At 36.9% G+C, this 141,421-nt stretch overlaps 13 protein-coding genes and 13 non-coding genes across 41 annotated transcripts in view; 19 read left to right on the forward strand and 7 right to left on the reverse strand.

Annotated features, from left to right (window-relative positions):
• The window catches only part of LOC111789264 (eukaryotic translation initiation factor 5B-like), a 17,554-nt gene extending 10,945 nt beyond the window's left edge, over positions 1 to 6,609 (forward strand). Inside the window, exons 11-13 of the mRNA XM_023669981.1 lie at positions 5,519 to 5,638; positions 5,769 to 5,888; positions 6,124 to 6,609. Of these exons, the coding sequence (XP_023525749.1) occupies positions 5,519 to 5,638; positions 5,769 to 5,888; positions 6,124 to 6,189 (306 nt within the window). The 3' untranslated portion in view covers positions 6,190 to 6,609. The remainder of the gene's footprint in view (positions 1 to 5,518; positions 5,639 to 5,768; positions 5,889 to 6,123) is intronic.
• Positions 6,610 to 8,187: 1,578 nt separating this feature from the next.
• On the reverse strand, positions 8,188 to 11,087 carry LOC111789059 (scarecrow-like protein 1). Of its 3 annotated transcripts, XM_023669699.1 has the most exons (3): positions 10,764 to 10,859; positions 10,562 to 10,629; positions 8,188 to 10,110 (listed from the first exon to the last, which is right to left on the reverse strand). In XM_023669699.1, exon 3 carries the CDS (start codon positions 10,029 to 10,031, stop codon positions 8,301 to 8,303), a length of 1,731 nt encoding a protein of 576 aa, XP_023525467.1. In that variant the 5' UTR covers positions 10,032 to 10,110; positions 10,562 to 10,629; positions 10,764 to 10,859; the 3' UTR covers positions 8,188 to 8,300. The 3 variants fall into 3 exon arrangements, with proteins under 3 accessions (XP_023525467.1, XP_023525465.1, XP_023525466.1); XM_023669697.1 differs by lacking the exons at positions 10,562 to 10,629; positions 10,764 to 10,859 and adding an exon at positions 10,866 to 11,087; XM_023669698.1 differs by lacking the exon at positions 10,562 to 10,629.
• Positions 11,088 to 21,097: 10,010 nt separating this feature from the next.
• Positions 21,098 to 24,410, reverse strand: LOC111789180. Its single transcript, XM_023669844.1, has 6 exons — positions 24,218 to 24,410; positions 23,811 to 24,110; positions 23,400 to 23,534; positions 22,802 to 22,858; positions 21,836 to 21,970; positions 21,098 to 21,390 (listed from the first exon to the last, which is right to left on the reverse strand). The coding sequence occupies exons 1-6, from the start codon at positions 24,374 to 24,376 to the stop codon at positions 21,325 to 21,327; spliced, it is 852 nt and encodes a 283-aa protein (XP_023525612.1). The 5' UTR covers positions 24,377 to 24,410; the 3' UTR covers positions 21,098 to 21,324.
• Positions 24,411 to 27,666: 3,256 nt separating this feature from the next.
• Positions 27,667 to 34,705, forward strand: LOC111789179 (uracil-DNA glycosylase, mitochondrial). Its single transcript, XM_023669843.1, has 5 exons — positions 27,667 to 28,438; positions 29,064 to 29,094; positions 29,890 to 30,025; positions 33,906 to 33,989; positions 34,343 to 34,705. The coding sequence occupies exons 1-5, from the start codon at positions 27,800 to 27,802 to the stop codon at positions 34,407 to 34,409; spliced, it is 957 nt and encodes a 318-aa protein (XP_023525611.1). The 5' UTR covers positions 27,667 to 27,799; the 3' UTR covers positions 34,410 to 34,705.
• Positions 34,706 to 35,222: 517 nt separating this feature from the next.
• Positions 35,223 to 35,303, forward strand: TRNAL-AAG. The gene has a single exon. It is a non-coding gene; the product is annotated as a tRNA-Leu (tRNA).
• Positions 35,304 to 35,434: 131 nt separating this feature from the next.
• On the forward strand, positions 35,435 to 35,515 carry TRNAL-AAG. Its single transcript has one exon. It is a non-coding gene; the product is annotated as a tRNA-Leu (tRNA).
• Positions 35,516 to 35,742: 227 nt separating this feature from the next.
• TRNAL-AAG lies at positions 35,743 to 35,823 on the forward strand. Its single transcript has one exon. It is a non-coding gene; the product is annotated as a tRNA-Leu (tRNA).
• Positions 35,824 to 35,954: 131 nt separating this feature from the next.
• TRNAL-AAG lies at positions 35,955 to 36,035 on the forward strand. Its single transcript has one exon. It is a non-coding gene; the product is annotated as a tRNA-Leu (tRNA).
• A 955-nt stretch (positions 36,036 to 36,990) lies between these two features.
• TRNAL-AAG lies at positions 36,991 to 37,071 on the forward strand. Its single transcript has one exon. It is a non-coding gene; the product is annotated as a tRNA-Leu (tRNA).
• Positions 37,072 to 37,202: 131 nt separating this feature from the next.
• On the forward strand, positions 37,203 to 37,283 carry TRNAL-AAG. Its single transcript has one exon. It is a non-coding gene; the product is annotated as a tRNA-Leu (tRNA).
• A 1,006-nt stretch (positions 37,284 to 38,289) lies between these two features.
• On the reverse strand, positions 38,290 to 44,158 carry LOC111789178 (SKP1-interacting partner 15-like). Of its 14 annotated transcripts, none has more exons than XR_002814287.1 (5): positions 42,885 to 44,158; positions 41,559 to 41,668; positions 40,683 to 40,764; positions 39,200 to 40,396; positions 38,290 to 38,724 (listed from the first exon to the last, which is right to left on the reverse strand). XR_002814287.1 is itself a non-coding variant. In XM_023669841.1 (2 exons), the coding sequence occupies exon 1, from the start codon at positions 44,053 to 44,055 to the stop codon at positions 42,931 to 42,933; it is 1,125 nt and encodes a 374-aa protein (XP_023525609.1). In that variant the 5' UTR covers positions 44,056 to 44,158; the 3' UTR covers positions 38,290 to 38,724; positions 42,885 to 42,930. The 14 variants fall into 14 exon arrangements, 2 of the variants coding, with proteins under 2 accessions (XP_023525609.1, XP_023525610.1); XR_002814285.1 differs by lacking the exon at positions 41,559 to 41,668 and having other exon boundaries at positions 39,200 to 39,285; positions 39,438 to 40,396; positions 42,885 to 44,157; XR_002814284.1 differs by lacking the exon at positions 41,559 to 41,668 and adding an exon at positions 40,487 to 40,580 and having other exon boundaries at positions 42,885 to 44,157.
• A 1,756-nt stretch (positions 44,159 to 45,914) lies between these two features.
• On the reverse strand, positions 45,915 to 50,072 carry LOC111789177 (factor of DNA methylation 1-like). Its single transcript, XM_023669839.1, has 7 exons — positions 49,899 to 50,072; positions 48,416 to 49,307; positions 47,908 to 48,089; positions 47,637 to 47,726; positions 47,279 to 47,566; positions 46,931 to 47,146; positions 45,915 to 46,427 (listed from the first exon to the last, which is right to left on the reverse strand). The coding sequence occupies exons 2-7, from the start codon at positions 49,305 to 49,307 to the stop codon at positions 46,197 to 46,199; spliced, it is 1,899 nt and encodes a 632-aa protein (XP_023525607.1). The 5' UTR covers positions 49,899 to 50,072; the 3' UTR covers positions 45,915 to 46,196.
• A 13,001-nt stretch (positions 50,073 to 63,073) lies between these two features.
• Positions 63,074 to 65,749, reverse strand: LOC111788967 (abscisic acid 8'-hydroxylase 3-like). The gene is made up of 8 exons (XM_023669569.1): positions 65,363 to 65,749; positions 64,804 to 65,122; positions 64,564 to 64,716; positions 64,153 to 64,416; positions 63,988 to 64,071; positions 63,837 to 63,915; positions 63,533 to 63,758; positions 63,074 to 63,361 (listed from the first exon to the last, which is right to left on the reverse strand). The coding sequence occupies exons 1-8, from the start codon at positions 65,569 to 65,571 to the stop codon at positions 63,268 to 63,270; spliced, it is 1,428 nt and encodes a 475-aa protein (XP_023525337.1). The 5' UTR covers positions 65,572 to 65,749; the 3' UTR covers positions 63,074 to 63,267.
• An 801-nt stretch (positions 65,750 to 66,550) lies between these two features.
• On the reverse strand, positions 66,551 to 68,501 carry LOC111786667 (transcription factor VIP1-like). Its single transcript, XM_023666900.1, has 4 exons — positions 67,717 to 68,501; positions 67,451 to 67,583; positions 67,192 to 67,276; positions 66,551 to 67,074 (listed from the first exon to the last, which is right to left on the reverse strand). Exons 1-4 carry the CDS (start codon positions 68,292 to 68,294, stop codon positions 66,809 to 66,811), a joined length of 1,062 nt encoding a protein of 353 aa, XP_023522668.1. The 5' UTR covers positions 68,295 to 68,501; the 3' UTR covers positions 66,551 to 66,808.
• A 6,154-nt stretch (positions 68,502 to 74,655) lies between these two features.
• On the forward strand, positions 74,656 to 78,328 carry LOC111789006 (auxin efflux carrier component 6). Its single transcript, XM_023669619.1, has 7 exons — positions 74,656 to 75,095; positions 75,359 to 75,912; positions 76,490 to 76,682; positions 76,764 to 76,849; positions 76,933 to 77,090; positions 77,952 to 78,028; positions 78,118 to 78,328. Exons 1-7 carry the CDS (start codon positions 74,656 to 74,658, stop codon positions 78,182 to 78,184), a joined length of 1,575 nt encoding a protein of 524 aa, XP_023525387.1. The 3' UTR covers positions 78,185 to 78,328.
• A 29,635-nt stretch (positions 78,329 to 107,963) lies between these two features.
• On the forward strand, positions 107,964 to 108,044 carry TRNAL-AAG. Its single transcript has one exon. It is a non-coding gene; the product is annotated as a tRNA-Leu (tRNA).
• A 134-nt stretch (positions 108,045 to 108,178) lies between these two features.
• Positions 108,179 to 108,259, forward strand: TRNAL-AAG. The gene has a single exon. It is a non-coding gene; the product is annotated as a tRNA-Leu (tRNA).
• Positions 108,260 to 108,390: 131 nt separating this feature from the next.
• On the forward strand, positions 108,391 to 108,471 carry TRNAL-AAG. Its single transcript has one exon. It is a non-coding gene; the product is annotated as a tRNA-Leu (tRNA).
• A 131-nt stretch (positions 108,472 to 108,602) lies between these two features.
• On the forward strand, positions 108,603 to 108,683 carry TRNAL-AAG. The gene has a single exon. It is a non-coding gene; the product is annotated as a tRNA-Leu (tRNA).
• Positions 108,684 to 108,808: 125 nt separating this feature from the next.
• Positions 108,809 to 108,889, forward strand: TRNAL-AAG. The gene has a single exon. It is a non-coding gene; the product is annotated as a tRNA-Leu (tRNA).
• Positions 108,890 to 109,020: 131 nt separating this feature from the next.
• TRNAL-AAG lies at positions 109,021 to 109,101 on the forward strand. The gene has a single exon. It is a non-coding gene; the product is annotated as a tRNA-Leu (tRNA).
• A 9,011-nt stretch (positions 109,102 to 118,112) lies between these two features.
• TRNAL-AAG lies at positions 118,113 to 118,193 on the forward strand. Its single transcript has one exon. It is a non-coding gene; the product is annotated as a tRNA-Leu (tRNA).
• Positions 118,194 to 122,064: 3,871 nt separating this feature from the next.
• LOC111785515 (alcohol dehydrogenase 1-like) lies at positions 122,065 to 124,037 on the forward strand. Its single transcript, XM_023665911.1, has 8 exons — positions 122,065 to 122,194; positions 122,300 to 122,436; positions 122,516 to 122,562; positions 122,658 to 123,066; positions 123,132 to 123,207; positions 123,281 to 123,438; positions 123,522 to 123,683; positions 123,756 to 124,037. The coding sequence occupies exons 1-8, from the start codon at positions 122,158 to 122,160 to the stop codon at positions 123,870 to 123,872; spliced, it is 1,143 nt and encodes a 380-aa protein (XP_023521679.1). The 5' UTR covers positions 122,065 to 122,157; the 3' UTR covers positions 123,873 to 124,037.
• A 10,505-nt stretch (positions 124,038 to 134,542) lies between these two features.
• On the reverse strand, positions 134,543 to 134,875 carry LOC111787730. The gene has a single exon (XM_023667766.1). The coding sequence runs from the start codon at positions 134,873 to 134,875 to the stop codon at positions 134,543 to 134,545; it is 333 nt and encodes a 110-aa protein (XP_023523534.1).
• Positions 134,876 to 136,686: 1,811 nt separating this feature from the next.
• On the forward strand, positions 136,687 to 138,700 carry LOC111785500 (alcohol dehydrogenase 1-like). Its single transcript, XM_023665897.1, has 9 exons — positions 136,687 to 136,757; positions 136,848 to 136,984; positions 137,058 to 137,104; positions 137,191 to 137,599; positions 137,682 to 137,757; positions 137,831 to 137,892; positions 137,967 to 138,062; positions 138,149 to 138,310; positions 138,396 to 138,700. Exons 1-9 carry the CDS (start codon positions 136,721 to 136,723, stop codon positions 138,510 to 138,512), a joined length of 1,143 nt encoding a protein of 380 aa, XP_023521665.1. The 5' UTR covers positions 136,687 to 136,720; the 3' UTR covers positions 138,513 to 138,700.
• Positions 138,701 to 141,344: 2,644 nt separating this feature from the next.
• The window catches only part of LOC111785526, a 538-nt gene continuing 461 nt past the window's right edge, over positions 141,345 to 141,421 (forward strand). Inside the window, exon 1 of the mRNA XM_023665920.1 lies at positions 141,345 to 141,421. This exon is cut by the window's right edge and continues 461 nt beyond it. Within this exon, the coding sequence (XP_023521688.1) occupies positions 141,361 to 141,421 (61 nt within the window). The 5' untranslated portion in view covers positions 141,345 to 141,360.

Below are 141,421 nucleotides of genomic sequence, written 5' to 3' on the forward strand. Positions count from 1 at the left end.
ATGCGTAAGCAACCACTCTTCGTGTTACAATTATGGGGGGGTTAATTGTGTTATGTTAGACGATACTGTCGTCTATGACATCAATCATTCTACAGGTGTAAGTATAATCTCTTCCTAAGCAACTAGTAGCTACTCCTAGGTGTGTTCTGTTTCTTAACAAAACTTACCCTGTAGCTCGCATTGTTGCTCCCCTCAGAGCACTTGTGTTTCCTGTCGAAGATTGAACATTTCCCTCTCTTGTGGCACTTCACTATATCTTTGGTATCATCATAGGTCCTGTACTCCTGCATAGTGCTAACACTTGGGATATTCTATTCTCGTATACACCCCACTCAGGTGTTACTTCTACCTGTACCCCCTTTTAGGTACTATTTGAGGTAGTGTACTCCCATACGTACTTCTCTCAAGTATTGCTCGTGATCATTTGTTCTAGTGTAATGCCATTTTTAGGTGTTACTCAAGTTGGTAATCCATTTTCGTATATCCTTCACTCAAGTGCTACTCGAGTTCATCTACTCCCATATTACACCCCTCTTGGTGGCACTTGAGTTTGTCTCCTAGTACCTCTATCAGACACCATTTGAGGTAATCTACTCTCGTATAGTACTCCTCTCAAGTACTACCCGGGATCATCTATTCTTGTATAACACCCCTCTCAAGTGTCACTCAACGTTTGTCACAATTCCCTCTCTTAACACCTTATGGTTCGGTAAGGGTGTTTTTGCACGGTCAGTGTCCCTACACTCCACCCGCGGCAAGCTAATATGCTTGTCATCTTACACCATAGTGTGCTCATTGTTACAGTCCTTTCCTTAGAACCGACTAAGGTGTCACTAGCACCCATAATTGTCACAGCATCGGGAAGTCATATTTCATGTCTTTTGACTGTCCTGTAAGGAGTCAGAAATTCTTGAGCATTGGCCTCCTACTAGTCATTACAGGCATTTAACCTTACTTATAAGACCTCACTACATGTTTGACGTGCTCGCTCCTGTTTCTCGACAATCCTTAGGGTAAGCGTTTGATACTCTTTCGATGTCCTCCTGATTCTTTGTTCACACTGCTTGTCTAGTGGGTAGACTCCATGCACTTGACTTCCTCGAGTTCAATGCAAGTGGGTCGATACTGAAATCCTCCCAATCTTGTGAGAATTGTTTATTACTGATTGGGGAGTTCTGCCCCAGACTCCTCACTCTTAGGTGTTGCCACTATACCACAATCGATGGTGAAGTACTTATGCCGTAATTACACATGACCTTTAGGAATGGGATCTTGATAGTTCTCTCTACCCATTTTGTGCTCGTGGTCTACAATCCCTGTTGAGGTTTCTCATTAGGGTGTGCTAGAAGAGACATGCTCCATTAGTTCTCTCTACCCATTTTGTGCTCGTGGTCTACAATCCCTGTCGAGGTTTCTCATTAGGGTGTGCTAGAAGAGACATGCTCCATTTCCCTTCGTACCATGCTGTGAATCACCCATGTCTTAGCATTTCTTGGATCACCTCGGCAAGTCCTTTGTACTCTTGCGCCTTTATATTCCCTTCAACCATTATAACATGTCAAGCCTGTGTTGACAGTATTTTCATGATTTACAGTTTTGGATTTTTGTAGCTCTAAGTGAGCTTTTGTAGGGCACTGTACCCTCTCAAGTATCCGTTCCTTGTGTCCTGACCTATCAAGATCCATACTGAACTACTATCCCTCATAGTATCTCATGTACTGGCCCTGTTTGAGCCCTCATTGTCTCATGATAGCTCGTACTCTTTCCCTAAGACTTTATCTATACCCCTCTAGGGTATTTACTGAACTATCAGGGTCCATACTGAACTACTATCCCTCATAGTATCTCATGTACTGACCTGTTTGAGCCCTCATTGTCTCATGATAGCTCGTACTCTTTCCCTAAGACTTTATTTTTTATTCTTATTATTTTTATTATTTTTATTTTTATTTTTATTTTTATTTTTATTTTTTTATAAGAGACAATTTCATTGATGAGTGAAATTTACAAGAGGGATGTATAATCCATGATGTTTACAAAAGACCTTCCCAATTTGCAAGGAGGGAGGTATAACTATAGGAAGTAAAAATATTAGATAGTTTACACCAAGATATAGCTTGGTAAACAACATTGTCGAAAAATTTTGTATAGGTCTGTGTCGTTTCCCTAAGACTTTATCTATACCCCTCTAGGGTATTTATGGGATTTTTTAGGATAAATTGATTAGCCACGTTGAAATGTTATTGCTTGTGTCATACCCAAGTGTCATGCATTGGTGAGGCGTGACCTCTCACTGCCCCAACTATTGAGTTGCCAGGACATTATGGAAAGTATCACTCAGTACTGGTCAACTAAAAGGGATTAGCTGATGACTCCCTAATAGGCCATATAATATCATCATATCTGAGATGGAGTGACCCACGTGTCTGCCAAGGTAAGACACTCATGCGCTCATGCAGGCCCATAGTCCTATGGACAAGTTTATGACTAACAAATAGTTGGACATCCTTGAGTTTTGTTTGTGGCACATAACTATGCTTGGAGCACAACTCTGGCTAATCCAACTCCTGATAACTACTATGATTGACTGTAGACCCCATCACTGTGATAGGTTCCCAAATAGGAGCTATTGGCTTGACTACTGATCCTCACAGAACTTGTAGCTGCATGACCCCATAATTGATACCACCGTGCAGACCCTTGCAGTCTTGGCCCGAGTGCACAAGTCATGAGGCAAGACATAACATATGACATAACTTAAATCTTTTACTAGCTCAAGGTTCGTCAATTTAACATGGTAATTAGCCCTTAAGCCTGTGTGGGTATTGAAGGATCCCTCGGATCTGTACTATAATAGTTTCAAACAGCCCCTATTGGCTGAACTCCACTTTGGAATTGATGAAAAATAGACCCTTGGACTGACTCTTCTGAGTAAGGGATCTTGGTTCTAGGGGTGGACTAAATCTCACAGCCTAGTGTGGATCTATGGACCTATCACAGTTTACTCAGTTTTGAACTCTTGAAAGAGTGTCTTAATCTCTCGGATACATGTTGTACCTCATCAGCCTTAAATCGTCCCTACTAGGTTGGTTCCACTTTGGAATTATGAGGTGTTCTTGGACTGGCCTTCATAAGTAGTAGGTTATGAACCTAGAAGCAAAATTGATCCTCACACCCTAGCATTCCTTTTATGGACTTCTCGTGGCTTACTCCTAACTGATTCTTGGACTAGTGGCTTGTTCTACCCTTTAAAGATTAGGAGGCCAGGGAACACCCTAACTCACACATTCTTAGCCTAAGCAAGCTAGCTATCCTAGAAGAGGTTTGTTAGACATATCGAAATTGCTAGTCACACTCTCTCTACTTGCAACGTATCTGTTGTAACTTGTGGTTCTTAGGCTAAATCATGTGTATAACTAGTTACCAACTCATTTTTATCTAAATCATGCTCAACCAAGTCGATCCTACAAATATACTTGTATAAGGAATTCAAAATGGCTACTTATTTACCTGGTCGTGGGTAGGCGTTTCTTACTCCGAGCTGCAAGGCACTCAATGACTCTCTATCTAGGGAGTAGTGTATTGGACGAATTAACTTAGGGCTATGATACCAATCTGTAATGACCATTTTTCGGGACTTTGAATCAATGGATCGTTACATACAGACACAATTTAAAAGACTTGATAAAATTTTTCGTTTTCAACTAAAGGGTTGGAACTCAAAAGTTTGAAACCGAATTACATAAAATTCATAAAAGATTTGAAATACAAAATACATCCACGTGAGTCAGTTATAAAATGATTATAATATTCAAATACAAATACAAAACCAAAATACACATGCGACTACAAGACATGGATCTAGGGGCCTCTTGTAGTCACATCTCCTGAGCGCCTTTGCCATCAACTGCTACTTCACGGATTGTTTGAAACAAAGAATAACAATGATGAATATATAAATACTCCATAAGCAACCTACACCATGTATCTATATTATAGACTACTTAAGGGCAGCATCTAGGTGTATCACCTCCATCAACCTTGTCCAGGTTCTAAAGCTCACCAATCTCTATGGGTGTGTTTCACCGATCTGGGTTACTCAGGGTTCTAGGTGCACTTAGTTAGTTAGTTACGATTCTCAATGCTTTGTTTCGTTCCTTATGCAATCTTCCTAGAAGAGATGGATGTGCCTTAGCAATTTCAGAATCTCAAGCTCTAGGGTCCTCTTTATTTGGATCATGTTTCTCTCGATAAAATTCCCTATTTGCAACCACTATGTGATCTCCTTAATAGAGTCCATAGTGTTAACTACTGAACGCTGATTGGTGCTCCCTCAAGGTGCCTAACAAGCTTGCTACTAAATGCCTATCTATACTCCTCCAATAGTGCCTGGTAGACTCAGCCACTAAGCACATCTTGAGCTCCCTCAATAGTACCACCTGTATACTAGGTAGACCCTTGCCGGTCAAGACAAGTTCACGATTAGGGCTTATGTCCTAACTGCCTCCATGTAGTAGTACTAGACAATCCATGCTACCTCAATGACACCAGTTGTGGCTCGTAGACCAAGGTATAGTAAATTTATAACCAAGACTCTGATCATGCTCATAAATCATCTAGATCACATGGTAATTAATCATCATCCATATATGAGCATTTGTGTAAGTTTAACCACCTGACATGTGTTCTAGCAATCAACATCAGACATTTCTTCCTATTATCACGCATGGTAAAGTATAGTCATGCTAACCAGAGGCTCAATCATTCATCGAGTCAAATCAAAGTCCCATCAAAACTGCAGAAGTTCATAAATCGTCCATAGGTACTAAACTGTTCGAAATTCCATTTTATCAAGTCGAGTACTCAAGTTTAGGTAATTTCTACCCTATAATCCATACTCAGTCTATTTAGCTCAAATCCTAGTTGATTCCTACCAGCATCTTTCAAGAAAAAGTTCAAATGGTTACTTATTGTGTTCAGGTTGTTCGGAGGCTTGGTTTTCTTGTTTCTCGAAGTTGGTATTCTCCCAAACTCTTAGTTAGGTCCTAAATTGAATCCAAAGGAAAAAAATGTTGAAAACGGATAAAAAATCACTCGTGGGGTAAAATTCTTAAGTAGAGGAAGGTCAAAAAGTAAGGTTGACCATTGATCAGGTCAATCTCCTTCGGTTGTTATTTTTGTACTAACATGCATTGGATGTGGACGTCTAATCATTCGGTGACACTTTTTGGGCATCTAGTGTTTGATCTTTCTGTAATTGATCCAACACATACTTCACAGGCATTTCTGGTCATATGGACACGATAGAAAAGAAGGGTATTATAATGCATATTTGACTCAGGAGTGTTGGGCTTGCTTGTTGCGCTTGTTCTTAAAGCATATATTTTGCATTTTTTTAAAAAATTCTTTGAAATATAATGTCGTAAGTTATTTACCAACATTTTACTGTAGGTTGAAGAATGCATTTTTGATAAATCACCTGTAGTTCAATCTTTTTGATGTTTTACCGTTACTGCAGGTTGGCACACCAATCTGTATTCCTCAACGAGAATTTATTGAGATTGGTCGCATCGCATCTATTGAAAATAATCACAAACCTGTTGATTATGCAAAGAAGGGGCAGAAGATTGCCATTAAGGTAACCCCTTTTGTTATTTTACTGGTTTCTATGTGACTGATGCAATTTTATTAGAAACTTTTCTTAAATTCTTATGATCATCCTTGTGGTAGAAATTTTGTGCTGATGTTTCCTTGGGTTCTTCCATCAGATTGTTGGGCACTCTTCGGAGGAGCAGCAAAAGATGTATGGTAGGCATTTTGATTTGGAGGATGAACTTGTCAGTCATATATCAAGGAAGTCCATTGACCTACTCAAAGCCAATTATCGGGTTAGTTTACTTCTCTTCCCTCTCTTTTCCCCTGTTTAATAGAAAAAATTTGAGAAATTGTTATAGTCCAACACAATGTAGTCTATAGTTTTAGATCATTGGATATACTAGAGAGGAATTACAAAATGTCTAATCTGTTGAATTTGTATTGGATGGTTACAGGAGACTTGTGATTATTATTTATTTAATTATTTTGGTTTTGGCCAACAAATAAAATGAATATGTCAATGTACAGGATGATTTGTCCACGGAGGAGTGGAGACTGGTGGTGAAATTGAAGAACCTTTTCAAGATACAATGAGATGAACGAAGCACCAACTTGATCGGTTTGTGATTCTTCAAAACAGCTGGTTCGGATGCGATCATTGGATTGTCATGTTGAAGATGCAGAGGCCATGTGGTAGGGAAGGAAGGCCGTTCCTTGAAAAAGCCACCTGTGCCGAGTTTATGGGAAGGATGAATGTTGAATTCTTCATGAAGGTGGGGAAGGTATGTGCGGCGTAACAGGGTTCTTTCGTTTGCATGAGAAAGCTACTAACCAATCAATTGAAATGCTCTCTTTTTGTGGAGTCATTGAATACCTAAGTTTTGTTGTGGTTTATCTATTGATTTCTGTATGAAATAAGTGAATTGGGAGATTGTGAACTTAAAAGGGAGATGATCAAGATCTGTAATTATATATGTTTTTAACATTCTTCGCCAATTTAGTATCTTTCTCTAATTTCATTTCGCATTTGTTGGCTAGCTTAATTAAAACAATTTCCGGGAAATTATTTCCGTTTCTTGTATATTGCGTAGGTGGAGGGTTTGAAACTCCAAAAGGATATTATGTGTTTCTTGTTAGCCATGCTCATGCTGGCTAGGTTCCGTTGGTTGATATCTGGTGTGACCTAATATTGAGAATGTTGACTAAATGAAATATTGACATTAATTTCTAATAAGTCTCTTGGAGCGTAAGGAGGATTTTTGTAGAAGACCTCAAAGCTATTGGGTTTTGACTCAGGATAAGGAGGAATTGAATTAATTTCAAAACGAGCAAGTCTTTTGCCACAATAGTGACTAACAGACCCGAGGTTTTGACCATCTAAGGGGAGAGCATGGCAAAAAATTGTCTCTCTAATTGCCTCTCTAATGCCACCGATCTTCGAAGCTTACATACTTTTATGTTTTCATACTTAGTAAGCTTACATACATACTTTTATGTTTTCATACTTAGTAAGCTTACATAGCTGTAATAAAGAACGATTGGTATCATAGATGAGGATTTACTATCTTGTTCGAAGCTCATGTTTACTCTTATTTTGCAAAAAAAAAAAAAAAAAAAAAAAAAAAAAAAAAAAAAAAAAAAAAAAAAAAAAAAAANAGATTGAAGCAACTTTATTTAATTTTCTCTTTCTGTATAATAATTACTTCCTCTTAAAATCTCAAAGTTTAGAAGTTTTCAAAAGTCTTAAAATGAACTCTAGAGAAGTCTAAAATGTGATTTGGGTGAGATCCCATTACTTTGTTCAACTTTGTATTTACTTAATTATTATATCCATTGTTTGGAATTTTCTTAATTAGACTTCTTTTGCCTTACCTAATCCTTAAATCTTATTTGTGTTTATATTTTAATACTTTGAACCATCATTGCTTTCTTTGGTGATTACAACTTTGAAAACAAAATAATAATTAAAAAATAACCCTTCTCATCTTCAAATAAGTCTTGGTAAAAGAATTAATTCAACCCTTCTCGAGATTCATTAAATTTAATTTAATATCCATTATAATGTTTCAAATAAAATCCTTAAATTGCTCAACTTTTAGTCCGAAATGACTAACTTGAACGATCGTGAGGTTGATTTCTTATAAGGGTGTGGAAATAAAATCGTGAGGTTGATAGTAATAGATAACAATTCAAAATAGACAATATTTGCTAGCGGTGGGTTTGAGTCGTTACAGCTACGTTTAAGTCATTCTTATATCGTTTAATATTGAAGATACAAATTCCTCCGTCACATTCTTCATCCTAAAGGAAGTTACAAAAACACCCCATCTGCAGCCTTTGGATGACAAGGTGACCTAATTACCTCACATTTTCAAAGTCAGATAAGAACTGAATGGTATCAGTATTGCCACCAGTTTTGAACAACACAGCTACAAAAATAGTAGTTTGATGATTCAAGGGTAATTTAGTATTTTCAAATGAAGACAGATCATCATATATGTGTGTGTGTGTGTGTATATATATATATATATATAGTACATAGATGAAAAAAAAAAAATGGAAAAATGGAAAAATGGAAAAATGGAAAACCAGTAGAGCAGGTAACCTGTAAGCTTTATCTAATGTTAGATAACTAGGAACCAAACACATACACACACAAGCATTGAAGCAAAACAGATACAACAACTAATGTCATACACTCTAAGTTACCTCCATGCTGAAGTAACTATCAAGCTTTTCTCTTCCCATCCAAAATGGAGTGTACCCATTTCCTCATACATCTTGAATCTCTCGCAATACTCTTCCATAATAAGCTTACGTATCGGGTCGGTCACCTTTTCGCTCATCGAACACGAAGTGAAGCCAGCCATTGTCATTCTTGCCCGCCATTTCCCAGCGACTTCGTATCGCTCTACTCTTTCTTCACCTTCACAAGCTACAATGTTGACTATGTCCTTCGCCAAGCATTGTCTTTCTACATTTATTCTGTCTTGACTATCTCTTGGAAGTGTTACATCGAGAGAGTCGTACACAGCTGCGTAGTAGTTATACGTTTCGATGAATCTTGAAACGAATGGGGTCGTATTTGCATTCATGTCCTGTTCGACGACTGTTACTAGTTTGGGATTCAGGCTCTTAACCATTCGGAGAAGCCTGTCTCGTAGATTTACGGTTGAAACGCTTTCATCTGGCATGTGGTGAAGTAGAAAAGCAAAGTTTACTATGAGTGCTTCTCCAGGCCGGGAGGCGAGCATTGAGGGAGTGACATCTAAAGCATTTGAGGCGATTGCGTGAAATTCAAATGGAACACGCAGCGCTTTCGCCAGCTGCTCGAGCCTTTGTCCAATGTGTCTAAGACCTCCAACAGGGCGCTGTACCGATTCAGGGTCATCAACACCAGTTAGCCTCAAATGTGGTGGCTTACCTGGCTGAGCTGCTAGCATCTGAATCAATTTTATGTACTGAGTTCCTTGGCTTACATCGAAATCGATTATGTGAATTCTCTTCTCATCTTTCGCTGCCTCGATAATGGCACAGTTTGCAGCCATGAAGCCAAATTTGAAACAGGGGCAGACCTCAAAAAGGATCTGCATAGCTGCGAGACGGTCCGAGGAAGGGGGTTCTTTGCATCTCAAGGCTTTATAAAGACATTTCCCCGACTCCAACAACCGAGCAGCAAGACCTTCCACTAAATACGCTGCGATCCTCTGTGAGGGATCTCCCTGAACCGAGACCATACCCCGGAGCTGTTCTATCATAGCTGATGCTTCTTCAAAGTTGTCTTCTGAGATAGCAGAAGCACATTCTATAAGTATCTGTCTGGGATTCTGTGATGATATTTGAGATGCATCCTTGTTGCTACTGATGGTACTGAAATTAGAATCCATCGATGTCGATTCCTTCGGCGAGTCATGAAGCAATGCATCTTGAATTGAATTCGCCCATTCGCTATCAATATCCATGCTTTGGCCATTTGCAAACATCTCATCCTCGTAATCAGCAGAATCGGGTTCGCCGAGCAGATCTCTCTCCAATTCTTGCAACTTCTGTCTCACTTGATCATCCTCAAAATCCAGCTGTTCTGGACTTGTACTCTCAAGGCAAACCGAGTATAAGTTCGATTGATAAGCATCAAAACGTGTAAACGAATCACACAAAGGGGATAGAGAATCAGCCCTTAGCCCATACAAAGCAGCGTTGGGATGAAACGAGTCAGTAGAAATGCCAGAAACCGATAGCTCTTCGATCGGGAAGTCAAGGAAATACTTGTCGTAGCTCTCACTGCAATACGAATCATTCATATACATCGTCCTATTCTTTTCGGAACCAAATATCTGCGTGGACAAGTCGGAAGCATTCTTGGTTCCTTTCAACGAGTAGAGTTTGCGAGTTCCATACGACAACGGAGATGGATCGGATGGCCCGACTAATGACATCGTTTTCTTTGTCCTAGCTCTGCTTTTTCAGGAAGACCAGTTTTACACCATATAGATTTTACACCCTCTGTTGGAAGCTCTGGAAACACAAAACATATACCCAATTAATTCCTTATGAATTTGTAGCACAAAGAAGAGGATCATATAATTCAAGTAATTATACAGAATCAGAGCCAAAATTTAATAGAACAGATCAAAATAAACCAAGACATGAAGAAATTTCTTCTAAGCTCAATTTTAGAAACTTTAAAATTTTCATCAAGTGAAGCTTATTAAGAAGTTTCATGGAGAAAAGGCTTGAAGTAGCAAAGGAATCAGAGGAAGAACATCAGAGAGCCAATTGGTAGCAATTAATTTAGATAACAAACCAGGTTACTTCTCAAATTAAGGCCATCAGTTTATGCAGTAATTAGAATCTTAAATGAAACATGATGTAAATGAAGAACAACAATCCCAATCCCAGAAGAAAATCAAGCTTATAAACCAACAATTTCAAGAACAAGAAAACCCTGTGAATCTAAGACAAATACCTGAAACAGGGTCGTTCTTAAAGAACTTGAAACCACTCAAAATCAACAAAATTAACCTAAAAAATGACCTGAAACGTATTAAAAAGCCTCAATCCAGAGAACCCACAAACCAAAACCAAATTCCCCCTTCTGGGTTTCAGTATGACAAGGAAGATTTAATAAGAACAAGTGAGAGAAATAGAAGAAGAAATCCTCAACTTACAGAATCAGGAAAAAAGAACCCGAAAACAGAATTTAGAAATTTCTTGGTAAAGAGGATCGATCTTCGGGAATTCCAAAGTGGGAGAAAGGAAGAAAAACAAACCTTAATATACGAGATTGAAAGAGAAAATTCGCAACACCTTCTGTTTGGGGGGTAATAATTTCCAGGGTTCAATTGGAATTTCTAGTTGGTGTTAATGGATGGATCGGTTTGGCGCATTACCAATTTGTCTGACTAAAAAATTGGTTGAAAATATCATGTCATGCCTACAAAATGCTGACGGCGGCGCCATGGATGAATTGTGCCTTGTTCTTTAATCTCAATCCTGACCCTTCAATGGGTTTGAATCAACGATGCAGCGTTGAAGACTTTTCTGGGTTTTCAGACACATTTTGGGGGAAGTTTTGGCGTTGGATAAGAGGGAAATAGCGTACGGAAATGGATTTGAGAGAAAGGTGTTGAGTTATATAACAAGTTTGAAATTTGATGATTTCATTATAATTGAACCCTACTTCAAACCCATTAGGTGGGACAAACTCAATTGACTTTATGGATCCAGTCATAACTTTCCGTTTAGATTGACACATTTTCGAGTCTTAGCTTAAATACATGAGGAATGGATCTAGCAACACTAAAGTCAATTTTTTTACCTATTCTTGACAGGAGACAACACCAATCGATTCTCTATTTGTCTTTAAGTACGATGCAATATCGTTAGCAAATTAACTTGAATGCATAGCATTCTATAAAAGATCGAAATCTTTCTCCCAGAGGAGATACCGAAGGGACACTCACAAGAGTACTTACTTGTTAGATGAAATTAAGGTTGACCAAGTCAAAGATCAAATACTGTTGGGTTAAAAAAAAGTGTTTTTAAGCCTCCCATACGACTCTCACTTGTTCCTCACATCAATCAGCTCTATTCTTGAGAGCGACAAGCAAAATGACACGATGAGACGACGAAACATCATCGAGAAACAACAAACTATCACTCAAGTAAAGACTATCCTCACAAACCACCAACATGAGTCTTTTTAACATGTTTTATCCTCACTCACGAGCTTACTAGAAAAATTTCCAATGGGTCACAAAACATAGAATTGCTCAAAGCAAAACATGTTTAAATTTGAAGTTCCTATGATTGAGCCAGCTAATCATCCTATCCTTATGGTCGCTCTCATTCGAATATGGTCCTAGATCATTCATGTACTTCTCATTTACTCGAATGTCACATGTCCACCAATTTTCACCTTGGTTCATCCCCAAACCACATCTTACTATGAGAGGAATTGCTCTAATATCATCTGCAATGATTCATTCTCAGAATTGAGAATCTGGATTCGACCGTTGATGACCTAGATATCTCATTATTTCGCCTACGGTATGATCACGTTTCTTACTCCTCACTTTTAAGAGTGAAGACTATCCCCACGTATCAATCCAAGTTATTTCAAAAGCATTTTGAAGTTCCTATGATTGGACCACAAGAGAGTGCATTTTGTTGGTATATGTATATGTAATGTAACGACTCTAAATTTTCTACTTCAACTAAGGTCGCTAATGTATACATATCATGAACCTTTAATGCGAAAATAATTCAGTTGAAACTTTATAAAACAAAAACTTTATTTTAAAGCACAACCATGGACTTACGTGTTCGAAAACATTTTTAAAACGACACAACAATAAACTAAATGAAATAAATAAACATTTAAATTAAAAACATCATATTCTAACCTAGGTCTAAAAAAATAAATACGACTACCCTATGCACGTGTCATGGTCTCAATTTGTGATGTCGTCGTCAATCGTACAAGGATATCTTGCCTTTACCTGACAAAACACGGAAGCACATAACTTGAGTATTTTAAGAAATACTCAAAAAGCGACCCCCTATCGGGATTAAATGCAAACGCCTATAGTTACATGCATGAGACCTATCGTAACTGTTGCTTAAATTCAAACACCTATAACATTTTATCTGTAAATTTAAATACTTTTTAATTTTTTTTTGTTTAATATTCATCTATATACACATAAAATTGAAACGTATATATCAAAATCAATTGTCTCAAAACAAATATTTTTAAAATTTAAAAATTAATTAAAAAGAAATATATTTTAAAGACCAAAACTATATCTTAGTCAGTTAATTGAGTTTACCTTTCTTGTCCCCTAACAAAAAAAGACTTTTTAACAATGAAGAATAAAAATCTCCAATTTTTCCCAGGTATGATTCACAGAATTATCATAACCATTCGTTAATACAGTTGGCGTCGTAGACTTCTTTATTAGTTTTCATTTTCTTACGTGATGTTCATTTCTTTTAATCCTATTCAAACTATAATATTATTGACATTCTCCACAATTCATGATGTTCATATAATATGTCATAGACTTATAGATGGGTATATGACCGACTTATTAAAAGATGGCATGGTATCAACTGTCTTATTCTTATCAATTATTGATTAAAGCTAAGATTGTCGATATAACAGAGATGACCTTCCCATCCCAAGTTTTGTATGAAAAATGAGAATCCCTTATTGGTTCAACATTAGTAGTGCAAGGATGTTGTCAGCTCTTATTTTCGTACTTTTTCGTATCATACCATATCATAGGCCTTTGTCGAGCTTTCATCCCTTCGTCTATAGATAAAGACTTGAGTTCGCTATAGCTCATGACTTGGTATAGAGTCCGTGCAGTCAGTGGCCTTCCCACCATAAGGCCTATAATATAGTGGTCGGCCTTTTGAAAACCTCTACATAACGCGTTTGAAAGCACTTTCGAGTATAAACTTTTAGAGATAATGAATTGGAATTGTGGTTGATTGCAAATTTGGTAAGAAAAACATGAGTAGGAAGTAGAAGTGTTGGGCATGAGGCGGACATAAAACATTATTGAATTGTGGTTAATTGAGAGTGTTGTTCTTGGTGGAATCCGAAGTCAACGATTTGGGACGCACGCGCCACGCACGCACGCTCCTCTTTGACTTTACCGAACCCTCAAAACCACCGCTGCCTTTTCGTTTCCCGTGTTCTCATACCACTTTTTTCAAAGACGTGTGGGTGTGTTGTGGAAAAGACCGAAAACTCCTTCCAACCTTTCCAATACTATGTATTATAAAAATAAAAGTGATGTGGATGTTGGTTTGAATTAAATAAAATTCACATGTCTTAGTGGGCTAATTTAATTCTTCATTTTTCCATTTCATTTAGTAATATAAATGCTTCATATGTTGCTTTCACGTTTATATTTGCTTATTTAGTAAGATTTTAGCGTTTCGAGTTAACCGGGTGGCAACTCGTGCAAAATAATTTAATAGGTGAGGTTCTCCTTCGATAATCGAATACAACTCATGCAGAATCTATGCTTATTCGGTCATACATGTTCAATCGTTTGTGACCTTAACCAGCTTGTCTTTACACTAGGCCTAACTATCCAACTTGACATTACTCCTACTCTAGGCCAAGGTCATTAATATGCATTTTCGCATCTCATCTTGCCATCTTGGTTTCCAACGATGTGGCCTTCGTATCGTGATGTCATCCCAAGTCCCAGGATGTCATCGACTGTAACGACCCAAAATTTTCTACTTAATTTTAGATCGCTACTGTATACGTACCATAACATTGAATGCGGAAGACTTCATTTAAATTCCATAAAACATAACTTTTATCTTAAAACACAGCCATGGACTTACATGTTTCGGAAACATACACAATAAAATACTAAACAAAATGAATAAGAGTTTAAGTTAAAAACATCTTATTCTAGCCTAACTCTAATAAAATAAATACCACTATCCTACGCATGTGCCATGGTCTCGAATTGCGATGCTGTCGTCAGTCGTACAGGAATACCTTGCCTTAACCCGAAAAATGTAGTAGCACATGACTTGAGTATTTAAAGAAATACTCAGTAAGAGACCCCACTATTGGGGTTAAATGTAACAATCACATGCAATAAGATGATGAGACCTATCTTTCATTCCGTTTTCCCTACGGTGCTATCCTAACGGGTAATTTTGGACATGTACATATACTCTACACACAGCCCATACGTGCGAGTATGGACTCACCAGCTAGTTCGCACACCGCTGGGCCACTTTCCTTATCTGGTGGGCATACTCTAGGAGCCCCTTAGGCCGGGTACCCGCTAGAACTAGTAACCGTCACGGCAGCGCTATGCAAAGCATAACGATCGTTGTCCTGCCATTGGATATACGCATCCGTACCCTCGTGATGGGATAGGGGTATCCCCCCAAATGCATGAGCACACATAATGCATGAGTTCCCGAAACTTTTCCATTTTTATTATCATTTAATACAACCCCGCTAGCATTATGTACATATCATATCATGTTTCATATCGTTTCAGATATCGTTCATCNCTGTCGTCAGTCGTACAGGAATACCTTGCCTTAACCCGAAAAATGTAGTAGCACATGACTTGAGTATTTAAAGAAATACTCAGTAAGAGACCCCACTATTGGGGTTAAATGTAACAATCACATGCAATAAGATGATGAGACCTATCTTTCATTCCGTTTTCCCTACGGTGCTATCCTAACGGGTAATTTTGGACATGTACATATACTCTACACACAGCCCATACGTGCGAGTATGGACTCACCAGCTAGTTCGCACACCGCTGGGCCACTTTCCTTATCTGGTGGGCATACTCTAGGAGCCCCTTAGGCCGGGTACCCGCTAGAACTAGTAACCGTCACGGCAGCGCTATGCAAAGCATAACGATCGTTGTCCTGCCATTGGATATACGCATCCGTACCCTCGTGATGGGATAGGGGTATCCCCCCAAATGCATGAGCACACATAATGCATGAGTTCCCGAAACTTTTCCATTTTTATTATCATTTAATACAACCCCGCTAGCATTATGTACATATCATATCATGTTTCATATCGTTTCAGATATCGTTCATCATTCATATCACATCGTTTCTCACTCTTCAGTTCTCAAATCATCTCAAATCATACATACTTCTAACGGGGTTATATTTCATGTCATTTATCGTGATCTCATGTCATTCATATCGTATTGTATACACACCATTTATGAGNCATGTACATATACTCTACACACAGCCCATACGTGCGAGTATGGACTCACCAGCTAGTTCGCACACCGCTGGGCCACTTTCCTTATCTGGTGGGCATACTCTAGGAGCCCCTTAGGCCGGGTACCCGCTAGAACTAGTAACCGTCACGGCAGCGCTATGCAAAGCATAACGATCGTTGTCCTGCCATTGGATATACGCATCCGTACCCTCGTGATGGGATAGGGGTATCCCCCCAAATGCATGAGCACACATAATGCATGAGTTCCCGAAACTTTTCCATTTTTATTATCATTTAATACAACCCCGCTAGCATTATGTACATATCATATCATGTTTCATATCGTTTCAGATATCGTTCATCATTCATATCACATCGTTTCTCACTCTTCAGTTCTCAAATCATCTCAAATCATACATACTTCTAACGGGGTTATATTTCATGTCATTTATCGTGATCTCATGTCATTCATATCGTATTGTATACACACCATTTATGAGACCTAACATAACGTACTATGCTTTTAACATAACATTTCATCATATACACATCATATCATGACATATTGCATCACAATGTATCATATCATAAACAAGTCATAACGTAAACACTTCGTAGTCATATCGTTCTCTAACTTATCATAGCCTTAACGTTCTTTTACCTATCACAGACATATCATTACGTGAACGTACCTTAGTCATATCGTCACAAGAACGTATCCTAACGCTATCGTTCTATCAATCCTAACGCTATCGTTCTATTAATCTATCACAAACTATCCCTTTCTACCCGTAACCTAACCGTATTCTTCCATCAATCTCTCTTATCCATATCACTCCGGTATGTAACCTAACCTTAACGTTTCATGAACGTATTTTACTCCTATCGCTACATTTCGTCTTGTGTCTCCTTCTCGTATCCTATCTCAAACATATCCTTGAACACATCGTATCGTAATTATTATCATACAATTCACCTATTGTAACGTATATATAACATATAAGAAGCATATCGATCCACTGACAATTCACACATATCAATATATATGACATGTGCAGAACCATGGGACACGTGTCAACATCAAACATAACCATGCCGATAGTATGGTCACTTACCTAGTTAGCTTAAGTCGTTGTCACGAATATATCCTTAATGAAAGTTCGATTCCGTCCTTTGAAATCCAAGTCAACCTATGTGAGTCCATGACATCAATTTAAGTTTGAACTCTATAAAAATTATTTCTCCAATTTACATTGACCATAGTAAAATTCTGATATTTACTGTTAGACAAAATTTAGTGGGTCCTTGCCCTCTCATATTTGATGTTTTATTGTTAAATACTGTTCAACAAATCTTTCCTCAATCTCCCTCCTTAAATTTTAAACCGTGTAAACAGATATTGCTGGCCAATTTTAAGTCAATTGTTTGGCTATTATCTTTAGGCCAACTAAATTTTATTGAATCTAACCTTATTTCTAACTTAAAATGCTAACAAAAATCTAATAAATTGATATGGGATAGGATTATTGTTAAAATATATAAGAAGATTTGATCCTAAATTAATTCTTTAGGATAGGAAATCTGAGATAGGATTTTACCATAATAACCTACCAAAATCTCTAAATCTTCCATCTGTATATGTTGAAAGTCATTTTACTTCTCAAATCTGATCATTGTTGTTTTTCTATTGTTTCTTTTTCTTTTTGCAGTAACTGTTACTCTGGCGTAAGTAAGAATGGGTTGAGGAGAGATAATTGTGGAAAGGGACGAGAGATTAGTGGGTGGGGAGAAGTGGGAAAAAGTTTTTTTTTTTTGTTTATTTATTTATTTATTATTATTAGTGTTATTTAACTATATTTTTTTTATATAAAAAATGGACCCATGTATCGTTCCTATCATTAAGGTATCTCGAACATTCATCTATCTAGAACCGATCGAGGCATGAACCCTCCCATGTCTATGCTAAGTCATTTATGGACTCCATATAAGATAGCGAGTGTATATACCAACCTCCAACACATGGGCGAGGGCGTAATGTCAACACATCCGTGTTGTCTGATAGTACCCTTGCAAAACTCATTTCAAAGGAAATCACCCAAAGACACTCTTCTCACAATACTCACCCACACTATGACACACGTATATGTCACAAGGCCTAGAGGTGGTGAGAGTTGACAACATGATTCCCTATAGTACATTTATACGCATTTATGATCTTTCTAAAGTAGATGTGATTTTAGCAAGCGGCCATCGACCCAAAGGAGCATCCATCAGGTGTCTTATTGAGACCATATTTGGCGAGCTTTCATCTTTCATCTTTCATCTTTCATATGGAGGAACTTAACTCCAGAGTCGCATGCCAAAACCTATATCGAATTCACCCTCACAGTATCCGCACCTGCAGACAAGTTTTTGTTGGCCACCTACAGAGTTAAGGCATAAGTGTGACAGTTTTCGGACGACCCCTAGTTGCTTCACTAATTATTATGAGTATGCAAATTTTGATGTCATCATAGCAATGGATTGGCTAGGTGAAAACCGTGCGCTAATAGATTGTAAAGCCCGCGTAGTGGCCTTCAAACTCCCATTATAAGGGAGCTTTGTGTACAAGGGGCCAATGGTTAACATAGCATTGAAGGCTAAGAAATTGATCCACCATGACACATGGACATTTTTAGCGAGTGTGATAGTTGACTATAGTGATAAGCAAACAACGTTCTCATTGGAGAGTTTGAAAATATTTTTTCAAAGGAATTGCCCGGGTTGTCTCTAGTTAAAAAAGTTAACTTTCAAATTGGTCTGGAACAAGGAACCACGTCGATCTCCAAAGCACCTTATAGAATGGCATCCGCAGAACTCAAGGAACTGAAGAAGCAATTGCAGGAGCTTTTGGATGAGAGCTTCATTTGACATAGTGTTTCGTCGTGGGGAGCTCGTGTTGCTTGTAAAGAAAAAAGATGAGATCTTGTGGTTGTGCATAGATTATAAGGAGTTGAACAAGGTTATTATCATAAATAAGTATCCCCTCTCGAGGATAAATGACCTATTTGACAAGTTGCAAGGCACTATAGTGTTCTCCAATATTGATTTGAGGACAAGTTACTATCAAATGATGATCTGAGAGGAGCACATATCAAATATAGCTTTCAAGGGACACTATAAATTTATTTATAGTTATGTCCTTTGACCTTATGGTCTCTGCAATTTTCATGGAACTAATGAACAAAGTGTTCAAATAGTTTTTGGACGTCTTTGTTATTGTGTTTATCAATGACTCTGGTATACTCTAAATCAAAGGAAGAGCATGAGGATCACCCAAGGAGGGTTTGCATGTGTTGAGAGCCAGACATGGGGCCAATTAAAAATGTGTGACTGGACAATTCAAATGGATTACCATGCACACTAGATCCGTCGTATGGGAGTACGTGGATCATGTGGGTACTCATTGGAGTTGGCTCCCATAAGGGGTTGCCCCCAACTTTGAGTGACTACATGGTTCTATAGGAAGAGCTTAACAACTAATCTCCTATGAATGACAAGCAGACTAGTATACATCATAATATCCCGGCCAGAGAGAGAAATCTATGAGATAGCACCTCAACCGAGGACATTGGATGAGTTGTTGCATAAGCTAAATTAGCTACCTAAGTCTTGAGTAGCAAAAGTTGCATAGGCTAAAATAGCAAGTGTCATACCACGTATTTCTTGTATCCCGAACCCATTTCCTAATTTGTAAGTAGGTTGATACATATGTACTTGTAAACAATTTATATTGGATTTAATGTAGGGTGAAATGATTTTAATTCGTGTGAAATTAATATCATCACTAGCCCAATAGGATCAAACTCAATAATGGCATGAGTTCATTATCTATATATTTTTTAGGAAAATGATTTAAGTATTCTACGAACAAACATACCTAAATATTTTAGGAAAAGAATTTAAGTATTTTAGAAATAAATTGTCTAATCTATGCTATAAATATTCATCCACCCAACTAAGATTTTGATCGAAGAAATCTCAATCAATCTTAAGTAAACCACAGTGGAGCAGTATTCTACGGAATGTCTTGTAATCTATTCTCGATTAGTCTTAACAAAAGGAGTGGGAGTGTTTTCCATAAAGAATTGTTTTCAACCTACTGTAATTTTCATTCATTTCATTCTTTCATGTTTTCATAGCATAATCTCGATTTTTTAAACTTAAAAATTCACATTTAGAGACCTATTAATCATAAAATTAAAAGTATACCTAATCATTAATATTGGAATATATTTCGATTAGAATTTTTTTCTTTCTTTCGAGGATTTGGTTAATAATATATTTTATATATTTTATCCTATTTTCTAGATTTGGGTATTAATATACTTTCTGTTATGATTTTGTTGATAGTTTGTATCTTATTTAAACCCTGTGAATATTAATGAATATTGGACTTTCGATCCCACCTATGTTTCTTGGATTGAGCCTTACAACTAAACTACGAAGAGTGAGAAATTGATAGCTTATTTGTAGAATAGTAAATGTGATCCGTGGTGAAATATTTTGGTTTTAAAGAGAGATGGAGAAAGTAAAGAACAATGCTATAATAATATTATGTAAGCCTATATGGTAATATTAAATCATTAATTAATAATAGTATTAAACGTCAAATGAATCAATTGAGACAACATTCAAATAAGAATAATCATGAGAATAGGATGGTAGAAAAAAACTTAAAAGAATTAAAATTATAACTTATACTAATAAGGTGGACTTTTCTTTTCGATGACTTAATCATAAGAACTTCAAAATTAAATGTGTTTAGTTTGGAGTAATCCTATAGTGGATAACCTGTGTTGGTCTATAGGAATATATTTCATCCTTAGAAGCAACAAGTAATACTTATAAAGCGGGTGCGGGTTGTTACAAGAATGATAATATATTGAGATTAAAAACATAAGTAACTTAGGAACACGTCACCAAAGTAAATTTTACGTACACACGATATAAGAAGTTGTAACAAAAATCGCTTATTCATCTATCATACAAAGTTCTTTTATAGGCAAGAGTGTTATCAGATCAACCTCCATGAGTACTCAAGCATCATTCTCTCTAAACGGTATCTGCCTGAGACCCTTTCTTCTCTGAAATCTTTCTTGATGCCGCAATGTTTTTATGTTTCTAATGGCTAGGCCACATCTTTTGTAGCCCTTTTTGTTATGAAGTTCTTTTTGTTTTCTATGAAAGAAAGAAAAATGTCTTGAACTTGAGTGATTAAGATGAGCAGTTCAAAACCCATATATCGACCTCGAAGGGATCAAAAAGACCGCCTCATTGTCACATGTTTATACAAACCACCATTACTATTTAGTAACAAATGTATCCTAGAGGAACTAAAGTTGTCTAAATAAATAAAAAGTGTATTTGTTGGATTTTTACCTATACAAAAAAATAATATAATAAATATACATTTGACTTTTTATTCGTATATAAGTAATCTACTTGTATATCCACTCATTAGCACGACCACCAGACTCGTCCATGTCGATAAAAATACTGACTGCCTGCAAAGTTTCAATAACAACCAACGATAATGTTTAGTAAGAAAATACAAATCTATCAAAACACTGCCAAAAGAGACAATTGGGCACAGAACGAGCTAATGAAATCAAACTCAAGACAAGTGAATTTCATTATTTCTAAAGATCAAGTTTGTTAGGTAGGCTTGACTCAATTGGTGATCATAATTCTGTTTTGTTTCTTGTGTTCAACAATTGTGAGTATAAGAATCAAATCATCGACCTTTTAGGTAACAATAGGTATTTTATCCATTATAAAGAACTATGGAAATCTATTCTACACTCTAGTACCCCATTTTTTCCGTTTCCTATCTAAGGCTTTCCCCTTCAACCCTGTCCCCGCCCATCAGCCTTTGTTCATAATTCTAGTGGGGATTGCTTAATAATGAAAGACATACAACAAAAAGAGCCGACTTCCCAGTAATCTTACCTTTCCTATCCGGGGCCTGTCTTTAGTTTTGTCTAAGCTGTTTCGAATATGGGCAACGGCTCCCCAGCATTTTAACGTATTAGCCACACCATCAAGCCGCAATAGGTACTCTTCCTCGGACAATGGAAATGATTTCTACCAAATTGACAAATATTCAACATTTTAAAGTAGAAATAATCTCTCCAAATTTGAAGGCAATAATGCTCTGTGAACTGCTCATTTGCCTTCATGCACAGTCCATAACTAATTGTTAAAAGATCATCAAAATATGTTGAGCAGGAAGAAAAAATTTAAAAAAAAAAAAAATAGCCTATACATATATTCATCACCTAGCTTTATATCTCCATTTCATAGCAATACGTTTGATTTTATAATTATTTTTTAAATAGCCTTTATATTCTGTAGATTATTTATTTGCAACTCATGTTTGGTTTCATTATCAGTAATTAATTGACTTCTTAACTTTTAACTTTTAGTGATCTTATCAGAGCTTGCGTTTGGTGTTTATTGCTTTGAAAATGTCCATATTAATTTTGTGCAGCAGCTACCAGTTCTTAAAATCCAGAGGTTCCCTTTTCTCCCTTCCAGTAGATAGGCCAATTTTGAGAAAAATTGGTTACTACGAGAGTATAATACTCCTACCATGTATTGCGTATCATATCAGCATCCTTCTAAAAACGATGTGGGAGCCACCAATATTAAAAAAAATTATTTATAAAGACAAAACCATAGTGTGAACAAAGGGAGTATGTTATTCCCATAGTACTCGAAATTTTCCTACCAATTTCCTAATAATTCATATTATTTCAATTGTGAGGTTAGAATTAATAGTCCATTTAGGAAAATGCTCTTCATCAGCTTTCAGATGTTATAATTCATAGACAGGTTCCCCTAATTTCGAAAAGGATCTCAGTTGATCAAAGATTTTAGTCTTGAAGTAGCAGAGGAGACTGGATTCGTGCGTACCTGCTCTCTGTATTTCCACATGACATTTAAAGCAAGAAGATTTCGTCCCATGAACTCCTGAATTATGACAGAAACAAGAAAAGAAATCCATAATTTAGTTTGAATTATGAACAGACCATAGTGACTATATGACCAGGGTATTAAATTTCTATTGACATGTAGATATTTCTACAAATTCACGAGTTCGATATCCACACAAAGGGTAAAGCGACATTTCCATTACATCGTGAAAAAATCGATGAACATACATTTAAAAAAAAATGTCGCTAAAAGTAATATAAAATAAATAATAAGCATTGTAAAATACTTGTTTATTAATTTAAATAATTTTAGATGTTTATGTTTTTACTATGTTTCAAGAAAAATCTATCGACATTGATATCGTCATTTTATAGATATTTCCATTGACATTTCCATAAAAGTTTAAGAACTTATCATATGTTTTTTTTACAGTTTAATGACCTATAAGACATAATTTTAGAAGTTTAAAGACTCATTGAACTGTCTAAAATTCAAAAACTTATTTAACACGAACCTACATTTGAATTTGTAATTTAATCAAAGAATAGTAAGAAGTTTAGAAATGGAAGATGAATACCTTCTTTATCAGTTGAACATCGTAAGACTTGCCATACTTATTTCTGATAATAGTAGCTAAGTCAATCCCACTAAACCTGGAATCATCCGTCCCAACCGACCTTTCCAAGTTTTCCCTAAGCATTTCGAAGTTCATCTGAAAGAACATAAATTACTAAAATGAGTCTCCACAAGAAGAAATGATGCCATGATGGTGCAAAATTACATTTTAAGTCAATTTATTTTCTCTTGCAAGTCATCAGACATATCACTTATCAACGTACTACACATTCGTGATTACTATAAAATTTATTAGAATCCAAATCTAAAGGTCTATAGTTTCTGATTTCAACTTCATGCAAGTCTCAAGTAGTAGTCTATAATTGAGTTTTTCTTTCTTTTGAATCCAAACTATGTGGGATTGAGTACTAACCCCTCCATTTTCAGGTTTGGGACTCTCACTGTCGTTAATCTCACGATCGGACTCATCAGGATCCATGGCACCGTCGACGGAACCTGCAAGAACAGGTCTAATTTGCCGTCCAGTTCGTCGGCGACAGTAAGCAACATGATTCCCATGGTGAGTGCTTGTTTCTCTGGAAGGAAGAAATGGACAACAATACTCCGAATATGAATGCGTTACTCTAGAAATCTTTGCTCTACCTAGATGCTCCTGAATCCCAATCCCGGGCGACCAATTACTCTGGTGACCGAACGTTACGCTCGTCATAATCTGCAAGAACAGTCAATCGGTTTTAATCGACAAACTAGGGCAACTGAAATCGGGAAGTAGAGAACTAGAATGAATAGAATGAACTGAAAAATTGTACATAAACATACCTTGAGGATAATCGGAGGATTGAGAGCGGAATCGGAAGCAGAGAATGAAGAATCTGAGTGAGGATTGTTAAAGGATGTGGTTTCGAATTTGTTTAATCGATTCAGTTGGAGATAAATTTGAACCACTTGTTTGGTTTGCAATTGTAGACCCACACGCATGGTTTTTTCTATTTTGTTGTGAAGAAATGAGTGGCCCAAATGTGTGGGAAGAGAATTCAAATGAGGAAAGGAACGAAATCTTGTACTCCTACGTTACTCTATTCTCCTTTTCTCCATGTGAAATACGGATTTGTCCTCAGTTTCCAATACATGTTAATTTTGGATCTCCAAGATTCTGTGCTGCTTCTTGCCCAACTCTTACAGATAGTCAGTCATCCATATTGTTTCTTTCCAGCTTCAACTATTGCCACGCACTCAACTTTAGTACAACGCATTTTTGAAGCCTAGACGTTCCATCATCCATGACTTGCTCCCACTTGGTTGTATCCTCCAACTGTAGGGCCTCATCAAAGGGCATTGGTTCCCTTTCATCAGCAACAGATAGTGTAATGAAGGTACATACATATCTAGTACTCTGATAGTATTGGATGATCTTCTCAACACCGGTTCAGGTGTCACTTACTCTACTGCTGGTTCCTCTGCAACAATCTCAGGAGTTTGTTGAGTATTTGCTACAAGATCACTAGTTGTATTTTCTCCGCAACTTAACCTCAACTCCCACTTGCTTCGTTGTCTTGGAACCTTGCTCCGCATCTAGTTCCTGAGCAGTAGTCTCAGGAGTTTCATGAGTATTTGCTACAATATCACTAGGTGAGTTTTCCTGCAACTCAAGCTCAACTCTCACTTGCTTCGTGGTCTTGGAACCTTGCTCCACATTTGGTTCCTCAACAGTAGTCTCAGGAGTTTCATGAGTATCTGCTACAATATCAATAGATGAGTTTTCCCTGCAATTCAAGCTCAACTCCTACTTGCTTCGTGGTTTTGGAACCTCGCTCTACCTATGGTTCCTCAATAATAGTCTCAGAAGTTTTATGAGTATATGCTACGGCATCACTAGGTGAGTTTTCCTGCAACTCAAGCTCAACTCCCACTTGCTTCGTTGTCTTCAAACCTTGCTCCACATTTGGTTCCATTTCCAACCGCACTTTCTTCAATTCTCTAGCAGTCCTTGTGAAGCTAACTCGTTTCTGCTTGCTCATAACGTAGTTCTCACAACGACCCACATCAACAGATTTCAGACCTTCTAAAACTTCTTTCGTAGCCAGTGCATTCATTCTTTTCACGCTCATATGTCCAAGTCCATTTGTGTCATAGACTTGAATTTGAAGCATTCTCAGCAACAGCAGCCGTGTTCATACATTCTGTAGTGGTGTATAAAGTTTCAGATTTGATGTCACATGCTACCACTATAGCACCCTTCATAATCTTCCACGAACTCTTCCCTAACTCTGTTGCATAACCTGTACTGTCCAATTGACCAATAGAAATTAGGTTCTTTTTGAGACCATGAATATATTTGACATTCTTTAATGTCCACTGATTTCCTGCTGGAGTTTTTATGCAGACATCTTCTTTTCCTTTAATCTCCAAATCTTTGTTGTCGGCAAGATACACCTACTCAAAATTTTCAGACTTGAAATTCCGGAACAACTCTTTATTTGGAGACGAATGAAAAGATGCACTTGAATCCAAAATCTAGGATTCAATTGCATTGTCCACGTTGAGGATTAGAGCATCCCCAATGTCTTCTGTTGAATTTATAGAATCATCATCATCTTTAGATTTGTGATTCTGCTTCCTCTTTGGTCTTGTACAATCTGTTCGAAAATGACTTTTTTCTCCACAATTCCAACACATTACGTTTGGTCTATTTGGAGATTTTTTTTGGTTCTTTGATTTTGATTGCCCTTTGTTTGGGCCCTTCGGTTTACTTCTTCCCCGTTGGTCAATGTTGAGGGCATTACCAGATGAATTTCCAATTTATCGTTTGCGAATACTTTCGCTGAGAACTACATCTCGAATTTCATCAAACTTCAGTTTATCAGATCCTCGAAACTGCAACAACAGTATCCCACGACTCGGGTAAAGATGACATCAAAATCAATGCTTTAATTTCATCCTCGATATTAATTTCCACCAAACTCAGTTGACTTACGATCATATTGAATTCATTTATATGATCAACAACAAATCCACCTTCAGACATCTATAGATTAAACAATTTCCGCATCAAATACACCTTGTTCATAGCCGACGGATTTTCGTACATATTCGACAGCGCCTTCAACAGATTTGACGTTGTCTTCTCTTTGATGATGTTAGATGCCACGTTTCTGGATAGCATCAACTGGATCAACCCTAAGGCCTGTCGATCCTTGAGCTTCCACTGTTCCGTGGTCATGGTATCCGGCTTCACCCCCAACAAGGGTTCGTGAAGATATTTCTGATACATATAATCTTCAATCTGCATCTTCCAGAAACCGAAATCAGATTCATCGAACTTCTCAATTCCAATCTTTAAGCTTTCCATCTTCACAGATCGTGGTGAATTTCGCCTTGCTCTGATACCAATTGTTAGGATCGCACAACAACACACACTCGATCTAGATGAACACAAAGAATAGAATAGAGAAAATGCAAGGAGAATATTGGCTAAAAGATTTGTATAAATGACTTCACGTATGTACGAATACAGAAAATATTTTCAAAACACTGGTATATATATATATATATATATGGTTTAGCTTACTGTATATAGCTTTACCAGATATAACCACGTACCATATAAACTATCTACTATATATAACTTTACCAATATAGCTCCTTGCTATACACACAGCTATTTTCAACTTTTCAACCCTTTACTCTATATGTCATTTACCAAATATAACTTTAATATGTATAACACTAAACTATAAATAATCGGAATCCATACTTAACAAATATCATAATTTGTTAGCATCACTAGCATGGGTATAGAAGTCAAATATTTTACTCTTGGGCTAATCTTAAAGGTATAGTAAGGTTTTGTTGTACCTAGCTCTATTTTTGGCTAGTCTGTTTGATTAAAAGTTGATTGAATTCTCGGGTCATGTAAACCTGTTTAATAGAAATAAAAGATTGAGAACTAAATAGTTGTGGGAGTAGAATAAATGATGTGTATTATAAAATTTCATATTTATTTTTGGGTTTATGCAATTATGTGATACATATCAACATTTTTAATTAAACGTAATATAAGTCCAACATTTATATTTGTAATCTATCATTTATTTTAAAGGAAAGCGTACCAAAGGTGACAAGAAATTGTTTTGTGGATTTTTAATTCTAATTTTTCTTAGTTTAAGTTTATTTTTAAAATTTAAAAGTATTATTAAAATAGTTGGAAGTTTTTTATTTTTATATTATTCTTTATTCTTTTAATATTACATAATTTCTTTTAATTGGAGTGACGCATATCCCATAGGCTACGATCAAATTTCAAACAAGCGGGGAGAGTGGAAAGCTTTTAGCGGATTCTCTGTTGGTTCCCGCCATTAAAGCCTGCTCCACCTCCACTCTACCGGAGCAACCAGACCCAAAATGGCTTCCTTCTCGCCTTCACTTAAATCCAAAACCAGAACCCTAATCGACATCTTCCAGCCAGCGCTTTCCAAACGCTTAAAAACCTCACAGACGCTGAAAACCCTTGCAACCACGGACGACAAATGCGATTCAGAGCTCACATTGGCTTCCTCTTCGATGGACATCTCTTCCTCTCAGAAATCCCGCATGGAAACCAACAAATGGTTGGCCAGATCGAAGCGCAATCTCAAAATTTCCTCAGATAGGGTTTCCAAATGGGAGAATGGATGTGTGAAGTTGGAGGAGCTTTTGGTGGACGAGACATGGTTCGAAGCCCTTCCCGGAGAGTTTGAGAAGCCCTATGCTCTTAACCTCTGCAAGTTCGTAGAGACGGAGATTTGCAGCAGCGGTGTCCCTGTTTATCCTCCTCCCTCTTTGATCTTTAATGCTCTGAATTCTACCCCTTTCGATAGGGTGAAAGTTGTTATTCTCGGTCAAGATCCTTATCATGGGCCTGGTCAAGCTATGGGTCTTTCTTTTTCTGTTCCTGAAGGAGTTAAAATCCCATCAAGTCTTCTCAACATATTCAAGGAACTGAGGGAAGATCTTGGTTGTTCCATTCCATCCCACGGAAATCTCGAGAAATGGGCTGTTCAGGTGCTGTTGTCTCTCATCTCTTTATTCTAAATACTTAGAAATGCATACTTAGATGTAGCTACTTCTAATGTGTTGGGGCTACAGAAATGCTACCCATAAAGATCTTGCTTATTTTTCATTAGATGAAAGATATGTAAATATAGGTTTGGGGTAGATGGATTATATAATAGATATGGTTCATCACAAGGTTCGGATTTTGGTGACTGCTAAGGGAATGAAAAAATATTTTCTGAAATCGGGTGCCTTTTCTTGAATTAAGAACACAAAGATAACTAATAAGCTATGCTGGTTTCAAAATATATATTTTTTAAAGTCATTAATTCAAGTTGGAAATTTGGGTTGTAATTAGGTGACTTCTCTAAGTTGAGAGATTGGATCATACAATTAGTAATTCATATTGGCAAAGGATTCTAAATGAAGTTTTTCATGACATTACTCGTATGAATCTGGGCTTGTTTGGCTTCAAAGGATAAGTTGATCAATTCGGGAGAACTTTTCTGCGTGGAAAAATGCATGAGTAGTTATTGTGATCTGAAAAAATTATTGTGTAAGAATGTAGTCAGAGTTCTATCTAGTGTCTTTTTCACTATTATGTTGTCTAAAATGATTTTTATATACATTGTAGGGAGTCTTGTTGCTTAATGCTGTTCTCACAGGTAATAATCTTCTTTTCACCTTAAGTTCCATACCTTCTTTATCAATGTACTTCCATTTCTAAAATCAGTAAAGTGAAGTTGAGGTAATATGTATAACGCCTTGTTATGTTCTTTGTGATTGTTTTTAAACAAATATTTCATTGATGAGTTTTGCTTTTGACCATCTAAAAAATTTTTCAATAGCTACCAGCTTAAAAGATACTAGCTAACTTTAATGCCATCGGCAACATCTATGACATCAAACCAAAAACTCATCAAACATCACCAAACCGTCACAAAGAGCAACTGCGCTAATATATAGCCATTTCCAGCAGCTAACTGTTCAAGCCGAGATTAGCTACAACTAAAGAAAAATTATAATCTTTCCAAGTTTGCTCATAAACTGCCACCTTATCCTGGGAGAAAAAACAGCAAAAGGCCTCCAAATGGGTGATCTTCGACAACAGGCTTTATAAAGTAACAACCTAACATTGCTGCAATGGAAGCCCTTGGGGAACAAGTTAACAAACACTCCAGCCCCTCAAAACATCCATTATAAAAAGCCAATAACATCAGACTCAAAGACGAGGCCAAAGCGCCCTTTTGAAGATTGATAATCAAACCAAAAAGAACCGAAAACACAAGACGTCGATAGACACTCAGAAGGAATCCACTGCTAGAATCAACACTTTAAAGGATGTAGTTTCTTGTTTGTTCCCATACATTAATAAGAGTTTTACATTATTTTGCTTTTAGTAACTATACATGCTTTCCTGCATTTACTTATTGATAAATACTTTGGGTTTTCCTGTTTAGTTCGAAAGCATCAAGCCAACTCTCATGCTAAAAAAGGATGGGAACAATTCACCGATGCTGTCATCCAAACAATATCACAAAAGAAGGAAGGAGTTGTCTTTCTCCTTTGGGGGAACTCTGCTCAAGCGAAATTGAGGTACTTCTATTGTATGATATTAGTTCTAGCAGGGAGTGCATGACTCTGGAAAGGACCAAAGTAATAATCGAATCATGGTTAAAATATAAACAACGACCTTTTAATTTTTCTTGTTGAAAAAAGAAAATCAGTGACCTTGAGGTTAAAGTTTTTTCTTCTATGTAAATTTCATCTATTGATCAGAATCTGGCATTACAAATTTAATTGGGAACAGGAAATAAAAACCAAGAACTTTCAGTTGAAGACTTGATGTATTTTAATAGATGAAGTGATGTAGGATGAAATATTAGATAATTACTATAATTTAGTTAATATTAGTCTAGTTGACATGGTACTCTATGAACTTGCCTTGGAGTTCGCCGGACACAAGTTTTAACACCTATGCATCAAGTTGGATCAGCGGCGAAGGTTTGAATGGATTTACCTTGGTTAAAGGCCAAGAGTTAAGCGCACTAGTTCCTATCTCAAGGCTAAAACACTCCAGAAGTTTGGTGACCAACCAAGCTTGAATGCCTCAAAACATGCGATCCTAAACACAAGTCTTCAACTTCAATCTGTTGAAACAAGAGGACCACTTGGGTTTATATAGCCAAGGAGTCCAAAAACCAACCTAGATTCTCTAAGTAATATAATTTTATTTAGAATAACCAACCTATTCTAGAAACCTTAAAAGGAATACAAGTTCAAAAATCTTCTAAAAATTCTCCTAAAATATCCTTCTAGAAACATTGTAGGAGTGAGACTAAGTAATGAAGGTTGAACATGTGTTTTTGGCCTGCTTGGTCGATAGCGTGTGTATAGTGAACTCCAAGAGAAGTTCATAAAGCACTATAGCACTAGCTGTTAACTTTTAGATTAACTAGTATTTGATTAATATTTTAGATTTGATTCGTTGCTTGTTAATTTTATTGTAAGGATATAAATATCCACTGTTTAGGATTATAAAAAAACTTTTGAATATTATTTGAAACATGACTTTTTTAAGAAGAAAATAGAACTTTGTTTTTAGAGAGTGTTCTCTCAACTTTTAGGATGAATTTTCCTTGCTTGGCCATAATTTAGCTGTTAGGTACCTATAGAACTTTGTTCTTAAAGAGTGTTCTCTCAACTTTTGAGTGAATTTTCTTTGTTTGGCCATGTTTAGCTGTTAGGTACCCAAACACTGAAAATACACAGAAACTCAAAGATAACACAAGATAGTAATATATTGCAATATTCAAATAAGTCGCAATGTAACAATAGCTTTTAGGGCTATCTCTCTTCCAATGTCCTACAATGGATAATCCCACTCAAATTGATCCCCTTTTAAAACCTCAACTCCCTTTGCTCTTAACCAAGATCCCCTGGATAATTACCACTATACCCCTTACTAATACGCTACTAATATTCTCAATATATACCCTTCCTAGTACTCTCACATCAGCCTAATCTCAAATCCATTACATCAATTGATACGAGAGCCCTTGGAGGTTCTTGGAAAGGTACAAAACTATATACAGTGGTCGAAGATGGCAACATCAACAGTTGACTCCTAGAATTTGTTTCGTCGTCTGGGTATTTACCACCACCATATTTATCTTCATCACTTCCATATTCATCAATCCACTATCATCATACCACATCCAAACATTCCGAACCATCCAAACCAATGTTTCAGCAAACAAAAAACAAGAAACGCCACACTTTCTCAACTAATTTCATAGTCAACTTCGACAACTTTGCAAAGATTAGATGCTCTTGTGTACCATTAAAGAATTCCCTCCAAATCAGCCTAACTAACTACAAGGGCAGAGACAAAGCAAATGATAGTGATGTAGAAGTCGATTACATTATTAAAGAAGTTGAAGAAGACGATGCTGTTATAATAATCAAAGCTAAAGATAAAGACATCGAAAAACACAAGGAAGATGATGAGGAAGTCAGAAAGGACAAGGATTAAAAGAGGAAGTCAAAAAAGAAGAGGAAAATGAAGGTGACTTGATGTCGGACAAGAACATACGATGCTACATGTTGCAACATTGTTAGAGGAAATAACCTTTGTTGTTGGGCTTTGTAAGAGAGATTTGTTTTGATCGCCATGGAATTGTTGAGTGCTACAATTTAGTTAGTGGCTGTTGGTTCATCAGAGGTGACCAATTTGTCAGAGCTTGATGTTGTCAGACAAGGACATAAGATGCTAGATGTTGTGGCATTGTTGGAGGGGGAAGATTTTGCTGCTACAGCTTTTTCAATGGGTTTATTTTGAACATTGCATCTTCATAGGAGGATGCTGGTTTGTCGGAAAGGAACGTTTACGGCGCCACAATGTCATCTGAGGGGCACATTGCAACGCAGAAAAAAAAGGAAAGAAAGAAAGTGGAGACATTGTGGCGCTGATGCAAAGAAATGTGAAAACAGAACGTGCTTCGTATTTTTGTTAATCCTAAACTTACGTGAGACCATATTGACTATAGCATTGAGCCCATTAGTTGGTCACTGGAAGCCTAATTTCCACTTCATTTTCGTGAGATTTTCATGGAGTATTATTTAATTCCAATCTCAATCCAGAAAAAATTTGCACCAAGATTTTTCAATTGGAGTTTACCACACTCAAAAGAGCAGAGGAGAGTTTTCATTTTTGTTACCTCAAACTTGAGGATAGGTCCTTTTTCTACGTTGGGTGATGTTAGTTACTCAATATAACTTGGTTAATATTACTTTAGTTGTTAAGTTAACTTTAGACTAATTAGTTTTAAATTAGTATTTTGCATTTAACTCGTTTGTGTTAATTGTATTGCAAGCCTATAAGTAGCCACCTTTTAGGATTGTGAGGAAACTCTTGAATATTATTTTGAAATAGAACTTTAACTTTAGTGTTCTCTCAACTAAAGGAATGGATTTCTCTTGTTTGGCCTTGGATGGGACCTAATCACAAATTCTGTGCATCATAAGAACAGTAGGGTCAGGAGTAATAAAACTTTGTAATTCCTGCATGCTATTAGGAGTGTTTGTTTTTAGCTGATTTGTGGTTTCGTTGGTTCATTAGCGGGAGTAAGACTCTTGGGTTCATTGGCCAGAGTAAGACTCGTGTGCATCTTTTTCTTTGTTCAGCAGCACATAGGTTCTTGCTTTCCTCCGTGAACTCTAAGACCTTCAGGCATGCGTGTCTCTGTGTGTGTTTTACCTCTCTAATATGACTTTCACCCTCTTGAATTTGGATTATTTCCCACAACCATCGCCCCTATTCCACAGCCTGGAGTGCTGTTCTCATCTGATAATTTTTCTTCTATCTAAGTGCTGCAAGTTTACTCATCATTTCTTCTAAAATGTTCTGCAATGTCAGCATATTCTCCTAGACTCTGAATCCTCAAGTTTGAATTGCTTTAATACCAATTTGATTGGATTGTTATGGTAGAAATTAATGAAAGCTACTACCAAATTAGAAAGGAAAATTAATTTGAGAGGCTAACCACTCAACTTTGACGAACTTATTAAGTTACTATGTATATGCCACTGGTAATATTCCTTATATTGCTCAATTGCATTTCATATTAATAACTCACATATCCCATGCAAATATAAACGCCACACCCACATTTTAGGGGATGTGTGGTAAATACTTTACTTTAGTCGTCATTTGGTACATGTCTTGCTATGCTGGCTCTAAGCTTACAAGTATAGGAACTTTTCCTGTGATGAACAGGAAACTATTTGAGAAAACATGGTTTTGCTGAGCTTTAAAATCAGCATAGTGCAATTTTCATTTACTTTATCTAGCCTAGAACAGCTTAGGTTCTATTGTCTTGATAATTAACTTACAAGAGCATCATCAGAGGGGTTTAATTCCTCTTCTTTCTTGGCAATAGCGTCCTACTTCACATAGAATCTGATGTATGAACAGGTTAATTGATGAGAAAAAACATCACATTCTCAAAGCCGCGCATCCTTCTGGTTTGTCGGCCAACAGAGGCTTCTTTGGTTGCAGGTTAGTTCCATTGTTTAATTCCATTATAAATTTTTTAAACTTTCCAGTTCAAATATTAATTGGAATTTGCTCACACCTTTGTACTTCATCATTTCCCTTCAATATGGTTCTTACAATAACAACATTTGCTATATGCCACTTGGTATTTTGTGTATATACAGAACACTTGGTTCTCTGCCTTTTTTCTCTCTCAAAGACTTGAAAACACTTAAGGAACATAGATGTTTATGGATAAGAGAGAAAATGCTTCAAGTGATTCACTAATATGAGGCAAAGTTGATGGATGCCTTTTCATTTCCCTTGGAATGTTTTCTCATCAAGATTGTTTACTGCCCATTGTTGATTTTCTACAGGCATTTTTCTCGAACAAACATGCTTCTCAAGGAACTGGGTATTGGCGCCATAGATTGGCAACTCTGATCAAAATACTTGCTTGAACCATTGCAGTTAATTTTGTGGCTCCACAGTCTGCTGGATTGACGATTTTTGTGGAATTTTCACTTGTTGATTCATCATTGTTTAAATGATGAGATGCCCATCCTTTCCCATTTTTGTATTATAGTGTTTATACTTGTAGTTAGATTTGATCCCAAAGCAGCAAAACCCTTCTTTATGAATTAGGGTAAAATTAGAAGAAAGTTGGGCTAAATGTGTCTTGGTAGCAAATGTTTGGGTGTTCTTTCAACTCTATTGTTTAAAAGATTTTCTTTTAGCCCCCTTGTGCCTTTAGACTTGTTATCGATGAATGTTCAAATGAATTGTATAATACTTAGTAAGTTAATATAAGTTTAAAGGAGAAATTAGGTCCTTCAATAATTAAAATAGATGATATTTCTACGATTATGTCGTAGCATTACTTTTTAGAGAGTTTTCTCTAGAAAAAAAATATATAACTAACTAAATATTGTAAATAAATAAAATGTACGGTTAATCAAATCTATACTAACAACTCCCTAAAAATCTCACATATATTCTAACTAATTATTAAAATATATCTCCAANTAAAAGATGAACGTAGTTATTATTATTTTTAATTTCAAATTTGTCCATCATCTTTAAGTTAATGTTAGTCAATTTTAACCTTCAACAAAAAAATATATAATTGAAATATGTTAAAATGTTAGGTTTGAAATTTTCTTAAAAACAAATATTTTGAGAATAAAATTATTATAATCCAAAAGGATTTGACTATTTTGTTTTTTATTTTATTTTTATGGTTCAAAGTATAAAAACGTTGAGATGGCCGAGTTGGTCTAAGGCGCCAGATTAAGGTTCTGGTCCGAAAGGGCGTGGGTTCAAATCCCACTCTCAACATTATTGTTTTCTTTTGACTCTCTAAACCAATAAGATATTGCATGAGATGATATAGTTGATATCTTGGAGGTACCATATTGACCTTAGAAAGCTTTACGTAGATGCCCTAGAGAGGGAGTTGCCTTGACGAAGTTGAGATGGCCGAGTTGGTCTAAGGCGCCAGATTAAGGTTCTGGTCCGAAAGGGCGTGGGTTCAAATCCCACTCTCAACAAGTTTGTTTTTTTATTTTTTCGTATTCGTTGCCTACCCCTATTCCGTGGCCCGGTCAAAATCCTCCAAGCTTTCCCATCAATGGCGGCTTCCGCTGTTGATCTCACCATAACCGTATGTGTCGGGTCTTACACAATCCTTCTTTGTTTCAACCTGAAGTTCTTCTTCAATCTCCGGTAATGTTCTCCCAATCCCCTTCCAATTTCCACCAACTTCAACTTCACAATTGTTGAGATGGCCGAGTTGGTCTAAGGCGCCAGATTAAGGTTCTGGTCCGAAAGGGCGTGGGTTCAAATCCCACTCTCAACATTATTGTTTTCTTTTGACTCTCTAAACCAATAAGATATTGCATGAGATGATATAGTTGATATCTTGGAGGTACCATATTGACCTTAGAAAGCTTTACGTAGATGCCCTAGAGAGGGAGTTGCCTTGACGAAGTTGAGATGGCCGAGTTGGTCTAAGGCGCCAGATTAAGGTTCTGGTCCGAAAGGGCGTGGGTTCAAATCCCACTCTCAACAAGTTTGTTTTTTTATTTTTTCGTATTCGTTGCCTACCCCTATTCCGTGGCCCGGTCAAAATCCTCCAAGCTTTCCCATCAATGGCGGCTTCCGCTGTTGATCTCACCATAACCGTATGTGTCGGGTCTTACACAATCCTTCTTTGTTTCAACCTGAAGTTCTTCTTCAATCTCCGGTAATGTTCTCCCAATCCCCTTCCAATTTCCACCAACTTCAACTTCAAAATATTTTTCGCATCCATCAGCTTCTTCTAACTCTTGAAACAGTGTAAATTTTCACATTAGGTTATGTTCTGTCACCCCAACTTCACACCAAAATTATGTGTTGTCTACTTTTTAATGCTTCAAATCACATGCTATAACATTTTGACACCCAATTTGGAAGACTCATAAAGTTTTTTATTTTTAAAATAAGGGATAATAGGAAGAAAATTCAGATACTTTAAATAGAAAACACATCAAATTTGATAAAACATTCCCAATTCAACAATACATTTTTCGGATCCCATTTCTTAAGTACAAAAGGGTTTAAATTCATTCAAATAAAAATATAAAATAAAAAACACACTCTTAATTTAGAGTTAATTCGTAGGTTTTGGCCATTGGAGACTAAATTAAGGTTAAANAGAGCAATTCTCAGAATTGGGGAACAAACTAGGAATTAAAAATACAGAAAAAAAAAAAAAAAACTGAAAGGAATTAGTGAAAATTAGCCTAAAGTGTTTTAAAAGATGAACGTAGTTATTATTATTTTTAATTTCAAATTTGTCCATCATCTTTAAGTTAATGTTAGTCAATTTTAACCTTCAACAAAAAAATATATAATTGAAATATGTTAAAATGTTAGGTTTGAAATTTTCTTAAAAACAAATATTTTGAGAATAAAATTATTATAATCCAAAAGGATTTGACTATTTTGTTTTTTATTTTATTTTTATGGTTCAAAGTATAAAAACGTTGAGATGGCCGAGTTGGTCTAAGGCGCCAGATTAAGGTTCTGGTCCGAAAGGGCGTGGGTTCAAATCCCACTCTCAACATTATTGTTTTCTTTTGACTCTCTAAACCAATAAGATATTGCATGAGATGATATAGTTGATATCTTGGAGGTACCATATTGACCTTAGAAAGCTTTACGTAGATGCCCTAGAGAGGGAGTTGCCTTGACGAAGTTGAGATGGCCGAGTTGGTCTAAGGCGCCAGATTAAGGTTCTGGTCCGAAAGGGCGTGGGTTCAAATCCCACTCTCAACAAGTTTGTTTTTTTATTTTTTCGTATTCGTTGCCTACCCCTATTCCGTGGCCCGGTCAAAATCCTCCAAGCTTTCCCATCAATGGCGGCTTCCGCTGTTGATCTCACCATAACCGTATGTGTCGGGTCTTACACAATCCTTCTTTGTTTCAACCTGAAGTTCTTCTTCAATCTCCGGTAATGTTCTCCCAATCCCCTTCCAATTTCCACCAACTTCAACTTCACAATCCTTCTTTGTTTCAACCTGAAGTTCTTCTTCAATCTCCGGTAATGTTCTCCCAATCCCCTTCCAATTTCCACCAACTTCAACTTCAAAATATTTTTCGCATCCATCAGCTTCTTCTAACTCTTGAAACAGTGTAAATTTTCACATTAGGTTATGTTCTGTCACCCCAACTTCACACCAAAATTATGTGTTGTCTACTTTTTAATGCTTCAAATCACATGCTATAACATTTTGACACCCAATTTGGAAGACTCATAAAGTTTTTTATTTTTAAAATAAGGGATAATAGGAAGAAAATTCAGATACTTTAAATAGAAAACACATCAAATTTGATAAAACATTCCCAATTCAACAATACATTTTTCGGATCCCATTTCTTAAGTACAAAAGGGTTTAAATTCATTCAAATAAAAATATAAAATAAAAAACACACTCTTAATTTAGAGTTAATTCGTAGGTTTTGGCCATTGGAGACTAAATTAAGGAAAAAAAAAAAAAAAAAATTATAAAAATAAGGCAGTCAAGATGCTAGACGTGTCTTGACATTGTACCCTAATGCATAAAGTACATAAACAGAATTGAGTAACACCGAGACACAACAAACGAAAACACAAAGGCACATGTGTTTTAGGCATGAGAACTCCCAAGTCGAGTCTCAACGCCACTATCATGGCTCGTTTGTCATGTTAAGCTTAATGAAAAAGAACATTCATATTCTCTCAATTAAAGCTCCGACTCTAACCAAGAATAAAAAATGTATAAGATTACAGAAGATTGTGATCTAACATCAAGCGCCATCAAATTCAATTCCTTGCATATCATTTGGTAATAGATGTATATGAAAGTTCAGTAACTTCCGTGGCATATCTACATGTATACAACAACTAAAGCCAATGCCAATAAATGCCAATAAATACCAATAAATACCAATAAATACCAATTAATCTATGGGGTTAAACCTCTCACCAAAGCTTTCATTTTATATTTGTCTGAAAGAAGCAGATACAGGAGGCACACTCAAATAGCTTAGAAATTCTCCCTCGTCGACTCTCAGAAGCCTCTGGGCTGGCTAAAAACTTCCATTGCAAACCATATAATTCGAGTCGAGTCAAGTCAAGCCGAGCCATGCTAGAATCTATTCCCCAAGCAGGAATCTGTTCTCCGATCCTGCAATATATTTGAAGGGCAGCTCACCACAATCCAGCTTCACGCAGTCACTGTCACCGGCAAAATAACTTCAAAACAAATCCTTCAATCCTATCTATTTTAACTAATGAATATAATGATGTAGGCAATGCATAGGTAATTCAGAAGCCAGCTTCAACTTTTATATTTTGTATTCTAGCACTGACATCCAAGAACAGCAAAAGAAGACACAAATCATTCAACAATTTGAAAAGTAAAATTCTTCTGATGAATTCAAAATCTTTCGTTTTTACAGTAAGAAATGTTAGGGATGAGGAATAGGTTAGTTGTGGCAAATTGGCAAGCAGTCCTTATCTGTCAAAGAGCTTTGTGAAAAGCTAAGAGGTCCCAGAAAAGTTGATATCATGATCCAGTTAGCCTTAATGGAAATCTTAAACTTGGCTGGAAGACTCCAAACAAGGTGCCCTTTGCCCAATCATCATAAGCTCAAGTAGAAGAAAGCCTCAATCATCTATTTTTTCATTGAGAAATTGTGGAATTCATTACCTCAAGTTGGGAGTGCTCGAGTCCTTAACTTGCCAACAAACAAACAATCTTTGCGTTGCCTTCTAGCAGTGGGTTCGATAAGAAAGCTACAATGAATAGAACGGAATTAGTGAATGCTTAATAGAAAGCAAGATGTCATTCACAATGAATAGAACGGAATTAGGATCTATCTCTATGCCATTGATAGTTGTCTTCTCCCAATTGATTTTAGCTCTGAATCACTTCCGAACTTCTCTACCTCTTCTTAGCTGAAAATCAAGATGTCATTCACAAGCTTGAGATGATTGAGAGTGATTTGTCACTTCCCATCAAGAAACCCTTCACCAAATTTAGGGAGCTTAAAATCAAAGGAAAAATCAACCTCAACATCCTTTACAGCAAGAACATCCCCCCTTCTTTACTATCTACATCTACTTGTGAGTTTGAAATCAGTTGAAACCAAGACAACTCCCCAGCAGACGCTTGAACCATATTAAGCTTTTAGTTTTATGATCTTTCGTGTAATCCTTGCTCAGTGTCTAATCTTTGGGGACCAATAGATACCTTGTTCGTGATATCCAAAAGTTCCAACCAAAGGGCCTTGCATGCATCACAATGGTCATTTGTGATTCCCAGCTCTCTTCCATGACATCAATACCCTTCCTTGATTTTTAAGTCACCGCGGCTTTTCAATGGACATGGTCAAACACTTCCTTGGTCCAAACCCCAAGATGATCCTTCAAATCTTTACACTCAAGTACGAAAGCATTATAAGGCAATCCTAATGGAGACCCTCCCACCACCCGTTCAAAAAGAGGAATGCATCAACCACATGCCAACATAAACCCAAATTTATACATATAAAGAAAATGTGTCCTCATGCTTTCCTAACACCATTCAACTATTCTCCATCAACAAGGTTGTAAGCTTTCTCGAGGTCAATTTTTATAATAACTCCTTAGCTTTTTCCTTCTTTTCCAATCCTCAACAGCTTTATCGGCCATTTCAGTGGAGTATATCATTTGTTGATCTCTTACAAAAGCATTACAAGTTCGATAGTCACTTGGGGCAAAATTGCCTTCATCCTCTCAACAATCACCTTATAGTCACGGTTTTACAGGGACCACTAGTTAGTAGTGTAATCTTTACATTTTTGGTATCCACTTTTGGGGGAAAAAGAGAGAACCCCTCGTTGATAATGGCATTAGAGATGTCTTTCTGCAAAAATAAAAGTAAAAATACAGAACATCGTCATGCTCTCAAACATGTAGGTGTTGTGCAAACTTTTCAAGAATTTAGAAGAGGAACCATGAGGGTCGGGAGCTGTGGTATTTGAAGACTAGTGATTCCATCGAAGACATCCTACTCCATAAATTCTTTTTTCTTCCTTTTTGATGAATAACTAAACTTCCATTGAGAAAAAAAAAATAAAAAAAAATGAAAGAATACAAAAGCATGTTGTCACCATTGCACTTCTTCAAGACTTACAAAGCACAACACTTACTTTCGCTCTTGAGAAGTCAGCCAACTCGAATTTTGGATTGTCGATGGTACAAAGGGCCTATCTCACAACCTCCACCCCTTTTCTAGGAAAATGAGTTAAGAAAACGATGTTAGAGAAAAGGTGTTGGAAAATGTTTGTTGTAAGCTAGCAAGCCAAACAATTAAGGATAATAACAACATTCACTGCATATAACTCTTGGTAGGAAGGATTGACAAATAATCGTACCCCACATAGTGCATTATGAGGCGAGGCGTCATACACCAACAAAAAATACAAGGGAAGTAAACAACTATGCTAAAATGAAAAACAAACCATGAAAGCATGGTAAAAAGGGGTTGGAACAAGCACACGACCATGAGAAACACGTCCTAAACAAGCATGACCGTGACACATGGCATGAAAAAAAAGAGCCACAAAAAAGGAGAAGGTGACAAACTAAAAAAGGGGTCTCCAATCAAGTACAACAAGACCTAATGGATAGTTACCAAATGGTTGTCACCAAAGTCTACAAAATGACGTTGAACTTAATATAGGCCCAGACCTCTCAAGCTCTCTCCATACCCAATTATTCCTATTCCACTAGCCCCACAAAACAACACACACCCCAACATGTCTCAAAAACTCTTTCCCTCTCATAAAAGGGAGGATGGAGAAGGAACTCCTTAGTCATCTCATAAATTCTCTCTCTAAAATACTTCTATGAATGGTGAACAAGGAGATCAAAATGGCCCTTGCGTTTGAATCTAAATCGTTCATCTTTGTCTTATAACATACAAAAAAATAGATGGAGAGGAAAATTATAGCGCAGTTTATCCATCTCTAACTAGACAAGTACAAATGCTTAAAATGATCTTAGTAACGAGGGATCTTACATACTTGTTCTTTCGCCTTTTCTTTTTGTAAGGACCTTATGCACATCTTTGATTGGTCGACACCTCACCCACAACAAGCCCATCACCTCTTTGGATCCACTCTATTAGGTCACCCTTTCAAGATGAAGAAGAAGCACCTTTAGGTCAACTTTATGAAAGCTTTCTTTTGGGTCACTTGGATTGAATGAACCAAAGAACCTATTGAAGAGAGGAGAGGCATTTCGACCATCTTTAGGATGGCATAACATGCTTTGATATTTCTTGGAATAAAATGATCTTTCTTTTGTAAGTCTTATACTTTTGCATCTATTTTGTCCCAATGAAGAAGTCTTTGGTATCTCCTTCGAATCAGGATTTTTCTCCCATCAATGATATTGTTTCTCATCCCAAAAATAACCAAAAACAAAAAAGAGCATTCATCTCTGACCTTGACCCACAAGTATCTAATCTTTAGGACCAAAAGATATCCTCCTTAGTCATGATATCCAAAAGTTCCAACAAGAGGGCCTTGCATATTTTTCACAATGATCATTTATAATTCCCAGCTCTCTTACGTAACATTGATATCCTTGTCTTTTTCAATCAGCATGGCTAATTACTGATGACATGGTCGAACACTTCCTTATTTGCAAAACTTAAGAAGATCCTTTAAAGCTTTATGCTTGAGCATGAAAACATACTAAAGCCATCCTACTCCCCCCAGCCCTCCAAATGAATGCTAAAAGACGGTTGCTTCAACCACATGTCAACATATACACATTTGTATACATAAAAAATAAACAAATAAATAATAGTGCCCAAGTGTGTGTGCGCTTACCCCTATTTTAGAAATTCATATCAGTGTATCTGTCGGGTGTTGTGTCTGTATTTGTGTCCCTCCTTACCCCTACTGTTCTCATTAAGAGGATGGAAGTGATTAACTTTTGCTCCTTCACTAATCAACGAAGGACAACATTGTGTAGTTACCAACAATATAAATCACACGGACATACATCTATCGGGATGTATTAGGATAGGAAAATAGAACCAGCATGAAGCTTTCTGTCTCAAGTTTAACGAAATTTCTTTTCGGCGCACAAGCAAATAAGGGATAAGTTTACCATTCATACTTTCTAAGGCTAAGCACCATGCCATAACTGTCCTAATAACTGTTATCTACAAGGGAAGGATTCATAAATCTTAGTTTACAAGGTTCCATAAAATTTTACGGCAGTTGCCATTTGCACGTTGCAAGATGCTGACCAAAACCCAACAAACGCAGCAATTTACAGCTAGGGTCATCAAATTCATCGTAAAGATTGGCAGATAAATAATTTGTTTGCAAACTTACCGACACTACTTTTACTTAGCAAGCAAACCACGTCTAGGCAGGCAACTTAAGACAGCAGGGCCGTGAACCTTGCCTCGAACACGAATCCTCTGTAAAGCCCATCGCTATATCCAGGCACCCCACATATCCACCGCCACTCTGCTTTTCCAGAACAACGATCCCACAATGCCATCATCCCCATTCTCTTCGCCGAAAAGCAAATCCGATCACCACCACCAAAAACCTTAAACTTACTTGACCCTTGAAAGCACTGAAACATCTGAACAGGCATACGACCCGCCTCATCCCACTCCAATGTATCCAAATCCAACCTTAAAATCAGAATCGTCGAGCACGAAGCAGTCAACGAAAACGACGATTTGAGCCCACCCACCATCAAGATTTGGTTCCCCGTCCCTCGGACCAAACGAGGCCGTTTCAAAATGTCAAAAACATCCCCCCATTCGTGCCTTTCAAGCCGACCCCAATTCTGGGAGCTCTTGAGATCAGTAATAGTACAAGCAAACAACTTCCATTGGCTTCTCCACGGAGAACCCACATCACAAAGAGCATAAACCGAGTTAGAAACCAACACAGGGCTTCGAGGTTTCGAAGGCAGGTTAGAAGAGAATTTACTCCACTGATTCGACCCAGAGAAATAAAGAGCCGCAAGCTCCGTCAAAACCATTACTCTATTAGCAGAGTCAACCAAAACCGACCCATGTCGAGACCAGGCCGAGCCGAGCTGCGGCAAGACCCGGAACTGGCGAGTCAAAGGGTTACAAACTACAAGCGACTTATTCGACTCAGGAGACTCCGGCGAGTCGCCCCAGAGATATACAAGACCGAGAGAGGACGCGACAGGGTGAGGGAATCGAAAGGGCAAAAAATCGAGGGAGAAACGAAGCCACTGATTCTGATCAGGGTCATAGACGTGGAGACAAGAATTGGCGGCGGCGGCAGAGAGGCGCTCGTGACTGTGGTGGTGGTGGTGGTGGTGGTGCGGCGGCCGAAGGGCGATGAGGTGAAGAGGGGGACGGATGGAGATGAGGTCAATGAAGAAAGGGGATGAGATAATTTGGTCGAACTGCTTGCAGACGCAACGGCAGATCATAATTTGACGGAGAGGGAGGGATAGGAAGATCTGATGGAAAGTGTCATTGGGAAGACAGTATATCGGAGAAGCTTCCATCCGGCGATGGGCGGAGGCGGAGGAGGAGGAGGAGGAGGAAGGAGACTTGGGAAGGGATTGAAAATGGGGGATTGTGGGCTGTTATCCAACGGGGAGAAATAGAGCTAGAAAGTGATGAGCTGGTTTTTTCAATTAAAAAATAAATAAATAAAATACAAAATTATACAATATAATATTTAAGTTTTTAATAAATTGTAACGACTCGCATTTCAAAATAACCTTTAATTTAAAACTTTTCTTTAAACGCATGCATTTATAGTTAAATTTAACCAACAATTCAATGACCCAACACGACATAGGTAGTTCATAATATCAAACAGGTACAAGACACGGATCTAACCCAAAACTCCAGGAATAGTCCTAGTTCATGTGTGTCTCTACCGACCGCTCCATCATGTCTCATCTAAAAAATTTATATTATTAATAGCTCATAATTCATTACTAAGTTGTATGGATCTTAGTTCATTCATTCAATATCTTATTCTCGTTCATTCGTACGCTACATCCTAAGTTTACTCATTCTTCGTAAGCCTTGAATTTTTCTAAAGTTTTTTAAGTCTCCTAGTTAGTCGTTTTCTGCTACTCTATTATCATCATCATCATCATCATAGCTCTATGTTCTGAGGTACAACCTTGGTATTAGTCTCGTAGGGTTCATGCATGCTAAGGCTCAATCAACTTTAAATACAATTGTAGACCTTTGTCGTTCCTAACAGGTTCAATAAAGGACAACTACGGGCAAACTTTCTAATAATTTCCACAGAGCATAAATCATATGTCGTGAAATATCGTATACCAGTCTTTTAGTTATTCGACCCCTAACAATCGAGTCAGGTTTACAATTAGGAGCTAGTTGGCGAACCTCTAATCGTCCCCATATAAACTCACATGAATGAACAATAATCATAAGTCTGAAGGACAACCAACTCCAAGGTACAACTGTGAACCCCCTGTTGCTCGTGACAGACTCACTATATGAAAGCTAACTGACAAACTTACTAGTAGTAGTCCTCACAAATTACCGTTCATAAATTCATAAGTCAGCTCTATAGCTATTTGAACTCTTGACAATCGCATTAGGTTCACAATTAAGGGCTAGTTGGTGCACTCTTAATTGTTCCCATATAACAGCTAAAATTATACACATAAACTAAAGACATAGCATGACGACCTAACATGGATACATAGTCTTAATCTCATATCCAAATTAGTTCATAGTTTAGTTTGTACTCTTTAAGTGAACATCATAACATAACATGTATAATTCTCAGCTCATCCCATGCTCAAATCTTAATATAACTTTCCTATAACGTGTTTTGTATCATGCTAAAGACACTTTTAGTTTCGTTCAAATCAAAACTCAACAGTTTATTTTCTCGATAACAGTGTACCATAACGTTTAACGTGCTCTTACATACATCAAACCAGCCCATTTCATGCTCAAATTTCTACGACATGTTTTTTATATCATATTTCCATGCATACTAAGAACATGACTAAATTCAAGAGTCTGAGGTGCCACGTACTTGGGAAGCGTGACATTTTTTATTCGGGTTTGCATATCTTAATGGAGTTTCACAAACCACTTCGTATACCATATCATTTCTATTTAGCCCCTAATATATATGTCATGAATTTTGTCGATGAACCGCTGAAATGGTAATAGAGCTATTAGATTTCACGAGTCGAAGAACATCCAAATCGATAATTCACAAGACATATAAGATGTCAAGAGTAGAGGTCGATAATTCACATGATGATGATATGAGATACCGATTTTCTTGTTCTTTTTTTCTTTAGATTTTCTTACTGGATCACCTGGCATGAAGTCCTTACCTCTGGACTAAATACTACAAACAAAAGTGAATGTCATGCAGTTATATAAATTTATAAACTCAATAACAATCAGCACATAACCATATCCAAGGCGCTACATGAATGTCTAGCACATTGATAAAACCTTAACCAAACGAACGTCTCGACCTTTTCGATCCCATAGTTAATGAGATTAGCCGAAGTACTTAAAAATTAACCCAAACAAAAGATTATGTGAGGAAATTTTTAAAAAATTGGGTTTAACAGTAAAAAAGATGAGATAACACCTTCCTCACGCATTCTCTTTTGCTTCAGGGACCTTCCTCTCATGTTCTCTTTCGCTTCAGTGACTTGATACTCTTAACAATATAGCTGACCACCTCCTTCAGAGTAGCTTTCCTTCCTTCCTTAAAGTTCCATAGTTCGGGTACGGAGTAACGACCACTTGGATTATATTCATTCATCTCTTTCAGAGCAGTAACGACAGCGTTGTATATCTCGTCGCCCCATTCCTGCTTCAGACCTTTCAGTTTCTCATCGTCTTCATCAATATTCTCCTGCCATGCATCATATAGTTCATAATATAATTTTCAACCAGTCAATCCAGAAAAAAAAAAAAAAAAAAAAAAAAAAAAAAAAAAAAAAAAAAAAAAAAAAAAAAAAAAAAAAAAAAAAANTGTTTGTTTTTGTACCATGTGGATAATGTCCAAGTCTATTTGGCATGTTTTCATGACAAGTACCCAGGTAAAGGCAAGATTCACAATAAAATAGCTATAGATGGATAGAAGAAAACATCCATTTAAAAAAAACGGATGCTTGCAGGCAGAAACCTTGAAAGCCCACTTTAGTGGAATCGTGCATTCGTGCATTAAGCGAAGTATGCGAAAGTATGGTGGTTTCGTCTTGAATACGCTCGAGAAGGGAGGTAATCCCAACCTCAAGTTATTCTTTCAATACAATTTCCCAAAGGTTTACAAGCTCCTATGACCAGTTTTGACCCATATTTCCTCAAACAATTTAAATGTACAAAAAGGATGATGAGAAAGACATATTCAGGTACCTGGGAATCCCCATCAATAGTAACAACTTTAAATGGATGCCAATTTGGATCAGTCAAACTATCCTGCCACAAGGAACATAAAGTGGAGGCTTGCACCATTGCCTCATCAGGAGAAAATTTCTGTTTGCAAGTGTTTTGGAATGGTTTAATATCAATATCTCCCATTCTCTTTATTCCAATATTAGGACGGCCATTTGATGATTGATCTTGCAACCCCTACACAGCAAAATCATTGGTTAATGAGAAAAGAGTACACGATGTCTAGATTGTATCTCTTTTTTCTATTAGGAATAAGTTGGAGCATCGAGAGAGAATCATAATTAATAGAAGGGATGCACAAGATCGTACAGTTATTAATTCTTTGCGGGCGTCTTGTAATTCATCGTTGCTTTCACGCTCCTTGGCAACAAGTGTTCGATATAGCTCCTGTAAATCGTTCAAATCCTCAACCTTTTGATTCAAATCATCATCCATTTCTTTCATCTTCTGTTGTACTCCTACATCATCTTGATCCTCAAGATGCTTCATAACTTGCAGTTTCCCTTTCAGTTCTTGAATTTCCATTTCCAGCTTCTGCTTGGCATCCAGCTGCTTTTCCAATTGCAGAATCTTGCTTAATGCTTCTTCTTTCTCTCTCTGGATGAAAAAAATATTGAATCATTGCTTTTTAACGAGAAAATAATGCGGAAATTAACAATGAACGAACCTTCTGCTCTTCAACAAGGCGTAAAACATTTTCGTCAGCTCTTCTCTGTTCCAAAGAAGCCAACTGGAGCGAATTGTTCCTCATATCATTCTAGAAGAACAAGAAAAATTAAAAATGATTGTAAACCACATCTCTGATAGTAAAACATACATAAGTTCGAGCTATTAGCTTAATGCTTACTAAGCCCCAGATCGTCTTAAACATGAGAGAACATTGTATGAAACATGAACAATAACAGGGTAAAGATGTGAACCAGGAGGCCTCATATCACCTTTTTCTTCTCTTCATCGTGTTTTTGTCTCTCAAGTTCAGTCAATGCTTCACGTTTGTTCAATTGCTTACTCCAGGAGTCAAGTTTCTTTTTCTTAGTCTCCAACTCTTGGTGCAGTTTTTCTTGTTCTTCTAATATTCTTCGAACATTATCTCGTGCAAGTCTCTGTGTCTTTCTGGTTTCTGAACCGAATAAGACAAATCATAAACATCAAATGGCACAGTATCAGAGTTATGCAACATAAATAGACACATGGTGACCTCTTTGCAAATCTCTTTGCCCTAGGGAAATCATAAATGCTAAACAAATACAATCATCATCTTTATGGGAGGAGGTTTAGAAGCCATTTCAATACGAACTTGAAGTTATGTAACTGAACATTCGATCATATTTTCATTTGCATAGTTTGGTTGTGAATATAATAGTACACTTGAGTAAAATATAGTAGAACATGAGGAAACTAAACACTCATGCATATATCCACTGCACACAAACAAAAAAGAACAACCTTCAACAAAAGCATGGTGAAGCTGGTCTTTCTCTTCAAGCATCCTACTTAAAGACATTGTCTTCTCATTGTACTTGTATTGTAGTTCATCCAGATTTTTATTAGTCAAATCAATTTCATGTGTAAGATTCTCCACAACCGTATTCCTACTTTGAGTTGCCTCGTTCACAATGTCTGAGACGGTTCTCAATTTCCCTCTCTGCCGAAGAAACTCGCCTATAGGCTCATTTGAGTTATAATCGTCTGCGCGTGCACACCAACCATAAATTTCCAAGCTGGAGTTTGTTTTGGTTTTCCAATTCTTTTTACTATGATTGTTGGTCTCAAACAATTTTTCGAAGTCCGTTGCATTCACAAAACCATTCCAATCATTATTGAATTCAACTACAGCTTGAGCATGGGATTCCTTCTCATTCCAAAAAGTATAAACATCTAAAGGCCTATATTTAGCAAACTTTTGTCTCCAATACCCTGAATCAGAGACCGACTTTCTGTCCTCCCCTACTGATATATTGACTATGACTCCCATCCAAGGCCATACATAAAGCTCCTTTTCTGAATCTCGACTGATAGGAGCTGGTGGAGTTGGACGCCGTATTTGGTCCGCTTCAGAAGCTAGTTCATTCTCTAGATATTTTGCTAAAGCAAGATGGTTCGCCTTCTGTCTAGCATTCCTGTTCTTAGAGCCTTTACTAACTCCAGAAGCATGCTGGAGTAAATCCTTATATTTGTAGTCCTGTTTTTTCTTCCCCATACAGAACGGACATCTAAGAATTCCATTTGCTGTTTTCACAACTAGTTTTCCAGTCCTCAGCTGTTCATATGGTTTGTCCGCATAATCATTTATCTCTGAGTCACTGAAATCTGACTCTTCTTCACTGCTGTAGTCCATCTAAAAAATTACATTGAGAATAATTAAACAAGAACTGCAGAATGATACATCATTAACTATTGAACATTCAAGAATCCAAAGCAATCTATCATGAAATATCCATATAAATGTCACACATATACAACAAAAACTTGGTAATAGCACAATAAGCTAAGGAAATCAACCAGAAACCAACCACTACTACACACAAGCTTGTTGACCAACAACTGATGACATTATAAAAGGTCCTCCCAAATAAAAGAACCCAAAAAACAAGGAAAAGAAAAGAACCCCATGAAACTTTAAGCGCTGAATTTCGATATAAAACCCCTCGCAGCTTGTATGGAGACTAGTAAAGGAATATAGAAAAGGACTTCGACAGTGAAATCCTTTGGCAGGTTGATTTAACTAAGGAGTGGGGAAAAGACTGGATCAACATCTGGAATCAACCATAAGGACTCAAATACTTCACATCGCCTCGAAAATGAGTTACAGAATGAAGCAACATTGAGAAATAGAATTTGTAATAATGCATACAAAATCCCTAAACTGGGTGGAAAGAAAATGTTAAAACAACAACAAATATTGAATGAATTTCAAAGGAGGACTTACTTTTGCTCTTGATTACACAAGATTTTTGAAAGCGAAAGAGAGAGGAGTGCTGTTTGTTCTTCGCGGTGGTACCGGAGAGAGTGGAAAAGACGAGCAAAATGTCACAGGCTAATTAACTCTGGTTTGACGCGGAATAGTGACGAGCAAAGTAAGGTGAACACAAATGTCGGGTTTATTTATTTATTTATTTTTTAAAGTGGTCTAGAGTAGTAGAATAAACATCGCTTTATATTCCCCCTCTAAATTAAATATTAAAAAATAATAATGGATCTGGTTGGATGAAGGTTCTACATCGGCTAATTTAGGAAATGATCATAGATTTATATTCAACCAATAATATCTTGATTGGTACAAAAGCCGATAGTAAAGTCCCACTCAAAGTGGACGATATCATATCATTGTGAAGAGTTGTTTATGTAACCGATCTAATTATTTAAAAAAATTAATTCTTAAGTGTTTTAAAAATATAAACTTAAATTAACATAATCCATTGCAAATTTAACATAATTTAGATTACAACAATTTTTTTAAAAAAATATAGAAATATGCAAACCAATAATTACAATTAATCATTTTATACCGATAATTGTTAAAATGATGTGTAACTACAAGTTTGATCCTTGAATTTTCAACTTTGCAGTTTATTTGATCTTTGAATTTGAAGACTCATTTACTTCCCGCGAATCAAAATGGATGTTATTAACTTGTGTTTATTAGAAATTGTCTAGAATAAAAATAAGATATGACATCATGCAGGGGTACATGAATGAAATGAAGACTAGACTATATTTGAATTAGAGTGATCCGAATAGAATGACTAAAGAAAAGTATAAAAGAATTGAAAGTTACTATCTATATCAACAAGATCCATCTTCCTTTTTTATGGCTCAAGCACAGAACCTCCAAAAGTGAAGTGTACTTTGCTTTGAGCAATTCTATGTTGGATAACCTCTTGAGAATTGTCCTAATACATGTGAGTGAAGACAAAACATGTTGGGAAAGACTCATGTTGGTTTGTGGGAATAGCCTTTACTCTTAGAAGCGAGAATAAGCAACATGGGACTCATGTTGCTCTTTGGGAATAGTCTTCACCCTTGGAAGCAACGAGTAAGTAAGGACTCATGTTGATCTCTGGGGATTGTGTTCATTCTTAGAAGCGAAGAGTAAGTAATGTGATCATGTTGTAGGAGAATGTCGGGCTGATCTTTGAATAGGAAAAAGAGTGGACCTAGAGAAAAAAGAGGGGTAAAGGTTGAAACTGAGGGTTCAACCCTAGATTCAAATTTGCAATTGGAGAAGAATGAATGAAGACGATTTTCATTATTGCTATTCAAGGATGGAGTGGAGGAGTATGTAAGCCTGTCCGTTGTTAGGTCAACGTTCTAACCAATTGAGCTAATTAACTTGGCTTTGAAAATCTTGGCTCCTTCACAATGATATACCACCGGTAGATTAACCAAGCTATGATACCACTTGATGACTTTTAAATAAGGAAATCGATGAGAGAAAATTGGAGGAAAAACCGTCTAAGAAAGGAGGAAAAACAGTCTAAGAAAATTTGTTGGAAATCGGTGAGAGAAAATGTTGACAGAGGAAAAAACAGTCTAAGAAAATTTGTTGGAAGAAGAATGAAAAAAGAAAGAATAAGAAAATAACAGAGAGAATGAAAGAAAGCTTGGCATTTGACTTTGTGAAAAAACCATGATTCTCGTCTAATTAGACTATTTAAAACCAACAAAGCTGCGTGTAGATTCTCCCGACTAATTTTAAGAAAACGTGAAAAACTAAATAAAGAAAACTGCAGACTTTTATCTAACACTTGAAGTACTTGACTTCTTCTCCTTTGCCTTCAATTCTGTCACCTCCTCCACCTATTGGGGAGTTGGTCAATAATTTATATTACTCCCACTTGCACAAGCATGATTCTGTTTTAGGTTTTGGGATTAATCGTTGTTAAGGTCAAACAGTCATTCAATTGTAGCATAGGTCGAGGAAAAGTCTTGAACTCTTTGTTCGTTGAGCTTGGTCTTTGCCTGACTTCAGCCTGTCCGCAAAACAAAAGAACTTGTCCTTCTTGGACATGTCACGAGTATCCAACTATTTAACATAGTCTCATATATTCTCAGTATGCATCAGCTCCCTTAACTTTCTCCTTGCTATTATCTCGACATTCTCTAGCTTCATAGTACATCGGGCATCTTGGATGTCCATGTACTTGGATCTTCACCACAACTTTGTATCATCAGCTAGATGCATTATGACCAATGTGATCTTTGCCTCTTATGTCACTGTGTCTTGAAAGTACTCTTTAAGATCAAAGATAAAATTCTTCAAAGTCTTAGTGTCTCGAGCCCCGCAGAAGAGCATAAGCTCCAAGACCTTCACCTTATTAAATTGAACCATACCCCCAATTGGAGATTGGTTTCCTACCGCTCTTACGGTGAAGTTTAGTTTGGCGCTTAGATTCGTTAATCCAAGTTTGTCCATATTTTAAAAAAGAATGGTGGTGCAACTAACCACTCTTCGACACATCGAATCACGAATCGCCACGTGGAGTCAATGATAAAAAGTCATACAACATTACCTTTTATAAAACAGGGGATGAAAGAAAAATTAAAATTTCGAAATATGCATTCAAAAACCCAAAATAATTAAAAAAACACAACTGTGTCACATAAAAAACAGTTTAGAAAATATCATGAGTTTACAAAAATAAACATCAAAATGATACTAAAAACGACATGGAAAGTGAGGACTTGATCCAAGGGTCTCTCTTGCCGCCGCACATTTCCGCCACTGACACTAGTCTACACTTCACCTGGAAAATAGAGACAACATGGAATGAGTATAAAAATACTCCACAAGCAGCCTACTTGTAGGACTTAATCCTTTACACAGAATCTTAGGCTAGGTGCTCGAAATTGTCTCTAACAAAAGTCTGCTGTGGTCTCAAGAGAGACTCTATGGGTACTTGTTGATATGGATTCTCCATACCTATCTACCTACTAAGCTCAAACCACTGGGTTTTCTCTAGTAGTGCTGGGTAACACCTACCTATTCCTAATATCAGTAACTACCTACTCGTGCACCCTTAATGGGTTAGAATAGTAAACTACCTGTCTTACACCCTCATAGGGTTCAGAGCAGTAAAATTACCTGTCTCAGGAACAGTAACTACCTGTTACTTAGCCTTTTCTGGCTAGAACAGTAAACTACCCGCCTCTACGCCCTTCCAAGTTGGGTCAGTAAAAAGGCTATGACTCTGCCCACTAGCCACCCCTTATTTTGTACTATAGTAGTATACTCCGTATGGCTACTAATATCCTCTATGAGTGACAACTATTCAAACGTAACAAGTAGACTCTAACCTCTGTTCGTTAGTTCACAAATAGGGGTTGCAACCTACCCATCCCTACGAGGTACCTGATCAACCCATGGAGACTACAAGTACGTAACCAGTAGCTCATAGTCTATAAATTTCATAATTCACATTCTCTAGCACACAACGATTAGTCCAACTCACAATTGGGTAATAGTGGGCTATCCAAACCCTAAATCAATGTATATTAAGGAATTAAGGCATACAGCATGCTCTAATTAAGTAATAATAATCAACCTAACATATTAGGAAACATATAAGTCCAATAATCTATCATAGATTACATGTTCATATATGTTGAAGCTATATATCGATAACTATATTCAAGGGGTAAACCATTCACATCGCGTCTAATTTTTATACTATATTGAATGGATTATTTCATCTTACACACTCGAACACTCACGAATGATGGTACCAAGTTCCTTTTCCATAGGGTTGGAAGTCAAATTATACATCTCTTTTATATTCATGATATTTCTACAACAACAACAAACGATCTAACACCCTATCTTCCTCTTTAAGTATATATCCATCCAATCCCAAAATTTATCAACCAAGACGAGCAAAATTTCCTCTATATCCAATGAGTCTCTTCACAAACAGTCAATGGCTACTTCAACAAGACAGCCAAAGAGAAACAAAACAAAACCCAAACGACAAATCCCATCAACCTTTTACCCTCAACCTAAGCCCCAACAATGACAATGATTTGGAAGAACTCAACCTCATTGACATCTTTGGTCATGCTTGTAAAGAAGTAGCAGCTGAGCCTAGAGTTTTCTCTTGCAATTATTGCCAAAGGAAGTTTTTTAGCTCACAAGCTCTTGGTGGCCACCAAAATGCTCATAGTCGAGAGAGAAAGCTGGCTAAAGCAGGTTTTGAAGACCCTTTCCATGGATCCTATAGATCATCCTTTGGAGTTCAAACAAATTCTATGGTGCATCGCAAGTTTTATAGGAAGCATGGAAGAGGGGAACTAGTTCGTGGGAGTTTTCGATCATGGAGCGGCGGTTGGAAGGCGTCTGTAGTCGACGTTGGGTCGTGGCATGAACAATATTCGAAGAGTAATAAACGTAATGAATCGCTCGAGCTAGAGTGTCTAGATTTGTCTCTTAAGCTGTGAAAAATGTGTTTTTTGGAATTGTTTTATGCATACTCAATAGGTTTTGTTATAACCATGAATAATCAAGCCTCATAAGAAGTTGCTATCAACTCACCTTGCTCGATTACTCGATCATCTATGTGGGATGCCTTAAAATGATGGCTAGAAGGTCTCAATATTTAGGCTAAAAATTGTCTTTTGCCGCAAGAGACATCATACAAAGAAACTTAATCCACCGGCATCCAAAATCGACACCAAACTCCACAATGGTATGATATTGTCCACTTTGAGCATAAGCACTCGTCACTTTTCTTTGGACTTCTCCAAAAGGCCTGACACCAATGAAGAGAGTATTCTTTGATTAGAAACCCACGATCATTCTCTAAATTAGCCGATGTGAGACTTTCATCATCCAACACCTCCCCTCGAATAAAGCATGCCTTCTCTTAATCGGGGCTCGACTCCTTTTCTTTTGGAGTCTTTTGTTCGACATTTGAGGATTTATCAATCTATTGGCACGACTAAGTTTAGGACATGACTCTGATATCATGTTAGATGAACACAACTCTCGACAATGGTATGATATTGTCTACTTTGAACAGACAATTGAAACAAACATTTAATGATTAGGTTCGATAATTCCAACAACTAGAAATGATGACTACCAAAGCTATGTGTTGAAAATATGACAAAAGGTCCCTATAGCTGTGGTGCATAAATCAATCATTTTCCATGACAAAATTGATGCTAAATCATTTGATTATTCGTAAGACGTAAAATTAAGTTTTTGGAAGGTCAATCAATTTATGGGTGAAAATTTGAAGTGTTGCAATATCCAAGTGACATACTTTTTTAATGCTTCTCTTATTTTTGCAGGAAGACTTTAATGCTGAACCTTTCTTGAGGTATCAATTTCAAATGAATTGGTTGTCCATTTAGTGGGTGTCATACTTCCATGCCCTCCACCATTTTTACCTTAAAATACTCGCACCCTTTCCACATTGCCTCATGCCTAAGAAACACATCATGTTTAACAAATGATATGGCTATCAAACTCATGAGTAGGTGACGATTTCAAGTGCTGGTTTCTTTAACGATAAGGGTTTCAAAAAAAAAAAAAAAAAAAANGATTTCTAGTGAGGCATGCCTTGCCAACGAGGGCTATTAATTCCTTAAGTCCCCATGTTAAACCCTAGCCACCTTAGTAGCCGTCTTTTCTTTTTGAGCCACTGTCGTACCTGTGAGGGGGGAGACGAAAGGTTTAGGTGAGGAATCGAAAACGTCTTGAGACTTTAGACTTCTGTGAGTCCTTAGATAGGAGCAAACCGGCGCTAGGATACGTCGGGCAAGGAGGGACAGACGCGCCACCAAAGACAGACGGATGGACGACGACCATTCCACTGGCGACAGTAATCGAGTTCTTTGATTAGGGTTATTGAGGCTTTCGGGCGAGGAAGACGAAGCGGAGGCCATAGGTTGACCCTTCGGCACTCTACGAGTTCGTCTCGGTCAGCGCACAGGCTGCACCTCGCGGGCCGAGCTCGAACACCACCATTGGGCCTCGTTCCCTTTCGACCCAACCCAAAGACGCATCCAGGAACCCTGTGCCATCAGTGTCCTTTGCAGCCCATCGGTTTCGATGTTGTCGGCGGCTTCGTTGCACTCGCGGCTTGGCGGCGCGACATACGTATAATATACCGATTCCTAGGTTTTTGACCAACCATTCCCACCCTTGTTTCAACCATCTGAGGTCAGTATAACTCCATTTTGGTAAAACAGTTTGCGATAGGGACGTACCTGTTGGGTTTTATGTCCTAAAACTCATAGTTTGTAAACAAAAAACATTTTCTATTTTCAATAAAATTATTATTGTTGTTTATTCAATAAAGATTGTTATTGAATAAAGTGAACTTTACGATCATTAATCTAAATCCAACAAACTAAGAAGACTCTGGCTATAGTATGATTACTTGAACAATATGTAGAGAAATAAGAGTGGATGAAGTTCAAGTATATAGTCAAAATGATCTATAGTATAAGGATAAGGCTGAGTACCTTATTCTGGGGACACTATGGATGCGGCCCACTTTTGTATATGATATAAACAATGTGATCACTAAATTGTACATGTGGAGACATGTGAGTGGGGGCGTCCTATGCAATGAGTATTGCATAAGATCGGACCATGAAGAAAACCACTCTCACTTTATAAAGTCGTTTACTGTTGAGACTGATTTTCTTTTCATTCGATAACCTAGGTAACTCGGTTTTAATCCTGAGCTAACCATGAACTCCTGTTTATTCGGAATTATCCTTAGATTTGCATGGGTGAGAGTGGCTCTAGTTCGCCGACTCAACAGGCCTCCCATTTCAGGGGTAAGACTGGGTGAATGGCTGGGGACGTGGGGTGCAAGACGGAATTCACTCCTACCCACTTTTAGGGATAGAAGAAAGGTAGTTCCCTTAAGCACTGACTCCAGGTCTTGAACAAGGGGCCCCACCCTCTCATTGGCCTGAGAGGGATTCGGTTTACTGGTTGGACCACAAACCAATTGTTTATTAGAGGATCAGTGAGACATAAGGAACAAGAAGTAACTTCAGGGGTAAAACGGTAAATTGACCCAGCTCTAGTTACGAACAACCTGTGAAGGATCGACTTACTAATCATGGTTATATCAGATGGACAGAAATATATCTATAGTGAGGGGAGTGCAACTACTAGGCTATAGTGGAGTGTCCTAGTAGTTAACGAATGTTGGTTAACCAGGTTAATGAGTTTAATCGGTTAATCTTGAATCGTTGGAGCCCATGATCTATAGGTCCATTAGGTCCCTCTGCTAGCTCATATCGGACTAAACCATAGAACAGTGTGACGAGTGAGTTCGAAGTGTTCGAATTCAAATTAGGGAATATGCGTTACATATATACGATATATTTAACCGCAATTTTATTTTATTTACGAATTAAACGAAAAGAGAGAATCTGAGATATTTAAATAAGATTTAAATATCTTAATCAATTATGTGTCGGAATTGACTGGGATTGGCATTTGAATTAATATTAAATATTAATTAAATAGTTTAATTAATTATTTAATGTTACTTTAATTTGAAATTCATTATTCAAATTAATTGTTGAATTAAAATGAAGAAAGTCAAAATGTTGACTTTCATCTAATTAAAATGAAGAAAGTCAAAATGTTGACTTTCATCTAATGGAAAAATCATGTTAGTGGAATTTTGAGGTGTCAAAATTTGGTTTAACCAAACTTGCATGTTTGCCAAATAAACCCCACAAGTTTGAGTGGAATTTTGAGTGTCAAAATTTGGTTAACTCAAACATGCATGCTTGCCACATAATCCCAAACATTTGAGTGGAATTTTAAGTGTCAAAATTTGGTGATCTCAAATTTGCATGAACATGCAAACATGACTCTTTAAATAGAGTGATCATGGTACATGGAAGGTCTTCTTCTTCTTGGTGAAAAACCTTGAGAAAAACCTCTCACAAACACTCTCTTCACATATACAAAATTCCTCCCAAGTTTAGTCACTCACCGGATTCCACAATCCCGTTCTAAGGCCGGAGGATAGTGGAGAAAACACTAATGGTGGTTCGAAACCGGTTCGTGAGGAAAAAGGAGTTTGAACTACAAAAGGTTAGTATCTAAACTCATTAAGTTTTAATACTTATGAACATGCTAGTTATTTACTATAATTGATGTTCTAAAAGTGCCTAAGATCCAAATTGCTTCCGCATGTGTTATATTAACACCATCAGTACCTTGGTAGCTAAGCATAAGAACTAGTTGTGAAATGACTCTAAGTGTATCATGTGATTTTATAGGAGGTAGTTAAGCGCCGGAGTTAGTGTTGTGAGTGACTTCGGCCAAGGCCAAGGAGGTAAGTAACCTTACTATTACTATTGGCGTGAGATATGTATGTATGTTGGTGCATGCCCTATGGCCCTTGCATGCACCATGTATGTTGTTGATGTATGCTAGGCTAGATGTTCCTTGCAGTGAAATGTTTGTTCCTTGCAGTGAAATGCTATGTATGCCATGTTTATGTATGTGATTCTTGCAGTGAAATGCCATGTATGCCATGTTTGTGTATGTGATTCTTGTAGTGAAATGCTATGTATGCCATGTTTATATATATGACGTTTGTGACACGGTTGCTACCCTGTATGTATGAGCTTGATTGACATGTCGTGATTGTAATGAGAACCCCGCATGCCATGAATGAGACGACTAGTATGCTATGATATGCTTGCTCGATGCTGACCCAGTTATGTTATGTAATGCAGTGAGAGGATGGAACGTTGTATGCATAATGCCATGGAGGTAAACCTTAAGAACCTCATGCACGCTATGGTTATGTACCGGGGCACTCCCCCGTTATGCTACTGATGGTATGGACGCGTATATTCGATATTGTGTTCGCCACGATATCATGCAGGCCCTCCTTTGTCCGTGGCGTCTGGTATTGTATGTCATACATACCCGACCAAGCTAGGCCCATGGAGTTCGCTTGCGAGCTCACCTGGTGGGCCCACAGTCACACGCGTGACCCATGTGATATGAACAAAGAGACTGGTTCATATCACCATGTGTGGGAAAGAACCATGTATCTACCCTGCCCGGACAAAACAAGGGCCTAAGGCCATGGGAAGGAATGGAAGACAGACCCCTCTCTCAGTTTCTTTCTTTTAACACTTGTGCTCATGTAGGTGTATTATGTGCGACATGTATGTGTATTGTGTGCGACTGCTTGTATCCTGATGAATGATTATATGCTTAACCTCAACAGTGGGGCGACTTACTAGGTATTTTATATAATACTCAAGCCACGTGCTACCCATATTTTCAGGTAAGGGCAAGGCTCCCATGTACGGCTGACGGTGGATGCTGCGAAGGCCATGGAAATCTTGAGGAGAGTTTGTAGTGTCGTAGGTGCCTTGTTGGATTCTTTTGAGTTCTTAGTTATTGCAATTGTTTCCTCTATTTCTATGTTGATTATTTTCTAGGCTAAGCTGTCGTTATTGATTTCCCCAGGTATGAACGACTTATAATAATGAACGCATTATCGTTATTGAGACTTTCTTACGTGAACTCTTGTTTTGTTGATTATGCAAGTATAAGATAACGTCGCTAATTAAGTTAGAAAAAATTAGGGGCTTTACAGTTTCAATCCGAAAGATACAATTTTATATCTAGTGAACCTATTAATTTAAATATACCTAATCAATATAGGTGGGTATGCTAAATTTAATTTATTTAGATGGCCTCAATTGAAAATAAAAATTTAGAAACAAGAAATTTATTGAATAATTATAATCATATAATTTCAAATAAAAACATTTTGAATAATTTTTTTACACATAACATTCATGACACGACATGCAGGTAATAGCAATTTTATTTTAAAAGAAAAAGTAAGATTCTTACCCAATTTACTAAATAAAAATAACTTTGGAATCAGCTAAATTTTTTGTTATTTTAGATTGATTTTCTTTTTAGTTCAACTGTAACGACTCTTCATTTCTACGTACTTAGTAGTTTCTAACATCTTATGCTCATCTATAATGTGGAAATATAACTTTTACCTGAACATCATTTAAAATGTAAATTTTGAAAAAATGATTAAAACTTCTTTTTTGAAAAACACCGTCAAGGTTTTACAAAATACTGAAATTTAGAGAAAATAAAAATAAATACAAAGTATTTAAAATAATGAAATGGAAAAGAACCCATTCTTTATTTAAAATAATGAAATGGAAAAGAACCCATTCTAACTCAAAACTAGGAATTTAAATATGAGTCTACCCTATGCACATGCCATAGTCTCTACTCGCGATATCGTCGTCCTTCGTACAAGTGTGCGTTGCCTTTACCTAAAAAATGATGTGGCACACGGCCTGAGTATTTCAAATAATACTCCGTAAGTGGCCCCACGTAGGGGGCTATACAAATGCAAACGCATGCAATCATGATTTAGGGATCTGTCTCTAATCATCTTAGAGGTGGTCTCCAGTCTCGAACAAATTGGATGTGTAGTACTTCCCTACACACGACTCACACGTGTGAGTGTGAATCCCCAGGGCGCTCGCACACCCCCCTGGACCCTCTCGTCAAGTTAATCTATAGCGACGTTTAGACGTCAACGAAACCCCATAGTGTCATGCGCCTCATGAACACCCTCATCTGTGCGCATTTGCACTCATCATCATACTGTGCGCGTCCGCACTCATCATCTCTAGGGGAAGTAACCCTATGCTTATGAACATACAATATGCATGAGGTCCCTCTAAATCCATCATAATGTCTCTTCTGACATAACCCTCTAGTCCCATCTCTTTGTTACTCTAGGTAACACATACTCGTGGATATTTATATTAATATCATTTTTATACTCTTAGGGTTGTGTCCTATGTTGATCTAACGACATGATGCAATATGACACTTACCATCACTCGCATATGACACTTATCATCACTAGCATGTTCAATATGGAAAACATCATCATATTAAGGTAAANCCGTAAGTGGCCCCACGTAGGGGGCTATACAAATGCAAACGCATGCAATCATGATTTAGGGATCTGTCTCTAATCATCTTAGAGGTGGTCTCCAGTCTCGAACAAATTGGATGTGTAGTACTTCCCTACACACGACTCACACGTGTGAGTGTGAATCCCCAGGGCGCTCGCACACCCCCCTGGACCCTCTCGTCAAGTTAATCTATAGCGACGTTTAGACGTCAACGAAACCCCATAGTGTCATGCGCCTCATGAACACCCTCATCTGTGCGCATTTGCACTCATCATCATACTGTGCGCGTCCGCACTCATCATCTCTAGGGGAAGTAACCCTATGCTTATGAACATACAATATGCATGAGGTCCCTCTAAATCCATCATAATGTCTCTTCTGACATAACCCTCTAGTCCCATCTCTTTGTTACTCTAGGTAACACATACTCGTGGATATTTATATTAATATCATTTTTATACTCTTAGGGTTGTGTCCTATGTTGATCTAACGACATGATGCAATATGACACTTACCATCACTCGCATATGACACTTATCATCACTAGCATGTTCAATATGGAAAACATCATCATATTAAGGTAAACATCACACAATCATCATACTCATCATATTGCCATAAAGTGCATCAAGCATACCAAGTACGTCATTCATATAATATCATCGCATCATTAGCTAACGTCATTAAGTTATCATATAACAACATCACATTATCATCTAACATCATCACGTCATCACATAACATTATTACATCATCATATAACATCATCACATCATCATCTAACGTCGACACGCCATCACATAACACTATCACATCATCATATAACAATATCACATCATCATATAACATCACCGCATCACCGCATCACTATCTAACAACATCAAATCATCATACAACATCAACACATCATCATCTAACGTCATCACATCATAACATCATCACATCATCACATAAAATAAAGCATAAATAACACGTGCAAGAGCCACTGAACACGTGTCATCATACATAAGAAAAGTCTTTCGATCGAGCCGATAGTAAGACCACTTACCTGATTAGCTTAGACTGGTATCATCAATTTATTAAATTCGGTTTTGTTCTTTGTATCCAAGCCAACCTATGACATCAATTTCAATTTCATTTCTTTAAATTTTACAATGGTCTATGCGTTAAACTTTAGGTAAGCATGGGAAACTTTATGAGTATTGAATATATATATATATTTCTCATGGAAACTTTATGAGTATTGAATATATATAATTTCTCATCATCCATTTTTACTGTTTTTGTATATACTTTTAATTTTGCTCCCCAAATCTTCCCTTTTCCTCTTCTCGTGGCTCTCATTTTCTGTATTTACTTGGTTATATATATATCTATGTATATTATTATTATTATTATTTCTTCTCTTTAATTATATATATACCTTTTATCTCTTCCTTTAATTCTTTTCCTCTCTATTATTATTATTTTTTTCTTATTCTTTTATTCTCGGTTTGATTATGTGATCTGACATGATATATAATGATTAACTAAAATCTAAATAATTGGGTAACAGGAGAGGAGATCGATCTCGATCTGATTCTTATTAATTAGATAAAAAAATTTAATTTTCTTTTTCTTTCTCAAAAATATATATATTTTTAATTATATACTTTTAGCCTTTTCAAACGGGTATGAATTTTTTTTTGCTGATATCTAAATCTAAATAATTGAAAAAGAGATCTCACATAACTTTTCAAAAGATAAAAGAAAGGAAGTGTACCATAACTTTTCTATCTCTCTGGTCTGCTCCAAGTGGCTCCAAAATTTGATATCTTTCATGTGTTTCTTTCTCCAATTTTTCTCTTTCCAAAATCGGACATTTTTTTTATAAATATGCCATTTTTTAAAAATCTCTTAGACTGCCATTTTTTTCTTTTTTATTCATTTTTTCGAGAGGAGTTTGGGAGAGATATTTGAGGAAGGGTGAAGAGACCTTTTTTTTTTTAATTATTATTTATTTATTTAAAATTTTCCTATCATTACATGGGCAAAAATGAAAAATCAAATTATTAACTTTAGAATAATAAATTGGTCGATTGTTTTAGAATTATTAATAAATTTAAGGTGAGATGTTTATTTTGAAACGAAAATAAAACAAAAAGAAAAACAAATTAAATTTTTTACAAGCTAAAAGAGCATGTCAACTCCACATGTAATATACAAATAAGATAGATTTAAGAGGGCAGCAGTTCATATATACCATAAATATTACACAATATCCCTTTTCCTCTACCCTCTTCTCTCATGCTTATTCTTCAGAACCGCTTCACCAAACGGCAGACAAGAACCTCTCACAGCGCCTCCACTCTAATTGGGTACTTGTTCTTAGGCATCCTCACCAAAGTTGGCTGCACTGAATCATCCTCCTTCTCCAAACATCTCCATCTGTTCATTATCATTAAAACTCATAGCTTATATCATCATAAACTCATGCAAATCGTTTGTCTACTTAGTCTCTAAACTCATGCAAATGTGTTAGACGATCGTAAACAAGATGTGTGATGATACGATAAATGAACAACGAACGAGTACTAGAGTATCACGCACAAATCTGACCTGTATTTGCAGACAAGGTGATGGATGAACACTGAAATTTCGAGCTTTGCCAAGTTGATTCCAGGGCACATTCTTGGTCCACTGCCAAATCCAAGAAAGCTGAAAGGCCTCAATGGTGCCTCAAATCTTGATGGATCAAACTTGTTGGGTTCAGGGAAAACAGTAGCATCATGATGAATTGAAACAACATCCAAGTTTACAGACCACCCTTTCTTGATCTTGTATCCTACAAAGCATAGATACTAATAATTACAGAACAAACCAAACACACAAATTCTTGGTGGCTTCTGAATCGAGAGATTACCTCCAATTTCAAAGTCCTGAGCTGCTTTTCTTGAATACCATGGTAGAATTGTTGCTCTCCTCAGAGTTTCACTGAGCACCTGAGTTTTTTTACAGTCAATATTTTGGTATTGAAGTTCATATTCACCATTCAATTAGTTTGATACACATACTTTGGCAGTGTAAGGTAAGTTGTTAACATCAGCCCATGACAGATTTTCTCCCTTCCTATGTTCTTGAATCTGTTGGTGTTCAAGCTGCAAATTCAAGAAAAATCAATTCTGGATTGACCCATTTGATACAGTAAAAATTCTAATTGCAAAGGAAGATGTTTTTACTCTCAATTGTTCCAAAACATGAGGATTTTCTCCAAGAAATTTGATCAGCCAAGTGAGAGCTGCAGTTGTAGTATCATGTCCAGCAATCAGCAGAGTTAGTATATTGTCCTTCAACTGTTCATCAGTGAGTTTTTCTTCATCACTTCCTCCTCCTGTTTTGTTGTGTTTGATTATCAGTGAGTCCAAGAAATCCTGTCGGCAAATTTCTCCGCTGCGTCGCTTTTCAATGATTGAATCTAACATCTCGAACATTCGTTTACGTGCCTGAAAACAGCTTGAATGTACTCAGAAGATTCAAGTTCTATAACCAAATCCTGAAAACAGATAAAAAAAATAAAATGCATCTACCATAACCTATTCGTTTAAGCTCTTGAGTTTCGTGTTAGCTAAATGAAAACTAAACGTTATTACCTTCATACCACGATAGAAAGCGGTTCCGGGAATGTTAAGAGGCAAAGATGAAAAACATGAAGAGATTATCTTGAAATTGTCTCTAAACTTCTCTTGTTCCTCTCCTTTAGGCTCCAAGCTCATGATCATGTTACCAATAACTTTAAGAGTGAACTACAAAAACAAGAAGACTTATATTATGTTATGTCATGTCATATCATACACCCCTCCAACCCTCTATTTTGAAGTGAGGAACTCAACTGTGGAAGCTTCATCAAGAACAAAAATTGTTCTTCCAGACCATTCATCTAGAGTTTCAATTGCTAAATTGTTGATGAACTGAAAGTATTTCCTTAAGCCATCCATGGAGAGTGGTTCTCCGATCAGCCGTCGCAGCCTCTTGTGGGCTTCACCATTGGTCTGAAGCAAGCTGCTTCGGCCGAGGACTTGCTGGCCAGTGTAGAACAGGTTCAAGCTCACCATACCATCCTTCCCTGTCAATAAAATCTTCGCCGCATTGCTCCCCGTCATGAACACCATCAATCTCCCGAGCACGCTCGTCTTGAAAACCTTTCCAAACCTAAGGACATATTTGCATATGATCTGAGAATTGAATAACTATAATCACTAAGGCCATGTTTAAAAGTATTTTTCCCTCAAAAACATCAAGTTTGGTAGGAACATATGGTACTTTATTTTACTTTCATAAATGAAAACTGTATGCAAATAGCCAAAATCACTCCCAAACATAGCTTAAGAACGATCAAAGAAACCCGAGCTTTCGATGGACAAATAATCGAAGAAGAAGAAGTTTCGGTACCTCTTCTGCCTGTTGATCATGAAGCTGCAAATACCAGCAGGGCTACCAAACTCTGATATAAACGAGAAGCTTTCACCAACAATAGGCCAACCCAAGTTCCCAGGAATGTCCTCCATTGCCTTTTTCCAACCCCATGAACGCACAAGCAAGAAAGCTGATAACACAAACAAGAACAGAAGAACAAACATCAGCAGAAAATTTAGAGGCATTATAACTATTTGAGCCTATCTCTCTCTCTACTTTCAGTTTGCCTCATAACATAATCTCCTGAACCATTTAAAACTGCAGGAAGTGGCTTTGTAAATGACGTTAAAGCTGTAGCTTTTAATGTGTATAGGCTTTGCTACTGACGACAACTTGTACTCATCCATACACACAACCGAATCTTGTTCAAGCTTTGGATATAATTAAAGGCTATAATCCAATTGTTTTGATTTATTTGGTGGCTGCCGGTTGAAGAATCTTGCCCTTCCAATGAGAGGCCAAAATGGAACTAGATGCCAAAGCTGTTTGGTGGAATTCAACCGACTTTGGTTATTGTCGTGTGAGATCACACATCGGTTGGGGAGGAAAATGAAGCATTCTTTATAAGGGTGTGGAAACCTCTCCATAACTGACACATTTTAAAAACCTTGAGAAGAAGCTAGACCGAGAAAGTCCAAAGAAGACAATATCTGCTAGCGGTGGGCTTGAGTTGTTAAAAATGGTATCAGAGCTAGACACTCGTCGATGTGCCAGCGAAGAGGCTAAGCTCCGAAGGGGGGTGGACATGAAACGGTGTACCAACAAGGGCGCTAGGCTCTGAAGGAGGTGGATTTGGGGGGTCCCACATCGATTAGAGAAGAGAACGAGTGCCAGCAAAGACGCTGGGCCCTGAAAATGGGTGGATTTGAGAGATCACACATCGGTTGGGGAGAAGACAAAACATTCTTTACAAGGGTGTGGAAACTTCTCCCTAGCCAGTGCTTTTTAAAAGCCTTGAGGGAAAGTTCAAAAGGAAAAGCCCAAAGAGGACAAATATCTACTAGTGATGGGCTTATACAGTAACATGTCTGTCTACTTGAACTTACTTGTTCAAGAAACCAGAGCACAAAAGTACACCCTTTTTGTTAAACATTCAATTCAGTTTCTATTTCTGGTAAAAATTCAATAGTCACTACTTTTTATATGAAATAATCAAGTCATCATTAAATCAACAACTCAATGAGTTTATTCTTCATACAGAAACCAAGCAACAGCAGAATCATAAGATGATGCTACAGTTACAGTTATAATCCACTTATACCTCAAGCTATTCTACTAAAACAACACATCTGTAACAGCTATAGATGACCAACTTCTCATGCATATAAGAAATATATGAATCATGTACAAGAAAATGATTGTAAAACCATAACCCATCACCCTCTTTTTCTAGATAATATTACATGTACATACATACATCTTCTAAGGTTTTGCTTGGCCATCGGGATTGCGACCGAGAAGCTGGGACGAGTTCATCCATTTTGGATCTGGTTGCTGCAGGTTTGTGGCCAAGCTGGGTGACGGCTGCTGTTGACCCTGCTGAGCGTGGGAGCTACTAAAATGGTGTACAGGCGGTCGAGATGATGGATATTGAGGGGGTCGGTTGAAAGGATTTCCATTGATCAATGGAACCTGGCCTGCTGCTATTCTAAGCCGTTGAACTTCTTCCTTCAAAGCTTCACTCAGATCTGTGAACAACCGAAAAATAAACATAAATCTTCTCCTGTTTTGATTTTTTTTTTTTTGCCTGTTTAGTACAATTTTTATGCAGTGAAGTGCATTTAAAGAACTTGTAACATGCATACCATCCCGGAGTTGTGCTTGCTGATCCATAGCCTGTAACCGAAGTTTGAGTTCCTTATTTTCCACGGCTAATTCAGTAGTCTCTCTCTGCATAACATGAAATTGTCTCATCAAAGCATAACAGGCGAACAAAGATACTAACCTGGCCTGCTGCTATTGATCTACTTATGCCTCAAAGCTTCATAACAGGTATTGATATTGATCTACTTTCTAAACACTTCATACCAAAGCCAAATGGGTTTTAAGCAATTGAATTCATACCTGTAGCATTGTCACCTGAGCAGACAGAGTGGTAGCTTCAGATTGCAGAGTCTGAACCTTCCTCTCCAATTCATTAGTGTACCGTACCTTCCTCTCTTTCGAACGAGCTGCAGATTGTCTATTGGCAAGAATCCTGAATTCCATATCCAAATCCAGTTCAGAAGTTCCAAAATCAGTCAAATATCACATAAATATTCAACACAGAAGTTTCAAGTTTCATGTTCCAATTCAATCGAAGAGATAAAATGAACATGGGTGTTGTTGACCTTTTTGCTCTTTTCGGATCAATTAGGGCTAACTCCGCAAGTCTTTCCGGGTCCATTGCCTTCTTCACTCCATCGATCATTAGGGTTGAATCGGCCTCAAACGACGACGAAGAACCATCCATGGACAAGCTATGTCGATGACGAACTTGCCGCTGTTCACTCGCCGGAGTTTTCCTCCCCAATGAATCGATCGATCCACCGTCACCGCCGAGGTCCAGATTCTTGAAGAAATCAGAATCCACCGACAAGCTGCGCAAGTGCCCGCCGAATGACCCAGAGTTAATCGGCTCCGGCTTAGGGTGAACGGCGTCATTAGATAACTTGGAATTAGACGACGAATCGACGGCCATGGCAGTGCCGCCGGGAGGAGGAGAAGAAGGGGAAGAGAGAATCGAGAGGTCGAGCTCTAAAGGATCGAAGAAGAGAAGCTCATCGAGGTTAGGGAAGCGGAAGGAAGTGTCGGAGAGGGAGCGGCGGTGGTAGGAACCACGGTGGGGATTCTCTGGCATCTGTTCGATGTCCATCGCCGCCGCTGGCTGCGGTGGTTTGGACGCCGAGAAATTAGTATCCATCAGCATAATCTTTGCGGTGGCGGTGGTCGAAGTTGCAACGATCAAGAGATTTATCAACAGGGGTAATCTAATGGATGGTATTTTTTGATAATTGGAATTTGAGAAGAACAATTAGGAATCAAATTAAGTAGATTGTGTTGTTGAAGGAAAAAAAAAACACAAAATAAGTGATTGTAAAATTGTGAAAATCGATGCTGCGATAAAATCAACAAACAAACAAACAAGAACAAAAAAGATCATGGGAAATTGAAATTGGTGAATGGTGAGTAGCAATTTTCTTCTTTTCAGACAATTGATTTTTGTGCATTATCTGTTGCAACTGTACTTACTCAATACTTGCATTTCAATGTGAAGTCAATCTAGGAACATTGGACCAAAAAGCAAGTTTTAAGACCACCAAATTGAGCCTAAAATTAACTTACTCTTGGAATGTTACAATCTAGATTGGATAAATTGATTCCATGCTTGAATATCACGTGACATGTGGTCTATTTATGTATTATTGCATATGACATTCTAATGGATTGTTGTGATGCATGTACTTCTTGATTGTTAATTCATGTTTGCTATATTAATACGATCACGTTATGCCCTCTGAGACATGATGATGTACCATGTATGATAAGTATGAATGAAATACCACGAATATGTATGTATCATAGAAATTTTTTGTTATAATAAGTAAAGAAGTGTTATGTGTATCATCTCATTGAATCTTGGTTCTTAATGCGGGATCTCATGCATGTTGTATGTCACTCTTTTCCTTCATGTTAGCTTTCCACCGCGTGAGCATGTGCTAGTCCATTGTTAGGTTTAAGGAGTACTATACAACTCACCAAGTGGATTCATGCATACGTGCATGAACTGTTTGTGAAGAAATATTATGCATTTCCATACTAAAAAAGAAAGTAGAGCCTAAAGAACAATCATGAAAAGTAGGTCTCACTAATCGTGAAGTACGTTGTTAATTTGATCATTGACTAAGTATTTTTAAATGCTCATCCTTTGTCTGCAATTTTTTCAGGTAAAGGCAAGTGTCCCATGTACGGATGATGACACTGGCTAAAGAGACTATTGAATAAAGTCAAGCTAGCTAGTTCTTCACATTTACGTCATAGTCCTTACTACTATCCGAGCAAGGTGCCTCGATATTCTAAGAAGATCTCTTAACCAAATCTCCTCCCAAGAGGTATGTACAGATTTTTCAACCTTTCTGTTGTATGAATTAGATAGCATGTTTTGCCTATGTAGCATGATGACTAACATCCTGAGTTGAGGCGCCAACTCATAAATTTTGATGGGACAATATGATGTTTACTAATATGAATATCATCAATGGAAGATTAGCTAGCGGACCCTTCTACAAGACCAAAAAGATAACCTAGTTTATGGGGAGTGACCCTTGTGTGCCGGTCTGCTACTATGTCAACCTACGTGACCCCACTCCCTCTCTCAAGACGGGTTTCCAACATAAAGGTCATGTTCAATAAACTTTTGGCCATTTCCACAAGGTTGGGGCACCTAGTCGTCTTGACGCACTATCCTAACCAGCCTAGGCCTAGCTTGATCGTACTTGTATCAAAGTGGAAAGGGTAGCACAAACTCTCATGACACCGTTCATACTACTATTAACCTAGATAGATACCTTAGTCATTCTTGGATTCCATGGAGGTCGACTAGGTTCTTAGGGTTGTCTAGGCAATTTAAATCTCATCTCGCATTTCCAAGACACCCAGGATTAGCTTTTCGGGGCTAATCCAGTCTTTAGGTGTACTCAGGTCTAGAACTTTGATTATTGTTCACGATCTTTGGGTGCTTAGTCTACTAGAAGCGTACAAACCTTGCTATAACATCATAATCTTAACTTGCATGCTTCGTTAGGGAGATTTTCCTATCAATCACCTAAAACATGAAACTCATAATCTAAACGTCACATTGATCATCTCGAGATGCTAAGGAGGTCAATTTGGCTCCTAAGGCGGCTTCGTGGTTTAAGGAGGTGCTTTACTTGGACTCATTGATTCTTTCTTAGTTTGGGAGCACTAGGGTCTATACCCTCTGATTGTTGCTCACGATCTTACAGTGTTTAGTCTACTTGAGACATCCTGACCTAGATCGTCGTCTAGCCAACCTAACTGAGCGCCCTAGTCTTATCTCTGTGCAAATAAACACGCTATATAAGGAGAACATGAAATCAATCACTTAGAGCTAAACATATTATATCATGTAGTCATACAAGCTCAATGAGGGGACAACATTCATCAATCGCTCAGAACTTAGATCACAATATCTCGTCCTTTATTCTAACATAGCGAAAAGTATTAAAATTGTAATGCATCATAAATTCTCATCCTATGTGCATTTCAGTAATTTTTCATAACATATATTGCATTCTTATCCAAAATTACCCTTTGAAGGTCCTAAACATGCATATTTTAACCACCTAAGGTAAGATATATTCGCATGCTAGCACATCCTAACGTTCCCTAAAAATATTACTCAAGAAAGATCCAAATGACTACTTACATGGATGACGAGTACCTTCCTGAACTAGCTTTTTCTCGTGTTAGATACTCAAAGTTGTCTGAATTAGATAATGCAACTTCGATCTTCTATGAATACGCTTAAGATGATTGATTTTTATATATTTTCTATAGAGCTCAATTCAACTTGGTTTCTTCATCAAAGTTATAGAGTTTCAATACAGCAATCTAACAAAATTAATTTCATTCAATTCCATCTACTATGAAACAAGATAAAAGCATTCAAAGTAGACGTTTCTTGAATTCTTACCATTCTTGGACCTTAATTGAAAACAAACCTTTCTAATGTCTTCTGTAATGTCCGCTCATCAAAGGTTCGAATCACTGTTGTTATTATTGACACATATTATATTTATATAAAAAACATACCAAAAAGAAAACAAACTATTCTTTAAAATAATAATAATAATAATAAAAAAATGTGCCAGTGTAATTCCCGGATTCCAAGTCTCCAACTCGACTGCATCAAATTCTCGATCACTCTACATGAGGCTTATTGATGAGTAAAATAGATTATTCAGTAAGTAGCTAACTTGTCCTTAAGAAGTTATATTGATTATTTTTCAGTTATTTTTAAGTTTTATTCACAAGTGATTCCTAGTTTATTTATTGTGACCATTTGTTCGTTAGAAGATATTCCAACTAACTTCAAGCTTAGATTATTGACTCTATTTATTCTTATCACAATTTTTGGACACGTATGTAAGACTCGCTCTCGGTCAAATCCGACTTATCTACTAAACTCTCTTGCTGTTTGTAATATCATACAATCTAACGATTAGGAATACTCATTGCTCCTAACTTATCACATAGCGCGTCGGTCAGGAATTCCATTGTGATTAGTAGACTATAGATACTCATAGGTCGCTTATAGCATAATCAACTTATAAGCATAAACTAGAGTCATACAACCTATATTTCCATTACAAATTTGTAGTATGCTCACATCTTATGCATGCATTCATAGAAATCGTAAATTAAATCATGTCATTCACACATTTATTATATTAAGCTCATAATCACATAATCAACATACTTACGTATATAAAACAAGCTAAAACTTGTTTAAGAGCTCTGATACATTACATACTAGGATTGTTAACTCATTTCTTCTCGTAATTTATTCATAACACTGTAATTTGATCACAACTTCTCCTAATTGGACCTACATTTCACAATTTTCAAGTTAAATATAGACAAATCTTGATAGAACAAGTCAAAAGAAGTCAAACGGGATGAACAGGAGTTGAGTCTGAGGTCACCTTGTGCCCTCTGACCCTGTCTCATGCACCTGAAGCTTTGTCCAATCGCACCCTTACTCATAGTCGTGTGCGCGTGCACCTTGTCATGGTCATGCTTATCCAAAGCGTGTTGTCTATGGCCTTATGTCGGATGTCTCGATCATGCTTCTCCAGGACGTGTTGTCCATGGTTTCATCTTAGATAGGTTTTTACTATTTCATGTTGTGATAATATAGGGGGATATGACTAGTTGTCTCTTCCTCCTACCCGGGTTATATGCTATCAAAGTCGTTGTTGCTGCCTAATCGATTTTAGCTTATAACATTACTATCTTTCAAATTGTTTTCAACGTTTTTCCTCGTTCACGTTTTTCAAAATATTTCTCTCAAACGTGAATCAAAGCTCGTTGTCCATGAAGTACGAATTTTTTACGACCGACTTGTTCGCTGGGTTAGAACAAGTGTCGTACAATTTCTGTCCCGCTGTTATAAGAGTGCGATTGTGACAAGTGATATTAGAGCTGAGTCGGCTCCTTAAAAAAGTAGTACACAATCATGTCCACTCCAAAAAAACTGGGCAATTCCCATATGACTGATTAGTTGAAATCAAAGATCGGTTACTTTATGAGTGAAGTTCCTAATGGAATGAGCCTTTTGAAATCTCACATGAATGAGATCATCACTAAAGCCAACAAGATTGATGAGATGACAGGTCGCCTTGTGGCAATGCCTGTCCGCGAATTAATGACTTAGGTCAAGGCCCTAGAAAACAATGCCACAACTGCTTGTGGCTTCAAACATAGGGATAGTTTGACTGACTCTGTTGTCCAAATAGAAGAACACATCGAGGGCTTAGACAATGCCCAACAAGCGATCGTTCAGATGGTCTCAAATTTGTCTAAAGATTTGAAAGCAACCTTGGAGAGGTCAAGGCTGAAGTGATTGATCCAAGCGCTAGATTAAAATTCACCATGAGAGTGATGGAGAACTAAACCCCAACTGGAGGTGTTGTGACGACCCTAAATTTTCTACTTAACCTAAGGTCACTACTATACACATATCATGGACATCAATGCACATCCCAACCCTTTTTTTTGAGGCATCACTGTACACCCAATAGCCTCTTGAACAAATTGGCACACGGCTCACTTATACAAATCTTTGCTTCAAATCTTGGGAACTTACTTAAAAGCCTCCGTCCATACAAAATAGACTACCCTCTTGGCCAATTGTGTAAGTGGCTAGGCTATCTTGGAGAAGTCTCTCACAAAGAGAGAGTAATAGCTTATCTTAGGAACACCATCTTCCGACACGACATATCTTAGGAACGAGAATTGTTGCGGTCAAAATAATTCGCACTTAGAGAACTTGCGTTCAAATTATTCTCTCTCAAAATCATCAAAACTCTATTGAAGTGCCGTTCGTGTTTTTTTATTCGTCTTGGAGTATCCATGATATCATTTATGAACACAATGAAAAATGCGTCTAGACATTCCTTGAATACTTAATTCATTAATTCTATAAATATTGTTGGCTCTTTGTCAACCCAGACATGACCATGAATTCATAATAGTCTCACCTCGACTTGAATGCTATCTTTGCCACATCCTCCTTCTTTACCGTGGTCTCGTGGTAGCATGACCATAGGTCAATTTAGGAAAAGAGTTGGTCAAACAAGTCCTCTATAGCTCGTGAAAGAGACTCTCATTAACACGTGGACTTGATCTCCTTCACATTAAAGAACTCCTTCACCATTGAAACCGAGGATTTGAGCTCTTCCTCCCTCTTTGTATCTACCACGCTAGCCAATGTGTCCCAGGCTCATTGCTGGATTAACTTTTTCGCTTTTAACTCATAAACTACTTTGGAGGTACCTTCAGCATTAGTACCCTTAAACTTAAAGTTGGTTCGTAAGGGTGGGTAGACCACCAACTCCTTCCTATAACAATAAGTGCCGACATAATTCTCAGTCAACCAATCCATTCCCATTATCACATCGAAGACACTCATGTTGACGACCAAGAGTTACACCAATGCAAATGTCGGTACATATTTATATATATATATATATATATATATATATATNATATATGTTAATAATAATAATAACCAAACAATAGAGACAAAGTTTGAGGATTATATCAAACAACATAAGACTAATTATAATATTAAAAATTATAAACACAAAATTCTAAATTTCTTAGGATTGTCAGAAACAAAAGCTGTGAGTGACATAAAAGTAAAGCTCTGAGTGTCACAGCATATGTATATATATTTTTGCAGACAGCAAGAGAAAGAGACATGTCCATATGCTCATTTGGACGCTACAACCAATCCATTGTCAGATCCCCAAACCAAACACATTTGTGTTCCTTCCAAAGCCTCTCACGCTTTTTCCTTAAAAACATGTTTAAACCCATCACCACCCTCTTCATATCATTTTATTTGTTTATATTTATTACCCAAAACAACCCTCGATATCCTCTACAAATCCACTGTTCATGAAGGGGTAATTTTGCCAATTACTCATCTTTATAATCTCCTTCCAACTCTTCCTTCCCATCGCAAAGAGAGGGGGGAAGAAATGATCACAGTGGGAGATTTCTACAAGGTGATGTGTGCGATGCTTCCATTGTACTTCGCAATGCTGGTGGCTTACACCTCTGTCAAGTGGTGGAAGATTTTCACGGCGGAGCAATGCGCCGGAATCAACCGGTTTGTTGCGGTGTTCGCGGTGCCGGTGCTGTCCTTCCACTTCATTTCTCAAAACAACCCTTTTGAAATGGACACTAAGTTCATATTGGCCGATACAATCTCCAAGGCTTTTGTGCTTCTTTCCCTCTCTTTGGGGGCTGTTTTCTTCTCCGGCGGCGGCGGAGGCCGGCTTGATTGGGTCATCACTCTCTTTTCTTTAGCTACTTTGCCTAACACTTTGGTTATGGGGATCCCTCTTCTCAATGCTATGTATGGCGATTTCACTCAACCCCTCATGGTCCAACTCCTCGTTCTTCAATGCATCATTTGGTATACAAATCCTTTTCCTTTTCTACGAAAAGAGAAGAATAATTTTATAAAGTATTTGAATTTCTTTTTTTTAAATTTTCAATAATTGCTTTAAATGTTTGTACTTTTAAGGATAGCAAATCTTATAATTTACACCCGTGTGTGTCACCAATTATTATACTAATTACGTCAAATGGGTTTGCATTATTCACCTATATATGTCACAATATTATAAAAATTCACATGGAATATTTTATCATAAAGTTTGAGATCTTATTTTGTAGGTACACATTATTGCTTTTCCTCTTTGAATATAGAGCGGCCATTTTATTGATCCATAACCAATTCCCTGGTCCTTCCGCCAAGGCTATAACAAAATTCGAACTTGACGCCGATGTAATTTCTCTCGACGGTCGAGATAAACTCCTAACGGAATCCGAGATCGATATTCAAGGTCGAATTTGCGTTCGAATTCGGCGATCGACCTCATCAGCACCGGACTCTGGTTTATCGTCGATTGGAATTACGCCACGAGCCTCGAATCTCTCGAATGCTGAAATATTCTCGATCAACACCCCGGTTCAGCTCCATGGGCCACTCCGGTCGAACGACATGTTGTTCGACTTGGGATCAGGGTATGGATCGTCGGATGCATACTCGCTACAACCGACACCGAGGGGTTCGAATTTTAATGACATGGAGATGACGACAACGGCGGGGAACACGCCAACGTGGGGGAGGTCACCAGTGGCAGGGAGTTCAGCTGTGAAGATGGTGTGGGAGTCGCCGGAGAATGGTGGAGGAGGAGAGGGACAAGGGTACAAAGCTGTATTGCCAGGTACGTAGATTGTTGTCGTTTATAGGAGGTGAAGGGACAAGACACTGTCGTTTTGAGAAAGACTAATTAGAGTTTTTTTTAAAAAAAAAAAAAAAAAAAAAAAAAAANTACGTAGATTGTTGTCGTTTATAGGAGGTGAAGGGACAAGACACTGTCGTTTTGAGAAAGACTAATTAGAGTTTTTTTTAAAAAAAAAAAAAAAAAAAACAAACAAACCTGTAGGATGAGACAGACACACTTCTCAGGTTGAATTTGTACGTCTTGTCTCGGAGGTGGGCCACCCCCTTACTAACAAAATTTATAAATAAAATAAAATAAATGAAAATGAAGTCATATGGGTTTGGCATGATTTAAAAGAGAGCACGTGCATAATCATGGAGGGATATATGCCTTTAATTGATCACTCAATTCAGAATTATGATGCTTCATTATGGCCTATAATTTTTAATTTCTTTCCTTTCATTATTATGTCGTTCAATTGAGTATTAGGAGCATTTAATTTTAATTTTGTTAACAAGTAGAATGAAACACTAATTAATTAATTAATGGGTTGGTATGTGCATTGTATGGGATTCAGTAAAAGAAATGAGCTTTAGAGACAGCACCATGACGGCGATGGGTGAGGAGGTGGAGGCGAAGAGGAGCCAGGAGTTGCCGAATGCGTTTGTGATGATAAGGCTTATTCTGACGGTGGTGGGGCGGAAGCTGTCCCGTAATCCAAATACTTACTCCAGCGTGCTCGGCCTTCTGTGGTCCCTTGCGTCGTTCAAGTAACTTTCTAGTTTATGGCCTAAATTTGTGGAGTTTTGAGTTGTTGTGATTGAGCTAAGAAGAGAGTTTTTGTGACCCAGATGGAAGGTGGCAATGCCAAGCGTAGTGGTGTACTCGATAAAGATAATCTCGGATGCTGGATTGGGGATGGCGATGTTCAGCTTAGGTACAATGTTGTGGTCTCGCTGTTGTTGATGTTAGTGAGAAAAGACAATAAAATGTGTGTGGTGTGGTGTGGTGTGTGGACAGGGCTGTTTATGGCATTGCAGCCGAGGATCATAGGATGTGGGGGAAAGAGGGCGTGCATAGGGATGGGGATCAGATTCATTTGCGGACCCATAGCGATGTCCGCTGCTTCACTCGGTGTTGGCCTAAGAGGTGTTAAGTTACACGTTGCCATTGTTCAGGTCCTCTCTCTTTTTACTCTCTTCTCACTCTTTTTTCTCCTTAATGGCTAACCGATATTGTAAAGGATGAAGAGGTTTCCACACCGAGGTTGCTATAACCTTATAAATGATGGAGAGGTTTCCACACCCTTATAAAGGGTGTTTCATTCTCCTCACAACTGACGTGGGATCTCACAATTGAGAACTTGCTAAAACCACCCCAGCTAAATGACCGTGAAAGTTATCTATCTATAATCCTCTAGAGAATCAAATAAATTGCAAAGATATAGAAAGAACAATGAATACAGGATATTTGCTTATAATAGGATGACAAATACAATACTTACCTACGGTAAGCTTTAATCGAAGACAAATATACTCAATTATATAAGATATTTGCGTGTAATAAATGGTCAAATATAATATATATATATATATATATATATGATAAATCATAATTCATGATTAAATATCCTTTAATAACAATCCACCCCCTTTGAGATTCAGTGTCCTCGCTCGCACTTGTTCCCTTCTCCAATCGATGTAGACTCCCCAATCCATACCCTTCGGGTCCCAGTGTCCTTGCTGGCAAACCGCCTCTTGTCCACCCCCTTTGGTGCTCAATCTCCTCGCTGGCACATCGCCCAGTGTCTCACTTCTGTACTATTTATAACAGCTCAAGCCCACTGTTAACAAATATGGCTCTCTTTGTACTTTCCCTTTCGAGTTATCCTTCAAAGTTTTTAAAATGCGTCTGCTAGGGAGAGGTTTTTACACCTTTATAAAGAATGTTTCGTTCTCCTCTCCAACCAACGTGGAATCACATAGCTCTTTACTCTAAACCTAACACTCGGGGTTGTTTTTCTTTTAACGTATGTTCAGGCAGCTCTTCCACAAGGAATTGTGCCATTCGTGTTTGCCCGGGAATATGGGCTGCATCCAGACATTCTCAGTACTGGGTTAGTATATCATTTTTATAACTTTCAACAGTTAGTTATGTGCCAAAATCTTGAATTTCACGAGCCATGGATGTGCTGAAATTTTTCAGGGTTATTTTCGGAATGCTGGTGTCTTTACCAATAACCCTCCTTTATTACATTGTATTGGGCCTTTGAACCAACAAAAAAAGGAGAGAATCCAAAGCATTGAAATCCTTCATCAACGTGACAAAAACAAAATCATAAGTCGCCTTTCATGTCGGATCAACACAATCATGTTCAATGCCGACAATAGGTGTTGTGTTATGTTGTGTTGTGCTGTGCAATATTTAAGTCAACGGACACATTTAGGCTTCCAATTTCTAAGTATAAGGAAGAAGAGAGGGTTGAATATATGATGTGTTGAAAGAAGAAAAGAAAAAGGGTATGTACTTAATTAATGGCTTATGATTATGGTGGGTTTTGTTGTTGCTTAATTAATTACTTGTTGGCGTAAAGTTTCAGCAACCATTTGTATGAGATTTTTGTGATGGAGAAAAGTTATGAGGAATCTATATTTTCTTGGAACATCATAATGAAAGTTTTTTTTTAGAGAAAAATTAGAAGTTTGATTATTGTGTTGTCATCTCTCAAGATATAATAATTTGATTTGTTGCTAAAAAACAAATATAAAAATTCTAAATTGTTAGAACTTTGATTTTCTCGTGAAAGTTTTAGTGGGTGAGTAAAGAAGAAGTAGGGACTAAGTTCTTACCTTGTAGTAGACGATAGTTCTAAGATAGTTGTCTATCAAATTTTGTCTGAAAATAATGTTTCTTTGAAGCAAATCTTATTCATTTTTCTATTGGCTGAGGCAATTCAGACCATATCAAGCCTTGATTCCTTAATGAAATCTCTTCCCCTGCTTCTCTTAAGCTAAAGAATGAGTATTGAAACGACGATTTTACGCGTGGGCATCCAATTTTCTCCTCCAAGCTCTAGGGTTCCTTTTGCATTTTTAAACCGTTTTGGTGCGCTTATTGGTCGGCATGATTTGGATATCCTCAAGCTCGTGATCTTTATGTTCTAAAAATGAGCTTCACTACTTGTACAACAAATTTTGACCCTCAAATTTTTCAAGAAAGTTGTAGTTGGGGAGAAAGGACAGTAGCCTAAGATATTTACGGTCAAAGTTTGCCTGAAAACACTGTTTTCGCCAAAGCAAACTCAATTAAAATTCTATTCGTTGAGGTAATCCATATCATATCAAGCCTTTATTCTTTCATGAAATCTCTTCTTCTCCTTCTCTCGAGCTAAATAATGAGTTATGAAAGGACCATTTTATGCGAGGGCATCAAATTTTCTATTCCAAGCTCCAATTTCCTTATGCATTTTTAAGTAGTTTTGGTGCTTATTGGTCAGCACGATAGGGATCATCTTATGCTCGAGTTTTGAAAGGACGATTTTACGCATGTGCATCAAATTTTCTCTGCCAAGCTCTAGTGTTCTTTCTACTTTGTAAAGTGATTTTGGTGCTTATTGGTCAGCACGATAGGGATCATTAGGGTCGTGGCCTTTTATGTTCTAAAAATGAGTTGTGCTAGGCTTGTAAAAAGACTTTTAAGCATCAAAATTTTCATGAAAGTTGTAGTTGATGAGCAAGGAAGAAATAGGAACTAAGTTCTTATCTTATCGTGAGTTGTAGCCTAAGATATTTGTCGTCAAACTTTGCTTGAAAACACTATTTTCGCCAAACCCAGCCCAATTCAACTTTCTATTGACGGAGGCAATCGGACCATATCAAGCCTTAATAACATCATGAAATCTCTTCCTTTCCTTCTCTTAAGCCAAAGTATGAATTTTGAAAGGACATTTTTACTAGTGAACATCCAATTATCTCCTCCAAGCTCGAGGGTTCCTTTTGCATTTTTAAGTAGCTTTGGTGCTGATTGGTGAACACGATAAGGATCTCCTCAAGCTTGTGGCCTTCACGTTCTAAATATGAGCTCCACTAGACTTTGGTACAACCAATTTTGACCATAGATTTTTTCTGTTATTGTAACGATCCTAAATTTCTACTTAGCCTAAAGTCGCTACTATATATATATCATCGTTATTTTATGAAAAAAATACTTCATTCAAAACTTTATCATAAATACATAGCCATGGACTTACGTATTTTTTAGAAGGTCTTTAATAAAATAACATAAGTGAAAATAAAATAAAATATAAATTTCCTATATTAACCTATATACTACGAAATTAAATGCATACTAACCTGTAGTCTACGAAATTTAAATGGTAAATTACCCTATGCATGTGACATGGTCTCTTAAGTGACGATTCTACCCCTCAGCCGTATAGGGGAGTCTTGCTTTACCTCGAAAATAAGAGTAGCACAGGACTTAAGTATTTTTAGAAATGCTGAGTAAGTGACCTAGATATTGGGGTTAGATGCAAGCACATGCAATCATGAGTAAGACCTATCATATCGGTCTATATTCTCTTAGGCCGCTATCCTAAGCGGGTAATTGGATATGTATTTACTGTTCCACACACAGCTTACACGTGCGAGTATGGACCCACCAGTCAGTTCGCACACCTCCTGGGCCCGTTTCTTGGTCAGACTAGCATCCTCTGGAATTCAACTTCCCACTTCTCAACTTAAGTGACGTGGGACAAATTTCCCCTTCTCTTTTTTTTTTTTTTTCCCTCTAATTTTTGGGTTATTAGAGTTGTAGTTGGTGAGTAAGGAAGAAGTAGGGACCAAGTTGTTACCTTGTCGTGGTCTGTAGTCTAAGATATTTGTCGTCAAAGTTTGCTTTAAAATATTGTTTTTGTTGAAGCAAACCTAATTCAACTTTCTATCGGCTGAAGAAAACCTAATTCAACTTTCTATTTGAGTCCTAAGATATTTGGGTAATGTGGATGATTGGATCTGTTAGGATTATACAACAACGCACACACTCTAGATGAACAGAAAGAATAGAAGAGAGAAAATGCAAGGAATATTGGCTAAAAGATTTGTATTGATTACTTCAGGTAGAATATGGAGAATAAAAAAAGTACATTTTGACCGCTAATGAGTTATATACATGGTTTTAGTTTAGAGAGATATAAACACCTACCAAATATATCTCTGTCACGTCTTTCACTATAAATAGTCATCAGACTCCATATGTTGACAATTATCTCACTTGGAGACTTATCTAGTTAACCAAGAATTTAGTTCTCAGTCTTCCTGCACCATACCAATTGAGGCCTTGCACAACCTCAATGTTTCAACATCAACACATTTTGTCATGTGTTTGCTGGATTCTTTGCACCCTCTATCTTCTTCAAACATATCACCATCTTCCACTAAGTTGCGAGTGAAACGGTATCACATTTTGTGTTTTGTGAATTATAAACCAGTTTCCTCACTAACTGTATGACACTTTGACTATCTTTATAAAAAAATTATTGTGCTGCTTATTGTCCAATTCTTCTAGATAGTTTGTCATCCATATCATCTCCTTTCCAGCTTCAGTTATTGCCACGTACTTAGTCTTAGTAGATGAAAGAGCAACGCATTTCTGAAGCCTAGACATCTCATCATCCATGACTTGCTCCCATTTGGTTGTATTCTCCAACTATGGAGCATCATCAAGGAACTATGATTCCCCTGCATCAATCACCAACATACAGTGTAATGAAGATGAATACCTATCTAGTACTCTAATAGTTCTGGATGATCTCATAAGCATCTGCTCTGGTATCACTTGCTACGCCTCTAGTTTCTCAGCAATAGTCTTAGGAGTTTCTTGAGTATCTGCTACAACATCACTAGGTGAATCTTTTAGCAACTCAACCTTAACTCACACTTGTTTCGTTGTCTTGGAATCTTTCTTCTCTTTGTCCTTGTACAAGACATTTTCATTAAAGGCCACGTCATAATATCTCATGACTTTTCTGTTCTTGTAATCCCAAAACTTGTACTCGATCATGTTAGAACCAAAGCCTATAAAATAGCACTTCACAGGCTCAGCGTCAAGCTTGACACTCTTCATTGTATCAACATGAACATACGCAGTACAACCAAAAGTTCTCAAGTGAGAGTACTTCAGTTCTTTTCTTGTCCATACTTCTTCTAGCAACTTGAACTCCAAGGGTATTGACGGCCCTCTATTGATCAAGTAGAGTGTTTTATTTACAGCATCGACCCAGAATGTCTTTGACAATCCAAAATGAATCCTCATACTCTTTGCCCGCTCATTCAATGTTCTGTTCATCCTTTCAGCAACATCATTTTGCCTTGCTTTAACGGAATTGCCCTCATTAATTGAATTCTCTCAACTGAACAGAATGCTTTCAATTCTAACTTGTAGTACTCTCCTCCATTGTCAAATCTAAGGCATTTGATCTTCAAGTCGGTTTGATTTTCAACTTCAGCTTTTTATTTCTTGAAGGTGAACTTGTGTTTCCGGAAATAAATCTACACCTTCGTGCTGAAATCATCAATGAAGGTGACATAGAACTTTGATCCGCCAAGGATAAAACCGAAGATGGACTCTTAGCCATAGACTTGAATTTGATGCACTCTCAGCAATAGTAGCCATGTTCATACACCTTGCAATGGTGCATAAGTATAAGGCCCAATAGAAAATAATAACTACAATAATACAATCAACAAGTCCTAGGGTTCAACTATTTAACCAAACCCTTAGCTAGCCGCCAACCCATTGTTCACGAAGTAGACTCAAGCCAATACTCACAAACCCTAAGCTGCCGCCCTCCCTTTTTCTCTTTATCTTCTTCTTGTTTAAGCAGCTGCTGCCGCTCAACATTCACGTTGTAATGCCCCGTTACATTATATATAATAATAATAATAATAATAATAATAATAGTAAAATAAAAATAATAAAATGAAGATTAAAAAAAAAAATAACTGACCACCTCCCCTTTAATCTCTCTACCCTACCCTACAATAGCTCTCTAATTGGATCAATAATTCTGCAAACAAAACAATAATTCTGCAAACAAAACAGAAACAAAGAAAAAAATTTATGGGGAGAAAAAAGACAGATAATAGAGATGGTTAGGAAGATAATGGAAGAGAGATGTCATCTAAAAAGTTTAGTAGTCACATTTACCTTTTTCTTTTATTGGAAGGATATTAATATGTTGCAATTATTTAGATCTGAGTTAGAAATTATGGTATGAAAGAGTAGATTAAAATTTGGTAGGAGAAAAGAAATACAAAGAAAAAGGGGAAGATTGGGATTATGGTAGGGTACCAAAAGAGTAGATTAAAATTTGGTAGGAGAAAAGAAATACAAAGAAAGAGGGGAAGATTGGGAAAACAAATCAAATAATAAAAAAGGGAAAGAAAACAAAAGGAAGAACGGTTGTAAATAACAAAGCCAAATATAAAATCTTGTAATGAAACTGATAACATAATTAAAAGAATTAGATATGAGAATAGAATTAGAAAAGAATTAGAAAAGAATTAGAAAAGAATTAGAAAAGAATTAGAACTCAAAGAAAAAAAAAAATGAAAGAGAGAGAAGATTTTAAAAAAGAAAAGAAAATTGAATCGATTTAAAATGGCAAGGTTAATAGATTTTAAGAAAGAAAAGAAAATAAGTTAATTGCATAGACATTTTTAAAGAAAGAAATGAAAATCAAATTCAATTGAAAATGACAAGTACAATAAATAGAATTAAAAAAAAAATGATGATTTAGGAAAGAAAAGAAAATCAGAATCAATTAAAGTAGCCAGTGATAATAAATTTAACCAAAATATTACATAGGAGATAAACTCGTGAGAAGGAAAATGGAAAATAAGAAAAATTATTATAATTTGTACCCATCAAATATAATATTATTATAAACCATATTTGAATGAAATGATCCAAATAACATGAAGTTTATTACCCAATATAATTTAGAAGCAATGAAAATATGGAATTCGATTTTTACTGAGGTCGTTTTAGTGTCGTATTTCATATTGTTAGTTGGATTATTAATTAAAATGTGAAATATTAACAAAAGATGACGAACGGTGTGATAGGAAGCGAACTCCGGCAACATTTGAAGTAGCTCTCGAGGAACGGGAGCTTACGTTAATTAAATTAGGGAGTACTCCGGGTAAGGCCAACCAAGTAAGTGGCCTTACTATAAGATAGGTTAAAGATTGTTTGAATTATGATGATGTATGAGTATGACATTGTGTTGTGATGTATGTTAAATGTACGTTATTTATGTTTCGATGCATGACGTACATGTTATATATGATGCATTTAATGGCTTCTATGATGAGTATGATGTATGCATGACGATGTTATTAACATGATGATGTTTTCCATGTTGAACATGCCTTATGATGTTTTTTGTCATATTGCATCATGTCGTTAGATCGACATAGGACACAACCCTAAGAGTATGAAAATGATATTAATGTAAATATCTACGAGCACATGTTACATAGTGTAACCAAGAGTGAGACTAGAGCATTGTGTCAGAAGAGATGTATAATTGGACTTAGAGGGACTTCATGCATATTGTATGTTCATAAGCATAGGGCTACTTCCCCTAGAGATGATGAGTGCGGACGTGCACCGTATGATGAGCACAAATGCGCACAGGTGCGAATGCACATAGATGAGGGTGTTCATGAGGCGCATGACACTATGGGGTTCCGCTGACCTCCGGATGTCGCTACAGATTAGCTTGACCAGAGGGTCCAGGGGGTGTGTGAGCACCCTGGGGATTCACACTCGCACGTGTGAGTCGTGTGTAGGGAAGTAGTACACATCTAATTTGTTCGAAACTGGAGGCCACCCTTAAGATGATTAGAGATAGGTCCCTAATTCATGATTGCATGTGTTTGCATTAGCATGACCCCTATAGTGTGCTCACTTATTGAGTATTTCTTCGAAATACTTAGGTCGTGTGCCATATTGTTTTTCAAGTAAAGGCAAGGTGCCCATGTACGGTTGACGGCGGTGTCGTGATCAGAGACTATGGCACATGCATAGGATAGTTGCATATTTAAAATTTCTAGTCTTGGTTAGGATAAGGTGTTTGCATTTCATTTATTTAAATTATTTAATTTGTAATTGTTTTATTTTATTTTGAACTCCAGCATGATGTTTGAAACACGTAAGTCCAACAGTGTTTTCTAATGTTTTAACGTAAGTCCACCTAGTCTTGGTTAGGATAAGGAGTTATATTCTGCATTAGAGATGAGCATGAGATGTTAGTGTCGACTCTAAATATGTGAAAATTTAGGGTCGTCACACACGTCATCCCGTTGCCACCCATCGCTCACAACTCGGGACCCTCCTGTTGAAACTAAATGTTTTGTGTTTTTAAAAGGATCGAATATATTTCTCATAAGGTTGTGTGTTGTACTTTGTGCTTCATAAATAAATATTGGGTAATTGATGACTGTCTGGGTAATTAATGATTGTTATGTTGCGTGTGTAATCCGTTGGTGGTTGATAAATATTGGGTAATTCATGACTGTTAAACACGATGAAAACTGTTGCATGTGTAGTTGTATTTGATGATTGGTCTGATGTGAGTTGTATAACATAATATATTAAGTCACCCTTCGGGGTGATTGCAGAAAATGACTACCAAGGTAAATAGTTACACTGTGTGTTTCGGTAACTAGCCACTAATAGTCACCCTTCAGGGTGATTGCAGAAAATGACTACCAAGGTAAGGGTTACACCCTGTGTGTTTCTGGTAACCAGCCTTCAATAGTCATTTTAAGGAAGTTTCGGGTAACTAGCCACTAATAGTCACCTTTCGGGGTGATTGCAGAAAATGACTACCAAGGTATGGGTTACACCCTGTGTGTTTCTGGTAACCAACCTTCAATAGTCATTTTAAAGAAGTAACGAGGGATGTTGATTTTCTCGTGGTAATGAATACACACTGTGTGTTTCGGGTAACCAGTCAGGGATAATCATTTTAAGGAGTAAAGGTGGGCGTTGATTTTCCTGTGGCAATAATCACCCGCTGCATAGTTCGAGTGATTAACCACTAAGGTCTCTTGATTTTGGTTGATCACCTTGATAATTTATGTATTTGACCCAATAGGAGAGTTCCTTGCTCAGTATTTTAATACTCATCCTGTTTTTAAAATGATTTTCAGGGGAAGCTGTGGCACGGAGGTGACGAGTAGGATGCAAAAGTCAGTCATGGAGCGACTCAAGGATTTTATGGTTTTGATAGAATTTTATTTTGATGGAAAGACGTTTATGCACTTGTGTTTATTGATTTAAACTATTTGTGAACGCCTAGTTTATGGGAACTAGGCGGTCATGCCAGATTACCTTTTGATTGTAATTTCCTGTGTTGTTTGAACATTTTTTTGGTTGCATGTTTTAACCTTTTAAAAGGGGTACCCCGCACCGGATTTTAATAAATGACTGCTTTTGCATAGTTTTCATTGATTTTAAAACAAATCAAATTATTTTTTTGGTAATGACTCTAACTGATACTTATCAGATAAGTCGGATCGTTACAGTTAGTATTAGAGCCCAGTTATGGGATTCTGTAGACTGCTTACATCGTAAGCTAAAGAGTCTCCCATGACTGAACGGCGAACCCTCGTCACTTTCAGGTACGCTTGGCCATAAAATGGATGAATATGTATCGTTGAATATTGATATTACATTGGCTATCATGGGTGATTTTACGTACGCTTGTAAGTCAAAAGTAGTGGATAATGTATGAATATGTATTGTCAAATATTGATATTTTGATTGGCTATCGTGGGTAATTTTACGTACCCGGCTGAAAAATGAAATTTTACGTACACGTGGCATAATACCGAGTTGAAAAATGAAATTTTACGAGGTGGTTAATTGTTGGTTAGGAACGAAACAAGGAAAAACATGTCTCACCAAGTAACAAATTTGGGGGGTAAACGTGCTCGAAGCGGGCCAGCAAGGGTGCAGGAGAACCATCTTTAGAGGCCCCACTTCAAGAACAATCAGTAAATGCAACCCAAATTCGGGAATAGGAGTTTCCCATCTGATCCACTGAGAGAAAATCTTGATGCGCTGGAAGTACCTAATATGACCTCCATGATGGGAATGATGCAATCCATGGCACAGACAGCTGAGCAAATGGCACAACTGATCCCGACCTTAGTGCAAAGCGCCAGGCAGATAACCCATCACAACTGGGGGAATGCCGACGCGATAGAAGAAAACAAGTATTTTCGAGCTTTCAAACGTTGGGATCCCGAAGTATTCGAGGGAAATTTCAAGGACCTTGTCGTAGCTGAATTGTAGTTTTTTTCTATTGATGAAATTTTTCGACGCACGAAATGTCCGGAGGAGCAGAGACTAAGTTGTGTGACTTACATGTTACGTAATGATGTTAAACTGTGGTGGCAATCAGCCTCCCTGGCGATTGCTACAAACAAAGATGATATCACCTGGATGCAGTTTAGAGCAGTGTTCCTCCAAAAATACTTCAAACCAATGGTGCGATATAGGAAGCAATGTGAATTCCTAAGCATAGAGCAAGGAAACAGGTCAGTAGAGGAGTATGAACGAAAGTTCACCCGCCTATCCCTTTTCGCCCCAATAATGGTCGCGACAGAAGAGCAGAAAGTAGAATGTTTTATTATGGGCTTGAGGCCCGATGTCTGAGGGGGGTGTCAGCTCACCTTCCACCTGATTATGCAACAACACTTTGACTTGTTGAGATGCTCAATGATAAGGAATATCCGACGTAAGACACCCAAACCCACTTAAACACGACGGTTGACCAGAAGAGAAAGAGAGAACAGACATCACCTACCTCCTCAAAGGTACTGTGGCACCAGGCTAAGACAAATTCAAACCAAGAGTGTAGGCAACCAAAGGCTCGCCCACAAAACACGCCACGTGACACCACGTTGCACGAACTTTGGTAGACATCACCTAGGACAGTGCAGGTTTAAGAACCGGGTATGTTTCAACTGTCACCAAGAAGGCCACGTTGTCGCGCATTGCACCCAAGAGAGAGCAACAACTAGTACCAATAGACCCACTGGTAACCAATTGACCTCAAACCCGAGGCCGGCTCCACAACAGGGTCGAATATATGCTACCACTCGTTAAGAGGCAGAAAAGTCCATCACGACAGTCATAGGTACGCTCTCTATTCTTGGGCACTACGCATGGGTCTTGTTTGATTCTGGGTCAACCCACTACTTTATCTCTACTAATCTTTTAAAACACTCGAGAGTAGAAGTTGAACCACTAAGGTATGGGTTGTATGTGGATACCCCGACAGGGGTAAGTATGGAAGCCTTCAAGAGGGTAAAAGACTATAAGTTGTGTTTGTCGAATCACACGATGGATGTGATGCTGATAGTCTTAGATATGACCAATTTTGACGTCATCTTAGGGATGAAATGGTTAGCAAAAAACCATCCTTGCATTGATTTCTTCAATAAGGTGGTTGTGATTAGACCTCCTAGTCAGCCAAGCTTCAAATTCAAGAGAACTAGGGTAGAAATGGTTCTGAAGATAGTCTCGGTATTAAAGGCAAGGAAGATGTTACCCCAGGGTGCTTGGGGGATATTAGCTCATGTGGAGTTATTAGGGCGAACTGAGGCGAGCATTAACTCAGTGCCAGTAGTGAGAGAATTCACCGATGTGTTCCCAGAAGATCTCCCTAGCCTACCCTCGAACCGTGAGGTAGAATTCGAAATTGTACTTGAGCTAGGAACAGCCCCTATTTCAAGAGCCCCGTACAGAATGACCCCTACTAAACTGAAAGAACTAATGTTGCAGCTCCAAGAGCTACTGGACAATGGCTTTATACGTTCAAGTGTGTCCCCTTGGGGAGCCCCAGTGATATTTGTGAAAAAGAAGGACGACTCTATGCGCTTATGCATGGACTATTGGGAGCTTAACAAAGTGACAATTAAGAACAAGTACCCTTTACCCCGGATCGATGACTTGTTCGATCAGTTGCAAGGAGTAGTTGTATTCTCAAAGATTGTCCTACGATCAGGCTACCATCAGGTGAGGATTAAGGAGAGTGATATCTCAAAGATAGCCTTTCGCAAAAGGTATGTACATTACGAGTTTAGGTATGTCGTTTGGCTTGACCAACCCTCCAACAGCATTTATGGGGTTGATGAACAAAGTGTTCAGAGAATTCTTAGACAGCTTCGTGATCGTCTTCATCGATGATATCCTGGTATACTCCAAGACTAGGGAACAACATGAGGCACATCTCAGGAAAATGTTGACGACTTTGAGAACGAAGAATTTGTTTGCAAAGTTCTCCAAGTGTGAGTTCTAGGCAGAAGATGTAGGATTTTTAGGCATGTAGTTTCACGAATGGGAATCACTGTAGACCCAGCAAAGATTGAAGCGATGATGAATTGGCCTCGTCCGACCACAGTGACTGAGGTATGAAGTTCCTTCGTCTAGTAGGGTATTATTGGTGGTTTATGCAGGATTTCTCCAAGATCGCCACTCCCCTCACCGAGTTGACCAAGAAGGGAAAGTCGTTCACCTGGAATGATCGATGCGAGGACAGTTTCCAAGAATTTAAACAGAGGTTAGTAACAAGCCCGATACTTATTGTGTCGTTAGGAGATGGAGGCTTTGTAGTTAACAATGATACTTCAAAAAAGGGTTAGGGTGTGTCCTCATATAGCATGGGAAGGTTATCGCCTATGCTTCACGTCAACTAAAAGAGTACGAGCGAAACTATCCCACCCACGACCTAGAACTCGCAGCAGTGGTATGTGCACTAAAGATTTAGAAACACTACCGTTATGAAGAAAATGACCCAAATTTTCACCGACCACAAGAGTCTTAAATACTTCTTTACTCAGAAATAATTAAACATGAGACAACACAAATGGTTGGAGTTAGTTAAAGACTATGACGTGGAGATACTCTATCACCTAGGAAAGGCGGACGTGGTAACTGATACGTTGAGCCAAAAATCAACACACGCGTCTGCTCTAATCACCACACAAAAAGCTATCCATAAGGATCTAGAACGCACCGGTGTAGTTGTGGCTGTGGAGGAGGTCGCAGCTCAATTGGCCCAGTTAACAGTACAACCGACCTTGAGGCATTGTCTTATTGATAAAAAACATGATGATCCAGATTTGGTTGCAAAAAGATGTTTTATAGATGTTAATCAGATAGAGGAGTTTTTGTTGACAGTGTTAAAATAACACTCACGAATCTGTTAAGTTGTAACGGCCCTAAATTTTACCTATTTAATCTAAGGTCATTACTATACTTTAAATGTGGAATTTACCTTAAATGGGCTCTTATCATAAATGGGACATAAGTTTTCCTTTTATTACCTCATGAATAACGAATACAAAAGAAAGAAAGGAAAAAGAACAACGTTGAAACAAATGTCTTATACTACCCTATGATTTATTATACAATTACAATTCAACCTATACTAACCTATACTATTGATGCAAACGGGAATTCAACCTAAACTAACCTATACTACGAAATGAAAACAACTATGCTATGCATGTGCCATGATCCTGGGTTGTGCGATGCTGCCGTCAATCTCACATGGGTGCCTTGCCTTTATCTGAAAAATATAGTAGCACGAGGCTTGAGTATTTCTAGAATACCCAGTAAGTGACCCCCTATTGGGGTTATGCAACAATCACATGCAATGAGATGATGGGACCTATCTTTCAATTTGTCTTCCTACGGTGCTATTCTAACGGGTAATTTGGACGTGTACCATATACTCTACACACAGCCCATACGTGCGGGTATGGGCTCACCAGTCAATTCGCACACCGCTGGGCCACCTTACTTGTCGGGCGAGCATACACTGGGATGCTCCCTAGGCGAGACACCCGTTAGAACTAGTAACCGTCATGGCAACGCTATGCAAAACATAATGACCGTTGTCCTAGCATTGGATGTACGCGTCCGTACCCTCGTGATGGAATAGGGGTATCCCCCCAATGCATGAACACACATAATGCATGAGGTCCCCAATAATTATACTTTTATCATTAATGAATATAACTCCGCTATCATCTTTCATGCTTAACATGTCATTTCTCATTTTTCAGTCTACGTATCATACCTAATCCTAATGGGGTTACATTTCATGCAATTTATCGTGATTTCATGTCCTACATTACATGTTGTTTACATTCAGAATTATAGTACCATTCACGCTAGAATAATCCAGACACATCATAAACGTCATAAACATAGCACATCATATCACCTCAAATAGCATACATTCACATTTCACAAGTGTACTTAATCTTGTATAACAGGCTAGCATACAATTTAATGACACGTGCTAATGCATAACCTACGACGGGTGAGCCACTTACTTGGTAAGCCTTAGCCGAAGTATTCCCTAAAATATAACGTAAGCTCCTATCTCCTCGTATACGTCTTACGCTTTCGTTGGTGGTTAGTTCCTATTGGACCATTTGACAACTTCCTAAGTATTTCACAAACACAATTAATATCCATCTTGAGTTTGTGAAATACGGCCATAACATGATCTATTTTACCTTAAACGGGGTCGAAATCAAGTCTCAAAGGGTCAAAACAGTGCCAAACAGGTTAGAAACTGGTTTCCCGAGCCGAATAAGCCGCCAAAGCCGAGATGCCGCCGTCCAGCCGATGAAGCCACTGGAGTCGAGGGGGTGTCGCGCTGCAGACGTGCCAAGTGGCACAACCAGAGGGCGACGCATGTGCAGCGGTCTTGGGTTGAGGCGCGGGTCGTCGAGTCAAGCGCGCGAGCTGTCGGGTGGTCGGACTCCGGACGCGGATTCTGGTTGTGATGGGCCGTAGGATTTTGGTCAAGCGCATGTTTCGGGTAACCAGCCAGGGATAATTATTTTAAGGAGTAAAGGTGGGCGTTGATTTTCTTGTGGCAATAATCAACCGCGGCGTGTTTCGGGTGATTAACCACTAGGGTCCCTTGATTTTGGTTGATCTCTTGTGATGATTTATGTATTTGACCCCAACAGGGGAGTTTCTTACTGAGTATTTTAATACTCACCCGGTTTTTAAAATGGTTTTTAGGCGAAGCTGTGGCATGGAGGTGACGAGTAAGATGCAAAAGTCACTCATGGAGTTACTCAAGGATTTTATGTTTTTGTTGGAATTTTATTTTGATGGATAGACGTTTCCGCACTTGTGTTTATTGATTTAAACTGTTTGTGGAAGCCTAGTTTATGAGAACTAGGCGGTCTCGCCATATTACCTTTTGATTTTAATTTCCTATGTTGTTTGAACATTTTTTTGGTTGCATGTTTTAACCTTTTAAAACCGGTACCCCACACTAGATTTTAATAAATAACCGTTTTACATAGTTTTCATTAGTTTTAAAACAAATCAAATTATTTTTTTGTAATGGCCCTAACTGCTACTTATAAGATAATTCGGGTCGTTACAATAAGGTTCCAGATTTACTGCCACGTGCTACCACCATAGCACCCTTCGCAATCTTCCACGAACTCTTCGCAAACTCTGTTGTATAAGCTGTGCTATCCAACTGACCAATAGAAATCAGGTTCTTCTTGAGACCAAGAATATATCTGACATCCTCTAATGTCCATTGATTTCATGCCGAAGTTTTTACGCAGACATCCCCTTTCCTTCAATCTCTAAAGCTTTGTTGTCGGCAAGATATGCATTCTCAAAATTTTCATACTTGAAATTTTGAAACAACTCTTTATTTGGAAACGAATAAAAAGATGCACCTGAATCCAAAATTCAGGATTCAATCAGACTGTTCACATTGAAGATTAAAAAATCCCAATGTCTTTTGTTGAATTTATAGAATCATCGTCATCCTCTAATTTGTGATTCGGCTTCTTCTTTTGTCTCGTACAATCGTCTGGAAGTGACCTTTTTCTCCACAATTCCAACACATTACGTTTGGTCTGCTTGAAAAATGTTCACGGTTATTTGATTTTGATCGACCTTTGTTTGGGTTCTTCGATTTACTTCTTTCCCTTTGGTCAACATTGAGAGCACCATCAGATGAATCCCCAATTTCTCGTTTGTGAATACTTTCGCTAAGAACTACCACTTGGATTTCATCAAACTTCAACTTCTCTGATCCTTGGGAACTGCTGATCGCGGCAGCAACAGTATTCCACTATTAGGGTAAAGTTGACATCAAAATCAGTGCCTTAATTTCATCTTCGAAATTAATTTCCACTAAACTCAGTTGACTTACAATCATATTGAATTCGTTTATTTGATCAGCAGCAAATCCACCTTCAGACATTTATAGATTGAACAATCTCTGCATCAAATACACCTTGTTCATAATCGACAGTTTTTCGTACATATTCGACAGCACCTTCAACAGATCTGACATTATCTTCTCGTTGATGGTGTTGAACGCCACATTTCTAGAAGCGTCAACCGGATCAACCCTAGGGCCTGACGATCCTTGAGCTTCCGCTGTTCCGTGGTCATGATATTCGGCGTCATCCCCAATAGGGGTTTCTGAAGATCTTTCTGGTACATATAATCTTCAATCTGCATCTTCCAGAAATCGAGATCGGATCCATCGAACTTCCCATTTCCAATATTTGAACTCTCCATCTTTACAGATCGTGGTGAATTTCGCCTAGCTCTAATACTAGTTGTTAGTATCGCACAATAACGCACACACTTGATCAAGATGAACACAAAAAACAGGAGAGAGAAAATGCAAGGAAGAAGATTATCAAACGATTTATATTGATGACTTGAGTTAAATACACCAGAGAACAGGGGTGTACACCCAACCCAGAAACCCGAGAACCCGACCCGACCCAACCCGAAATATAAGGGTTGGGTTGGGTTGTGTTGGATTTCGGGTTTGGGTTGGGTCCATTTTTTTTAACCCGATCTGATTTGGGTTGGGTTCAGGTTCCAAAAGAAAATGATTGGGTCAACCCGGCCCAATCCAAAAATATTAAAAAAAAAAATTTGAAGCCCAGAGGCAGAAAGTCAAAGCCCAATCTACGGTCTTGTCTTGTCTCTTACAAAAGCCCAAGCCTGACACTTCTTAGCAAAACCCAATAATTACTTAATTGTTTATAAATAAATTTAAAATAACTTATATCTCTTCCTCCCTCTCTGCGTCCTACCCACCCTCCCTCTTTGCTATCTGCTTCCTATGCACCCTCCCTCTCTGTCCTGCGTCTATCTCTGCTTCTCTCTCTAGCATCTGCTCTCTACCTCTCTCAATGTTTGGTTCTTCTCTCTCTACCTCTCTCAATGTTTGGTTCTTCTCTCTCTACCTCTCTCTCTATTTCGTTATTCTCTTCTCCAATTCTCCCTCCTTCTCTCTCAGTCGTACAAACTTTTGTCTTACTCTCTCAGCCTCACCTCACTGCCTTTTTCTCTCTTTCATAGCCTCACGCCAAAATACAAATCTCTCTCGACACTGTCTATCACAAGAAATTTGATCTCAATAGCATTCTTTTGGGTTCTTTGTCTTGTTTCTCTCTCGTGCGCCATCTTTCTCTCTTTATTCTCCTAGAATGCCATAACGAGTAAGCTTTTTCTCTTTTTGTTATATCCCCTTGCAAAGACTGATTGTATATTTTAATTTTGATGCATTCTATCGTAATTGTTCATATTGGGTTGAATGTTTGAATCATAATAGTTCTATTTTACTTTTTATAGATGGAAAACAATAGTGCAAATGTATATGCAAGTAGCTCTAGTAATTATAATGCATCAAAGCCACCATTGGCTGCACAATCTGAATTTAAGAAGAAGAAACCTAGTAAATCAATCGTGTGGGATCACTTTACAAGATTAGAGAACAATAATAAGAGGTGCTAGTGCAACTATTGTTCTAAGGAGTATGCTTGTGATACTAATTCTTGTGGAACTAGCACGTTATGGAAGCACTTAAAAACTCAGTGTAGAAAGTACACATATAAGGTGGAGGACAAAGGACAAACCACTCTAAGTTTTCAACGTTCAATAGATGGAAAGGTGGTAGTAATATTGTTCCTTCATTATTTAGTCAAACAAGATGTAGAGCAGCATGTGCCAAGATGATAATTATGGATGAATTGTCATTTAAATTTGTAGAGAATGAGGGTTTTAAATTGTTTTGTAGTGTTGCATGTCCTAAGTTTGACCCTCCAGTAACCCTTGCTAGAGATATAATTTAGCTCTAAGAAAAAAAGAAGTTGAAAAAAAGAAGCTGACACATGGACTTCGTTGCAAAACATTAATTACATGATAATCACCACACGTTTTATTAATTCAGAATGTAATTTGCATTAAAGAATTCTCAACTTTTGTCAAGTTTCTAACCATAAGACAGAGACTATTGGCAAGATTATTGAGAGTTGTTTATTGGAATGGAGAATCGATAAGGTTTTCTCTATTACAGTTGATAATGCAAGTTCCAATAATATAGCTATTTCATATATGATGAGAAGGCTTAGAAATTGAAATTCACTTGTCTTAGATGGAGAAATATTACACATGAGGTGTTGTGCTCACATAATTAACTTGATTATGAATGAAGGACTTAAAGAAATGCATGATCCATTTTTAGTGTTCGCAATGCCGTGAGGTATGTTAGATCATCCCCCAAGAGATTGACAAAATTTAAAGATCGTGTTGAACAAGAAAAAATTAAATGTAAAGCACTTGTTTGTTTGGATGTGGCGACTCGATGGAATTTCACTTATTTGATGCTTGATCATGCCTTGAAATTTGAAAAAGCTTTCAAAGTAAGGAAGAAGAATTAGATTGGGTTGATTACTTCAAAGAGGGGATCATGGAAACAAAAGAATAGGTTCATCAACCATTGATGATTGGAAAAACGTTGTAGTGTTTGTAAAGTTTTTGAAGGTTTTCTATGATGTCACTACGAAGATAAGTGGTTCTTTATATGTGACTTCTAATTCTTATTTTCATGAACTTTGGGGTATTCGAGAACTTTTAATTCAGTGGAGTACAAATGTGAACTATGTTTTAAGTAACATGAGTTCAAATATGAAAGTTAAGTATGACAAATATTGGGGCTTAGTGGAAAGAATTAATAAGTTGATATTCATAGCAGTGGTACTCGATCCTCGTTACAAATTGGATTATATATCATTTTGCTTTTCGAATATTTATGAAGATGTTACGGCTAAAGTGATGGTGGATGACATAAATAATTACTTAATTCGTTTGTATGATTACTACAAGTTTTATGATAATGCTCAATATCATCATCAATCTGAATCAAGACTCACTTATAAGTCCATGAGTATGGAGATGGACACAATTGATGAAGTGAATTTGAGTGGTTCAATATTAGTATTATCAAGATACAAACGAATAAGAGAAGAGCAAAAGTCACTCGAGTTAAAGAATGATGTGGATCGATATTTATCTAACCTAGGGAAGAACTTGATGATAATTTTGATGTTTTGGCACGGTGGAAAGCAAATGAGTTTAAATATAGAGTTTTATTGAAAATTGTCCAAGATGTTTTAACGGTTCCAGTGTCGACTGTATCTTCTGAATCAGCATTTTGTACGGGTGAGAGGATTCTTGATTCTTTTAGGAGTTCTTTGACACCTAAAACAGTGGAAGCTCTTATATGTACATAAAATTAGATCAGTAGAAAATCAGTACCGTTAGATATTCCTCAAGAACGTAAAGATTTGGAGATTTGTTCTAAGAATGAGACAGTAACTCCGAATCTATTTATTGGCTATTTGTTAAAATGTATTCTATATATTGTTATATCACAATTTATATTTTATTTTTCCAAGATGATTTAAGACCCTCAAGCTCCATCAATGTAATAATTATTTTTCAATGCAAGTAAAATATTTGAAGTTACAACTTTCTCCCAACAATCTTAAAACGGTAGTAACTTTCAAGATGCTATTTTTCTTTTACATGAATTAAAAATATAATAGAGGGTTGGATAATTTTAAATTTTTAGGCATTTTGTTAAAGATTATAGATTATATATTATGAATATAGATAATTTAATTAGATGTGGTAACTTTGAAATTGATTCATTGCATATTCTTTACATATTTATAGGTGATAATATGAATGTAATAGAGAGTTTGATACTTTTGATTTACAACTTATAGGTAGTAATTGTTTTATTCCTTTAGGTCCTACAAATTAAACTTGTTTAATTTTTTTTGGACCAACCCGAACCCAACTCGAAAATAGAGGGTTGGGTGGGGTCAAAAAAACCTTCAACCCAACCCCCGACACGTTTTACATCTCTACCAAAGAATATAGAGAATGAACCAATAGAAAATCACTGCTTAATCCATTACAGTTTACTAAATATAACTTTTAACATATATTTGTACCAGAGGAGATCTTTTACTATAAATAGTCATCACACTCATATCGATTCTTTCAGTAAATAGGGGAAGGGAGACCCAACGGTAACTATTCTTAATTCTCTAGAAATCTCTTAGGAATGTTTCTATTTAATCTTTTTGGTATTATTGATCTTCCAAATAAAATAATGGCATTTTTTAAATTTGTGTAAGCTTTAGGGCTTTTTGGTAATTTGCTATTTTGAATACTTTATTCTTAAAATTTTTCTAATTTTCTAATTTTTTTTTGTCACCTTCCCCATAAGAAAGTTACCTCAAAATTACTTTTTTGTCCTTTTTCATTTTCAATTTCTTTTTAACTACCTTCCATCTTTATAAAACCATTAAATTTTACTTTCTTGGACTTCTTAACCTTATTTGGGTGTCTTAACATAAATATATTTATTTTAAGATATTTATTATGCATTTATAAATTAAAAAATGTATTATTATTTATGTTTTGAATTTTTTTAAATAGAAACAAAAAAAAACTTAGATTTTCTTCTTTTTAAAATCTCATAACCCAAATGTTTTTTTAGTTGTTTCAAGTGGGTCGTGACGTAGACTAACGAGAAAAATAATAAAAACACATTAAACTTTTTCGCTTTTAGAAATAGAAAGACTTTAGAAATTTAAAAATATAAAACATACCCAAAATAGACATATAAGTTAACTAAGAAAGATGAACATAAAAGTCGGTTCACCCAAAACTCATTTAATTGTTTAGAAGATCGTGCAACACCATAATAGGTGAACAATTTCCAAACCCTAATTGAGTTTATAGTATAATGAGAATTACCTTAAAAGCTTTTTAGGGTCTCCTAGAAGCTTATATAACTACAAAACTTACCCGACCCTAATCGAGTTTATATTATGCAGGAGAATTATCTCAAGAATTTTTTAGGGCCTCCTAAAAGTTTATATAACTGCAAAACTTAGGCTTAAATTTCCTAGAGCCCAAATTAAAGGTTGTAGTAACTAACAAGGCTACCAGTGTGATTAAAAGTATAACTTTCTTTTTTAGGTGACTGTTAATCTACTGGTCGAGGTGGGAGCGCTCAAGAGCTACGTTGTCATTAGAGATGGGTCATCCTGAGACATTAGTCTTTTTGTATTCGGGGTTGATCTTTGTTTTGTATCTCGTTCCCTTGTCCCTTGTGTTGAAGTAAATTTGGAAATAGTACATTCAATCTGTAAATATTTTTTTTTCCCTTCTTTTGAATGATGCATTGTTTATTAAATTTGTAAAAAAAAAATTATCATACTTTTTCGTTATCAATTTGTTAGTCTATGATGTGATATGTTATTTAAAGCCTAAAAATAAAGTCACGAAAAACCATATCAATTTTGACCTTGATTTAAGTCCTTTGATGCTCATAATTTCTCAAATTTCCTTGTATAGGTTCATTAATGAGTTGGGTTTCCAAGACTTTGCTATTTTTGTAAGAAACGATCATTAAGAGGGTTAATTTGGGTAAAAGTTGAGAGTAGTTCATAAAAACTAAGGGATGACTAGTTCAATGGAGTCGACCACATCATCATCTCGTACCTCTTGACAAGGAAGAGACACATGCCATGGCTCCATTATTCTTAAACTCGATTTCATTCGTTCACTACANTGTTGAAGTAAATTTGGAAATAGTACATTCAATCTGTAAATATTTTTTTTTCCCTTCTTTTGAATGATGCATTGTTTATTAAATTTGTAAAAAAAAAATTATCATACTTTTTCGTTATCAATTTGTTAGTCCATGATGTGGTATGTTATTTAAAGCCTAAAAAATAAAGTCACTATCAATTTTGACCTTGATTTAAGTCCTTGGATGCTCATAATTTCTCAAATTTCCTTGTATAGGTCCATTAATGAGTTGGGTTTCCAAGACTTTGCTATTTTTGTAAGAAACGATCATTAAGAGGGTTAATTTGGGTAAAAGTTGAGAGTAGTTCATAAAAACTAAGGGATGACTAGTTCAATGGAGTCGACCACATCATCATCTCGTACCTCTTGACAAGGAAGAGACACATGCCATGGCTCCATTATTCTTAAACTCGATTTCATTCGTTCACTACAGTGAGTTTCTCACGATTGTTTGTTCACCAAGCCTCTCGCCCTGTCATCAAGGAAGCTCTAGAATCTTGTTTCAACCAAAGCCATCCGTTCTACATGAAGATATTCGTCGAGGAAAGATGGGTACTCACCAACCCTAATCCCTAGAAAGTTCTCCCTTCTTCGTTTAGGGTGCACTCATGTCCTTAGACTTTCTTTCCTTACCCTAAATTTGTTAGTATAAGTCTTGTGGAATGACTTCTACCAGAACTTCAATATCTCAGTCAACTCTATGAATGGGAATGACTTCTACGAAGGAGAAAAAACAAAATGTAGAACAAGCACATAAAGAAGGGATGATGTCGTTGTTCTTGAATACACTCTTTGTTAAAACTAATCTATAAGAGAATACAAGATACTCTGTAGAAAAACTATTGCAATATGTGCTTTGTATTTCTTTTAGATGATAACCTATTAGGTAGGTGGAGGATATTTATAATAGAGGCGGCACAATTTATTCCTAAAATTTCTAATCTTTTCCTAAAATATCTAAAAAAAAAAATTTAATATATAGATATCTTTATTTCTACCATACTTAAATCATTTTTCTAAAATATATAATATCTTTATTTCAAAATTTTCTAAATCATTTTCGTAACATTAAATATACAATCGTTCATATAATTATTGGGCTTAACCCCATTGAGGTAGTGATGATATTTAACATTCTCCCTTAGCACTAGTTCTCATTCGCTGCACCATGTTGAACTGACAATGAAAGCTCTAATGTTAGCCCTTTTGTAAACAAGTTTGCCACTCGATCGATTTCTCCCGTCAAGGCTTTCTCTCTAATGGAATGGTAGTGCACCTCCACATGCTTTATTCTAGCATGAAACACAGGATTTTCTGCAAGGAGAATCAAAGATTGGTTGTTGCAATGAAGTGGTATTGGATAGTCAATTTTCTGGTGTCAATCTTCCATTAAAAGTTTCAGCCATGTACTTTTCGAGCTACTCAACCGTTGTTCTGTACTTTGTTTCTCTAGTTGATAATGATACTGTTGATTGTCTTTTGCTACACCAAGAAGTTGTTCAAGAACCAAACTTGAACACATACCTGGTGCTTGATCTTCGAGTATCGTGATATCCTGCATAGTCAGCATCATGGTATCTAGCTAGCTTGTAGTCTTCGCTTCTTTTATACAAATGATCATAATTGATTGTGCCTTTGACATATCTCAAGGTCCATCGAGCCAAATCCAAATGAGGCTTCTTTGCACTTTATATGTACTAACTAATGACTCCAACTCAATTCTCAAATTTCTTCGGTTGGTCCATGTAGATCTCTATGTTTAACTCTCTGTGAAAGCAAGCATTCTTCATATCCATCTGCCATAATTTCCAATCTTTATATACCACAAGTGCGGGAGGAACCTGTACAATAGTGATCTTCGCCACTAGACGAAACGTTTCATCATAGTCTAGTCCATATTATCGAGAGAACCCTGGAGCTACAGTCTGAGTTTTTTTATCTCACAATTGAAACATCAGGGGTGCACTTTATTTTGTAAATCCACTTGCAAAAGATGGATTTAACATCTTCTGGTTTTTATACTAATTCCCAATTTTGATTTTGTTCTAAGGCTATAGTTTCTTCCTCCATTGCCGGTTGCCAAGCTGTATTGTGTGACGTCTCTTCATATGTCTCTAGCCCTTTAATTTCGTCTTTTATTATAATTGTATTGACATACTTTGGATTTGACTTTTGAATTCTTTCTAATCATCTAAGTTGTTGAGGTGCCTTTTCTTTTTCACTAGTTTCGCTTGGTTGAGCCACTTCTTGCTCACCAAGACCAGTGTCACTTAGATCTTCAAGCACATTAGAACTTAAGCAAATGTGTACAGTTTGCTCTGTCGTTTTTTGTGGTAGAATTTTTTTCAATGTTGCCAAATTCTGATAATACTTCCTTATCTGAGGACCACCCTACTTCCATCCTTAAACAATGATCTCGTCATCCCCGTAATCAATATGTTCTCTCATTAGCGCCATGAGCACTAGCTCATCTTCTTTTATGACACATATTGCCTCTGCATCCCATTCCTCCTCCATCTCCATGTTGGAAGATGCCACACCATGTTGGAAGATGCCACACCATGTTGGAAGATGCCACACCATGTTGGAAGATGCCACATTGTTTTCAATGTACTCTTTCCTGGACCAAAAATCTCTAGACATGTGGCCTTTCCCACAATTCTAGTAAATACCTCCAAAAGGTTTTGAGAGGAGAATAACTAAGTTACAATAAACCATTGAAGTTTGAAGGGATAATATTATTAAATAATGCTTTTATAGTTTTATAAATAACTCACTAACAACAAATTTTGGAAATAAATTTTAGAAACAAATTTTCAAAAATAGTTAAACTAAATACTAAAAATACTCTAACTAAATAAATAAAGAAAAATATATTTATTTAACTATTTTTGACCTAATAAAATTCTTCTACCATCTCTCCTTTGAAATTTTTCTTTTAGGTCAAGAATTAGTTTTCTCTCGAAAAAAAACTCTGCCCACTAAGTTATTCAGGCAACTTTTGAAATGCTTCTAATTTTAGAAGTTTTGTCAACAAATCAGCACATTCCTTTTTTTGTAAATTCTGAAAGAAAGTGAAATCTTATTCTTATGTGTTTAGAACGTGTAGAACTGGATTTTTTTGGATAGCTTAATAGTTGAAGTATTATCACAGATTAGCTCTGTTCCTTCTATTTGAGAGTGACCAATCTCTTTGAGTATCATCCTCATCCAAACAGCTTACATGCACAGACACTAACAACAACAAACTCAGCTTCTATGGTTGATAAGGTGAATATATCCTGTTTACAAGAAGACCAAGCTACTGCTCCTCCACTCATCATAAACACATAGCCTAACGTACTCATGCTATCTTCCATGTCTTCGACATAGTCACTTAAAACCCTTTTAGCTCACTTCCTCTTGATGAAGAGTGTTTGCTCATTGGAACTACTTTTGGATCATTTCTTGATGAAGTAGGATTTCATTCGGCTAAACCAAGTTCTAAGTACTTGTTTTAATCTGTAGAGAGCCTTTTGGAGTTTGTACACCATCTCCTCACTTTCCTTTTTCTCATAGCCTTTTGCTTGTTCAATAAAAATATCTTCTTTTAACTCGCCAAATAAAAAAGCTAATTTGACATCTAACTGATAGAGTTTCCAATCTTTCTGGGTTGCAAAAGCAATGATCATTCTCACCGTGTCCATTCTGGTCACAGGTGCATACACTTCTGCATAATCAATTCCATGCTCTTGTGTGTAGCCTCTTACAACCAATCTTGCTTTGTATTTATTAACTTCTACCGACTCATTTAGCTTGGTTTTATAAATCCATTTTACTCCTATTTTCTTTGCTCCGGTTGGTAGAACCACTAAGTTCCATGTTTGATTTTTTTTTTCAATGGATTTGATTTGTTCATCCATAGCCAATCTTCATTTTGGGCTTTTGACAGCTTCCTCAAAATTCACAAGATCGGAAAGCATCAAGAATGTCATATTTTCTTCATCCTCTTCAGATAAACCTTCATCGAAATTATAATCTGCTAACCATACAGGTGGATGTCGATTTCTCCCCTCCCTTATTGTCAAATCTGGTGCAACAGCTACTGAAAAATTGTCTCCAGCAACTGGTTCAATTGTTTCAGCAAGCGGTTTAGTCGTTTCTTCCATGATTTCTCCTTCTTTGTTTTTAGCAACTGGTTCAATTGTTTCAGCAACCAGTTTAGTCGGTTCCTCCGTGATTTCTCATTCTTCGGTTGTGTGCTCATCAATTTCAATATTTTCCCCAGTCCAATTTTGTTTCATCTTCAAAAAAAAAATTTCAGTCTCATTTATAATCTTCCTCGAAAGCTACATTACCACTTACTATAATTTTATTTGTAGTTAGATCAAACATTCTATGGCCTTTGGATTCGCGGCTGACTCCAAATAAAACACATGTTACACTTTTATCTTCAAGTTTGCTTCTCTTGGCATCTGGAATATGGACATGTCCCGCACATCCAAAAACTCTGAAATAATCTATTGATGGTTTCACTCCGCTCCAAGCTTCTTCTGGTGTTATGTCTTTTACTACAAGAATGGGTGATCGATTCAAAATGTGAATTGTCCACCTGACTGCTTCAGGCCATAAATTTTAAGGCATTTTCTTCTCTGTCAGCATAGCTCTTACCAAGTTCATTACAATGCAATTTTTGCGTTTGGCCACTCCATTTTGTTGTGGGGTATATGTTGTGGTCAATTGTCTCTTCACTCCATGTTGTTTGCAAAAATCGTTGAATTCTCCTCTTCTATTTGTCCTTCACATCTTATAGGCATTCCAATTTCCTTTTCCACCATTGCTTTAAAACATCTGAAATGATAAAATGTTTCTGATTTTTCTCCAAGAAAATAACACCATGGACTTCCTTGAAAAATCAACTATAAAGCACAATAAGTACTCTTTTTTGCCACTTAAAACCTGGTGAAATTGGACCACATAGATTTGCATGAACAAGACCCAATTTTTTCGTTGCTCTCCATTTACCAATTTTTGGAGAGTCCAATGTTGCTTGCCTTTCAAACATGCCTCACAGGTGGTGTTTGGAGCTACAATTTACGGCACGCCTTTCACCATGTTTTTGTGTTTCAAGGTGCACAAACCTTTGTAGTCGAGATGACCATAACGATGGTGCTAAAGTGATGACTAATCCGTATTTGAAACTTGGAGGCATCTTCCTTTATTTGTTGTGGTAGATGGTTTAGTACGCAAAATAAACAGTCGATTTGCGCTCATAATTGACTCTCTATTCTCTATTTTTTCTTTTTGTGGATGATAAATGCTACATACACCATCTTTGAACAACACTGGTACTCCTTTTTCTTGTAGTTGTCCAACGCTCAAGAGATTATTTTTGAGTTCAGGTACCCAATACACATTACTAATAGTGTTACACTATCTTATGCAAAGTTAATTTCACTGCACCCTTTCCCGTAACTTTCATACTTTATTATTTCCAAGCTTGACAATGTGGGAAAAGATCTTGTCTAAGCTTGAAAACATATTTTCACTTGCACATGGTTTGAGCAACTAGAATCTAAGAACCAGACATCACTCCTTTTTGCTTCATATCTTTTCATATGAGCCATTAACAACATTTCATCCTCTTCTTCCAGCATAATTCAATTCCTTATTCATCTTTGGACATTCATATTGAAAAAGACCTAAGTCACGACACCTATAACATTCAACCGTTGCTTTGTTGAAAGTTGATCTTCCTCTTCCGCGTCCTCTTCCTCTGTTACTTATTTCCATTTATACTTTGACTTTTAGAACTTGCTTCTCTCCATTAATGTTGGATCTTCGAAATTTTTGTTCCTGCACCACTAATGAACTTTGTAATTCATCAATGAACATGTTATCATGCACCACTAATGAACTTTGTAATTCATCAATGAACATGTTATCAGTATCTTTGGATTCTTCGATGAATACTACAACATAAGTAATTTTTTCAGTCAAGGTACGTAGAATTTTTTCTACAATTTTCTTGTATGTCATATCTTCTCCATTGCTTCTCATCTTGTTGGATATTATCATCACTCTTGCAAAATAATATGTGATAATTTCATCCTTCTTCATCTCTAGGATCTTAAATTCTCTCCTTAATGCATTAAGAAGAGATTTCTTCACTTTTTGGTTTCCACCAAATTTTCGCTTCATTGAGTTCCAAACAATCTTGGTTGTGCGACGATCCAAGATTTGTTCAGAGACAGTACAAGCAATTGCCTAAAAGAGATAATGTTTTACTTGGTGATCTTTGAGTCTAGCATCATCAAGGTGGCCCTTTTCTACCTTAGTTAGCATTGTTCCATCCTCTAGTTCTGAGAAACCAATCTCCACCACACCCCATAGACCCTTTGCTCTAAGCAAATTTTTCATCAGCTCACTCCAATCATCATAGTGACCATCGAAGTGAGGGATCTTCGCTAAAGTTTTGTCTTCACTCATACTCTCTCTGTTTGATCACTCAAAAAATTGCAGCTCTGATACCAATTTTTAAGTTTTGACAAGAGAATAACTAAGCTAGAAACATAAACTGAAGTTTGAAGGGATAATATTATTGAATACTGAACTTGCTTTTATAGTTTTACTCATCAATAGAAACTAACCACACATCTAGTAAAATAGTTAAACTAAATACCTAAAAAAAAATACTCTAACTAAATAAAGAAAAGATATTTATTTAAATATGTTGACATAATCAAATTCTTCTAACACAAACCTCATCTCTTGAGAGCTATTGTTGTTAATGTTGTTTTGAGCTCTACTTGGTTGTGCATTTTCTTGGTGGCTTCTTTCTTTGTCACCATTTTTGTATCCATATTTGATAGGTGACTTATTGTTACTCCGACTTTTACTTGTGTAGAGTGCTTCTTCTTCACCCTTCAATGTGATGCCTCCAATTTGTTTAACCATGTATTCTTGGCTAACAAATTTTCAAACTCTACAAGCGATGGTTGAGCGGGCCATCCTTGTACAGCAATAACAAAGCTTCTATATTTTGGTCATAATCCGTGGATAATGATCCTCTTCTCGAGCTTCTCCAATGATAGACTTCGGGCTTAGTTCAATAATCTTTCGGAAAATCGACTAGAGTTTGTGGAAGTACTGAGCAATCGTCATGTCACGTTGTGAAATTGAAATTAGCTTGTTTTCCAGAAGTTGTAACCTAGTATCGTTCCTCTTTGAGAACAGCATCACGAATGTGTCCCATGCTTCTTTAGATGTCCCAAATGTGCTATAACATCTCTTCTCCGATTGTGGTCTTCAAGATAAACATTGTTTTGCCTGCTTTGATTCTCTATTTGTGGCACAATTTCACACTCGCCAACGATCTCCCAAAAATTTAATTAAGGCAAGTCTGAACCGATAAGGTATTACAAGAGATGGTATAAGTCCTTAATGAACTCTATGCATGACATTGGGTTACATAACTGAGACTTTTAATAAGAGTAACGTCCTAGGACGTGTATGAATGAACGTTAAGGTAACAAGATGTTGAAATCAAGTTATAGCACTAGGACATGAATATGAGACCCGTAGATGTCATGGAGGTAGAATACTGGCCTTAAAAAGCTTTATATGTGACTCTCGAAAGAGGGAGGTGAGTTAGTCTAAGTATAAATGTATTAATGTTGAGATGGTCGAGTTAGTCTAACGCGGCAGATTAAGGTTCTGGTTCGAAAAGACATAGATTTAAATCTCACTTTCAACATTATTGTTTTCTCCTAACTTTCTAGAGATTTCAAAATTTAATTAATATATTTAATTTTTTTTTAAAACTCTAGGCATGAAATTGGGTTACATAACTGAGAGTTTTAATAAGAGTAACGTCCTAGGACGTGTATGAATGAATGTTAACCTAACAAGATGTCGAAATCAAGTTGTAGCACCAGGACATGAAGATGAGACCTTTCGATGTCATGGAGATAGCATACTGGCCTTAAAAAGCTTTATATGTGACGCTCGAGAGAGGGAGATGAGTTAGTCTAAGTATAAATATATTAATGTTGAGATGGTTGAGTTGGTCTAACGTAACAGATTAAGGTTCTGGTTCAAAAAGGCATAGATTTAAATCTCACTCTCTAACATTATTGTTTTTTCTCACTTTCTAGATCTCAAAATTTAATTAATATATTTAATTTTTTTTGGAGTTAACCTTAATTGGGTTAACTCCAAACCCATAAAGTATTACATGAGATGATATAAGTCCTTAAATCACCTCTATGCATGACGTTGGGTTAGAGTTTTAGTAAGGGTAATGTTCTAACCCAACAAGATATTGTTGAAACCAAGTTAAAGCACCAGGAATGAGATATGAAACCGTTTGATATCTTGGAGGTACCATATTGGCCTTAGAAAGCTTTATATATGATACTCGAGAGAGAGGTTAAATTAATTTAAGTTGAAATGGCCGAGTTGGTCTACAACGCTAGATTAGAAACTAAATCCCAAAATTTAATTAATACCCATAGAAACTTTTTAAGAGGGAAATTATGAACCAATTGGCATGAGATGATATAAATCTTTAATCAACTTATGCAATTTATGCACTTTTTAAGAGGGGAAATTCTGAACCATATCTGAGAGTTTAGTAAGGGTGAAGTTCTAGGATGTCTATAATGAACTTTAGCCCAACAAGATATTATTGAAACAAAGTTATAGCACCATGACATGAAAACGTTAACCCAACAAGATACATGGTTGAAACCAAGTTATGTTCGAGAGATTAGACCCTTTGAAATCTTAGAGGTAGCAGATTGGCCTCAGAAAGCTTTACATAAGATATATAAAAGAGGGAGATAACTTAGACTAAGTTGAGATGGCCGAGTTGGTCTAAGACGCCAAATTAAGGTTATAGTTTGAAAGGGCATAAGGTATTGTTGAAATCAAGTGAGAACGTTTAATATCTTGGAGGTACCATATTGGCCTTAGAAAGCTTTACGTAGATGCCCTAGAGAGGGAGTTGCCTTGCCAAAGTTGAGATGGCCGAGTTGGTCCAAGGCGCCAGATTAAGGTTTTAGTCCGAAAGGGCGTGGGTTCAAATCCCACTCTCAACATTATTGTTTTCTTTTAACTTTCTAAACCCATAAGGTAGTATTGCATGAGATGATATAGTTGATATCTTGGAGGTACCATATTGGCCTTAGAAAGCTTTACGTAGATGCTCTAGAGAGGGAGCTGCCTTGCTGAAGTTGAGATGGCCGAGTTGGTCTAAGGTGCTAGATTAAGGTTCTGGTCTGAAAGGGCGTGGGTTTAAATCCCACTCTCAACATTATTGTTTTCTTTTGACTTTCTAAACCGATAAGATATTGCATGAGATGATATATTTGATATCTTGGAGGTACCATATTGGCCTTAGAAAGCTTTACGTAGATGCCCCAGAGAGGGAGCTGCCTTGCTGAAGTTGAGATGGCCGAGTTGGTCTAAGGCGCCAGATTAAGGTTCTGGTCCGAAAGGGCGTGGGTTCAAATCCCACTCTCAACATTATTGTTTTCTTTTGACTTTCTAAACCAATAAGATATTGCATGAGATGATATATTTGATATCTTGGAGGTACCATATTGGCCTTAGAAAGCTTTACGTAGATGCCCCAGAGAGGGAGCTGCCTTGCTGAAGTTGAGATGGCCGAGTTGGTCTAAGGCGCCAGATTAAGGTTCTGGTCCGAAAGGGCGTGGGTTCAAATCCCACTCTCAACATTATTGTTTTCTTTTGACTTTCTAAACCGATAAGATATTGCATGAGATGATATATTTGATATCTTGGCATATTGGCCTTAGAAAGCTTTAAGTAGATGCCCTAGAGAGGGAGCTGCCTTGCTGAAGTTGAGATGGCCGAGTTGGTCTAAGGCGCCAGATTAAGGTTTTGGTCCGTAAGGGCGTGGGTTCAAATCCCACTCTCAACATTATTGTTTTCTTTTAACTTCCTAAACCGATAAGGTATTGCATGAGATGATATAGTTGATATCTTGGAGGTACCATATTGGCCTTAGAAAACTTTACGTAGATGCTCTAGAGAGGGAGCTGCCTTGCTGAAGTTGAGATGGCCGAGTTGGTCTAAGGCGCCAGATTAAGGTTCTGGTCCGAAAGGGCGTGGGTTCAAATCTCACTCTCAACATCATTGTTGGGTTTTATGTCCTAAAACTCATAGTTTGTAAACAAAAATATATTCTATTTTCAATAAAGTTAGTTATTATTATTATTTATTCATATTATTTATTCAGTAAAGATTGTATTGAATAAAGTGAACGATCATTAATCTAAATCTAATAAACTAAGAACACTCTGAATCTAATAAACTAAGAACACTCTGAATCTAATAAACTGAATCTAATAAACTAAGAACACTCTGAATTTAAAAACTAAGAACACTCTGGCTATCTAAATCTAATAAACTAAGAACACTCTGGCTATCTAAATCTAATAAACTAAGAACACTCTGGCTATCTAAATCTAATAAACTAAGAACGAACACTCTGGCTATAATAAACTAAGAACACTCTGGCTATCTAATAAACTAAGAACGAACACTCTGGCTATCTAAATCTAATAAACTAAGAACGAAAACTAAGAACGAACACTCTGGCTATAGTATGATCTAATAAACTAAGAACACTCTGGCTATAGTATGATTACTTGAACTATATGTAGAGACATAAGAGTGGATCAAGTTCAAGTATATAGTCAAAATGATCAAGTATATAGTCAAAATGATCTATTACTTGAACTATATGTAGAGACAAAGTTCAAGTATATAGTCAAAATGATCAAGTAAATGATCAAGTATATAGTCAAAATGATCAAGTACTTGAACTATATGTAGAGACATAAGAGTGGATCAAGTTCAAGTATATAGTCAAAATTATCTATAGTATAAGGATAAAGCTGTGTACCTTATTCTGGGGACACTTTGGATGCGGCCCACTTTTGTATATGATATAAACAATGTGATCACTAAACTGTACATGTGGAGACATGTGAGTGGGGGCGTCCTATGCAATGAGTATTGCATAAGATCGGACCATGAAGAAAACCACTCTCACTTTATAAAGTCGTTTACTGTTGAGACTGATTTTCTTTTCATTCGATAACCTAGGTAACTCGGTTTTAATCCTGAGCTAACCATGAACTCCTGTTTATTCGGAATTATCCTTAGATTTGCATGGGTGAGAGTGGCTCTAGTTCGCCGACTCAACAGGCCTCCCATTTCAGGGGTAAGACTGGGTGAATGGCTGGGGACGTGGGGTGCAAGACGGAATTCACTCCTACCCACTTTTAGGGATAGAAGAAAGGTAGTTCCCTTAAGCACTGACTCCAGGTCTTGAACAAGGGGCCCCACCCTCTCATTGGCCTGAGAGGGATTCGGTTTACTGGTTGGACCACAAACCAATTGTTTATTAGAGGATCAGTGAGACATAAGGAACAAGAAGTAACTTCAGGGGTAAAACGGTAAATTGACCCAGCTCTAGTTACGAACAACCTGTGAAGGATCGACTTACTAATCATGGTTATATCAGATGGACAGAAATATATCTATAGTGAGGGGAGTGCAACTACTAGGCTATAGTGGAGTGTCCTAGTAGTTAACGAATGTTGGTTAACCAGGTTAATGAGTTTAATCGGTTAATCTTGAATCGTTGGAGCCCATGATCTATAGGTCCATTAGGTCCCTCTGCTAGCTCATATCGGACTAAACCATAGAACAGTGTGACGAGTGAGTTCGAAGTGTTCGAATTCAAATTAGGGAATATGCGTTACATATATACGATATATTTAACCGCAATTTTATTTTATTTACGAATTAAACGAAAAGAGAGAATCTGAGATATTTAAATAAGATTTAAATATCTTAATCAATTATGTGTCGGAATTGATTGGGATTGGCATTTGAATTAATATTAAATATTAATTAAATAGTTTAATTAATTATTTAATGTTACTTTAATTTGAAATTCATTATTCAAATTAATTGTTGAATTAAAATGAAGAAAGTCAAAATGTTGACTTCATTTAATGGAAAAATCCATGTTAGTGGAATTTTGAGGTGTCAAAATTTGGTTTAACCAAACTTGCATGCTTGCCAAATAAACCCACACGTTTGAGTGGGATTTTGAGTGTCAAAATTTGGTTAACTCAAACTTGTATGCTTGCCACATAATCCCAAACATTTGAGTTGAATTTTGAGTGTCAAAATTTGGTGATCTCAAATTTTCATGTACATACATGAAATATGTTATGGAGGGAAGGAGAAAGGGAATGAAATAAATGTTATCTTATGAATAAAAATAATGGGACCTCGTGCATATATGTATGTCATGTGTATCGGGATACTTCCCCGTTATGTTATGCTAGTACAGATGCATACCTTCGATATTTATGTTTGACATGATATCATGAAGACCTTTTCTTTTATGAGGGTCGAGTGACATGTATTGTGTTGTGCCCGACAAAGTCCGGCCTAAGGGGCACGTATACCAATCCGTCTGATGGGTCCATGTATGCGTACATGGGCCGTGTGTAGAAAAGTACCATTCATCAAACTCTGCCAAGAATTGAAAAAAGACACTAGTGGTGGTTCGAAACCGGTTCGTGAGAAAAAAGAAATTTGAACTACAAAAGGTTAGTACTTAAAGACCTTTAGTTTTAATACTTACGAACATGCTAGTTATTTACTATAATTGATGTTCTAAGAGTGCCTAAGATCCAAATTGCTTCGGCATGTGTTATATTAACTCCATCAATTGGTACCAGAGCAAGTTTTAGGCACTTTTTTTACATTAATTTGAGCATGGTGGGTACCATTTCATGAATGAAATTTTGTGGTTGCTAAACTGGATGTTTTTGGTTTTGGCATTTTTTTACGCTTCCATTTGATACAATTATTGCAATTGGCCTAATGTGTACGGGCTTTAATGAGTGAAGAAAGGTCTGTAATTTTTATGGAGTCGTTAGAGTCCATTTTAGGTTGTAATTGATCGAAAATGGAAGAGAAAGCAAACTGAACTGAAGAAGAAGATGGAAGAGGCGGTTCGGGTGTTTTTTCTGCCGTTGAGGTACGGTTCAACGTTTTTAGGAGTTGGTTCTCCAGTTCGTGATCCTAGGGAGCGGTTCAATTTATTTTTAATTACTAATGTAATAATTTAGTTAATTGCTTGCTTTGAAATGCCAAAACCAATCCACTTTAGTGTGTTTAATTAATTATGCATTATGAATGTATGTTTTAATTAAATAGAAAATGTATATGCATAAAGTATGTCATATAGATTTAAAATCCCACCACAGGCTAAGCATGTTTCATGCATTCCAAGTATGTTATAAGTGTTATAATGTATAGTATGCATGTTTAGGGTTCCATGAGTAGGAGAATCAATATCAAAAGAATCGGAAGGCGAATCGGATGGTTGATTATATAATTGTTATATAAAGCATGTTAGATGCATGTTATAGGTTATTTTCAACGTCATAAAACGAGATAGACGTTAAAATCTATAATAAAGATAAGTGCATGCTCACTTAGGGTTAAGAACCGAGCACGATCAATTTTAACAGTTAAAAGGGGTCGATGTCTTATAAAATTGCGGTTACGAGAAAGCTCACCTGGCACGATCTTGTCTAAGGCTGAAGGTACTTAAGTTGACGGTTTACGGAACACCTACTACCTGGAGATCGGACCAGTACTTGAGCTTAGTTAGCCGAGTTTTATGAGCATGCTTAAGTGATTTAAGATTTAGAAAAATCACCTAGACTTAAGTTATATTTAATTAGCCGGAATATACTTAAGTAATGAGTATACCCAACCATATAAAATACTTAGTGGGAGGAAAAAGGTGTATAAGATACATCGTTTTCTCTTCACGCTCTCTGTAAAATTCACACAGTGAGATTCATGCTCGGCCTCGTGTCGCCCTGGGAGCGTCCTCCATTCGGAAGGTATTTGCATGAGTCAATAACAAGGGGAATTGAGAAAGTATTTATAGTAAGTGGGAGAAGGAAGTCAACACGTCCTATGGTCTCCACCACTAGGTTGCACCGTGAGATTCCCATGTTCCGCCTGCATGTTGCCCTAGAGCAACTACCCATTCGGAGGGTCGTAACATGGGAGTCGGAACAACGCAAACTCCAGAAATGGATAGGATTTCTTAGGTCCATTCCCAACTTTGGCCTTTTCATTCGATAGCGTTGTTGGGGCCGATTTCTGAGGTCTGAAATTGGTGGGTCACACTTGCGAAGAATTACTAAGAGTTAGTATATTCTTGACCAAAATAGCGATAACTAAAACACTATAGGAACAAGAGTTATTCTGGGATTAGTGTTTAAGTCAAGAATGTCTTGGTTTAGTGAATGAGTGATTGACTGCCCCTCGGTAGCAGTTGCTCTAACTCACTAAAGTATCGTTGCAAATCAATAATGATTTGGGTACATTATTACATTTGCTAAAACTGATTGGATTAAACAGGATTAAGTCAAAATCACTAATAGAATTTTCTTTATATCACAGCATGACAAACTCAATAGTACAATTACTCGCTTCTGAGAAATTAAACGGCGACAACTACACAACTTGGAAATCAAACCTAAACACAATACTGGTCATTGATGATTTAAAGTTTGTTTTAACTGAGGAGTGTCCTCCAAACCCAAACTCAAATGCAAACCGAACAGCTCGGGATGCATATGACAGATGGATAAAGGCAAATGACAAAGCCCGAGTGTACATTCTAGCCAGCATATCTGATGTTTTGGCTAAGAAACACGATGTTATGGGTACTGCTAAAGAGATTATGGAATCTCTAAAAGGGATGTTTGGACAACCGTCCTTCTCCCTTAGACATGAAGCCATAAAATACATTTACAACTGCCGTATGAAAGAAGGGACCTCAGTTAGAGAACATGTCCTGGACATGATGGTCCATTTCAATGTGGCAGAAGAAAATGAAGCTGTCATTGATGAGAAGAGTCAAGTCAGTTTTATCATGATGTCTCTTCCGAAGAGCTTCTTCCAGTTCCGCACCAATGTGGTTATGAACAAAATAGAATATAACTTGACTGCTCTTCTCAATGAGCTACAGACTTATCAGTCCCTCTTAACAAACAAGGGACAAACAGGAGAAGCAAATGTTGCTATCTCCAAGAAATTACTACGAGGATCGTCCTCCAAAAATAAGTCTGGACCTTCAACTTCTAAAAGTGTTTTGATGAAGAAGAAGGGAAAAGGGAAAAATAAGATTCCTACTAACCGCAAGAACAAGGTTCAAAAAGTAGATAAAGGAAAATGTTTCCATTGCAACGAAAACGGGCACTGGAAGAGAAACTGCCCAAAATACCTTGCAGAGAAGAAAGCCGAAAAGACACAACAAGGTAAATATGATTTACTCGTTGTAGAAATGTGTTTAGTAGAGTATGACAACTCAACTTGGATACTAGATTCAGGGGCGACTAATCATATTTGTTCTTTTTACCAGGAAACTAGCTCCTGGAGAATGCTTGCGGACGGCGAGATAACACTCAGGGTTGGAACAGGAGAGGTTGTCTCAGCAAGATCAGTAGGAAATTTAAAGTTGTTTTTTGGAGATAGATTCATTATATTAGATAATGTACTTTTTGTTCCTGGAATGAAAAGAAATCTAATATCCATCTCTTGTTTATTAGAACAGTTGTATAAAGTATCTTTTGAAATCAATGAAGTGTTCATTTGCAAAAGAGGTATTCATATTTGTTCTGCAAAACTAGAAAACAACTTATATATGTTAAAACCGAGCAAAACAAAAGCTATTTTAAATATTGAGATGTTTAAAACAGCTGAAACTCAAAATAAGCGACAAAAGATTTCTCCTAATACCTATCTTTGGCACTTAAGACTAGGCCACATTAATCTCAATAGGATTGAGAGATTGGTTAAAAGAGGACTTCTAAATAAGTTAGAAGACAATTCTTTACCTCCATGTGAGTCTTGTCTTGAGGGTAAAATGACTAAACGATCATTTTGCGAAAAAGGCTATAGAGCCAAAGAAACCTTAGAACTCGTGCATACAGATCTCTGTGGTCCAATGAATGTCAAAGCACGAGGAGGGTATGAATATTTCATCAGTTTTATTGATGATTATTCAAGGTATGGCTATCTTTACCTAATGCATCACAAGTCGGAAGCTCTTGAAAAATTCAGAGAGTATAAGACTGAGGTTGAGAATCTATTAGGTAAAACTATTAAAACACTTCGATCAGATCGAGGAGGAGAGTACATGGATTTAAGATTTCAGGACTATATGATAGAACATGGAATAAGGTCTCAACTCTCAGCCCCTGGTGTGCCTCAACAAAATGGTGTATCAGAAAGGAGAAATAGAACTCTATTGGACATGGTTCGGTCCATGATGAGTTTCGCTCAATTACCCGATCCGTTTTGGGGATATGCAGTGGAGACTGCTACATACATTTTGAACATGGTTCCTACTAAGAGTGTTTCAGAAACACCTTATGAGTTATGGAAAGGGCGTAAAGGTAGTTTACGTCACTTCAGAATTTGGGGATGTCCAGCACATGTGTTGTTGCAAAATCCCAAGAAATTAGAACGTCGTTCAAAATTATGTCTATTCGTAGGATACCCCAAAGAGACGAAAGGTGGTTTGTTTTATGATCCTCAAGAAAATAGAGTGTTTGTATCAACGAACGCTACATTCTTAGAGGAAGATCACGTAAGAAATCATCAACCTCGTAGCAAACTAGTATTAAGTGAGATTTCTAAAGAAGTTACTGATAAAACAACAAGAGTTGTTGATCAAGCTGGTCGTTCAACCAGAGTTGTTGATGGAGCTGACACTTCTGGTCAATCACATCCTTCTCAAAAGTTGAGAATGCCTCGACGTAGTGGGAGGGTTATAACTCAACCCGATCGTTACTTGGGTTTGATAGAAACTCAAGTCATCATACCTGATGATGGCGTTGAGGATCCATTGTCCTATAAACAGGCAATGAATGATGTTGATAGAGATCAGTGGATTAAAGCCATGAATCTTGAAATGGAGTCAATGTACTTCAATTCAGTCTGGGAACTTGTAGATCAACCAGATGGGGTAAAACCTATTGGTTGCAAATGGATCTATAAGAGAAAACGAGACCAAACCGGTAAGGTACAGACCTTTAAAGCAAGACTAGTAGCAAAGGGTTATACCCAAAGAGAGGGGGTGGACTATGAAGAAACCTTCTCACCTGTTGCTATGCTTAAATCAATTAGAATACTCTTGTCTATTGCCACATTTTATGATTATGAAATTTGGCAAATGGATGTTAAGACAGCTTTTCTAAACGGCGATCTTGAAGAGAGTATCTATATGGCTCAACCAGAGGGGTTCATTGAACAGGATCACGAGCAAAGGGTTTGCAAGCTTAAAAGATCCATTTATGGGTTGAAGCAAGCATCTCGATCCTGGAACATAAAGTTTGATACTGCGATCAAATCTTATGGCTTTAAACAGAATGTTGACGAACCTTGTGTTTATAAAAGGATAGTCAACTCTACAGTAGCTTTCCTGGTGTTGTACGTTGACGATATCCTACTAATTGGAAATGATGTGGGAATTCTGACTGACATTAAGCATTGGCTGGCGACACAATTCCAAATGAAAGATTTGGGAGAGGCTCAGTTTGTTCTTGGAATCCAAATTGTTCGAAATCGCAAGAACAAAACACTAGCTTTGTCTCAAGCATCGTACATCGACAAAATGTTGATTCGATATAAGATGCAGGACTCCAAGAAAGGATTATTACCTTTCAGGCATGGAGTTCATTTGTCGAAGGAACAAAGTCCTAAGACACCTCAAGAAGTTGAGGATATGAAACACATTCCCTATGCATCAGCGGTCGGTAGTCTGATGTATGCTATGCTATGTACCCGACCCGACATATGCTATGCTGTGGGAATTGTCAGCAGATATCAGTCCAATCCGGGACGTACTCATTGGACTGCCGTTAAGAATATCCTCAAGTATCTTAGGAGAACGAGGGACTATATGCTAATGTACGGTGCTAAGGATCTGATCCTTACAGGGTACACTGACTCAGATTTTCAGACCGATGTAGATACAAGGAAATCGACATCAGGATCTGTCTTCACTCTGAACGGAGGAGCAGTAATATGGAGAAGCATAAAGCAAGGTTGCATTGCTGATTCCACCATGGAGGCTGAGTATGTTGCTGCTTGTGAAGCAGCGAAAGAATCTGTATGGCTTAGGAAGTTCTTAACTGATTTGGAAGTCGTTCCAAATATGCATCTTCCCGTCACTCTTTATTGTGATAACAGTGGAGCAGTTGCAAATTCAAAAGAACCAAGAAGCCATAAGCGAGGAAAACATATTGAGCGCAAATATCATCTCATAAGGGAGATTGTGCAACGAGGAGATGTGATCGTCACACAGATAGCTTCAGAACACAACATTGCTGATCCATTTACAAAGCCCCTCACGGCTAAAGTGTTTGAAGGGCACCTAGTGAGTCTAGGACTACGAGTTATGTAATCTAGGGCAAGTGAGAGAAAAGGCATGAGTATGTGATGTCTTAGTTCATTGTATTTCTCTCTACTCAACGTTATAAAACCCCACTAGAGTTTTAGTCCAAGTGGGAGTTCGTTGGGTTTTATGTTCTAAAACTCATAGTTTGTAAACAAAAACATATTCTATATAACACATGCCGAAGCAATTTGGATCTTAGGCACTTTTAGAACATCATCAGGTCTAAGGCACTAGACAAAAGTTCTGGTCCGAAATGGTGTGGTTCAAATCCCACTCTCAATATTATTGTTTTCTTTTAACTTTCTAAACCGATAAGGTATTGCATGAGATGATATAGTTGATATCTTGAAGGTACCATATTGGCCTTAGAAAGCTTTACGTAGATGCCCTAGAGAGGGAGTTGCCTTGTTGAAGTTGAGATGGCCGGGTTGGTCTAAGGCGCTAGATTAAGGTTTTGGTCCGAAAGGGTGTGGGTTCAAATCCCACTCTCAACATTATTGTTTTCTTTTGACTTTCTAAACCGATAAGATATTGCATGAGATGATATATTTGATATTTTGGAGGTACCATATTGGCCTTAGAAAGCTTTACATAGATGTCCTAGAGAGGCAGCTACATTGCTGAAGTTGAGATGGCCGAGTTGGTCTAAGGCGCCAGATTAAGGTTCTGGTCCGAAAGGGCGTGGGTTCAAATCCCACTCTCAACATTATTGTTTTCTTCTAACTTTCTAAAAATCTCAAATTTAATTATATACACTTAAAAACTTGGTATTGCATGGGATGATATTACCCAAAAAGATATATTATTGAAACCAAGTTATAGCATAGGACATGAGAGATGAGTCCGTTTGATATCTTGGAGGTACCATATTAGTCTTAGAAAACTTTACATTTGATACTCAAGAGAGGGGCTGAGTTGGTCTAAGGCACTAGACAAAAGTTTTGGTCCGAAAGGTGTGGGTTCAAATCTCATTCTTAACATTATCGTTTTCTTTTAACTTTCTAGAAATTTCAAATTTAATTAATTTTAAACCGATAAGGTATTGCATGAGATGATATATCTTGGTGGTAGCATATTGGTCTTATCAAGCTTTACATATGATACGAGGGAGCTAAGTTGCTCTAATATTGGTCTTATCAAGCTTTACATATGATACTCAAGAGAGGGAGCTAAGTTGGTCTAAGTTTAGATGGTCGAGTTGGTTTAAAGCGCTAGATTAAGGTTCTCCTTTGAAAGGACGTGGGTTCATATCTAATACACTTAAAAACTTCTAGAAATCCCAAAATTTAATTAATACACTTAAAAACTCAACTCTGTGCAGGCCAATTGGTTACATAATTGAGAGCAACAAAAGTATAGCACCAAGACATGAGAGATTAGACCGTTTGATATCTAGGAGGTAGCATATTGGCCTCAGAAAGCTTTAAATATGATACTTAAAGAGAGGGAGCTAGCTTGGTCTAACTTGAGATGGCAGAGTTGGTCTAACGCACCAAATTAAGGTTTTGGTCCGAAAGGGCGTGGGTCGAAATCTCACTCTCAACATTATTGTTTTCTTCTAACTTTCAAGAAATCCCTAAATTTAATTAATACACTTAAAAACTTTTCAATAAGGATAATTTTGAACTGATAAGGTATTGCATGAGATGATATAAGTCCTTAATCAACTCTATGCATGACAATTGGTTATGTAACTAAGAGTTTTAATAAGGGTGAAGTTCTTTAGGAAGATAGTTAGAATGTCATGTAGTTGGTGAAGAATCCGATCTATCATTCAAAGACAAAGCACAGAAGGCGATACCATTTCACTTGGAGGTTAGTGGAAGATGGTGATGACCATTTCACTTGGAGGTTAGTGAAAGATGGTGATGTGTTTCGAGAAGATAGAGGGTGCAAAGAATCCAGTAAATACCATTGCACTTGGAGGTTAGTCGAAGATGGTGATGTGTTTTGAGAAGATAGAGGGTACAAAGAATTCAGTAAACATGTTGACAAAATGTGTTGATGTTCAAATATTGAGGTTGTGCAAAGCCTCAATTTGTATGGTGCAAATTGAGAATGAAATTCTGTATCAATGTACAAGTGGTAAATTGTTGGGATATGGAGTCTGATGACTATTCATAATCTGATAAACATATATATTNGTACAGAAGGCGATACCATTTCATTTGGAGGTTAGTGGAAGATGGTGATGACCATTTCACTTGGAGGTTAGTGAAAGATGGTGATGTGTTTCGAGAAGATAGAGGGTGCAAAGAATCCAGTAAATACCATTGCACTTGGAGGTTAGTCGAAGATGGTGATGTGTTTTGAGAAGATAGAGGGTACAAAGAATTCAGTAAACATGTTGACAAAATGTGTTGATGTTCAAATATTGAGGTTGTGCAAAGCCTCAATTTGTATGGTGCAAATTGAGAATGAAATTCTGTATCAATGTACAAGTGGTAAATTGTTGGGATATGGAGTCTGATGACTATTCATAATCTGATAAACATATATATTATATATGGTAGATATTTCGTAAAGATATGGTAGAAATATATATACACACAGATATTCTATAAAGATTTGATAGAGATATATTTGGTGGATTCTTATATCGGGTAGGCGGTTAAACCTATATTTAGTAAGCGAAAACCTTATATATACCCCATTAGGCTGTTCTTACCAGATGTACTTTCTTCATTCTCTACTCCGGTATATAACGGGAAGTCATCAATAAAACCTTTTAGCAAATATTTCACTCTCCTATTATTTGTGTTTATCTTGATCGAGTGTCTGCGTTGTTGAGGGATAGCGATCCCAACAGAAACAAAGTTATAGCACAAGGATATAAAGATGAGACCGTTTGATATCATGGAGGTAATATACTAGCCTTAAGAAGCTTTATATATAACGCTCGAGAGAGGGATGTTAGTTGGTCTAAGTTTAAGTGTATTAATGTGGGGATGGTCAAGTTTGTCTAAAGTACTAGATTAAGATTCTAGTTTGAGATGTTGGTTCAAATCTCATTTTTTAACGAAGTTTTTGTAAAAATATTGTTGTATATAGACGAAATTTTTAATGTTATATTATTAAAATAATTTGAACTTTTAAAAATGGTAAATATATATATATATATATATATATATATATATATATATATATATATATATATATATATATATAAAGTTCTAAGTCTACCTCCTACGTCCCCTCTGACTTAGCTTAATGACACGTCATACTATGACTAGATATGTAAATCTAAAGTGATAAAATATTACATGACATGATATAAGTCCTAAATGAACTTTATATATGATATTGAATTACATAAAGATTTTTTAATAAAGATAACGTCCTACGAACATAACCCAGAAATCAATATCTAATAACTTTCAAGACTAAAATTTCATTAATACACCGACTATTTTAAAAAGCTTGTATGACCAACTACTATTATTTCTCATTTTTATGCTCCCACGTCATGAATTCTTATAATTTCCTTGTTTAATTTCTCAATCTCTAAAATATTTCTATTTTTAAAATTTTTATTTCTAGAATTAAAATAAAAGAAGAATGGAGTAATTTATATTTTAATATTTTGANCATAAAGATTTTTTAATAAAGATAACGTCCTACGAACATAACCCAGAAATCAATATCTAATAACTTTCAAGACTAAAATTTCATTAATACACCGACTATTTTAAAAAGCTTGTATGACCAACTACTATTATTTCTCATTTTTATGCTCCCACGTCATGAATTCTTATAATTTCCTTGTTTAATTTCTCAATCTCTAAAATATTTCTATTTTTAAAATTTTTATTTCTAGAATTTAAATAAAAGAAGAATGGAGTAATTTATATTTTAATATTTTGAAAGATATAAATATAAGAAATTTCACCTCTAAATAGTTAATTTTAAAAATAAATTGGGTATATTGCGTATTTGAGTGTCAAAAGATCTCTATTGATTTAGCTTATTTGTTACTTATTGTTTTACTCCAATAGTCAATTTGTGTTACATTTAATTTCACAGCGGCCAATACAATAATATCTCCCTTTTCTTTCTCCATTCCAAATACAGCTCCTCTTGCCTTATGGGCCCATCTTTTTCTTATTCCCGTCATACTTTCATACCAATGGAGATAATCATCTTTTTCTTATTCCCGTCATACTTTCATACCAATGGAGATAATACCCTTTAACAAATCCTCAACGCTCTTCTTCTTAAACAACCATATCTATCAGTTAGCACTGATCTTAGCTATTACTTTGTTTTTGTAGATCATTGAAGATTCTATTGACATAGTTAAGTTATGATAAAGGCATAACTCGGGTATGAGCAATAGAAGGAACAAAGTTTCACATTGGGTATGAGTTTGAATTTGAGGGGAAAGGGAGAAGGTTTAGAACGCCAGGTGTCGCAACAAAGAACCCAAGGCGCACCTAGAAAACCAGGACATGGTATAAATGGAAATGGTATTTGATCACTCAAAACCATGGTTATTTCCCAAGAACAAAAATATTTATAAAAATTAATCAAATTCAAATGCTTTTTCAGGTACACACAATCCTGCGTATTGCTATAAATGCTCACTCTGTTCCTCAATTCAACCCACCAAACACACAAATCCATTTACCTTCATTCCATCAAACATTCTTTTCTTCAACCAAAATCCAACCATGTCATCCACTGTCGGTCAAGTCATCAAATGCAAGGGTACGCTATCAATCAATCAATCAATCAATCAACTAATCCTGTTTCTTTTGTTGTTTGGATGAGCCTCTGATGTTTGTGTTTGTGTTTGTGTTTGTGTTTGTGTAGCTGCTGTTGCATGGGAGGCCGGAAAGCCACTGGTGATCGAGGAAGTGGAAGTGGCACCACCGCAGGCCAATGAAGTCCGATTGAGGATCCTCTTCACATCTCTCTGCCACACCGATGTATATTTCTGGGAAGCTAAGGTAAACTTGTAATCTCAGCTTTATTTTATGAAATGGGTGTCGGAGTTTTCATTTTGTTTTCCTCTCTGTGTGTTTTTAGGGCCAAACCCCGTTGTTCCCTCGTATCTTTGGACATGAAGCTGGAGGGTATGTATTGGTTTTGTTCTTCTGATTCTTTGCTTTTGATTTCATGGGGTTTTGATTTTTGGGGTTTTCTCTGTTTTTTAATGTTGTTTGGACAGTATTGTTGAGAGTGTTGGAGAAGGAGTCACAAATCTGAAACCAGGAGACCATGTTCTTCCTATTTTCACTGGTGAATGTGGGGATTGTCGCCATTGCCAGTCGGAAGAGAGCAACCTGTGTGATCTTCTTCGTATCAACACTGATCGTGGAGTTATGCTCAATGATGGGAAGACCAGATTCTCCATTAATGGACAGCCCATTTATCACTTCGTTGGAACCTCCACTTTCAGTGAATACACCGTTATTCACGTTGGCTGTTTAGCCAAGATCAACCCAGCTGCCCCTCTCGACAAAGTCTGTGTTCTTAGCTGCGGCATTTCCACAGGTCTTGGTGCTACTTTGAATGTTGCAAAGCCTAAAAAGGGTTCATCTGTTGCTATCTTTGGACTTGGAGCTGTCGGCCTCGCTGTAAGTCATTCAACCTCTGAATTCACAGGTTGTGATACCAAGTCCTAAACGTTTTTGTGTTCTAGGCTGCTGAAGGAGCAAGAATTGCCGGAGCATCCAGGATCATTGGTGTTGATCTGAACCCAGCTCGATTCGAAGAAGGTACAATCAAGCAACATAATGAGGTCTTAAAGGGGATTTTGATGTATGACATGATATATAAACGTTTTTACAGCGAGGAAATTCGGATGCAATGAGTTTTTGAATCCAAGGGATTACAAGAGGCCAGTTCAAGAGGTGATAGCAGAGATGACAGACGGAGGTGTCGACCGGAGTGTGGAATGCACCGGAAGCATTCATGCGATGATCTCAGCCTTCGAATGCGTTCACGACGTAATTAAACAAAACCCCATTTACCATTTGTCATTAAGTTTCAAAGAACATCACATAAAATTGGTTGCTCTGTTTTGAAACAGGGGTGGGGTGTTGCAGTACTAGTGGGAGTACCAAGCAGAGACGACGCATTCAAAACTCATCCCATGAAGCTCCTGAACGAGAGGACTCTAAAGGGTACCTTCTTCGGCAACTACAAGCCCCGATCCGACATTCCCGGAGTGGTCGAGAAGTACATGAACCAGGTATAAAGGAATACTTTCAAAACCCCATTAAAGAATGTCCCTGATTATTATTATTGTTGTTTATGTGTTTAGGAGCTGGAATTGGAGAAGTTCATCACACATACAGTGCCGTTTTCTGAGATCAACAAGGCATTCGATTACATGCTGAAAGGGGAGTCGATTCGATGCATTATTCGAATGGATGAGTGATTGATTATGATTCGACTACATGTTGAAGGCGTGGGAATAAGATTATGACTCTGTTTTCGTTTTTGTTGTTTTTGTTAGAGTCTCTGTTGTGGGTCTTTTTGTCTTGTCGTTAGATAATTATATCCATATTTATTCGACAAAATAGTCGATTTTTAATCAAAAAAACACATCAGATTTTTCTGTCTTTTTTTTTTTTTTTTTAAATTCTTTTTGGCTAAATTAATTATGGTAACTTGTTTAAAAAGTATCCAAAGCTCCAATTTTTTTAATAAATAAAAAATAAAAAATATAAAATATAAAAGGTATTAATATTACCAATAAATTATGGTGTGGAAATGAATTGGAGTTATGAAAATAGAATAAATTATATAATTATAATATTAAAAGGTGAGATGTTTGAAATATATGGACCGTTATGTCGTTTATGAAGTCAAAACATGTCGCTTTCCATTAATTACCAATAACAGTAAAGTTAAAAGTTTATTTTGTTACTTTATTTGTATATTATATTATTATTAGTTTTATTTTTACACAGCACATACACAGAATCTCAAAAAGTTCTTTGTAACTTTCACTTTCCATTATTTAAATAATTTTATTTAAATAATAACTAAAAGTAATGCTATGTTAATAAAACCACTAAAAATGAAATAATAAAAAATTTAAAATGTGTATATAATAAGTTTGAATTTATTACTATACTTGGAAAAGTATAAATAGGTTTTAAATGGTCATTTAACAATATTCCTATTTTTCATTTATTGTTTAAAAAGATTCACCTCTACAAAATTTATTAATTTACCATACATAAAATTAAAATTTTAGCTTCATTTACCAAGTTAATTTATATCAAAATTAGTCAAATAATAGTAACAATTTTCATGTATATATATATATATATATTCAAAATTTATAGAAAAAATCTAAAAAAAAAAGTCTAATTTGTTTTATAAGAGTAAGTTCAATTATAGAAAAAAAAAATATTTTAATCTATTTTTAATATGCTATGGATCTTACCTATGGAATATTATGCATTTTTAACTTGATACTATATTTTAAAAACTACCATATATTTGTGTAGGAAAATGAGCTATTCATTCTCTACGTGGAAGCATTGGAGATCGATTTAATTTTAGTAATTAAAATAAAGCATTCTAATAAGAGAAAGAAGTTGAAATTGTATTTGACAAGTCTCGTTGATATATTTTCAATGGTATAAAACTTCATCTACTTGTTCTTCTTTGATATGATTCTGATACCGGTAAATGTGTTTAAGGGATCTTGATATGAACCACGACCAAGGAATTTTCATGCCTCAAGGTCTAATTACAAGAATGAGAGTCAAGAAGCTACAACAAACCTTGTACACTTATATTCAAACTATAATGAGCTCATCAAAAGAAATTCTAGAAGATATTGGAGACCTCCCTTATATGTTGTGTAAAGTTGAGTTTCAAGAAAGAGATGCATTAAATAAAGTTGCATTTAATGAACTCAACTAAATTTATGGAATTAGTCAAAAGAGGACTAATAAGCACATTTCATTCCTTGCACTATTTAATTATAATTTAAATATTTGTTTGTCATATTTGAGCTGGTTTTTAATATAGGAGTTAAGGTTATATTGGAACCCGCATAGGTTATCATATTCCACCATTAACAAGTCATTTTAATATGGAGGTGATAAGTATTTCTGATCTACTAGCCAATTTAATTTGGAAGTTATATATCACTTATGTTAATAGGTTAAGGTTGTGAAGCCTATACATATGCTTCTTTAAAAAGAATAGAATTTCTATTTTTTTTAGCTTTGTAGTGAGCTAAGATTTTCTTTACAAATTCTTGTTTAGAACTTGCATGCGAGAGTCATTCAAGTAGTATTGATCAAACCTCTTGTAGAATGATTCAAATCACGAGTTTAGAAACGAGTTTTCTCTACTCTTGATCTTGATCATCAAAATAATCTGTTTCATACTTTCTCTTGGGTTAATTCTATATCAGAGCCTCTCGACATTATTCGTTGGCTCAACCTTAGATTCTTATTGATAAAGACTTAAAAGGAAAATCTATCACATATTTGAAATAATATATTAACATATATGCCACAAAATCTCCTAACTAGTTTTATAATTAATTAATAATAATTTTGATTGTTTAATATTATTTATTATATGAAAAACTTAAACATAATAAAGTCCACTATATAGTGTTTACAAATGATTCGATTCAAATTGTTTATGTGGAGATATAAGAGTGGACATATCGTATATAATGAGTTTGTATAAGACTAGACTACAAAATATTCGACCTATATATAATGAGTGGTAATGAGTTGTGATGAGTTGTGTATAACACCTTAAATAGCATTTCGGAAGAGTTTTAAAAAGGAGTAAAAACAAGAAAGCAAAAAGGAATAAGGAAAGAATAAGTTAGTTGATGATTTAAGTGTCACACTGTTTCTTTCTTTCCCTTTTGTTTCCAAATTAAGGAGAGAAGAAAGAGAAGCATTAATAAGTACTTTGTTAAGCTAAAAGGTGAACAAGTATTTTCATCTTGTGAACCTTTCTATCTCCACACCTATTGTTGATTTCCCATAGGAAAAGACAGGATAAGGATGCTTCTCTATTAGGATAACGACGTTCAGTGTCATGTAATGTCATCGACTCTTCAACGGAATTATATAAAATTTTAAGCATTTAGAAACTTGGAGTATGCGTAGCAACCTTGATGGGTGTTTATGTAAGATGAGTTGTGTTAGGATTGCACAACTCACACGCTCGATTTAGATGAAAAATATACATAACATGAAGAACAAAACACAGAAGAAATATACATGGTAATATCGTGATTGAAAACTCCACGTGGTTTAGGATAAGATAAATAGATTTCAAGATAGATTTTATCTAAATGGGATAATAGATAAGATTAAGATTTTATCTTTGAATCTACCTAGGATTGTTATACTTCCTAGTAAATCCACCGCTAGTAGATATTGTCTTCTTTGGGCTTTCCCTTTCGTGTTTCCACACCCATATAAATGGTGGTTTGTTCTCCTCTCCAACGAACGTGGGACATCACATAAGTAAACTTAACCCATAAGTAAATATCTTACTCCACATCTTAACAATTCTCTTATTTGAAAATGGATCCCTAATCTAAAATTTATTCTTCAAAGATTCTTCTTATCGTCAAATCTTCACCATACCAGAACATCCATAAAAGTTAGAAGAGACCAACCAAGATTTTGTAGAATTTCAATTTCTCAAAGTCAACTCATTTTGTCAACATATCAATTGGATATACCCTCTATTTTCATATCACCATATTCCACTAACATGTGAGTGAAATAATTTTCTCTTCTAATGTGTTTTGTATTTGAATGATGGCCCGAATTCTTCAGTAACTATATGACACTTCTAATGTGTTTTGTATTTGAATGATGGCCCGAATTCTTCAGTAACTATATGACACTTGTTTTCTCAGACTTCACTTGGTCTAGTGAGTGATACTTTTGTAATAGTCCAACATAAATAAATAAAAATAATTTTAAAAATTAGGTTTTTTTTTAGAAAAAATGCTACTGCTTTCCTTCTTCTCTGATCTAATCTTTGAATCGTATTCCTTTCAGCTATAAATCGTCCAAATGAGGCAATCTACTTCCACGCGCCCCAATGGAAGCTTTCCATTTGTTGGGGTCTTGAATGCTGAAATCAAAATCATCTCCCTTGTTATCTATTTGGAAGGATCCTTATGATGAGATGATCTTGTTATTGTTAGTATTCCGCACCAATAGCACACGCAGTCGCATTCACGAAAAATATTGGCTAAAGATTTTATTGATGAATTCAGATAGACAAAGAATATAGGGAGGAAGAGAATACTTTTTGAAAGATGTACCTATTTCTAATAAGGTATATATATATATGATTTCTATTTACTAAATATAGTTTTAATAGATTTATCCCCGACCAAATAAAATCTATCAAATACGTCTCTACTAAATATTTACCGAATATATACCATATGTATCTCTACCAAATATTTACCAAATATCTCCTAAATATATATCTCTATCGTATCTTTTACTATAAATAGTCATCATACTCCATATCCCAACAATCTCGAGACTGATTAGTAAACCAAGAATTTGGTTATCAATGCATCGTACCAACTAAGCTTTTACGGAATGTTGAAACATCAGCACATCTTGTCAACATGTTTGCTGAATTCTTTGCACCCTCTATCTCCTCCAAATACATCACCATCTTCCACTACCCTAGGAGTGAAATGTTATCGCCTTCTGTGTTTTGTCTTTGAATGATAGACCGGGTTCCTTACCAACGGTATGGCACTCTGACTATCTACATGTAGTTAATGGGTCAGATAAAAAAACAAAAAGAAATTTTCGTGGTCGTCGACGAAACCAAAAACTCCGACAAACGCCGGAGTTTTCGTTCTCACGCGACCCACGAGCCTCGCCCAACTTCGGGGGTCACCACAACAACAGACCCCAACCCTCAGCCAAACCGCCTGCAAGGAAGAAAACGAAAAATCTTGAGAGTGAGGAAGAAACCAACGACGCTCCAGCGAAGCCAAACCATACGAAATCGACTTCGAAACCTCCGTTCTACACCACAAAAACAATCCCAATGACCTTTACACACACCGGGGATAGATTTCGACGTTGCTTACATATTGTACACCGTCGGGTAAAGGAGACAGAACGTCGGATTTTCAAACCCTCTCAAATCCGAGAGTGTTAGGCCCTTATGAACCAAACAAACACTATAAATGAGATTAAGGGAAGGAGGAGACTCAGAAACGGAGGAAAAAGGACGTCGAAACCACGTTACCGAGGAGAGAGAGATCGCTGGAAAATTTCGAATAATCAGGCGAAGAAGACGAAGTCCGACCCAAGGGCCGAACCCCGCAACCCAAACTGAGTCCAACCCATTTTAGACCAAACCTCGATCGACGACACCCCCGCGGCCCAGTCGCCTCAGCCCAATTACGACCTAACCCATCAGTCGCGACCTGAGACCAAAAACCCAACCGACCCGAGACTCACAAGCCCAATCCAATACCCGACACTCACAGCCCAGCCCACCTGCAATCGTTTCCTTTCAGTCTAGGCCCAGTGCACCACTCGCGGTCAGCCCAAACCCGCGACTGCAACCCAAAAACCCGCGCTCGACCCGACTTCAGCTAGCACATGCGGCCGCTCCTGGTAGCGCCACATGGCATATTCTGGCGCAAAACTCCCCTCGGCTCCGGCAGCTTAGTTGGCTCCAATGGCTTATTCAGCTCGGGAACCCTATTTCTGACCTGTTCGGCACAGTTCTGACCCTCCCAGACTTGAGTTCAACCCCGTTTAAAGTAAAATATATCATTTTAAGGCTGTATTTCACAAATCCAAGTTGGAAATTAATTATGTTGGTGAAATACTAACGAAGGTGTTGAATGATCCAATAGGAACCAACCACCAACAGAAGCATAGGACGTACACTAGGAGCTAGGAGCTTACATTTATATTTTAGGGAGTACTTCGGCTAAGGCCTACCAAGTAAGTGGCTCACCCGTCGTAGGTTATGCGTTGTATGTTGTATGTTGGCACGTCCCCGTGGATTCACACATGTCATTAAATTGTATGCTAGACTGTTATACTCGATTAAGTATGCTTGTGAAATGTGAATGTATGTTGTTTAGTATGATGTGATGTGCTATGCTTATGACGTTTATGATGTGTCTGGATGATTCCAGCATGACTGGTACTATAATTTGAATGTAAACAACATGTAATGTATGACATGAAATCACGATAAATTGCATGAAATGTAACCCCGTTAGGATTATGTATGATACGTAGACTGAAAAATGAGAAATGACATGTTAAGCATGAAAGATGATAGCGGGGTCATATTCATTAATGATGAAAGTAGAAATATTTGAGACCTCATGCATTATGTGTGCTCATGCATTGGGGAGATACCTCTATTCCATCACGAGAGTACGGACACGTACACCCAATGACAGGGGTACGTTCGTTATGTTTTGCATAGCATTGTCGTGACGGTTACTAGTTCTAACGGGTGTCCGGCCTAAGGAGCTCCCAGAGTATGCTCGCCTGACAAGGAAAGTGGCCCAGCGGTGTGCGAACTGACTGGTGAGCCCATACTCACATGTATGGGTTGTGTGTAGAGTATATGGTACACATCCAAATTACCCGTTAGGACAGCACTGTAAGAAGATAGATTGAAAGATAGGTCCCATCATCTCATTTGCATGTGATTGTTGCATAACCCTGATAGGGGGTCACTTACTGAGTATTCTAGAAATACTCAAGCCTCGCGCTACCACATTTTTAAATAAAGGCAAGGCATCCATGTGAGACCGACGGCAGCATCGCACATCCCAAAACCGTGGCACATGCATAGGATAGTTGATTTCCATTCGTAATATAAATTAGTATTGGTTGAATTTCATTTGCATTCATAGTATAGGTTAGTATAGATTGAATTCCCGTTTGCATCATTAGTATAGGTTGAATTGTAATCGCGTTAATAAATCATAGGTTAGTATAGAACATTTATTTCAGAGCTGTTTTTCCTTTTTTTCCCTTGTATTCGTTATTCATAAGGTAATAAAAGACAAAATTATGTCGCAGTTGTGATAAGAGCCCATTTATAGTAAATTACGCGTTTAAAGTATAGTAATGACCTTAGATTAAATAAGTAAAAATTTAGGGTCGTTACATGAAGAATCTTCTCGCGCTGCTTCTTGCCTAATTCTTCTAGATAGTCTGTCATTCATATCATCTCATTCCAGCTTCAGGTATTGCCACATACTCAGCCTCAGTAGATGAAAGAGAAACACATTTTTGAAGCCTAGACATCCGATCATTCATGGCTTGCTCCCACTTGGTTGTATCCTCCTAGGGCCTCGTCAAAGGGCTCTGGTTCCCCTTCATTAATTAGCAATATATAGTGTAACGAAGGAACATACCTCTTCTAACGTTAACTTTAACCATTTTTTCCCTAAAATTTCACTATTTTATTTTATATTTATCTTGATTTTTGGAACTTTATAAGTATTTTTCCTTCTATTTTATCTCAAAATTTAATCTTAAGGTGCTTGATAAATTCTTGAAAGTTAGAACTTTTAAGGAAAAATCGGGTATTTAAGTCTCATCAGCTCAGGTGTTACAAGAGATAAAAAAACCTAGCATTCTCATAAGCATATTAGCTCCAAGTTGCTAGTTCAGAGAGCCTTAGAGATAAGAGTTCGAGATTTAAACTGCCTATATGTCCTAAATACCTAGTTAACTTCCACAGTAGCAAGAGAAGACTAAAAAATCTCACTAGACCTACTAGCATTGTGAATTGTATCATTCGAGCCTATCTCTCCTATCTCCTCGAGTAAACCATTAGCGTTATGAGGATTACAAAAGTAGAATTGTCGAGCTTGGCCTAGGCCAGGTAGAGTAGCGTATCAAGGCTACTAAATATCATTGTCTTATGGAACTAGTTAGGAGTCTTTTGAACAAGGTATTTGCACGATAAATCCATCTTGAGAAGGGTGAGGAACCATTCAGGTAAACTTTGTAGTTGGTTGACAATTAGGGTTGTTCCTCCATATCTTTTGAACTCTATGGTGGTTTCTTTGGAAACCCAACTAACCTTACACAGAGATGTTTAGAGAGTTAACGTATTTTCCTATGATACAGGACAAGGTTGCACCTCCACCGTTAATACCGATCATTCTCTTTCAAAAAAATGTAAGCTGATTAAGTCTAAAAAAACAGTAAAGATGGTTCACCCCAAAGTTTAGTTACAACATCTAGCCGGTGCTAAAAAAAAGACTTTCAGACCTCTAGGGGTTTGTAACAAGTAAGAGAGCTTCTTCGAACTTTAAAGCCTCTCCAAAAACTCAAATAGTTGTAGAACATAGACCTGAATTCCGTAAATTCTAGAGAAAAACCCATGGCAATGTAGTAAGGTAAGGATGCTCTCGATTAGAGCCTACGAGTAGGTTGTTTACTGAGTATGTTTATACTTACCATATTCTACTTTTCTTTTATAAGTGATCGTTGACTGCTGGCAAGGTGAGAGAGTATCCGAGAGCTACACAGTCACAGAGGAGGGTTGTCATGAGGTGTTAGTTTACATTTAGGGTTGTGTCCTTTGAAATGCTGTATCTTAAACCTTGGTAACTATTTTGTAATAAACTTTGAAACGACACTTGATTTGTAATTATTTTGAATTGTCATTTAAAAGCAATGTCATTTGATTTTAAATTTTACAAAAATTTTATTGTATTTTATTGTCAATTCATGTTATGGCGGTTAAGAATAGGAAACTGTAAAGATTAGAAAAATTGGGAAAAATCTCTCAAAATGTATTGAAGAATGAAATTGACTATTAGCATTACCGAATACACTAAAAACGAGGAAAAACAACCCACGTCTAACAACTCCTATTAATAATAATAATGTGTATGACTAAATCAAATCTAAATCAAATAAGTGAATCAAATCTAAATCAGTCAAATAACTAAATCAAATAATCAGACATCCCTTAACAATAAGAATGTTAGCTAAATCTGAAATAACAAACCCTAACAATTCCTCCCTTCAAAACACAAATAGCAATAGGTTTATATCGAACATCTATGTACTCCTAATAGTCCTCAACTTCAAGAAAGCACCAATTTTAGTGGTTTAGTAATTAGGTAACTCCATACATTGAATCTCGTCTTATAAATCCATTTTACTCCAACCTTCTTTCAGCCCTTAGGTAACTCCATCAATTCTCATGTGTCATTTCTGTTTATTGCTTCCATTTCCAGATCCATGGCTTGCCTCAATTTCTCACTCTTCAATACATCTTCAAAGTTTACAAGTTTACAAAGCTTACAAGTTTACAAAGTTTACAAAGCTTACAGGATATGTAGTGGTAAACATGGTCAGTGAACTTCATTATCTTCTTCAGAAAGATCTTCTCCTGTTGCATAGTCTCTCATCCAAACTGGTGGTCTCCTATTCCTCCCCTTATTCGAGCTAGCAAAGCTTGCTTTAGCCAAAGAGCCAAATTTCCTCTGCAGCTTCTATATCAGATTCGCTCCCTTCTTCATTTTCATCAAACACATTTGTTGCCTCCTCTTGATCACCCCATTCTAGATCTCACATAATGGATTCTTCATAGGTCTTATCCCAGTCTCAACTCTTATCTTCCTCGAATACAACATCCCTACTTATTATGATCCTGTGTGAAGTTGGATCATAAAGTCGGTAAGTCTTTGAGTCTTCACTAATTTTCAGCAAAACACAACTCAAACTCTTATCATTCAGCTTAGTTCTTTTACTGTTAGGCACATGAACATGAGAGATACATCCAAAAACTCTAAAATGCTCAACTGAAGGTTTAACTCCACTCCAAGCTTCTTCTGGAGTTTTATTTTTTACAGCCAATGTTGGACTTCCATTCAGTAGATGCATAGTCTAGTTGACTACTTCAGGCCAGAAACTTTTCGAAATTTTCTTTTATGAAATCATACTACGAACCATATTCATAATAGTTCTATTTTTTCTTTCCGCAACTCTGTTTTGTTGTGGCGTGTATGCAGCTATCAGTTGTCTTTGTATACTATTTACATCACAAAAATTGGTGAATTCTTGTGATGTAAACTCTCCTCCTCGATCAGTTCATAAGGCTTTAATAAATGAGTTTGTTTCCTTCTCAACGAATCTTAAAATTTTTAAATACAGCAAAGGCTTCTGATTTTTCTATTAAAAAATAAACTCATGTTTTCTACTGAAGTCATCTGTTAAAGTAATCAAATACCTTTTCTTGCTGTTTGAGATTGGTTTGATCGGTCCACAAATATCAACATGCACCAATTGGAGAATTTGTGAAGCTCGCCATGTGCTCATTTTTGGAAATGAGTGCCTTTGTTGCTTACCCACCGGACAATTTTTACACAATCTCAATGGAACAATCTTTAATCCCTTAAAGCCCAAATGTCCACCATCTTCTTTTGTGGAACAATCTTTAATCCCTTGAAGCCCAAATGTCCATATCTACAGTGCCAAAGTTGCTCAATATCTTTTGTGATAGTATTGAAACACGTGAATGCTACAGGCTGAGATATAGCATGCAGTACGAAAATTCGATTCGAAGACATCTTTGTCTCCATGATTAAGCCTCTCTCAAGATGAAACACCTTGCACGTTCCATTTTGAAACAAAATGGTAAGCCCCTTTGCTTGCAATTTCCCAATACTCAACAAATTGTTCTTCAGCTCTGGCACATAGAACACTCCTGTGATTATCTGTATGATTCCATTCACTTGCAGCCGTACATTAGCCGTACATTACCTTTTCCTGTTACAACCATGCTTGAGTTGTTGCCCAGCTTCACTGAATCTCTGAAACTTCCATCAAAATCTGAAAAATATTCCTTCTTCCCACACATGTGTTTGCTACATCCCGAGTCAAGGAACCACATATCTTCTCTATTGGCCTTATTCATATTCACGTAAGCTATCAGCAACATCTCTTCTTGAGTCTCTGCATAGCTTGCCTCCTTCTCCTTACTTTGACATTCTCATTGAAAATGTCCTAGCTTGTGACAATTATAGCACTCCACTATGACCCTGTTGAAGGTTTGTCTGCCTCATCCCCTTCCTTTGCCTCTAAAACTTCCACGACCTTGACCCCTTCCTCTAGATTGTTTACCATGAGAGATCTTCAAAGCGTGTTCTTCTTCAACATGAGAACTCATGCGTTGTTCATGCATAAGCAGGCTGCTTTGCAACTCATCAATGATTAAGATGGTTGTATCATTGGACTTCTCAATGGAACACACAATATAATCAAACTTGGGAGTCATAGATCTCAGAATCTTTACAACTGCTTCAACATCTCCTTTGTTCTCACCATTTATTTTCATCTTGTTGGCTATGCTAAGGGTCCGAGCAAAATACTCATTCACAGATTCTCCTGCCATCATGTGAAGCATTTCAAACTCCTTCCGAAGAGCTTGCAAGTGTGCACGCTTTATCCGTGTCGAACCTTGATATTTCTACTTCATAGAATCTCATATGTTCTTTATTGTTTCCTTGTTAAGGATTGTCTCCAAGATCGAACGATCTAATGGTTGAAATAGATAATTCTTTGCTTTCAAATCTTTTAACTTCTGATCTTTAATGTGCTTCTCCTGAGCATCCGTGAAAACGATGTCTTAGAACATCTGTGAAAACGATGTCTTAGAACATCTGTGAAACCGATGTCTTCTGTTGCTACAGGAATCCCATTCACCACCAAACCCCAGTACTCCTTTGAACACAAAAAGTTTTCCATGAGCATCGCCTAATGATCGGAATTGCAGGCTCCACAAATGAACTCTCCATCGACATGCTTTTATTATGACACACGTAGAAGACTCCTACTTCTAGTTTTAACTTGGCTCTGATACCAAATGTTAAGAACAAGAAACTGGAAAGATTAGAAGAATCGAGACAAATCTCTCAAAATGTATTGAGGAATGAAATTGGTTATTAGATAGCGTTATATAATACACGGAAAACAAGGAAAAGCACACGTCTAACAACTCCTACTCCCAGTGATATATGACTAAATATGGTATGACTAAACAAGTCTAAATCAAATCTAAATCAATCAAATAACTAACTCAAATAATCAGGTCCCTCCACAATAGTAATGTTAGCTAAATCTCGAATAACAAAACGGGCACCTGAGTTAAAGTCTTGAAAACAAGTGGTGACACCTTCTCTCTACTCTAAACAAGAAAATACAATAAGTAAATTTAACTGATACACTAAAATGTAAATGGTTTCTTATAGGTCTTAAAACCCATCGTTTCAATTACCTTTTAGATGCAGGTTTTTTGGCTCCAACCTACTCTTTTTTTTCAAACACAAAAACGTTATACGTAGAGATATTTCAAGAATTCATAGTTGATGTACCTATTTCTTCAAGGCTGATCATAATTTTCCAATTACAGAATTGTTACTTTACTCCACCATAAACATCGATCACTTGAAACACACATTTCTAGATTTTTCTTCTTGATAATAAAAATATAATTGTTAAACAAGTTGGAATGATTTATCAAAATATATAGAATAGAACAAAGCATTGTTCAAAAAGCTATTTCGTGGCAATCATAGGCTTATAGGAACCGATTTATTAATTTTTTTTTTTTTTTGTTATAGAGATTTGTAATCGAAAGGAAACGATGTTTGTTTTCATTAAAAAAGACAAAAATGGGTAAGATTATACATATTATTATTAGTTTACAAAATTTTTTTTTTTTTTTTTTTTTGTTAAAACCAATTATTAGTGCAACATGGGTGTAATTAGCATAATAATATAATGTGAAACAGCGAAAAGGAACAATCCACAAAGTTGCCATTTTTCTATCTTTTATTCCCACCCTTTGTCAAATCCCAAAACGTCATCAAGAACCCAAGGAACCTAACAAAACCACATAGCCCACAGAGGGATTATAATTAATTAATGGTTTTCTTTGCCACTACGAATATACCATGCCCAGTCAGAATTGATATCCAAGGTCAACGCATGGGAGATTTCACAAGGTCAACGCATCCAGCTCCAAGTTGTTGTTGTTGTTGTTGTTTTTTAAATGCAAAAGGGAACCCAAGGCAGACAACAAAACCACAGACGGTATTCGTCGCCCACAAGGACTGCCTAATTATATTTATTATACTCCTAATGGTTTTGCTAATACCCACTATAAAACACACCCTTCCAACTCCAAACATTCATCCATCAAAATACAAACCAAAACAACATCTGATTCTTCAAACTCATGTCAAGTACCGCCGGTCAAGTCATCACGTGCAAAGGTTCAAACCCCATTTTCAATTCTTCCAACTTCTTTACTTTTAATCCATTTGATGATTTCATTTCAAGTTATGCTAATTGTTTTGGTGCAGCTGCTGTGGCATGGGAAGCCGGAAAGCCACTGGTGATCGAGGAAGTGGAAGTGGCACCTCCTCAAGCTGATGAAGTCCGTGTCAACATTCTCTTTACTGCCCTCTGCCACACCGATGTCTACTTCTGGGAGGCCAAGGTAAAACAATTTTTAAAACATGTTTTTTAGTTTGTGGGTCTTCTCAAAATGGCTTCTTTTTGTGTTCTGTCAGGGCCAAACTCCCCTGTTTCCTCGCATTTTTGGACATGAAGCTGGAGGGTATGTTTCAGATCTTCGAAATCTTTGCTTATGTTGTGTATGAAGTATTGAAGTTAATTAATTAGTTGGTGTGTTGGGCAAATCAGAGTTGTGGAGAGCGTAGGAGAGGGCGTCAAGTATCTGAAACCAGGGGACCATGTGCTTCCAGTGTTCACAGGGGAATGTGGAGAATGCCGGCACTGTAAGTCGGAAGAGAGCAACATGTGCGATCTTCTACGAATCAACACCGACAGAGGAGTGATGCTAAGCGACGGGAACACAAGATTCTCCAAAAACGGACAGCCAATTTACCACTTTGTGGGAACCTCAACCTTCAGTGAATACACAGTTGTTCATCAAGGCTGTCTGGCCAAAATCAACCCTGCTGCTCCTCTCGACATTGTGTGCGTTCTTAGCTGTGGCATTTCCACTGGCCTTGGTGCCACTTTGAACGTTGCTAAGCCTCCAAAGGGCTCCTCCGTCGCTATCTTTGGATTGGGCGCCGTCGGCCTAGCTGTAAACTAACTCCTCCCTCTACTCTCCTTCTTTTATAATACTCTTCTCTCAATCTCCCTCTCATTAATCATATCCATTTCAGGCTGCTGAGGGTGCAAGGATTGCTGGGGCATCGAGGATCATAGGCGTCGATCTCAATTCAACTCGATTTGAAGAAGGTACATAAATTACATAATTCACTATGCCTTTCCTATTTAATCATATGCTTATCTTAATTATTTGAATCCACAGCTAAGAAGTTCGGTGTGAATGAATTTGTGAATCCAAAGGATCATGACAAACCAGTCCACCAGGTTGGTTTTGTTTTGTTTGATCAATCAATTTTAGGGTAATAACCAATTAATTTGATTTTAAAAAATGAACACAGGTGATTGCCCAGATGACCAATGGAGGAGTGGACCGAAGCGTTGAATGTACAGGAAGCATCCAAGCAATGATCTCTGCGTTTGAATGTGTTCATGATGTAATTAATTGTTACCCTTTCAATTATTTGTTAGATACATATCTGTTTAATATTAATTAGTGGATGATATGATACGTTGTTATCAGGGGTGGGGCGTTGCTGTGCTTGTGGGGGTTCCAAACAAAGATGATTCATTCAAAACGCATCCAATGAATTTCTTGAATGAGAAGACTCTAAAGGGTACGTTCTTTGGGAACTACAAGACCCGTTCCGACATTCCAAATGTGGTGGAGCAATACTTGAAGAAGGTTAGTATATATATATTAATTGAGACACCCATATTCACATTTGATTGATTAGTTAATAGCTTCGAATGTATATTAATTATGGCAGGAGTTGGAATTGGAGAAGTTCATTACCCACTCTGTCCCCTTTTCTGAGATTAACAAGGCATTCGATTACATGCTACAAGGACAGTCAATTCGATGCATCATTCGAATGGAGCATTGATATGTTTCCAAACCCCTTTGTGTTCCTCCTTCAAAAATCAAACAAATAACCAAAACAAACATGTTCATTGTTCTGTTTTTTCCTCTTCTGGTAACAAAGTGTTTTTGTTCTGTTTTGTTGTTTCTATAATTTTAAGTTTGGTTGTACATTTGAGTCTTGTGGATGTAATTACAGTTTGTTGAGTAATGTATTAATTCATATTTCTTTCTTTTATGTTCCATTCAATTAGTTTCATCACAAATTTAATTCTCTATCTTCGCTTCAACTTATTATCAGTTTTGATGATCAACATCGAGAGTAATAAAAACTTAAGTCGCCTAGATTCAAATTCTTATAAATTGATACGAAAAAGATTGGAATAAGGATTGGAATCGAAAAAAATGGAAAAAGGATTGGAATCGAATTTGAGGTTGTTGCTTAATTACTACACAAATGTGAGGTGGAAGCTCAATTCTTCCTACCCGGGTTGTTGTTTAATTTTTTTCGGCCTATAACATTGTTTTCTTATAAATTGATTTCCAAATTATTTCTAAAACTTTATCTATCCCTCCTAAAATATTTTCTAATGAATGAGGCTGAAGGTTTAGGCATGCGTCACTTATGTCAACGGCGACCCAAATTCTAGTTGGTTGCCTTACTTGAGGGTGAGAGTAAGTGTCGCAAAAACGCTTTATGAATTCGACAGAGTGCGATTGCGATAGTTGGTATCAGAGCTAAATCGACTTCTTGAATTTGAGTTAGCAAACATGTTTGCTGCAAAATAACGAAGTAGGTCCTATGTTGATCGGCTAGTAAAGATTGAAGATTGATTGCTCTATCTAAGTTAAGTTCATAACAAAATGGAATTTTAGTAATCTCGCATGAATGAGATTGTAATTAAAGCCGACAAGATCGAAGAAAAGACAAGGTCATAACAGCTATTGACTTCAAGCGTGAGGATAGCTTGACTAGCACGAGCCTAAGCAATTCCTAGATATTATCATTCAAATGGTTTATAAAATATACGAGGACATAAGAGCAGTCCTTGAGGTTGTCAGAGAAGTGGTAGATTTGAGTGCCAAGCTAACCCTCACCTGACACTAGTAGGGAACCAAACCCCAACCCCGACCCCAACTGGGAGATGAGGTCCAATATAACAAGGTGAAGGTCCAAGGGTTTGCCCTTCTATGGCTCTCGAAAACTTTATTTTGTACGACAAAATACATATTTTGAATCAGGTATAAAATTAAAAAGAAGTTAAAATCTATATTTAATTCTAAAGGTAATTAAAAAGAAGTTGTGTGACATTTAAGGAGTATCAAATACACGTACAAAATTCATATTTTGAACCATGCACATTCTTAATTTGATTAGAGGCGTTCATGGAATGAGCTTAGCCGAGCTACAACATTTTTTAAACCCAACCTAATTGTTTAGGTTGTAAATTCTTTCAACATAAACAATCTTTATTAGATGGTGAATCTTGAGTTTAGTTTGGGTAGTTCCGATATTATTCGAATTTTTTTTTTTAATAAAAGTAAAATATTAGTTTATAAAATATATATTTACTTATTTATGTTACTCAATTTCAATATAGGGTAAAAATTTACCTTTCACATAGTTAAAAATATATATTTTAAAATTAATAGTTAATTCAAGTCGGTTGATTCCAACTCAATTCATAAAATTATTATTTATTTGAACTCAATCTAATTTGGAGCAGTTAAGAAATGATTGAATTATTATATTCACAAATGCCCCAAAATGTATTATAGGGGACATGATTAGTTGTCAACTTCTCATAGTTAGACGTAGTAAGGGTGGTTCCTTTTGCTTACATTCTCATGTAACACCGATCTTACTTTCAAAACTCTCCTTCCAAATCTCTCTGCCCCACTTTTTAAAACTAAAACTTTCTTCTCAATCTTTGTGCCCCACTTTTTAAAACTAAAACTCTCTTGCCCCCACTTTCTAAAACTAAAACTTTCTTCTCGGCCCTGCTTTCTAAAACTAAAACTTTCTTCTCAGAGGCCCTGCTTTCTAAAACTAAAACTTTCTTCTCAGAGGCCCTGCTTTCTAAAACTAAAACTAAAACTTTCTTCTCAAAGGCTCGAGCATACATTGCTTGGCTAAGAAGTGAGTGCCGCACTAAGAAGTGAGTGCCGCACAATCGCAAGTCTGCTGCCATCAAAGTGTGATTATGACAAGTGGGTTCAATTCCGTGGGCACTTTTTATCTTCGAATTTTGAAAAGAATTATTATGTTAGATGAACAAGACTCTCCACAATGGTATAATATTATCCACTTTGAGCATAAAGTCTCCTGGTTTGGGCTTACCCAAAAGGCTTCATACCAATTGTGATAGTATTATTTGTTTATAAACACATGATCATTCTCTAAATTAGTCGATGTGGGACTTTCATCCGACATAGTAAACTCGTCTTTAATGTTTGGACCCTGGCCCAATCCAACCGTGAGTGATTTATCAATTTTTATGGTAATAATCATGGGTGTCTTTTTAAAGTGATTTGAAACCATAAATTATTTTCTTTTTTGTGCATCAAAATAAGTAGATTTCATGTGTTTAAATTAAGTATTTTATTAATGGAAAGCAATTAGCAGCAAATTCTTAGCTAAAATAATAATAATAATAATAAGGTTGTAAGAGACATTAAGCAAATAGAGGGAGTTGGAGTGTTTTGAAATCCAAAGAAACCCATCCTTAGAATAACAGTCAAGTCATTTCAATTCTTTCATTCCAATTCTTTCATTCCAATTCCAACACTCAAACCAAACAAACCAACAAATCAAACTCTATAAATACGCATAATCTCCACACCTCTTTTCACCAACCAACTTACACACCAAAATGGCCGCTCAAAACACTTCCAATCTCGCTCGCATCTCTCCGCCTCCGCCCCCGTCCCCAT

Source organism: Cucurbita pepo, chromosome LG02, assembly GCF_002806865.2.
Source record: "Cucurbita pepo subsp. pepo cultivar mu-cu-16 chromosome LG02, ASM280686v2, whole genome shotgun sequence".
NCBI lineage: Eukaryota > Viridiplantae > Streptophyta > Magnoliopsida > Cucurbitales > Cucurbitaceae > Cucurbita > Cucurbita pepo.

What these genes read in the sequence shown, in the direction of transcription:
- LOC111789059 (XM_023669697.1), bottom strand. Translation starts at nt 10,031, where the DNA reads ATGTCATTAGTCGGGCCATCCGATCCATCTCCGTTGTCGTATGGAACT.
- LOC111789180 (XM_023669844.1), bottom strand. Translation starts at nt 24,376, where the DNA reads ATGCGTGTGGGTCTACAATTGCAAACCAAACAAGTGGTTCAAATTTAT. An exon ending in ATCCTCCGATTATCCTCAAG is followed by an intron (nt 24,111 to 24,217) that starts GTATGTTTATGT and finishes CTGTTCTTGCAG; the next exon opens with ATTATGACGAGCGTAACGTT. An exon ending in CCAAACCTGAAAATGGAGGG is followed by an intron (nt 23,535 to 23,810) that starts GTTAGTACTCAA and finishes ATGTTCTTTCAG; the next exon opens with ATGAACTTCGAAATGCTTAG.
- LOC111789179 (XM_023669843.1), top strand. Translation starts at nt 27,800, where the DNA reads ATGGCTTCCTTCTCGCCTTCACTTAAATCCAAAACCAGAACCCTAATC. An exon ending in TCTGCTCAAGCGAAATTGAG is followed by an intron (nt 30,026 to 33,905) that starts GTACTTCTATTG and finishes ATGTATGAACAG; the next exon opens with GTTAATTGATGAGAAAAAAC. An exon ending in AGAGGCTTCTTTGGTTGCAG is followed by an intron (nt 33,990 to 34,342) that starts GTTAGTTCCATT and finishes GATTTTCTACAG; the next exon opens with GCATTTTTCTCGAACAAACA.
- LOC111789178 (XM_023669841.1), bottom strand. Translation starts at nt 44,055, where the DNA reads ATGGAAGCTTCTCCGATATACTGTCTTCCCAATGACACTTTCCATCAG.
- LOC111789177 (XM_023669839.1), bottom strand. Translation starts at nt 49,307, where the DNA reads ATGGACTACAGCAGTGAAGAAGAGTCAGATTTCAGTGACTCAGAGATA. An exon ending in ACGATGAAGAGAAGAAAAAG is followed by an intron (nt 47,727 to 47,907) that starts GTGATATGAGGC and finishes TTGTTCTTCTAG; the next exon opens with AATGATATGAGGAACAATTC. An exon ending in CTATTGATGGGGATTCCCAG is followed by an intron (nt 46,428 to 46,930) that starts GTACCTGAATAT and finishes GATGCATGGCAG; the next exon opens with GAGAATATTGATGAAGACGA.
- LOC111788967 (XM_023669569.1), bottom strand. Translation starts at nt 65,571, where the DNA reads ATGCCTCTAAATTTTCTGCTGATGTTTGTTCTTCTGTTCTTGTTTGTG. An exon ending in CTTTCTATCGTGGTATGAAG is followed by an intron (nt 64,417 to 64,563) that starts GTAATAACGTTT and finishes AGCTGTTTTCAG; the next exon opens with GCACGTAAACGAATGTTCGA. An exon ending in ACTTACCTTACACTGCCAAA is followed by an intron (nt 63,916 to 63,987) that starts GTATGTGTATCA and finishes AAAAAAACTCAG; the next exon opens with GTGCTCAGTGAAACTCTGAG.
- LOC111786667 (XM_023666900.1), bottom strand. Translation starts at nt 68,294, where the DNA reads ATGCTGATGGATACTAATTTCTCGGCGTCCAAACCACCGCAGCCAGCG. An exon ending in GATCCGAAAAGAGCAAAAAG is followed by an intron (nt 67,584 to 67,716) that starts GTCAACAACACC and finishes TATGGAATTCAG; the next exon opens with GATTCTTGCCAATAGACAAT. An exon ending in GCAAGCACAACTCCGGGATG is followed by an intron (nt 67,075 to 67,191) that starts GTATGCATGTTA and finishes GGTTGTTCACAG; the next exon opens with ATCTGAGTGAAGCTTTGAAG.
- LOC111789006 (XM_023669619.1), top strand. Translation starts at nt 74,656, where the DNA reads ATGATCACAGTGGGAGATTTCTACAAGGTGATGTGTGCGATGCTTCCA. An exon ending in GATGGCGATGTTCAGCTTAG is followed by an intron (nt 76,850 to 76,932) that starts GTACAATGTTGT and finishes GTGTGTGGACAG; the next exon opens with GGCTGTTTATGGCATTGCAG. An exon ending in CCAGACATTCTCAGTACTGG is followed by an intron (nt 78,029 to 78,117) that starts GTTAGTATATCA and finishes GAAATTTTTCAG; the next exon opens with GGTTATTTTCGGAATGCTGG.
- LOC111785515 (XM_023665911.1), top strand. Translation starts at nt 122,158, where the DNA reads ATGTCATCCACTGTCGGTCAAGTCATCAAATGCAAGG. An exon ending in TTTGGACATGAAGCTGGAGG is followed by an intron (nt 122,563 to 122,657) that starts GTATGTATTGGT and finishes TTGTTTGGACAG; the next exon opens with TATTGTTGAGAGTGTTGGAG. An exon ending in TTGGAGCTGTCGGCCTCGCT is followed by an intron (nt 123,067 to 123,131) that starts GTAAGTCATTCA and finishes TTTGTGTTCTAG; the next exon opens with GCTGCTGAAGGAGCAAGAAT.
- LOC111787730 (XM_023667766.1), bottom strand. Translation starts at nt 134,875, where the DNA reads ATGGCAGGAGAATCTGTGAATGAGTATTTTGCTCGGACCCTTAGCATA.
- LOC111785500 (XM_023665897.1), top strand. Translation starts at nt 136,721, where the DNA reads ATGTCAAGTACCGCCGGTCAAGTCATCACGTGCAAAG. An exon ending in TGGGCGCCGTCGGCCTAGCT is followed by an intron (nt 137,600 to 137,681) that starts GTAAACTAACTC and finishes TATCCATTTCAG; the next exon opens with GCTGCTGAGGGTGCAAGGAT. An exon ending in TGGAGCAATACTTGAAGAAG is followed by an intron (nt 138,311 to 138,395) that starts GTTAGTATATAT and finishes TAATTATGGCAG; the next exon opens with GAGTTGGAATTGGAGAAGTT.